Here is a 143,050-nt window from a genome sequence, read left to right on the forward strand (position 1 = left end):
CGAGCCACGGGAAGGAAGCCTGGATAGGGATAGGACTCAGACGTGTTCAGAATTGTTTGCTCGCGATTCCTGGGGGACTTAGGTTCTCCTAGTACTGCCATATTCTGAGGCTTTGTGGCTTGGGAGTATGGTTAGTATATCGACTTTGGATGACGATCCGGAGGGGCGCTGTAGGGTGGCAACCCGGGGGACGAGTATTGGATTTTTCCTTATATATTATGGCATGCGGGCTTAGGCCCGATGAGGAGCCAATATTATGGCATGCAGGCTTCGGCCTGATGAGGAGCCAAGAAAAACTCAAGGTTTAGGCCTGTGAGTAAAGAAAAGTCCAAAAGTCGAGAGCAAATAATGCCTGGAACGTGAGTCTATCGCCTAGAGGTGACCTTTCATAGATCGGTCGGAGGAGTGCGGGCCGTGGAGACGGTGGCACGGGAGTCCTTGACTGATGGTTGGTTGTGATTCGAGGACAAATCTACGTTGGTAGGGGAGAATTGTAACACCCGTGAACCAAAACTCTGTGTTTTGGGGCTGGGTGTCGATCGACACCACGAATGGTGTCGGTCGACACCAATGTTTTCTGGTTCGACCAGATTGAGTTATTGATCGATTTTGACCGGTTTGGTTTAAGGAAACCATTGAACCGAGGTTTAAAAGGGAGAAATCGACCTAGGGTCGTGTTATGTTTTTACCTCACGCCGCTTTGAGAGAAAACAATGAGAAAGTGTGTTCTTGAGCTTTTTGGTGATTTCTGGGTGATTGGTTGGCTTTTCTTGGGAGATTTGAAACTAGGAAGAAGCTAGAAGGTTGCTGGGAGTGTGGGATTCATCATTGTTTGTCAGAATCTCCCTGCAGAGAGGTGAGTGCATGACCATGGCTTATCTAAGCTAAGATCTCTAGCTTTTTGTGATTTTGTGCTTATGTGATTGTTTCTCTTGAGTTTCCTTTGGTTTTTCGTGACTGTTGTGGCTGGGTTTTACTTCTGGGAATGCTTCGAGCGGATTGGAGGAGCTTGGAGGCGAGATTGAGAGTTTCTGATCGAAGGGAATCGATGCTCGGCATCGGTGTCGATCGACACCAGTTGGGGTGTTGGTCGACACCAACGCGAGGACGGTTCGACAACTTTAGCGAGTGTCGATCGACACCATGTGGAGCACGTGTCAGTGTCGATCAACACCACTTGGTGTCGGTCGACACCCTTCCTCAGTTACGACGATGGTGTGATTGCTTTGCATATTACCTGGTTTGTTTGTATTGTTTGTTGTATGTGGCATGTAGAGATCTTATTGCTTGTGTGTATAGCGCAGTAGATGGGAGGTTTGCCTCACTGACGGTGAGGTTAAGAAAAGAAGACACAACTGTAGATTGCATTTATTCATTTTTTCAGAAATTAAAAAATATTTACGAAAAGTTACTACGAAAAGACACAAATAAAATGTTACATTGAAAAGATGCGAACGAAAAGTTACGAATAAAAGCGAACGAAATAACACGACTGTAATGTAATCATGGCAGTTAATCGTAAAAATTTGTTTAATTTGATGTGTGTACTATGTAGCATTGATAATTATTTATTTAATCATATGTGAAGGTAAGATTATTTTTTTAAAGTATATTTTTCAAATAAAATATAAAGAAATTTTCAAAAAATTGTATGTTTTTGCAATTTTTATTAAATAATTTAATAATCTCAATAGTTTAATAAATAAATTTAATTAAAGGATTTTTGTGATAAATATTTTAATAAAATGAGTTCCCCCGCGATATAGAAATTTAATTAAAGGATTTTTGTAATAAATATTTTACTAAAATGAGTTCCTACGCAATATCGTGGGGGCTCCATACCTTGTATAGGTTAATATTAAATATATCTTTAATAGGATTTCACCCGCGTTACACCGCGAGGTTAAATTATAAATTATTGTATTTTAAATAATAATTTTTAATTTATTTAGTTTTCAAATTTTCAATTAATTAACTTTTATCTAATTAATTTAGAATTTTGTTTAAATTTTTTTTTTCTTCTTACACTTTTATAAAGTTTATAACTTAATTACATTAAATTTGTTATTAGATAGAGTATGAAATTCTAGATTTGTTTTGTTCTCTAGAAATAAACAGAGGTATATGCCTATATGATATGTTCTTGTATAGTTTTATGTGTATTTAAATTTTTTTTTTGGAATATTAAGAATGTATTATAGTATGTGTAATATTTTGTAGTTCATATACTAAATAATTTATAAGTTAATTTTCCAAACTATGATTATAAATTTATAGTATATATGAAATAAACTAATAGTTTTAGTGTTGGTTCTATAGTCCAAACCCGCCATGCTAGGCGGGTCACACAACATGTTCAAAGATTTTTAATCCACAAAAACTCATCATACGAAACCCGTGAAAGTAAAATAGTATGTGAGGCTAAACTTCACTTTTTTCAAATCAATTTTTCAAATTTTTATCAAGTAAAAATATAACTTTTACAACTAAATGTTTTATTAAAATCTATATCTTATTTGATACATGAGAGATCAAATAAAATAACTAAAAGACTCATTACTATTTTCATGATTTTGGTATTTTATATATAATAATTATATCTATATAATCTGAGATTTTCGAATTTTCACCAATATATCACATTAATATATACATACATACTATAATAGTTGCTGGTCCGTTTTTCACCAATATATCACATTAATATATAAATACATACTACAATATACATACATAATTAAAGACAAAAAAAATATGAATTGAGTATTATAAGAAGATATGACATTAAAACAAAATTATAGGAAACAATATTTTTATAGAGTTTTCTTAAAATAATTATATTCATTAGCACATTATCATTTTGCTTAATTTCGGGATTTTAGCTATCACATTAACTATATTTTGTTATAAATCATCTAATTTGGAAACTAAGAAATTATAACCTTAAAAGATTTTAAGTGTAATTACCGATTTTTTTAGTTAGATATGTTTCTTATTATCAAAAAATTAAAATGTATTTTTAATATAGATGAAGAATTATAGTTATTATCAAAAAAATATAAAATAATTAAATATAATTTGCATGAATTAAGAAAAACAAAAAAAAAGTATAAAAACGAAAACTAAGACTTCTCCATTTTTGTTTTGATTCATCTTGTTCATGTTTATGAAGATATATTTTATACAAACCAAACTATTTGTGAAACTTAAAGCATTAAACATAAAATAAACAATAATTTTTTTTTGATAAAGTAAAATAAAAACTAATGACTTAACTGTATAAGAAAACATTATATGTGAGAACTGAAATGAAAACCATCACAAAAAAAAAGAATAACTATATTCTAAAATTCCAAATATATGATACAGTAAAACCTCTATAAATTAATACTCTATAAATTAATAAACACAATAAATTAATAAATTTTGCTAGTCCCAAGTCGGAACAGTGTAAAAATTAACAAAATTCGATAAGATAATACGATAATAATTATTTTGAAATCCCCATGTAAGATATGGATCCGATAATATCATAAATTAATAATCATGTAAATTTACATATATATATATAGATGCTGATATAGTAAAGTATGTTTCTCTTAAACCTCATATATATAAAACAATTGTTATGTTGTATCTTCAATCTATAATGATATAAAATATTCTATAACATTTCATAAAACAGCTAAAATTTTTTAAAATTTTCAATTTCTAAATATGCATCATTTACATTTTCATAGTTTGATAGACTATTAAAATACGAGAATTGATATTCTTATTCATAAATTTGAATATTTATGTCATATGTATAAGTGAATTTGTCTATAATATTTGTAATTCATTGTCAATAATATTTTTTAATTATTTCACATTCAATTCCAATACCATAAAATTTACAACATCCAAAATTCTAATCTTATTTTGCAAAAATTGTCTCAATTCATAATTTTTTTAAATTAAACAATTAAAAATATACCTATAAATTAATAATTTACACTATAAAATAATACTTATTAATTTATAGATAAATGAAGTATCACTATAAATTAATAAAATGTCTTGGTCCCAACATTATTAATTTATAGAGGTTTTACTGTATTACAAAATCTTGATGGTGTTCTTTAACCAAAAAAAAAAAGTATAATAACCACTCAATTGTTTCTCTATCATTATCTTTTTTTCTTAGAAAGATTTTCAATATTTGGAGACAGATCTAAAAATCAAGAATGAAAAAGTGTTTAAGGGTTTTTAAGGGTTATGTAATTATGATTGCTGATATATAATCGAGGTTTAGGTGTATAGTATTTATAGGGTGAACATTATGTTGAGGAAACAAACCTTTCCAAGCAAAAAATAATAATCTGATTTAATAACTAATTAGGGAGTAAATAATTGTAATCTGTTTTTAATGAATATGGTAGGGATATGATATATTTTTGTATTTAAATTTGTTTCTTAATTTTATTGTTAACATATATTATAGGGGGAAAATAATCTGAAATCAATGTTTTGAGGTCGAATATCTAGGCTGATTTTTTAGCAATTAATCGATTATTTATTAGGCAGATATTTTTGGAAATTTGGTTAAGGAGAATTTTTGTTTTTTAAAATCGAAATCTTGCTACTATAAAATTAATTACCAAATTAATATTTAATATTTAATACTAATGGCATGCTTGTAAATAGGTATGAACTTCGGGATTTATTTCATAAATGTCTCCAAAAATGTATATATAGATAAAATAAAAGGAAAAGAAAACTGAAAAGGGTTAATTAAACAAAGTGTTTTCATTTCACCAAGTGTAAAATTTATTAATGTTTTTAACCAACAAATAAAAACTAAGCATATGAAATCTATGAATTAATGTCCTCTAAATTTTTGGAGTACTTTTTCTTATTGGCATGAGATTTACTCTTCAAGGGATAGATCCATATTTTGCCCCCAAAAAAAAAAGAATGGTTGGATCCACATTTACAACAATATACATCTGTTCATATTTATAAAATTTAATTCTGCAAAAACATACAAAATCTTGGACATAAATATGAGGGGAGTTAATAGACTAAACCAATTAAAACTACTGCAAACACTAAGTAAGCGAATCTACTCAAAATTAAAACAAATTGTATTATAAATAGAGGTTGATTTCTTAAACATAATAGAAGAGTCATTAGATTTTATTTTATTTTTCAAAACAAATATACTTTTGCAGGATTCTAAGACGATCAAAGATGGCAAAATGGAGTGCAATAGTAGTTATCATGATGGTGGTGATTGTTGTGGTGGCAGTAGAAGCAAACGGGACTAAAAACGATTGGAAAAAAGATTGGATTAACTGTTATCGCAAGTGTTCAAAGCCTTGTAACGAACACGACGGTAATTGCTTCTTACGTTGCAAAATCAAATGCGGTGGCCCAAACCCTCCCCATAGTTCCTCACGGTATTATTTTCTCCACACATTTCTACGTATATAAGTTATATATAAGTTATACGTATTGTTCTAATTTTCATGATATATCCATGTATAGAGTTTCACATGGGACAACATCCGAAGAAGTTCGCACAGAAGGAGATACTGATAGAAATAATTTTTCGTAGAAAATTTGTGATTGTCTCTAACATTTATGAAGTTTTAACTTTTAAGTTTATTTTGAAAATCTAATAAAAAAATTATTAAAAACAAAAATTATCTATTTTAAAAATACATATATTATCACAATTATGTGTATTTATATATATATTTTTGTTTTTTCATTTTTGTATCATAATATTGATTCTTGTTATATTATATATAAAGTTTGTTTTCCTCACTCTTGGTGTTGCCACGTCAGCGATTCATTCTGTTTAATGAGACCAAATTTTTGAAATTTACCCACTAACCATTTCCTATTTTTTTGGGCCAAATATCTTTTAAAGTCCAAATTATTATTAACACATGTTTTATTTGCCCTCAAAGTCAATCCCCTTCCCACAAAACTCCACTCTGCCGTCCTCCAATTTGCGACCTCAGGCGTCTCTCTCCTTTTTCATTCTTTCTTCCGTTTCACCTAATGCATAGACTTGAAATTAATGTTCGCCACTCCTCCACACCTTTTCATTGCCTTCCCTATATTAGCTGCTAAAAACAAATAAGCACAGCTAAACTACAAAGCTTTAGCATACCTGCAAATTTTTCTTACTTGCCAATTTAAGAAAAGTTTAACAAGGACCAAAAATGAATGTTTAATTTGCCTCTTCTCTTTAAAATCAGATACACTATTTGCAACAAGAACCAATTATGAATGTTCTGTTCCAACATCCAATGAATTCAGATTATCGGCTATTAGAAACACATGATTTGATAATAATTTCAATATGAGATTGGAGATAGAGATATGAGATAGGAAACGAGAGACGTTGCCACATTGAATTCATTTAGACTTGCTGAAACCACGAAGAGAATGAATTTTCAATTCTAGTCTTAAATGCAAGAGAGGCATGTAGATTCGATAGAAGGTGATGTAGGTTTTGGGTGAGCTGGGTCGAATGAAAGAGAGACGAAGGAGAATGAGGGTGGGGGAGTAGATCAAACATCACGATAGAGAGGAGGAGAAGAGATCTGCAAAGTTTTTTTTTTTCGGATCTAAGCTTTTTTCTTTTATTGTCTGTCTCCAAACAATATGATAAGGGGAAATGTTACTTCTTTTCGTAAGTGTTGGTTTTAGTTTCCAAACAACTTTTTTTTTGTCAACAGTTTCCAAACAACTTTTTGCTACGAATTTGCTACAGTTAGCGTTGTGTATTACGGTGTTACAATATTTTGTGACACAAAATATGTAACATTTTTTCTACAAATTATGTATGTTACTATTTGTCATTATATAGCTACATTTAGTGACTAATTAGCTACAATATCTATTAATTTAAATTTTGTCACTAATTTGTAACAGTTTGTAGATATTATTTGTTAGTAGCAAAAAAACGTAACTATATGATACAAATTTCCTAATGCATTCCCAACTTAATTAAATTCCACTAATGATCCAATAGACCACCATAGTTTAAGGGTTTGGAAAATGGGCTCAATCGTTGTAACACAAAATTAACACAATAAAAACTCAAATCTAAGTAATTTAAATTTTTTAAAAAAATGTATGACACACTAACTATTTACTACAATCACAAAAGCATTCATGAAAAATCCTCACACAGTTTATTAGAGCATCTATAGTGGGAGATGCTTTCATGGTTACTCTTGGGTTTGGGCCCCAAAATAAAAATAAAAAAACTCATTTATAGATCCATAAAGTCGAGAATGGTTGCTGCAATTTGAGCAACCTTTAGGAACGCTACGTGGCGTTTGTTGATTAGTGGGTTCGTAAATATCAAAGATTTTTTTTTTATTTTTCGCGCATTTTCTTCTCCACTGTCTCTCTCTCTCTTCTCTGTGGAATGAAACGGAGATTGAAAATGAGATTCATCTGAAATCAGAAAAATCAATGGATTCACATCGAATCCTTTGAAACAATGGCTTAAACTGGAGGTTTGTTGGTCACCCGAAGGCGATGGCTTTCAGAAACCTTAGCAAAGAAGACAACGAACGACTTACCCTAAATTCCACAAACATCTACGAGACGACGAGGGTGATGATACGCACTTCTCCGATGCGTTTTGCAGCGGCTTTCTTCGTTGCTGTCTTCGTCGTCCTCTTCGGTGTCGTTTGCAGCGAGGTTCGATTCGGTTCCCTGTGTTTTCTCTGTGAATCTTAATTTCCATAATTAGATATAAAGGAATCACACTCTTGTAATTATTAGCTTATCACATTGACTTAATTTGAAACCCCTGCCAAAAAATCTGATTTTGACAATGATTTTGCTAATTTCACTTGCCTCTTCTGATTTCTGATTTCTGAGATAAAACTCAACACTTTAATGTTTTTTTGGTCTGTGTTTTATTGTTTCTTGTGATAATTTCAAATAATGATTTTTTTTTGTGACTCTACTGCTTTAGGGATCTTAACTTCTCATCTTTTGTTTGCCTTGTTGCATTGATAATAAGTGGTCATAGCTTTAAAGATTTGAAACATTACCATGTTTCATTCTTCTTAAGCTATATAAGTCTTGATGGAGTCAAATGCTAAATATTTGGTCTTGAATTGTCATACTTACGCTGAAACCTTTTCGTAATTGTTTCCCATTTCAGGTATGACTAACATAAGCTGCCATAAGAAGTTCCAGCGATGCGTAAGCAGGCTAAGCAAAGCGATAAAACAGTCCAAAAACAAAAATGTTGGGTTTTCCACACAATGCCCTTACTCAGTAGTAATACCTACATTGAATCAAGGAATGGATATTGGGATCTTATTCAGTCAGTTAGGTAATGATATGAAAGTAGAGCTCTGAGTTTTTCTGCTCATATACCCTGGTCTTGAGGCATCACATTGGTGTTGGAACTTGGAACTAAAGCTTACCACATAATTTTTGACGCTGATAGATTTAGCTTAAGTTAAACACCATTGAATAATTTAACATGTAACTATTGGACGCATGTATGAAGCAATGGTACTACATGAATCTATGCTATATACTATGCAAGTTTTGATCGAAAACTCTTCTTTACTCTTTTGTTAGAATTATGGCCATCAAGCTATCGCTGCAATCAACAAAATAAACTTTAGTTACAATTCAACTTCTCTATTATGAATGTTCTTGATTGTGTTCTGTTAATCCATCCATCATGCAATGCAATGTTTGTTTTAATTAACCATTCATCAAGAAACTTAAACGGCAAAAAGGAAAGACAAACACTCTTATAGATAGATACAGTATACACTTTGATTGATTATCTTAAAAATTTTAAACATAGATAAATGAATCAAAAAATAAAATTAATACATGTTATACAGTATTTCTAATCTTATATGAAACTTAATCCGAATTTTGTAAAATATGTTTAATATTCCGAATTTTGTCAAATATGTTTAATATTTTGAATTTTGTAAAATTTTATTTTTTTCTATTTTATGTAATAAAAATAATTGTTTTATCATTTTAGATTATTAAAATTTGATAATTAATAAACTAAAATTTAAAAATATTATATAAATGATTAAGTAACCTTCGTTGGGGTTCTCCAGTGGAGGGATGATTTTGTTTAAGTTCAAAGTGGGTTGTTTTAATTAGTTTTGTATTAATTATATGATTAATTAATATTTGAACAACTTAAGAGAGTTGCTGGAGAGATGGCCTTAGGGCATCATTAATGGGAGAACTTTTTTTTGTGTTCTTAGATTAAATATATAGTGAAAATAATGTTAGATCAGTTGTTAAGATCATAGGTAAAAAAAATGGGAGAACTAATTATGGTGTTCTCTTTACTACACGAACAAGTATGGAGTTTTTGAGACTAGTCGTTATCGAACACCAAAATCTGCTCTATAATGGTTATCAACAATCAAAGACAAGTTCTAGAGCCTACTCATAATAGACAAGTTGCTAATTCTAGGAGTAGGCAGATTAATGGAAAGCCAAGAAATTAAGAAGTAGTGTAGAAGAAGACATGCTAACCGTTCAAAAAGTCGCTCGATAGTTTGGAACTGCTTCTCGGAAGAGACAAGTGTTTCTCTGACGCTGATGAGACTTGTAACATAGGATTTAAGCGACTCAAAGTCTCTCCTGACTACTGGTCCCAAGAGCAAACTTTTCCATGTCCTCTAACTTGGTGGACATGTTGTCGATTTGGCCAACCTTTCTCTGAATTTCTTCTTGACTTGATACAAGCTTAGCTTTCTCGATTGCGGCTTGCGATTCGGCGATTATAGCACGCCTAGCCAGAGACTCCATGACGCCTGTAACGGTATCTACATGGTTGAGCATCTCAGTGACAAAAGTGCCATCGAGGGATAACTGGAGCTGGTCAGTTCCAAGAGGCAGATTGGCAAAATCAGCAGCAGCCACAGAAGTTGCTTTCGATTTAAGGTAGGACAATAACGCTGTCGATGGTGGAGGAGGGGCTCCTAGTATCCATAGCTCGGATCAACCATACTTCATAAAATCCCACAAAAAGATGAATGAAATCGTAAGAAACTGCCATATACACATACAAGATTCGGGCAAATTGACTTCCAAATAGTAAAAATCAACTTTTTACGAGAAACCCTTCAAAACGCAACAATTTTGTTTATGACTCTTAAATATTTCAACAATGATCAATAGAATCGAACCGGATCGCAACACACAACCCCAGAAATGAAAAAGAGAGGATCTTTTTATGAGATAACAGAATTGTAACTAGGAATATGAAATGACAAACCTAGATTGAACTTTGGCCGGAGATTTCGGGAGTCAAAACGCAATCAGGCACCGGCCGATCGATCAAACGAGAGGGAACGAAACAAAGTCTGGTCGGGTTGACTCGGTTCTGCAAAGCGGGTCGAAGCTTTCGTCGTTTTCTCTCTTTCTCGAAGAAAACCTAGTTGCATTTTGGAAGAGGAAGAGAAATGAAAATTATTTCGATTGTAAAAAATTCTCAACCATTCCCGTAAAGCCACGTAGACAAAGAACTGGGCTTAAATCTGTTCTAATTCAAGAACTAAAAATCCGTTCTAAGGCCACTGTTCAATTTATTAAATATTTTTTTGGGCTAAGAACACCTAATAAGTTGTGCCGATAAAGATGACCTTAGACCATCTTTACCCCTGAGCAACTCATTCAAATTGCTTAAAATTAAATAATTAATATTTTATTAATAAAAGATGAGTTAACTAATAAAAAAGAGAGAAAAGAAGAGCAACGTTGCTCAGTCAGTTCTTAAAGTACTTCAAAACAACAAAGGTTTCTTTAGTTTCTCTTTCCTCAGTTATGCATTTTTATTATATTTTAATTTTTTAACCAAGAGCAACCCTCTACAAAACACCACTGGAGATGCCCTTAAATACCTACCCAAACTAAACAAACGACAAACTACAAACACATATAGAATAATTGAAATAAGCACCACTTATGACTACAACCACACATCAACTTATACTATACAATCTTAAATTCTCAAATAAAAATAAAACAAAAACAAAACCAATTATGTAAACAAACACAACATGACATATATATATATATATATATAAATAAAAAATAAAAACAGTTCACTAAATTATACTTAATGCAAAAACCAAAAAATACACACGAAATTAAAAATAAATAACAACAAATGCAAACCAATGAACTACAAAACCATATTGTAGGGGAAAAAAAAAACTACAAAACCATACCCTAAGAGAAAATTACATAATCAAAAAATAATATACCAAAAATCCAAAATACACCCTAAGCGCGGGCCACATGCTAGTTCATTTAGAAAGTTATTTTCGCATTTGCTATGGAACATGCTAAGTAAACTCAAATTTTTTGAAAAATAGACCCAAAGAAGTAGAAATTATCTTCATAGATTAGATGCTAGATCCTTAATTATACTCAATATTATTATCTAGAAAGAATGTTCGTAATATTGCTATTTGACCAGAAACATCGTTGTTAAAATTTCATTGTGTTCAAATTAAAGCCTGCCAATGAGTGGAATATAATCCAAACAATCTAGATTCTAGAATAAAAAATAAAATAGAGTTACCAAGATTAAGCCTTGAAGATTTATCTGATGGTTTGGCTAGCTAGGAGCTCCGAAAATCTTGCACCTAAAGTTGGAACTTTAGTTACTTGGACACATCATAACATCAATTTGTTTTACATATTGGTACAGTCATGTATGAGTTCATGTTTAAAGTCCCAACTGGCTCTACTTGCCCAATTATCTCCGTACCGAACAGCGATCACATCACAAAGTTTATATCTCATTTTCTTCTATAATTTTATATCCTGTTCATTCATCTCATTGCATTATTATATACATCTTTTATACTTTTCAGTCTTGATAACATTTGATTCTTAAGCATAAAAGTTTTGTTGTGGTTAGTTTCTTGAGCATAATTTGAGAGAAAAATGAAAAAAAAAGTTAGAGAGGTGCAAGCTTTTTAGAAAGATAACGTCTTAGAATCAGAAGTGATGAGACAACAACATTTGGAGATATCTCGAAGGGAAGTGAGTGTTATACACTGATTCATAAGACATGAGAGAGAATTCTTCTCAAGGGGAGTGAAATGGTAATAAGAAATCATCTGAGAGAATCAACAATGCAAAGAGTTGAAAATTTTGATGGCTTATTTGGTGATATAAATTCATGTTGTGGAAGTTCAAAGAACTAAAAGTCTGCATCTACACTCCCCGACAGGGGATGAATTACATTGTGGGAAAGATAAAGAATTAGATTAGGTATCTGACAATGCTCTGTGGCGACAGTCTAATGGGACATACATGCCTCGGTTTTCAATTTCAGAGACATGGCTACAACTAAGGCGAGTGGTTTCAACAGTGGGTTGGTATCCATGTGTTTGGTTTGCTGACTCTGTTCCAAAGTATTCTTTTATGCTCTGGTTTGCTGCGCGGCACTGGCTTACTACCGGTGAACGCATGCTATCCTGGAACCGTGGTTTGAATCCCTCGTGTGTGTTCTGTCAGGCGCCAGTCGAGACCCTTGGTCATCTTTTCTTTGCTTGCCCTTATTCGGTTCGAGTATGGGAAAACCTCACCCGCCAACTCTTTCTCCACTGCTACTCAACCTGTTTCACTCAGATTTTGTCTCTCCTTTCGAGTGTCACGATCACAGGTACAACGTGTTTCCTTCTACGCCTTATCTTCCAAGCCGCTGTTCACTCGATTTGGTTGGAGCGTAACCAGCGACATCATGGGGATAAGTCTACCACCTCTGCGCAATTAACCAAGTTCTTGGATAGACTGGTCCGTAACAAGCTCCTTTCGTTGCAGCAACACACGACTAAGTATGTTGATAGCCTGCAACTATGGCTTGCAACTCGACATTGACTCATTCTCCTCTTTTACTTTATTCCAATTTTTTAAAAGCTCGTAGCAATTTGCATCATTCTTTTGATTCAAGGACACATTTATTATAAAAAGGAACTTTTTTTGTTTTGAATATATTTTCACATTCATTCAAAAAAAAAAAAAAATTAGATTAGGCTATTTAAGTTGGTTCTGGACATAAGTTCCTTATAAATAAATTTAATTTTTTGTTTAGTAGTACTGTGCTCTTTTTTTTTTTTTTGGCATATCCCTTAATTATTTTTTGGTTATTAAGACTAGAAGCGGGTTACGGGTAGACACTACCGTCAATGCTATGTTATAAAAGTCCCGACCTTTCTTCTTCCCCATGCCATTTGGAAAATCAACATTACAGTTTACTATTTAATTAATTTCTCGTAAACGAAAGAAACAAATAAAAAAAAATAATGATTTAAATATAATAATGACACTTCACTTCATCGGTTTATCTTCGGTTCATTGATCATTACATATTTCTCGGAAAATGTTGAAATTTCGAAAGTAGACCTTTCGCCTTCGTCTTCCTTTTTAAGTAGACCAAACTGATAGTATGAGTTCACTCCAGATTTATCTTCTTCGTCTCTGTTTATTTTTCTGCCAAGTTCTCTATCTACAAAAAAAAAAAAAAAAAATTACTCTCTATTTGTCATTCTATTCTTCTTGCCTCCTAAGACACGTTACGTGTTGCAACGTAACTCAGGTTAGTTATAGCTGTTGCTTTGATGGACAATCTTCTTGAAAGACGAAGGGTCATGGACGAGAACGAGAAAACAAGTCTGGCCAATAGAGTGTTCTCTTGGTCTATCAAAAATATTCTCAACAGAGATCTCCGCAAGAACAAGGTTTCGTTTTATCTCTTTTCACCCTTTCTTTTGTATATAGCTTTGAACTTTGGTATATTTCTATATGTTATATTACTCATTGCCGCTGGTATATTTTTTAACAGATGAAGGCAATACCAGACAAGTTTAGATCTGTTGATGAATACCCTCAGTGTTTTGTTCCTCATCTACTTGAGGAAACACGGAGCGAGTTGTTTTCGAGCTTCAAATCTTTATCCAAAGCTCCTGTCTTTGAAATAACTTCTCTGGAGAAAAATACTTCAAGTGGAAGCTCTTCAAACAATTTGTTCTATGATTTAAAAATAACTAATTCGTTGAGTATTGGTGCAAAGTATCAGCCTAAAGGTGGAGATATTCTTGCTCTGACAAAGGAAAGGCCAAGACGGATCGATGACTTGAATCCTTTTCTTCTCGCTTACGTATCCTCTGATGGTGATCTTCTTATCACTGTTCATTCATCTAGATCGATATCAGATTTTGAAATGAACCGCATGTTCAAGGAGACTTCACTTCATTTTGGAGTTTTCCTCATGAATTTAACAACAAACACTCGAATTTGGAACGCTTTGCACAACGAAGCCGCCAATTTAACTCTAGTCAAGAGTGTACTTCAGGAAAATACTCTGGTACGTGTTATATCATGATAAGCTTTCTCTTTGTAGCGTATATTTTATTCTTGCATTGAGTGATTAAGGTTTTGCTTGTGTTACAGGCAACTAAGCAGTGTGTTTGTGCGAATGGTTTTGATGATTCTGAGTATTCTGACCATGTTTTGGATATAATCCGTTCTGCGAAACTGAACTCGTCCCAAGAAGCTGCAATCTTGAGTTGCCTTGAGAAAAAGAACTGCTACCACGAGCACACTGTGAAGCTGATTTGGGGACCTCCTGGTACTGGCAAAACAAAGACGGTGGCAACTCTGCTCTTTTGCCTTCTCAAGCTAAAGTGCAAAACAGTTGTGTGTGCTCCTACAAACACAGCTATTGTAGAAGTAGTGTCGAGGCTCATGTCCTTATTTAAGGAAACTTGTTCATCAGAACACGCTACTTACGGGCTGGGGGACATTGTTCTATCTGGGAACCGCGACAGAATGTGGATTAAAGAAAAAGATGTTCTTCTTGATGTGTTTCTTGATGAGCGCGTTGGTAAACTTGGTAACCTTTTTCCCCCACATGCGGGATGGAAGCAGAGGTTAGATTCACTGATAAAATTTCTTGAGAACACAGAGGCCAAGTACGAGCATTATGTACTTTTACTGGTACAAGTTGAAAGAATAAAAGAAGAAGAAATAAAGAGAAAGAAGAAGGAAGAGGGAGCTACTGAACAGAAGCCAAAAGCCATAAAGAGTCTTACATTTGGGGAGTTTGTAAAGAAGACTTTTGATGGTCTCAGTGACGAATTGGAGAAAGATATGGTTGATTTGTACACGCATCTTCCCAAGTCTTTCATTTCATCTGTACAAGTGAATAATATGGTCGCAGCTCGTCAAGCTCTTAAGCGCGTCAGATATTTCTTGAAAGAGAACTCTACTAGAGATGATTTCAAGAAGGGAAGTTTCAGATTTGATTGCTTCAACAGACTCATCAGTGCTGATTGCCTCCAGGCTCTACGTTTACTTCCTGAACGTTTTGAGGTTACGGATATGCTGGAAAACAAAGATACAAAAAACTTTTGTCTACAGAATGCAAGCATAATTTTCTGCACAGCCTCAGGTGCTGCAGATATGAATCCGATAAGGACAGGACCGGTCGACCTTCTTGTGGTCGATGAGGCGGCTCAGCTTAAAGAATGTGAATCAGTTGCTGCTTTGCAACTTTCTGGACTTCGTCATGCTGTTCTAATCAGTGGCGGACGCAGAAACTTATTTAACATGCGGCACAAAATAATTAATAAAATAATTAATTAAAATATAATAATAATATTATTATTAAAAAATCCAAAACCAAAAAAATAAAATATTAAAAAATTGTCATAACAAAAACACATGAAGAAGTCCTACAAAACTATTCTACGATCTTCCATATCTTGAAATCTTTTTATTACTACCTCATTTGTCACTTTATCTAAGTGCTCTTTTTCAATAAAACAAACCATACAATCATTTAAAAACTGATCACCCATTCGGTTTCGCAAGGTAGTCTTCACAATTTTCATCGCAGAAAAGCATCTCTCGACTGTAGCAGTGGCAACAGGTAAAGTCAAAACCAACTTCAAAAGTCGATAAACAAGAGGATGCGAAAGATGTTTTTTTTGTGTCCATCATTACACGTGCAAGATCTCCAAGACTCTCCAAATTAGCAAACCTTTTATCTTCACGGATATTATCAATGTAAATACCAAGTTGATGCTCAAGAGATATCCGCTCCACAGAACTAAAAATCTTCTGGATAAAACTCAGATAACCTCACAAGTTTCGACTGGTCAAACTCGTGGAAGGAACCAAAAGGGCTCAAAGACGCAGTGCAACTAAGCAATTCAGTGTTTACCTCGTCAAAACGATCATTAAACTCTTGAATTTGCATATCCAATACAGTGTAAAGACATTCCACCTGATAATGATGCAAGTTTGTCATGTTGGTTCTCCTTCTTGGCTTCTTTGGATCAACAAATTCTTCTTCCATGATGATCAACTCAGTGTTATGACTCTCACAAAAAGAATTAACTTTTTCAACCAAAGAATCCCATCCATTATCCCTGAGATTGTACAATTGTTGCTTGGTAGATTTCACCAGAGACATAGCATTCAAAATGTCTTGATCTTTCCTTTGCAGAGCCACCGATAGAGTATTTGTGATCCCGAGAAGAAGTAACATCAACTGTAAGTAAAACACAAAATCAAAGGTGTGCAAATATTTGATGAGACCATTAGCTTGCCTTCTTTTGACACCATCACTCCCTTCGCTCTGGACATACTCCAATACTTTCACAATAGAAGGGAATAAATCAACTAATCGTACTAAGGTATTGTAGTGAGAACCCCATCGAGTATTACCAGGGCTTTGAAATGAAAGCTCCTGATTCAGTCCCTTTCCTGTCTTAATTTCACCTTGACTAATTCCTTCTTCGATGATCCTTCGTTGGTCTTCTCGAACCATATCTTTCCTCTTACAAGATGCTCCAACCACATTTAGCAAAACCGAAATCATATCAAAAAAATCACCAACTTCAAAATGTTTTTTAGCAACTGCCATGACGACCAATTGAAGCTGGTGAGCAAAACAGTGTACATAATATGCAGTACTATTTTCTCTTAAAATCAAAGATCTCAACCCATTAAACTCACCTTTCATGTTACTTGCTCCATCATAACCTTGTCCCCTTAATTTTTTCATACTCAACCCCCGCTTTGCAAACAATGAATCAACAGCACATTTCAGAGTTCCAGAAGATGTATCTTGAACATGAATAAGACCAATAAATCTTTCTTTTACTATCCCATCTTTATCAACGAAGCGAAAAACCACTGCCACTTGCTCTTTAGTAGAAACATCTGCAGACTCATCCACCAACAAGCAAAATACATCGTGATTAACTTCTTGAATAATAGATTCAATAACTTCCTCTGCAAAGCAATGCACTAGATCAGTCTGAATTTTGTGAGACACCATCTGATTATTTTTGGGAGCATTCTCCAACACAACCTTCCTTACAAGCTCATTTTGATCTGCAGTATATTCCACAAGCTCTATGAATTTTCTCCTATTAGCTGATTCTACTGACTCATCATGACCTCAAAAAGGTAATCCTTGCCGTAATAAATATCTACAAACATCAATTGAAGCATTCAATCTGATTCTGTATTCATTTTTTGCAGCATCATCATGCTTATAAAAAGCATGAACAATTGATTGACCTTGTCTCATCAAATTATCAGCCATTTTCAATGCATTATTGTGAAAACTATTCACTTCTCCCACATGAACACTCAATCTCTTTGGATTTTTCCATGTATCAAATCCCCTTGTTACAAATTCATCACTTCCACCTTTATTTTCTGTGTAATCTCTAAACAAGTAGCAAACCAAACAAAAAGCCTTGTCTGTCTTCACACTATATTCCAGCCAATCACCATAAAGATCAAACCAAATTGGATTGAATCGTCTCAATTTATCTCCGGTTAGTGTTCTAGGAAATTTGTGACCACGAGGTTGATAAGGACCCTTAACTAAATATTTGCGTCTTACCTCATCTCTTTGGTTAGGGTGATATTCTACAATTCGTTTCCTATCTGCAGGGTCCACGGGTAAATTCTCCAAATCATCATGAGAATGAGATGTACTTGTTGGTTTTTTTGGAAAATATTTTTCCATAGATCACCTAATAAAAAACATAGCATGAATTCATCAATATATATTTAAAGCAATTGAATGAGACTATCAATTTATCTAGAATAAGAAGAAAATCAATAGACAAGTTTATATGCTATAACACGTAAATAGAATTTTGTCCAACGACAAGTTTTGCATCAATTACTTACTGTTGTTTATATGCTGTTTGATAAAAAATAACCGAAGACAAAAATAATACTGGAACCAATCAAAAATAGAAGCAGAAGACTTTTCTCTCTCTATGGTGCAGTTGTATTGCTGTCGATGAACTCATAAAAACTAGGTATAAATCCCGATCAAAAAAAGTTTATAGACTTTAAGTTTTAGACTTTTAGTTAGTTGGGCTTGAATCATTAGCAGTTTTAAAATAGTTGGGCTTAACCTGTATTATAGAAAGGGCTTCCGTTAGACTTAGCATGTGGCACAATAATTAAGTGCTATTATTTTCTGAACTATGATAACTAAATCCCATGTAAATTTTTTTTGTGTTTTAGGATTTAGCATGTGGCACGTGCCACACATACTAAAGCGTACATCCGCCCCTGGTTCTAATAGGAGATGAGCTTCAGTTGCCTGCAATGGTTCACAATGAGGTACTCAATTATCTTATATAAACTGTGTTTCTATTTTCAAGCTATATATATAATATTTTATGGTTTTCTAATCATAAATTAATTAATGTTGGAAGGTATGTGAAAAAGCGAAATTTGGAAGAAGCTTGTTCGAGAGATTGGTTCTACTTGGTCACAGCAAACACTTGCTCAATGTCCAATACTGAATGCATCCTTCCATAAGTCGTTTTCCCAACAGAGAGATCTATGATGGAAGAATCAAAGGTGCTGCGAATGTTCAAGAAATCATTTATCAAAAGAGGTTTCTTCAAGGAAACATGTTTGGTTCTTTCTCTTTTATCAATGTTGGACGTGGAGAAGAAGAGTTTGGTGATGGGCATAGTCCTAAAAACATGGTTGAAGTTGCTGTGATTTCTGAAATCATATCTAACCTTTACAAAGGTATAATTTTGTTTTTACCGATATTAATGTTTTTCAGTATTCTTTTTTGTTATTATTAATGTGCTTAAGTTTTTAAATAGTATCAAGTGAAAGGAGAATGAATATGAGTGTTGGAGTGGTTTCACCTTACAAAGGACAAGTCCGAGCAATTCAAGACAGAACCAAAAAGAAGTACAGTTCCTTATCAGGTCAGCTTTTCAGTTTGAATGTTCGGTCCGTAGATGGGTTTCAAGGTGGTGAAGAAGATGTTATCATCATCTCAACCGTCCGAAGTAACGGTAACGGAAAAGTGGGATTTCTCAACAACCGTCAAAGAGCTAACGTGGCACTAACTCGTGCAAGGCACTGTTTGTGGGTGGTTGGTAACGAGACAACTTTGTCTCTAAGTGGTTCGATTTGGGCTAAACTAATAAGTGAGTCGAGAACACGTGGCTGCTTCTTCGATGCTGCTGATGAGAAGAGCCTAAGCGATGCCATGAATGATGCTTTGCTTGAGGATGTGTCTTCGAGTTTTGGATCTCTTTCCATCAGGAATGGTCTTGGGAGAAGAAATGCTTGGTAGATGTTTAATTGATTCCTCCGTCGTCTAAAATATACTCAGATCTGAACCCGGTATGGGGTAAGTATGGGAATATCATCATTCGACAAGTCTCAGATACATCGTGTCTCATTATGATTCCGTGTGTCAAAACTCGTGATTGGGTCTTGCATGTTGGGTATTGGCAGGCGGGAAATTGTGCGTTTAATGTTTATCCATGGTCAGTCGACGATTCTCTGCAAGTCCCGGAGCTCACCACAGTGCCAACTTGGGCAGTGCTGCATAATGTGCCTCCTCAAATGTACTCTTTCTCTGGTATCAGTGTGATTGCCAGCGCAATAGGGGAGCCCTTGCATACGGAAAAGTCGAGGTTGGATCCCTTTTGTATGGGCAACACTAAAGTTAAGGTAGAGATCTCTTTGGAGAACCCCCCCCCCCCCCAACTACTATAATTGTTAGGGATGAGCTTTTGAACTCGGTTATGGTTGAGGTATCATATCCGAGACTGCCCCCAAAGTGTTGCAATTGTGAGCGGTTTGGTCATTTACTCAACCGTTGTCCAAAGCCTCTGATGAAGAAAAGGGCTGGGGTGATTAAAATTGGTTTTGTAGCCGGGGGAACAGCTACTGCTGAAACCAATATCCCATTGGGTTCTGAGGAGTCTAATCCACAAGGTAAGAACTCAAGTGACTCTTGCTTGGGCATAAGGTTGTATTTATCGGGGAATAAGGTTGAGTGGTATGACTCGGTTTGGATCAAAGGAAGAATCCCGAAGCACTCATTTCTTGCCTGGATTATCTCGCGTCAAAGGCTTCATACCCGTGATTGGCTGGTACGATGGGGTTTTTCGGTTCCCTCGGCGTGTCTTCTGTGCAATACTCAAGACGAGTCTCGCCAACATCTCTTTTTTTATTGCTCTTATGCAGAAGAGATTTGGAGGCATTTCACTCTTAAAGCTCATGTATCTTCTCCTACAAACTTCGACATGAGAACTACATGGTTGAGAAATCCCTCTAGGGACAAAAATGTGGCTTTCATTATCCGATTGGCGTACCAAGCCTGCATGTATGCTATTTGGAGAGAACGCAACTCCAGGCTCCACTCCGATACCTCTAGACCAGCCTCAGTTGTGCTTCAGGAGATCAAGACAACTATAAGACTCCATTTGGGTCCTTTGACGTTAAAATAGAGGATTGTCCCACCGGCTCCAACACTTTTGATCACTTGGTTCAACGTGTTTCATTAAGTTTGATGATGTGTACCTCTTCATTTTTGTAGGTGTTACTCTTTATTGGAGGCATTGTATGTAACTGGCCATTTCGATGGATTTTAAATGAAAGGTATTTAAAAAAAAAAAAAAAAAAAAAAAAAAAAAAAAAAAAAAAAAACTAATGATGCTTAGAACTTAGTACAAAAATAAGTAATAATTTTTTTTATATGCACTAGGAAATTTCCCATAACAAATAGTGATCATGATAAAACATTGTGTTTATGAGATGTTTAGTTGGATTATATTTGGTATTAATGATTAATGGAAGATTGATTTGAGAATTTGTGCTTTTAAAGCTTTTTCAAATGTGACATAAAGACCCTGAATGTTTTGTAGTTTTTAAATGGTTTTTAGTTTTTAATTTTTAGTTTTTGGCTTTTAGCTTTTAGTTTAATTAAAGCAACAACTTGTATCCATGAATGATGTGCTCTTAAAATCCCCGACCTTTCTTCTTCCCCGTGCCATTTGGAAAATCAACATTACAATTGAACTAACCTCTCGACTCTCGTAAAAAAAAAAAAAAATAATAATTATAATGATTTAATAATGTCTATAACAGTATAACTCTATAAGTATAAGAACTTTGTATGTGGACTTACGCGTGGAGCGGTGGAAAGTATCATCTTCAGTTCCATTGATCACTACATGTTTAAATTTCAATAAATTAAATTATAGTAATAGAAACTACTAGTATAATTCAATCATTTAAAAAAAAAAAAATCAACCATTTAAAAGAGATTCTTGGAAAATGTTAAAATTTAAGATAGTTTCGGAAGTATGTAGAGAACCCTTTCGCCTTCGCCTTCCCTTTAAAGTAGACCAAACTGATAGTGAGTGTATACTCTAGATCTGTCTTCTTCGTTTTTGTTGATTCTTTTGCCTAAAAAGAGTTGCATTCTAATTGTCCTTTTATTTTCTTGCCTTGTAATCCAAGTTACGTATTTAGGTTTTCCAACGAATCTCAAGTTTAGTTCTCGCTGTTGCTATGAACAATCTTTCAGAAAGACGAAGAGTCATGGCAAAGAATGAGAAAACAACTCTGTTTAATAGTGTATTTTCTTGGTCTATCAAAGATATTCTCAACAGAGATCTCTACAAGCAAAAGGTTTTCATATCTTATAACCCTTTCTTCAATATCTTTAGTATTAATTTATACATCATATTCCTCACCAGTGTCGTGTGCTATTTTTGTAACAGATAAAGACAATACCAGAAAAGTTTAGATCTGTTGATGAATATGTTCAGTGTTTTGTTCCTCATCTACTCGAGGAAACGCGAACCGAGTTGTTCTCTAGCTTCAAGTCTTTGTCTAGATCTTCAGTTTTTAAAATACGTTCGATAGAGAAAAGAGCAAAGGAATCAAGTGGAAGCTCATCAGCTAGTTTGCTCCACGATATAACCCTAATGGCTGTCGACAATACTGCCAAGTACCAGCCAAAGTGTGGAGATCTTATTGCTCTCACAAAGGTAAGGCCAAGTCGAATCGACGACTTAAATCCTTTACTTCTCGCCTCCGTATTCAAGGTAGACGGTGAGCTTAAGATCTCTGTTCATTCGTCTAGACCGATACCTTATCTTTCGGAGTATCCATTAAGTTTTGGTGTTTTCCTCATGACTTTAACCACAAACACCCGAATTTGGAACGCTTTGCACAACGAAGATGCTAAGTCGACTCTAATCCAGAGTGTGCTTCAGGGAAATACTCATGTAAGTGTTAAGAAATCATCTTCCTAGCTTTTAACTTTACTGCGTTGTTTTTGAGTTCACCTTGTTGTACTCGTTTAGCACTTATTTTTTATTTTTTCGAACAAATCTCTCAGTTTAGCATAAGAATGAAAAAGTAGATGTCTATTTCATACATCAACGGAGTGATTATTGTTTTTGCTTATGTTGCAGGCAACAGAACAATGTTTTTGTTTTGTAAATGATTTTGAGGGTTCTGACCGTGTATTGGATATAATCCGTTCCAACAAATTGAATTCTTCCCAAGAAGCTGCAATTTTGGGTTGCTTGGAGACGAAGAATTGTAGTCACAAGAACAGTGTGAAACTAATATGGGGACCTCCTGGAACTGGTAAAACAAAGACGGTCGCCACTCTTTTTGCCCTTCTCAATCTAAAGTGCAAAACTGTTGTGTGCGCTCCTACAAACACTGCTGTTGTGGAAGTAGCATCGAGGCTATTGGCCTTATTTAAGGAAACTTCCTCATCAGAACACGCTACTTACGGGCTGGGGAATATTATATTATCTGGAAACCGAGACAGAATGGGGATAGACAAGAATGATGTTCTTCTTGATGTGTTTCTTGATGAGCGCATTGACAAACTTGGTAACCTGTTTTTGCCATCTTCTGGATGGAAACAGAAGTTGGAGTTACTGACACGTTTTCTCGAGGACACAGAGTCTGCTTACAATGACTATGTAGACAAATGTGAGGAGGAGGAGCAGGAGGACATTGTTTCATTTGGAGAGTTTGTTAGGCAGGTTTTTAATGGCTTCAGTGAAGAGCTGGAGATATATATGGTTGATTTGTACACACATCTCCCTAACTGTTTCATTTCATATGAAGACGTGAAGAAAATGATGGCTGTTCGTAAATCTTTCCAACGCGTTAGATATTTCTTGGAGGAGAATGCTTATAGAGTAGAGTTCAAGACCGGGAGTTTCAAATTTGATTGTTTTGAAAGAATGATCCGCGACGATTGCCTTCAGGCTCTAAGTGTGCTTCCTAAATTTTTGGAGATTCCAGAGTTGGTTGAAAGGGAAGATATTAGGAAATTTTGTATCCAAAACGCGCATATAATCTTCTGCACGGCATCAGCTGCTGCAGAAATGAAAGCAACTGGAACTATAGAACTTCTCGTGGTAGATGAGGCAGCTCAGCTTAAAGAATGCAAATCAGTTGCAGCATTGCAACTTCCTGGACTTCGTCATGCTGTTCTAATAGGAGATGAGCTTCAATTGCCTGCAATGGTTCAGAACGAGGTATACTCTTTTCTTTCATAAACTGTCTTTTCTTTTTTCAACTTATAGTATTGTGATATCAACATAATATGGCAGATATGTGAAAACGCTAAATTCGGAAGAAGCTTGTTTGAGAGGTTGGTTCTGCTTGGTCATAACAAGCATTTGCTCAATGTTCAGTACCGGATGCATCCCTCGATTAGTCGTTTCCCCAATAAGGAGTTTCTATGGTGGGAGAATCAAAGATGCTGCGAATGTTCAAGAAAGTATTTATCAAAAGAGGTTCCTTGGAGGAAACATGTTTGGTTCATTCTCTTTTATTAATGTTGGACGTGGAAAAGAAGAGTTTGGTGATGGGCATAGTCCTAAAAACATGGTTGAAGTTGCTGTGATTTCTGAAATCATATCTAACCTTTACAAAGGTATAACTTTTTTTTTATCGACTATTATTATGTTTTTCATTATTTTTCTACTGAATTTTACTAATGTGCTTAATTTTCGAAACATAGTTTCAAGTGAAAGGAGAATGAAGATGAGTGTTGGAGTGGTTTCACCTTACAAAGGACAAGTCAGAGCAATCCAAGACAGAACCAATAATAAATACACTTCCTTCTCAGGTCAGCTTTTCAGTTTGAATGTTTGGTCCGTCGATGGGTTTCAAGGTGGTGAAGAAGATGTTATCATCATCTCTACCGTCCGAAGTAACGGTAACGGAAAAGTGGGATTTCTCAACAACCGTCAAAGAGCTAACGTGGCACTAACTCGTGCAAGGCACTGTCTGTGGGTGGTTGGTAACGAGACAACTTTGTCTCTAAGTGGTTCTATTTGGGCTAAACTGATAAGTGAGTCGAGAACACGTGGCTGCTTGTTCGATGCTGCTGATGAGAAGAGCCTAAGCGATGCCATGAATGATGCTTTGCTTGAGGATGTGTCTTCGAGTTTTGGATCTCTTTCCATCAGGAATGGTCTTGGGAGAAGAAATGCTTGGTAGATGTTTTTCTATGTTTTGTTTTTTCCTATTAAGACTTTGCATCGGATTTATGTTCTTTGGTGTTTATGGTTTTCAATTCACCACATATTAAACTCGACTTGTTCTTCTTTTATTGTTTAAAAATGAGGCGTTTTAAATCATTTGGACTTGTTATTCTTCCCTCATCAAAGGTCATTTAAACAGAAAATATCAGATTCCAGATACAAACTAGTATACACATGATTTGTGGCCATCCCAAATTTTTTAAGCTGTTAGCAAATGGAAATAATACTGATGAATTAACTCGATTTTATCAGCTCTATCTTCTTAAAATATAGATTGTGTTAACTCATTTTAATGTCACAAACTGTGACTTGCATATCTATTATAAGTTCATAACTAATTTGCAACAACATAGTGGTCACAATGTAGTCATAAAAGTGACGATTAATATTATCATATTATATTCGTCACTAATTGTGATAGACTTTTGTTATGATTTTTTTTGTCATAATATAGTGACAAAAATACTATGAATTTGTGACATATAAATTTAGTCATAATATCGTATTTAAAATGTCTCAATAAAATTATTTTCTTTTAGTGTATAGGAAATAGAAACATCTGGTTAATAAAAGATTAGCTTGATCTACAAAAGACAACCTAGCTTTTTTCTGATAAGCTTTTATCAAGCCACATTATAACACTCTCTTAGTTGAACCCTACCAATCCTGGCATTTTAACATTGATAAAAACAGGTCGATTGAGGACTGTTTCTATCTCAGACTTTCTCGAGTTAGGTCTTTTCTACAACTCTTCTGACGATATATCAAGTTTCCTTAAGTATAACCATGAAAGTTAATTATGTTCTTAAAATCTCGACCATTCTTCTTCTCCATGCGATTTGGAAAATCAACATCACAATTGAACTAATCTCTCTCGAAAAGGAAAAAGAAGTAAAGTTTAATAAATGAACTGTTTTACACTCTACGAATGCGAAGTGTCATATGCATCATTAAAAAGAAAATCGAACTGTGCATGCATTAGTAAATAATTTCTTGGAAACATGTTTACATCTGAGTTCATTTCCAAAGTCTGTTTGGACTTTCCGCCTTCTTCTTCCTTATGAGTAGACAAAACTGATAGTCTTCTTCACGAATTTGAGATCTGTCTTCGTCTGCTCAAATCCTCTAAAAAAATTTGCTTGTCTTCCCTTTTGGTAATTTCTAAACCTATCTCAGGTTGGTTATCGCTGTTGATTTGATGGATAATAAAGAAATAAGAAGGATCTTGGGAAAAGAAGTGCAAACAAGTCTGTTCGCTAGAGTATGTTCTTGGTCTATCAAAGATATACTCAACGAAGATCTCTACAAGGAAAAGGTCTTTTTATATCTTTTTGTTTAACCTTTTCTTCATAAGCTTTTATGTTTTGTACTTATTGTTACTTGATGATGTCTTTTTTTTGTAACAGATAAAGACAATACCAGACAGATTTAGTTCCGTTGATGAATACTTTCAGTGTTTTGTTCCTCACTTACGAGGAAACACGAACCGAGTTGTTCTCTAGCTTCAAATCTCTATCGAAATCTCCTGTCTTTCAAATACTTTCTTTGGAGACAAGGACGAACGAATTTAGTGGAAGGTCATCATTCAAGTTGTTTCATGACATAACATTGACGGATTATAATGCAGTCGACAAAAGTGAAAAGTATGAGCCAAAGTGTGGAGATATTATTGCTCTGAGTCTGACAGAAGAAAGGCCAAGAATTGATGACTTGAACCCTTTACTTCTAGGCTACGTATTCTCTGTGTATGGTGATTTTAAATTCTCTGTTCACTTCTCTAGATCTATATCTAAGAATGAGAAACATTTGTTTCCCTTCTCAATGTGTTTTTTAAAGATCGCGTCAGTAAACTTGGTAAATTGTTTTCATCATCTTGTGGATGGAAGAAGAGGTTGGAGTATATCATTGATTTTCTTGAGAACACAGAGGCTAAGTACGAGCAACATGTGCATGAATTAGTAGAACTTGCAAAGATGATAGAAGAGGAAAAGAAGAAGAAGAAGAAAGAAGCTGATGAAAGGAAGAAAGAAAGATCTGAAAAGAAGAAGGAAGATGATGAGAGTGTGACGGAAGAAGTTGAAGAGATGAGGATGCAAGAAGTTGTAAACATTCCTACATTTGGAGAGTTTGTGAAGAACTTTAATGGCTTAAGAGAGGAATTAGAGTTTGATATGGTTAACTTGTGCACTCATCTGCCTAAGTCTTTCATTTCATCTAGAGATGTGAAGAACATGATAGCAGCCCGCCAAGCTCTTCACCGTGTTAGATATTTCTTGCAAGAGAATTCTTCTAGAGATGATTTCAAGAAAGGTGGTTTCAGATACAATTGCTTCAACAGACTCATCAGTGTTGATGCTCTTGGGTTTCTATGTCTACTTCCAAATTGTTTTGGGATTCCTAGCCTAGAAAATTTTGACGATATTAGAAGATTTTGTCTACAAACTGCAGACATAATCTTCTGTACAGCCTCAGGTGCTGCCAATATGAATCCGGCGAGGATAGGCCCTGTCGACCTTCTTGTAATCGATGAGGCATCTCAGCTTAAAGAATGTGAATCAGTTGCTGCATTGCAGCTTCCTGGTCTTCGACATGCGCTCCTAATAGGAGATGAGTATCAGTTACCTGCAATGGTTCATAACGATGAATGCGAGAAGGCGAAATTTGGAAGAAGCTTGTTTGAGAGACTGGTTCTGATTGGTCATAACAAACATTTGCTTAACGTTCAATATCTAATGCATCCTTCGATTAGTCGTTTCCCTAATAAGGAGTTTTACGATGGGAGAATCACAGATGCAGCGAGTGTTCAAGAAAGAATTTACGAAGAGCGGTTTCTTCAAGGAAACATGTTTGGTTCTTTCTCTTTTATAAATGTTGGACGTGGAAAAGAAGAGTTTGGTGATGGACATAGTCCCAAGAACATGGTTGAAGTTGCTGTCATTTCCGAAATCATATCAAATCTTTTCAAAGGTATATAGACGTACACCATCTTTTGTTGATTCTGTAATTTGTTTTTCATTATTCTTTTTTGGTTAATTTGCTTAAATCTTGAAACAGTTTCAAGTCAAAGAAGGCAGAAGATGAGTGTTGGTGTTATTTCACCTTACAAGGGACAAGTGACAGCAATCCAAGATAGAATTGGTGATAAGTATGGTTCCTTAACAGATCAGCTTTTCACTTTGAATGTTCAGTCGGTAGATGGGTTTCAAGAAGAAGAAGATGTCATCATCATCTCTACTGTTAGAAGTAACGTTAAAGGGAACGTGGGATTTCTCAATAATCGTCAAAGAGCCAATGTGGCACTTACTCGAGCGAGACATTGTTTATGGGTGATTGGTAACGAGATGACTTTGGCTCTGAGTGGTTCGATTTGGACAAAACTGATAAGTGAGTCGAGAACACGTGGATGCTTCTTCAATGCTGCTGATGATAAGAATCTAAGTGATGCCATGAGTGATGCTTTGCTTGATGACGTGTCTTCGAGTTTTCGATCTTTTTCTATTAGGAATGGCTATGGGAGAAGAGATGGTTGGTAGATTTTTATTTGTCTTTTTTATGTTTTTGTTTTTCCTATGAAAACTTCGCATGGGATATATATATGATCTTTTATGGTATTTATTTATGGTTTTCCTTTCTATATGAAAACAAATAAAAGTAATTATTTCATCAGCAATTCTTTTTTTTTTTTTTTTTTTTTTTTTTCTGATCATATAGGCTTATGAATACAAAGTATACGTTTTTACTTTGTACAGTCTACCCAAGCAAAGGCTCTTGTATGGTTCACCGATCAGTACATTGTCAAATTAAATTAATTTAAAAGAACTAGGTTGGTATCCGCGCTACGCTGCAGAATAGGTTTTTTTGTTTTATTTTGTTATATATATATATATATATTGATTTCATAATTTAATATGTTATTTGGAATCAATTCATAAGTTTTTGATAATTTCAATAGTATTTTTTTTGTTATTCTTATTTACATCATTAAATGATACTTGAGATTTTTATTTTATAAATTTAGTTTTTGAATATATTTTAAATTCATTACCAAATAAGTTTAGGGATTACAACCTTTGTCTCCTAAATCTCACATAATTTATCTCTTACAAGATTACAACATATTTATATTTGTTCTTATCTTAACCTAACACCTAAACTAAACAAACCCATTTAATCACTTGAAAAGCTTAGGATCAAGTTGGAAGCTTATCAGTCACTTGACAAGCTTATGATTAAGTTCTTCAAGCTATATATGTTAATCTAGCAACATCTTAAAGAAAAAATAAAAAAATAAATCAAATTTACACATTGTTACGTGTAACATATGACTAACAACAGGATATTATTTTGAATAGTTTTTAGTATAAATATCATTTGTAAAACATATATATATTTTTTTTAGAATTTGATGAGTTACATTTACTTATAATTTTTACTTCTTGAATTATTATTGTTTTATTTATTTATCTAGTAAAATTTAGTATAATTATTTTATTTGTTGCTAACTAAATTGTCATTATCTCGTTCTAAAGTTGAGTGTAATGCAATATCGAGATCATAATATGCTTCTAACTCAAATCGAAGGTGGTGAATGATGTACCGTTGGGAATTTTGATGACGTTTGTAATGGTTGTTTCAACTACAAGTTTTTTTTTTCATTTCATAGAATATATGCTTTTAGACACACATTATGTAGATACAAAACATTTATATTTTCAACTTTTATTTGAGTTGCAATCATCTGAGAAGATATGGTTTTGATAAAAATTCTTGGATAAAGTTAATTGAACACAAGAAACTTAAATGGAAGTATAGAAATCGAAATAGATGGACTTTTTACATTCGTCCATACAATGAGCTTTTTAAAAAAAAAAAAAATTATTTATTCAATTAAATATGCTGAAAAGCCTGAAATAGTTCATAGATATTGGTTAAAATATAACTTGTTTTGTGACTTTTGCTGCGAAAGTTTTATATCGTCATCTACAATTATTCCAATGAACATTAATAGTTTTGCCTAAAACAATAGCCGGAGTCAAAAGTTCAATTCAAAAATCTATTAAAATTTTTTCCAGTAAAGTCAAATATTCCTACTCCATGATACTCTTACATCCTATTATAAAAATTATAACAATAAAAAGTCGAAAACAATAACCATCTACCACATTCTTAATAGTGATTCACTTACCCCCATATACTAACTGAGACTGCTAATGCAGTTTATTTGCCTACAACGAATTTCAAAAGTAGCATAGAGTTAGCTTCAATACATACGTTAAAAAAAACAAGACACAAACAAAGTAATCAGGAAAAAAATACATACTTGGAAAAATCCTTTAGATGAAGATCTCTTTTTACTCTTCCATTCTGTCCACCATCACAATAAGTGAATCATTACTCGAGGTATGGCATCGGATCCTTCTGTGCCTTTCCACCTCCAGGGACTCATGGGAAGCAACCAATCATCAGAACCATATGAGTCAGAAGGGTAAACTCAGACTCTGGCCTATAATCGGATTTGTTTCTCCGATTCTTCTGCCTTCCATGGCTATCTCTCTTACTCATACCATAAGAACCCATATTTCTGTCAAACAATATTTATCAGTCGCCCACCCTTAAAAAATCTAAGAATATACCAAAACTAATGCATATAGACTTAGCAGAAATCTATGAAAGAAAAAACACTCATATGACATTCATAGCATAGTACTTGGTTGAATCTGCTGCAAGTTCTCGTCTAACTAAGATAAAATAAATATAGAGACGACGACATACCAACCGATCCAAACATTTTGATCTCATAAGCATAACACATCAGCTATTTCAATCAGGTGAATATATTTCCTGCATCACAATAAAGCATCTCAGCCACATATCAGTAACATGATGTTCCTTAAGCTTTGTGACTCAACCAGTCGACCGTATGCACAAAGCTATTAGCACAGGAGAGAAAAAAAGCTGAAAGAGGTAAGTTTTAAAAGTGTACCATGTGTATCTAACAAGAAAATGTTCTGGCCAGTAACCAAATCTATCTCTTAAACCCACACAATGATGACGTGTTCGTTCAAATCAACGGAAAATTTAGTAACAAAGCCAGCGCATATATTCTCCATACATCAACCGATCTAAAACAGCACAAATAAAGAGATGATTATTCAAAAATTAATTTAGAAATGCCTCCAGACATATAGACTTAATTAGTCTGTGTAATAGACATAAACATATGAGCAGAAAAAGTGGACAATAAAGCAAACTGCGTGTTTCTTAACACCTAATGTATCCAAGAAGGTGAATATGTTTATTTTCACCATATAATGTACGAATCTGGAAATGAAAAGCATCGTAAAACTAAATCCAAGTTATCTACGACCTAGACAAAGGCTACAAGCTACCGAGCATCACAATCTTGAGAAAGTAGAACCTACTATGGCACAGATTCTTGAGAGGTTTCAGATATGAACGTTATACCTAGCCCCCTACATTCTTGATCTAAAGAACATAGAAAAAAATACTAACATTTACTTGACAGCTGCAATGCAACAAGCTATAATTTTCCTAATGTTCATCATTTTATCCACTTGTCGATTTCTTTCGTAGTGGATTTCACAAGCTTCTTGGTACTAACAACAAGTTCATCAATAAGAGAATCAACTTCATTCCTGTCAACAAGAGAATGTTCCAAAATCATAATCTGAAGTCTTAAATCACTAAAACTCAAACCAAAAAGAATAGAAAAGATATAATTTGTTTTAACTCACAAAGATGGCTTCCCAACGTTATAATAAGAACGAGACTAATCATAAGCAGCTCCTCTTCCAACACCATAGTCAAAACCTACACCAATTCAACAACCAGCTCAAAATTCTAAACCAAATTGTAACCTAGGAACCCCTGGTCCGAATTCGTAGCTATATGCGATCAAAATTCAAAATTTTACCTTCGATAAGACCAGCACCGAAACCGAGTCCTTCAACCAAATCGAGTCCAAAGGCTGGACCAGCTTTCCCGACCTTTTTGAGCCTAACCTGAGGAAGTTTCTAGAGCGCAATCCTTTGTCATTGTCTCTGATTCTTCTTCTGCTGCTCAAAGTCAGATGATTCAGATGATAATGCATTGAAAAAGTAGCCATTGCAATTAGGGTCACTAGAAGGAGGTCCTGTAGAGACATTTAAAAGAACAGGTCCACCACTTACCAGAGTTCCCTACGGTGTAGTACCCTAAATCTACACCATTCTCTGTTTCCGTTTCTTCATATTCTGGGCGATAAAGGCTCCAGAATGGTGGCGGGTTCTTAAGACACGGTGAAGCGAGAATTGAGAAATTAGATTCCGGTTTGTTGACATTTTGGGGACCTTTTCCATAAATTTCAAATTATTAGAATGCTATTTGACAAGTAAGTAAAATTATAGATGATCTGTATTAATCATTATAATTTGATTGGTTAGCTATTTTCACTGATGTGTCAGCTTCTACTTCAATACAAAAGCTGAGCTTCTACTTCAATACAAAAGCTGAGGTGTCAGCAGCTGGTGAAAAATAAAGAAGTTTTATTGTATTGATATGCATTAACTTTGAAACCTGAGATAGTGATTTATGTCGTCGATGAGATTACTATACAAGACCCGCGTCAGGAAGTCCAAAGCCCATGCCGCCAAAATCAATAATAATCCTTCAGAGTAGTAGATTTTGTTTTGCATAAATGATGGTATGATACTGTTAATTTTAGTAAGAGCATCTTTAAAAATGTTCCACTGTTTTTGTAGACTTGAATTTTTCCATATATTATTTAATTTCTTATAACTCTTTCATAAATCATGTTAAAAGAAATTATATTAAATATTATATGTTTATATCATATATAAAAATATCATAATGGGTATAACAATTTTGATTTTTTTTTGAATTTTTTTGAAAAATACCACTTTATAATCTGTATTTTAGAACCTTATAAATCTTATATACAGTATACTTTATCACATGCGTTATATAGTACGTTACACAACTTTATAAATGTTAGTTAATGACAGGATTTCATAAAAAGAATTATCCTTTTTTAGTATTTTTGAAATGGACAAAAGATAATGATGATTTTGAAAGTGGTATCATACAAGTTGTATTTTTTAAATTCTTAATATTTTTTCAAGATTACAATTCACTTAAAAATGTATTTTCAGCTTTTGAGAAGAAAAATGAAACCTTTAGGTCCTACTAAATGGAACTTTTGTATCCATTAAATCATATTAAAATGAAACCTTACGTCTTTATAAATCACAACAGTAGCTAGTTACCAGCATGAATATATACCTAATTACTTGGTCACAACTCACAAGATTCAACTGCACTAAACAGCAAACTGATGAAGCAAAACATCTTTACATGTTCAAGATGCTGCGCTTGAATCCATTTTTATATGTAACAACTCAGGTTAGTAATCTACAACGGATAAGAGAAAAGATGTAAAAACTCATTAACGCACAAAACACACATGAGGAATGGACATATTGCATTTCATATATATACTACAGCAAAAAGGGAATAAAACGCATAACAAGCTAAGCACAAAACCAAACAAATAGTGGGGTAGCTACGCAGATTACGTGATGCCTTAACACCTCACAACAACAAGCTGTATGCTTAATTCCACGGAGAATCCAATTAAACATATCTAATTTTAAGGTTACGTTCAGAGGTCTACAAATATCTTAAACAGAAAGGTGAGATAAGAGATTATATATTCTGATCTCCAAAACATAAAGCTCAAAGCTGGTTTTTCTAGAAGACAGGGCGTTCAGAATTTAACCTTGCACTTACAAACATGGCACACCGACATGCCACTGTCTTCAGTTCTTATCTTGGCTCGATACGAACTGAGAGACAAATTCCACAAGTCATTTGATTCCTCAGATTGTGTTGCTACCAAACTCGCGTTGCCAGCAACATTTCTGCGTTTAACATTATTGCCTCGTTTCCTTCTGGTCTTGGTCGAAGTTTGAGAACCGCATGCCTCATGAACTCCAGAAGAGTCGCATAACCTTTGACTGACGGAAGCCTTTCTCTTCGGCTGAGGATTTCCAACTTTCATTCCCTCGGTAGACCAATCTGTCGGCTTGAAGCGGTCGCCAAGACTCAGAACAGTTTTAATCATGCAATGAACCGAAGGATCATGAGCTTCGTTTCCCCATTTAGGAATAATCAAATCTCCACGTTGATAATGCATGTGCGTTACGCGAACCTAACAAATAAATAGATATGATGTAAGCATTGGACTCTCTAAACATAACATAAACATAATAACAAATTTAATACCTTCCCATATTCTCTCATATCTTCCAATAGTAACTGGTCCAAGTCAAATGTCTTCTTACTATCAGGCCTTCCACCTTTCCATCTTGTTAGTTCCACGCCCTCGCACTCTCTTTTATTTCCAAATGTCTCTTCTAAACGGTGGAACGCCCAGTATCCCCACACTTGCAAAACCTGGACGAATCCATCCATAACAAGGCTGTATTTGTCTAAATCCGCTGATTTGATAGCGCGAATCAGATGCAAAAACGCCAGTCTCCCCCAAGGATACATGTCAAATGTATCTCTGCTTAGCACCTTCTTAGCAATTGAAACTGGAATCCGACCTCCCCGGTCCTTTGCAAAAACACACGTAGACAAAAACACAACAATCCAAGCTTAGTCCTGTCCTCAACAGACCAAACACTGCACTCATCCAACGACCTAGCCAAGTTTTCCCAACTTGGACCTTTGTTAGGCGGTAACTTGAGCATCGTCCAGAACTCAGTTTGGTGGTTTATTACGCCATCATCGTCATCATCATCATCATCCAGTGGGAGTTCCTCGCAGTTTAGTCCAGTGAGATGTCTGAATTCATTGAGCGAAAACCTAACTGGATGGTCTCCCAACAAACACCATATTTCGTACGGTTCCTGGACGACAAGTTGACGGATAAGCAAGTGCTGCACAATCCTCCCAGCAAAGACAAAGTCAGCTTCGTAAAACTCCACAAATACTCCTAGACACGAATTCCTCAAGTTGACCAACGCATCAGCTCCTAGTTTTGTGGAAACCTTAGGCATCTTTTCTTTCTGAGATTGGCAATTCAAAATCTTCCTAGGCATCGGCTCTGTCCCTTGAGTAAATAACCTAATTGGTAACTGTCTATTATTATTGTTCTCTGTCACCGCCATAAACTCTCGATCTGAGAAAGACCACCACAAGAACATGAAACGACACATAATAATAATTAAAAAAGCTCTATAATTTTTCTTCAACTATGAAATTATTCAAAACCAAAACCTGGAAAACGGTATGGTAAAAGCAGCCAGCAGGTGGAAAAAACGACCCCCAATTATTGTAACTCCTCACCTTGTGAAGCAACCATTACCTAAAAGCAGAGAGAAAAATATATAAATTAAAAAGACCGAAATGAGATATGCTCCACACAAGTGAGAGACGATAAGGGTTATAGATAATACCGAGGGAAAAAAAAAGTTACTGTAGCCAAGTCGTAACCTGTAAGTCACTCTCGTCTTCTTCATTAAGAGCAAATAGAGAAGAAAACAAACACACATGAAACCAGAGGGCTGGTCTTCAGTTGAATTTTTAAGAAGGAACGCTGACTCCACAAAACGTCGCCGTTTCATACAGTTCTTTCGCCTTCTCCACTCGAAAAAAGTGATATTTTATTTTATTTGTCGTGATTTCTCAAACACGTCGTCGTTTCAAACTATTAAGACTGGTGCTTTCGTCTTCCTTTCCAGTCGAGGTCGTCGTTTTAGATACTTTTAAACGAGATCTCTCAGTTTCTTCATAAGAAAGCAAAGTCGCATCAATGGCGATCACAGATTTTTTGTCTAAAGAGTATGGATACGTCGTCATCGTCGTCGTTTTGTATTGCTTCCTCAATTTCTGGATGAGTTTCCAAGTCGGCGGAGCTCGCAAGAGGTTTTTTTTTTGCTTTTTTCTTTCATAACCTTCCTGAGATCTAGATCGAACTCTGTTTCTGAAAATTTGAGTTTGTTTCTTCTGTGAAAATTGATTCGATTTTTGTTGAATCATCATAAGAGATTTTTGAAATCCGCAGGTACAAAGTGTTTTATCCATCACTATATGCAATAGAATCAGAGAACAAAGATGCTAAGCTCTTCAATTGTGTTCAGGTTTGTGAGTTTTTTTTGTTTACAGTACTTTTGATTTTTTTTTTAGATGTGAGGAGTTCTTTAATTGGAAACCAAATTTGGGGGTTGTTTTGTTTGGTTGCAGAGAGGTCATCAGAACTCATTGGAGATGATGCCAATGTACTTCTTACTTATGATAATTGGTGGGATGAAGCATCCTTGTATCTGTGCATGTCTTGGCTTGCTTTACAACGTTAGCCGATTCTTTTACTTCAAAGGCTATTCTACTGGTGATCCTAAGAATCGTCTCACTATCGGGTTTGTTCTTAATCTTTCTTTCTTTTATGTTTTTTAACAAGTCATTCGAGTTCTAAATCATCTCAATAGATTGGTTCCCACATAAGCTAGTAGAGTAGAGTAGAAACAGTACTGAAGGAAACAAAACTGCAAAAGCTAGTATGTGTAGATGTGAGATTCTTTGGTTTATGTTATCTTTGTGTGTTACAAACGACTTGGTTGCAGTTATGATCTCTCCCTGATGTAGCATGATCACTGACTTGGTTGCTCTTGGTGTTTTACTGGAATTTTCGTTACTGTTGAAGAAGGTGTTTTTCACTGTGATGGATCACTTCTTTTATGTCTTTATACATCAACATCATGCAAACATTGAATCTGAAACACTTCCAAGTTCTCAAAGGTTACTTAAATAAAGTTTTTGGAATAACTTAAAAACTTCTATTTAGCCGACAAGAGAATCTCTACTTTTCAATTGTTACAGATAGAATTTTAAACAGGGGAATGTTTTGATACGATTCGCATTTGATTCTCCAATAAACCTAAGTGTAGTAGTTAGGCATGTTGATAAACTCTCTCTTCCTCTGCTCTGCAGGAAATATGGCTTCTTAGCTATGCTAGGACTGGCCGTTTGCACAATCTCGTTTGCTATCACCTTGCTTCGCGGCCAAGCCTAGCCTGTCTTTGTAAGTTTAATGCTTGTTTGTGGCTGGACACTTTTGATTTTATGATTTTTGTAACATACCTTGCAATGGTTTTACAATGTCACCTAACCTTGGAATTTGTCGATATACAATAACGTTTAAGTTGTGTTAAATTTGCTTTATGTCATGGAGCAATAAGCTTTATGGAGAGTATATTCCTTATAACATTGTATCTAATTAATCTTAATCATACAAGCTCAGGATTTTCTATAAATATCACAAGAACATAATGTATGCGAATTATACAATCTTAATTTTTCTTGAAATTTTTAAAGTTCTTAAATTGGGTAGTTGGTATAAATATTTAAAAATAGGCTATGGGCAGCCATAGATCAAAAGGCTAACATTGAGGTCAACTCATTCAACTTTAAAAAATCTCCAAAAACAATAATAATATTTTCAAGAAAAAAAAAAAAAGGAGATGGATCAGAAAAAAAGGCTTGGATATTCTCTAAAAAGAGAAATCAATCGCTCAGTTTGTTCAGTTTTGATCATCTGGGGAAATAATCCTCACTTCCATCTAAACATGTGAAAAAAATAACTATGAAATCGATTTGATTTTGATTTTTTTTTTTTTAAAGCGAGTGAAAGGGATCAGAAAATAGGCTTGGAATCTCTCTGAAAGAGAGAAACATAATTCGCTCAGTATAATCAACTTCGATCATCTGGGGAAATTATCATCACCTCCCAAAACTTCTTCATATAAAAAGAAAAATAATCCGAACTAAAACCAAAAGATAGACACACGGGAAAATGGTCAAAATCAATCTCAACTATTTGACAAACGCTTTTTTATACCTAAACTTCAACACTCTGCAAATAACAATCTGAACTGTATTAAAATTTAAATTTTCTACCTAAACTATAGAAAATGTTGTCAATTTCAACCTCTGTTCGAACAGTGTTAAATTAGAGTTTAACAATGTTGAGTCAGACGATCTTTGACATCCACATGACAGTGGGAATGACCAAAACTAAGTTGTTTTGGTCATTTTTAAGTGTGTTGTAGCAAGAAATAAAGCGTTTGAAAAAAAATAGAGTATTTTTCGGGTGTGTTGTGAAACTTTATTTTTGATCATTTCTTGCTATAAAATACCCAAAAATGACCAAAACGATATAGGTTTGGTAAGTCCCAATGCTAAGTTGATGTTACGGACCGTTTGACTCAACATCATTAAACTCTGATTTAACACTGTTCGAACAGAGGTTGAAATTGACCACATTTTATATAGTTTAGGTAGCAAATTTGAATTTTAATACAGTTTAGGTTGTTATTTGCAGGTTGTTGAAGTTTAGGTATAAAAAAGCGTTTGGCAAATAGTTGGGGTTGATTTTAGCTGTTTTCCCGATAGAACCACTATCGGATTGTACTCTATCCATTGTATTTGTAACCCAGAAACCAAAACTAAAAGCTCTACACTCTTCAAAGATAAAACTAGGGTTTCCTTTGGCCCAATAAGAACAGAATTAAGTATGGGCCTGTACCAACCACGTATTTTTCCTTCGTCAACGTGACAAATATGAGAAAGTAGAAATGGAATAGATCTAAAGGAAAACATAAATTTTGTTTTGTATCATCATTTTTTTTTGTGTCTTATGTCGAAGTGAAGAATACAAACAAACGATTTATCGTTTATATGGTAGAAAGATCAAATTTATCGTAAGTGACAGTAGGGCTCTTCCTAGTTCCTATCTTCAAATCATACACGTTAAGTTTTCAATGTAGGTGTTAACTACAATGTGTATTTTAATGACTTTTCTAACGTTCGTTCTTGGAGATCAATGTCTGTAAGTTTTGATCCAAAAGATGAAGTCATGCTCTCATGCATGCTCTAGTTGTAAAACTTTATTGAGTTCTATAAAGCTTTATTATAACCTACTTAAATGTTAACAATCAGATTGAATCATTCAAAAGCCCATTGATTCTCTCTGCGAACCTCCTCTTCTTCCTCTGGTGTGAAGTCATTCTTGATGTTGAACGTTGTGCGGATCTCTTCTGGAGTCTTTCCCTTGATCATATCAGCCACAGTTTGACATGTTAGGTCAAGCAAGGTCTTGATGTTCAGGTAATTCGCAGCCAGGATGAGTTCAAAGAGGGTAGCATGTATTAGTGTAGCTAGAGTTTATCTCTATTCTTGTTGATATAGTTTATCACTGATAGAGTTTATCTTCTAGAGTTCTTATCTTGTATAGAATGATCTTAACAAACTCTTGTATAAATATGTGCTCTCTGTTTTCAATGAGAATCAATTGATTATCATATTCTTCATGGTATCAGAGCCTCTGATCCAAACCTAAAAATTTATTTTCTTCTGCGCCTCTTTCCTTCTTCTTATACGTCTTTGTTTTTCCTCTTCTTCCCTCATATCTTCTTCTTCTTCAGTCATGGCTTCCGATGCCTCCTCTACCTCGTCTGACTCAACCCCTGTGTTTAACATCGATGAACCTCACAAAACGCTCATCTCTCTCAACATGAGTAACATCACCAAACTTAGGCCCAACAACTTCATCACTTGCCGTCTGTAGATACGATCTCTTCTTGAGGCCCACGAACTTCACTACTTCGTTGCTGATGATGACAATACCCCGCCTGAATTAATCACCGCTGCTACTGGTGTCAACCAACCAAACCCGAACTTTGCCGCCTGGAAACGTCAAGAGAAACTTCTTTTCAGTGCCTTGCTTGGATCGCTCTCTCATCCAGTTCAGGCCATCGTTGTTTGTGCCTCTACAACCCGTAACATCTGGGAAATCCTTACCAACACTTACGGGAAGTCCTCTCGTGGTTGCATTCGTCAGATCCGAGATCAACTCAAGACCAGCACCAAAGGCACCAAGTCTGTCAATGAGTTCATGTGCGGCATTCTGGAGAAATCAGATCAACTTGCCCTTCTTGATGATCCTCTGCCACACGAAGATCTCCTTGATCACATCACTAGTGGTCTCAATGACGACTACAAAACGATTGTGGAGATGGTCCAAGGACGTGACACACCGATTTCGATTGATGAGCTTCATGAAAAACTAATTAACCGTGAAAATGCTCTGAAAGCTGTCAGTGAAAACACTTTCTCTGTTCCTGCATCTGCCAATGCGACACATCTCTCTCGTCCTGCACATCGTGGTGGCGTTGGATCCTCTCGTGGTGGATTTCGTCCATCACGACCGTACCTCGGTCACTGTCAAATTTGCAGAGTTCAAGGTCATGGTGCTAAACGTTGTCCTCAATATCTTCAGCAGCCCTCACATCGCAATTCCCTTACTCTGCTCCATCGTTTCCTCAGTTTCGTGGGTCTACTCCGTCTCTGGCTCCTCATCTACCACTACCGCCTCCACAATGGCGTCCTCAGGCTCATCACACCACCATTGGTCCCCAACCTGATCTCACTCCCTGGCTGCTCGACAGTGCTGCCTCCCATCACATTGCCAGTGATCTTAGCAATTTTTCTGTGCAAACTCCTTATCACGGCAATGACAATGTGATGATTGGTAATGGTGCAAGCTTGCCCATTACTCACACTGGTTCAGTTTCTTTTCCCTCTAACTTGAAACCAATTCAACTTCAGCATGTTTATGTGTTCCTGAAATGCGCAAGAATCTCATTTCGGTTAACAAGTTATGCAAAACAAATAACGTTATGGTCCAACTCTGTCCATATGATTTTCAGGTGAAGGATCTTCACACGGGGACAACACTTCTCAAAGGCAAGGCCAATGAAGGAGTGTATGAGTGGCCACTTTCCTCTTCCAAGCCTTTTATTTCAGCATTTTCAGCAATAAAGTCATCCCCTTCGGAATGGCATTCTCGTTTAGGACACCCAAACACTCAAACGCTTCGTACCATGATCACCAAGTTTTCTTTAGCAAGTTCCTCCTCTGTATCCTCTACTTTATTTTGCAACTCATGTGCTATTAATAAGAATCATAAACTTCCATTCTCCACCTCCACTCTCACTTTTACTCATCCATTAGAACTACTTTTCTCTGATGTCTGGACATCTCCAGTCATGTCGATCGATGGTTACAAGTATTATGTGATCTTTGTTGATCACTATACTCGTTATACCTGGCTTTAGCCTCTCAAAACAAAGTCTCAAGTTGCTCAAATCTTCCCAATATTCAAATCTCTTGTTGAAAACCGATTCAACAACAAAATAATCTCTTTATTCTCTGACAATGGTGGTGAGTATCTCGCCTTAAGACAGTTTCTTGGCACTCACGTCATCTCTCATCTTACAAGTCCTCCCCACACACCCGAACACAATGGTATGGCCAAACGGAAACACCGCCACATCGTCGAGACAGGTCTATCCCTCCTTACTCATGCTCAGATTCCACACTCCTACTGGACTTATTCATTTGCTGCGGCGGTTTACTTAATCAATTGCTTGACGACTCCTAACTTGGCGGATCACACCCCTTATCAGCTCCTGTTTCATGACACACCCAATTACTCCAAGCTGCGAACGTTCAGTTGTCTTTGCTATCCTTGGATTCGACCATATGGCCAACACAAGTTCACACCAAAGTCTAAGCCGTGTGTCTTCATGGGGTACTCTCTTACTCAAAGCGCCTACATTTGTCTTGATGTTGAGACTTCTCGTGTCTACATATCCAGACATGTTAATTTTGTTGAATCGGTCTTCCCTTTTTCTCGTCTCTCAGCTCAAACATAATCCCCTTCCCATGAAACTACTTCCTCATACTTTTTCACTGCTTCTCTTGTTCCCATATTTCCTCAAACACCAGTCTTGGCCACTCTCCCGTGTTCTTCTCCTTCACCTGCACTCGGTGCGTCCTCTGTGGCATAGGAGTCCGACCATAACGTTCCTGCTGTTGTTGTTTAATCGACTTCAGCGGACTCTGTTTCTCCCGCGACTTCAATGATTAATGACCATCCTATGGTGACGAGAGGCAAGAATACCATCAAGAAGCCAAACACAAAGTATGGTCTTCATACCGTCCTGCAAGAGGTGGAGCCTAAAACTTTAACGCAAGCGTTGAAAGATGAAAAATGGAGGAGATCCATGAGCACTGAATATGATGCGTTTGGTCACAACCACACGTTTGATCCTCTTGATCGCTCTCTTGCTACTAACATTGTTGGTTCCAAATGGGTTTACAGGATTAAACGGAAGCCTAATGGCTCGGTGGACAACTACTAATCTCAGCTTGTTGCGAAAGGCTTTCATCAACGACCGGGTGTTGATTTCCATGACACCTTCAGCCCAGTCATCAAACATGCTACTATCCGACTTGTTCTGGGTACTGCTATTGCTTCTGACTGGCCACTGCAGCAATTGGATGTGAAAATGCCTTTCTTCAAGGACCGCTTGAGGAGGAGGTTTACATGCTTCAGCCTCCGGGTTTCATTGACAAAGAACGGCCTAATCATGTGTGTCGCCTTAATAAAGCAGTGTATGGCCTTAAACAGGGACCACGCATATGGTACACTGCTCTTGTAAGCATTGGCTTCAAGAAGTCTCTTGCGGATGAGTCGCTCTTTGTCCTGCGTTCTGGTACCTCCTTTGTCTACATGTTAATTTATGTTGATGATATCATCATCACCGGTACTTCCATTCAAGCCATGAAGCGTGTTACTGATCTTCTTGTGGCGAAATTCTCTCTTAAAGACTTAGGAGAGCTTTCGTACTTTCTTGGTATGGAAGCCTATCAGACTCGTGATGGTTTGCATCTCACACAGACCAAATACATCACTGACCTTCTTCGCAAAACAAAAATGGCGGATGCTAAGCCAGTTGCCACTCCGATGTCCTCCGGTCAGGTTCTCACTCTCTCATCCGGCGAGCTTCTTTCTAACCCCTCTACTTATCGTGCCACGGTGGGCAGTCTCCAGTATCTTGGACTCACGAGGCCTGACATTGCTTTCGCTGTTAATCGCTTATCTCAGTATATGCATCAACCTAGAACACTTCATTGGGACGCTGTGAAACATGTTCTACGCTATCTTGCGGGCACTGCAAATGTTGGCTTGTTCTTCTCTGCTAAGTCACCATCTAACTTACATGCTTATTCTGACGCGGATTGGGCTGGAAATCGGGATGACTACACCTCCACTGGAGCTTACATTACGTACTTGGGTCACCAGCCTATCTCATGGTCTCCTAAAAAGCAAACCGGTATTGCAAGGTCTTCCACGGAAACAGAGTATCTTGCCCTCGCTGCTGCTGCTTCTGAGGTCAAGTGGCTTACTTTTCTCATGACGGAGCTTGGAATGAAATCTACTGATGTTCCAATTCTGTACTGTGACAACATAGGGGCCACCTACCTCTCCGCAAATCCGGTATTTCACTCTCGTATGAAGCATCTTGCCTTGGATTATCACTTTGTTCGCGAAAAGGTTCAAGACAAGCACCTCCGCGTTGCTCATGTTTGCTCTGCTGATCAGCTGGCGGATACGCTGACCAAGCAACTACCTCGTGCTCGGTTTCTTGAACTTTCAGACAAAATTGGTCTCTGTTGCCGCCGTCCATCTTGAGGGGGCGTATTAGTGTAGCTAGAGTTTATCTCTATTCTTGTTGATATAGTTTATCACTGATAGAGTTTATCTTCTAGAGTTCTTATCTTGTATAGGTATCGTTATCTTGTATAGAACGATCCTAACAAACTCTTGTATAAATATGTGCTCTCTGTTTTCAATGAGAATCAATCGATTATCATATTCTTCAGCCTGATTGATCTTCATAAACTCAGCATCCCAGGTCTTGAGTTCTTCGTCGGCAGAAGAAGCAACAGCATCAGCGGCATCGGTCTTGGAAGCAGTAACCTCGACGTGTTTCTTGCAATACTCGATCACTTTAGCGAGGATCTTGCTCGTAACGTTAGGGAGAGGGACACCGTTGTCGACGCAGTCGTCTTCAACCATATGAGCGATGGTCTGCGACTCTCTAGCAACCAATTCATCAGCCTCGAAAGATTCACCATCGGAACTCTTCAAAACGATCTTCTTCGTTGTCGACATCTTTGATTCGATTTTGAGAGAGAAGAGATGAGTTTTTTTTTTTTTTTTGTAGATTTGGGAGAGCGTTTGTGAAATTTTTCTCAGAGGAGACGAAAGCAATGAAAAGAAAATATAATAAAAAAAGAGTTTGGGGGTCTCTCTATTTATATACATAAGAAAATCCCTAATTTTTGTTAAGTCGGTCTATTGTTTAGGAAATAAAGGAAATATGTTTTTTATCTTTTTTTTGTTGTTAATTTACTTTTATGAAATTAGGATTTTTTTTCTATTTCTTTCTTTTTCTTTTGGAAAATTAACTTTGATCCGTCGAATTCGTTGTATTTATCTCATTAATTAATATATGACTGATTTTATCTTTTTCCTTTTTTTGTTTGGATACAATTTCATTATTGTTAGAAAAAAAAGTAAAAAGATTTATTGAAATCACTGTATGATAAGAATAAATCAATCAAAATCAGCTTTGTTTAGCTTTTAATAAAACCATGTATTTCCGAAGCAAATATATATATATATATATATATATATATATATATATTTGCTTATTTATATATATATATATAATTATTTAAGTTGACAACGTGTCATACAATAATAATAATACATCTAACTTATTTTTGGTCAAGAATCATACAATATTATTATGTGTTAGGTATTTTCCACAATTTTTTTTTTCAACCTAACATTAATTAAAAGAAAACTCCTAGATTGGTTGCCCAAACTAGAGAAAAGTTGTTTACATAAATCGTTTCGACAATAGCAATCTAGAAGAACGAGCTAAACAATTAGCCTTCACATTGGACATCTTTGGGATTTTGGAAAGGGTGAAAGGAGGCAAGGAGGCACTAAGCACATGGAACTCATCAAGAAGCGTAGAGAAAGCCGGCCACTCCTCCGGAGCTTGCACCATCGATATTAACTTTGCAGAATCCGTCTCGAACCTCTGACAATCAATGCCTCTGGAAAGGATATACTCCATCGCCCATAATAATGCTTCCAGCTCCGAATGAAGTGGGGACGCACTGCGACGTTGACATCTGGCACCCAAAACTAAAGTCTGATTCTCACCACCACCACACAACCATCCTAAACCTGATGGGGTTAGTTACAATCTTTTGTGGAAAAAAAAATGTTAACAATCAGTTGGAAATCAATAAAACGTTCGATGGGGTTAGTTAGTTATACTGATTTTAGAATTGGTATAAAAAAATCCCCTTTATAGTAAAACGGAAGTACACAACATTGTTTTGTAGACTATATAATTTTAATAAGTTGGTTACAAATATGTTATACATTAATGATAGATTAATTGGTTACAAATAGGTTATACCGAAAATTTTAAAGAGAATATTCTAAAGAATCATATCATCTAACTTACCATATTAATTTTCTTTATTAAATTATTCATCAAATAAAATCTTTTGATATCTAACTTAACATATTAATTTATTAATTATCATTATACTTTACCTCTCATTTTTATATATGAGTCTATTTTGTGAAACAAATAAATTATCATATTATTAATTATAATTAAAAAATAGTTTTATTTCTAGATATACCATAAGTTGAATTTTTATAAACAAACATAAATTATTCAATCTATAAAATATTCAAGCTTTAGTAATATTATTCTTTAGAAATAATATCTATTGAATTAAAAATTTTGCTGAGTAATAAGTCAAAATTGGAATATTTAAATTCAAATTTACAAAATTATGTCTTATAATGACATTCAAATCATGATGTAGAATATACATTGTTGAAATAACTTCACATATATAATCTAATACAACATATTAACATTTTATATTAAAATATAAAATATACAAAATCTTATTATATAAAGTTTGGTTCTCAAAGTTAGTAACTCACCAGATCTTGATACGTGTTAGTTTTAACGATCAGAGATCAAAGTTAAAAACTCACCAGATCGTGACATGTGTCAGTTTTAACGATTAAATATCCAAGTTAGTAATTCATCATGTCGTGACACATGTCAATTTTAACGATCAGAAATCACATATCAAAGTTAGTAACACATCACATCGTGACACATGTCAATTTTAATGATTAGAAATCACAGTTTTCAAGCTTGATAAAACGATGCATAAGATAATTGTAATCTTATTATATTAAAAAAAAAACTTTGTTAATCCTAAAAGGAAAAGGATTGTAATACACCCCTCTATATAAGCCAAGAAATGATGACATATTTTTCATCAAACAAAATAATTTCGACTAGCTTTGTTTTTCTTGGTACAAATTTCTTCTTTGTTTTTTTTAACCTTTTGTTTGACACATCATTGTTCTTGAAAAAGTCTCGAAGGCAATTTGTTTGTTGTCAAATCGAAGAAACTATATAAAAAGATTCCTAGATATTACCATGTGTTTTCGTCGTCGTCGTTTCTTTGAATTTTGTTTCGTTTCTCAATTCCATAATGCATACTATGCAATTTTTGACTTTGAAGTGTTAACAAAGGTTCTTATGCATAATAACTAAGGTTTTTGAGATTAACAAATTTCTCATGGTATTATTATTTCTATTAATTTGCTGGACAGGTAGCATAAAAAAAAAAGATGAATACACAAATGCAAGATAACAACAGAAATTATATAACACTAGATCAACTAAACAGAAAGCGTTCTTATCGTCGAACGATAGTATGTCTTACAAGAAAGTGAGAAGCAATAAATTTTTTAAAAAATAAGGAGCTCATTGGAAGAAATTTTCTCATAAAATAGAAAAGGGATTAAGGAAAATATACAGAAAATTATTAATTTTAAAAAATGTAAATACTCACTTCTATATAAACATAGATCATCTCATATTACTCATCTAACAAAATAATTTATTCAAAAATATTCCTTTCAACTTTGTCCTATTGGTCAAACTTTTTTTAATGAGAAGACAAATTTTCCTTATTTTTTTAAACCAAAACATATTTTCTACTTTTTCAGTTTGGAATAGGTAAGATTAATATGTTGACCCGAAAAAAATGGAAGATTAATATATGCATCTTCTTTTTCTAATACTGTCTTTTAAAATTTAGTGTAATAGTTTTAGATTGTTTTATTTAATTTATATTTTCATCTTTGAATTATTTGAGATTTATATATTAGCGTGCTTATAATTTTCTATTATTTCATTAATTATGTCAAATTAATTTTTTTCTAATTTTTCAACCTTGATTGGTTGGTCATAGACCTTTTTGTTTTTGCAAACATAATTGTTACCATTCGTTCAATCTCAAAAGAAGATAAAGAGGAGAAGGTCATCAACCTAATGGTTGAATAAAATAGGCTAATCAAACACAAGCCTACAACAAACATAGATAGATTGGAAAACATAAATCGTTGGTTATAGATCCATAGGAACTTGAAGACAGAGGGTACATCATGGTGTGTCAAAGAAACTTCCATGAATACATTGGGAAATTTAACATTAGTTACTATCAAAAGATTTTGTGACGTTGGAAAAGGGTTTTTAGTTTCATTGGTTGTTGGAGCAAGCCACTTTGAGATAACTAAAAGACGTGAACATGTTCTCTCCACACAGGAGGAGGGCAGAGCCGAGATTCTCTCTATGGTGGAGGAGGTTGGACGCAAGGTTATCTCTCCAAGAGAGGAAGGTGGGAGAGGTTGGACGGAAGGTTATCTCTCCAAGGGAGGAAGGCAGAACGAAGGTTCTCTCCATGGTGGAGGAGGTTGGACGCAAAGTTCTCTCCATAAGGGAGGAGGGCAGAATCGAGGTTCTCTCTATTGTTAGTCATACACTATTGTGATGTAATTTATTTTTTCTTCAAAATATTTTTTGAGCCAACAATTTTAGTGATTAAAGAATCTATGCAAAAGTGAAAGTGAAGAGACATATAATAGTTGGCTTAATTTGTTCATATAGACATTTTTTAGGTGATGGTAAATAATAAATTTGTAACATACAATATACCTAGGTATAAAAAATACTCTTTTGAAGATAACATATATAAATTATTTGTATATTGATATAAATCAGTATATTATAGCAAAAACAAATTTTATAAATAATGTATAATAAATTTTAATATATTTTTATTAAATTTTATTTTAGTTACAAAACTTTAAACCCGCACATCAAACGGGTCTTTATCTAGTGGTTGTATTAAAAATATATTGAGAGTTAGAGTTTCAGAAAGAAACAAAATAACCAGTTCTCATAGAAGGATCCTTCAATTCTGTTAAAGATCTTACATACGACGACAAGATAGCTTCAAATACTAAAGATCATTATTCTCTTGGCCGCTGCATAAATAACTGAAAATAATAAACAAAATATATAGTGGCTTGTCTTAACCAAAGGAAACGAATTTGTATGGGCCAGTTTTAGATCCCTTACTTCATCTTAATCTCTGCTTTTGGAACTTCCTTTGCTCTTCCTCGGCCTCTACTAAATATAGAATAAAACTTTTTGTTTTGTTTAAAGACCTCTTGTATGTTATAATACATGTATTATTATTTTGAATTTCTTTGTATTACTAAGGCTTGACTTCCCTGTGACAAAGAAAAACAAAAAACAAAAAATAGACATAGTTCGACTTATCGCACAGCTATACACACTTGACTCATTTGGTTGAGGAATCGTTTCGTTAACGAGTGATTTTTGCTTTGGTATCAAAGACTTCCACATGGATGAGACCGCTTCTCCAAAAGTGATTTCGTGCCCGTTAACTATGTGTATCACATTCGCTCGATTAACTATCTGACCACCTTACTCTATACATTAACTATTAGTTTTTGGATTAATAAATTTAACATTTTATCCAAAACACAAAAAGGAGAGATAATAGACTACCTAATTACGTATACTTTCAGGTGATCATTAATGTTAATGTTATTGTAAATCTTTGGCAACATATATTCTTACTTCTTATAGTATTTTGATAAATGAATTCTTACTTCTTACACTACTATATTAATTGGGAATTACAAATATAAAACTAACCTTATTGAGAAACTTCAGACACCATTGATTGTAGAAATAAGTTGAATCATGTTTTAAAACATAAAATTGATTATGCAGTTATGTTAGTTTATTAATCCCATTGATTAACATGTGTCAATAAACCATGACTTTTAAACATCCCATCCAATACAAATAAGATAGGATGGGATGTTTTAGTTTCTTTACCCTTACTAAATTACGATTATATTATAGAAGAAATTAATTCTAAATTGCCCCATGTGGCAAATAATGTATTTGTAACATTGCCTTTGATTTGAATCGTTCCCTTCTAAAGACACAAACAAAGAAGCTAAAGCCAAATTAATTAGATGGAGGACAAAACATGACCTTACTAAAACGAAAGGTATATGACCCACACACAATAACATATCCACAAAGATATGTCGTATCTTCATACCTTCGTTCTCTTATAAAAGTAGACAAAGCTGCTAATACGAAACCAATCAAAACCAACGCGAAAACCCGTGTTTAATTTATTCTTCTTGTATTTTGTTTCAATACGTAACGGTAACACAATGGAAATTACATCTGGATCGTTAGGCAATGGGATACCAGAAACGATGGGACAAAACCGCGGGAACATAAAACGTTGCCTCGAGAAGTACATTGAAAAAGGTAGAAGGGTGATGAAATTGAACCAGTTGATGGATGAGATGGAGATTGTTATCAATGATGTAACGCAACGAAGGCGAGTCATGGAAGGTGATCTTGGCAAGATCTTGTGCTTCACTCAGGTCTTACCATTTGTTTCATATCAATATCAATATCAATATCTTATGATGGATGATAAATATACTGCAAGATACAAGATTAAAAATGATTAAAACGACAAATCTATCTAATTAATTAAAAACCATAAAAACACTTTGTACAGTAGACTATTGTAAACCAGAATTCAAACCCTTTTTTATTCTTCATTAAGGAAAACTATGTTATATTTTGTTATCAATTCACTTTTGTATTCCTCATATAGAGATGAGATATCTATATGTTCACTTGGTTTGGAAAAAAAATCTGGTGAGCTAAATTAATTAGGCTTATAAATGTGAATGAAACTGCAGGAGGCAGTGGTAATTCCTCCAAATGTGGCATTTGCGGTAAGAGGAAACCCGGGAAATTGGCAATACGTGAAGGTTAACTCTTCCAATCTCTCGGTGGAAGCTTTATCGAGCACGCAATATCTCAAACTCAAAGAGCTTCTCTTTGACGAGAACTGGTCTCTCTTCTTTTTTCTTTACCAAAATATATATACTTTCGCTTTCTTGATCTCATTATATATGATCTAATTAGAAAAGTTTGTAAACAGGGCAAACGATGAAAACGCATTGGAGGTTGATTTTGGTGCGTTGAATTTCACTCTGCCTCAGCTTTCATTGTCGTCTTCAATAGGAAACGGGTTGAGTTTTGTGTCCTCGAAGCTTGGAGGCCGTTTAAACGATAACCTGCATTCTCTTGTGGACTACTTATTGTCACTTGAGCATCAAGGAGAGGTTCATTTTAACCACATCAAATCCACTATTCTATAATTTCTTTTACCTTGTGTACATGTCGTTTTTACGTTTGCTTTTTTGCACATGAAAAAAATATATAGACAGAAACCACATATATTTCTTAGAAAATAAGGATAAATACTTAAAACTAGGTACTATCCCGCGGAAAACCGCAACTGAACTTTTTTTTAATGAAAATTTGTAATAATTTATGTTGTTATTATGTTATTTATAATAGTTTGTGATTAAAAATTTGTTGCTTATATGATAATTTTTGTATTTTGAAATGTTTATTGAAAACCTGTCAATAAAACATTTGCATGTAATGAATAAAATTATTTAAACCTTTGTGAAATATTTGCTATAGTTGTGAAGTAAGTAAAAAAATATAACTAACATGTAAAAAAAAAATTTATCTGTTAGTTTTTTTTAAGTATAAATTAGTTTTGATTCTAACAGATTTTTTTTACTTTTCTACAATTTATTTTATTTGATGTTTCCCCTATTTTCGTTTTTTTAATTAAAAATATTCATTTAATTAATTATTTAATCTAATGACAATTAAATGTAATTTTTTACACATTTTAAGATTAGTTTTATATTTGTACTTCCCAATTAATATAGTAGGATACTACCCAAACAAGTGGTTCAAAAACACTAAATTTGTTTTTAAAAAAATATAGTACCTACACGGCCCCTTTTAAATTAGGAAAATTCGTAAATCTAACGTGTGTTTTTGGAATTTTAGGATTGAGTGGTAATTTGAAAAAGAGAAAACATAGATTTTAAAAAATTCCTGACATATCGTCTTTAAATAATATTATTTTCTTAAAAAATATTTTTTTATGTGTTTGCATATTAGAAGAAACTTTATTCATTTGGAAAAAGGTAAATGCAATGCAAACGTAAATACAAATAAATAATTGAAGCCTTATCCTAAGCTTATGTCAATGTTGTTTTATAATTTTCAGAAGCTTATGATGAATGAGACTCTAAACACAGCTAGAAAGCTTGAGATGAGTTTGATATTGGCAGATGTTTTCCTATCGGAACTGCCTAAGGACACACCTTTTCAAGCCTTTGAACTCAGGTTAACCTTTAACACCTCTTCTCATAACTTTGAACATTGCTAACCGATAGGTTGGTTAACGTATCGGTTTAAGACTTAAATCGAAAACAGGTTTAAGGAATGGGGTTTTGAGAAAGGATGGGGAGATAGCGCAGGGAGAGTAAAGGAGACAATGAGAATCTTGTCGGAGATTCTTCAAGCCCCTGATCCTCGCAACATTGATCGATTCTTGGCTAGGATTCCTAGAATCTTGAACGTTGTCATCTTCTCGGTTCACGGCTACTTTGGTCAAACCGATGTTCTTGGTTTGCCTGATACTGGTGGTCAGGTTGTTTACATTCTTGACCAAGTGAAGGCCCTTGAAGATGAATTGCTTCACAGAATCAACTCTCAAGGCCTTAATTTCAAACCTCAGATTCTCGTTGTAAGTTCTCTTTGATTTACTCTTTCTAATGAACTTGAGTCTTGATCATGAAACCCAAGTATTCACATTAGTTTTGGTATATACAATAAAGAGTTGAACGGTGTCCTATATGTTGCAAACTTGTCTCTCAAGTACCACACACAACCTTTAGAGGTTAAGAAAAGTTTAGGAATGTACCGGTGTTAAATGACTTAGGAACTCTCACTAAATTCTTACGAATCTTTCATAACCAAAGCTTTTTGAGCTCAAACGATCAAGCTTTTATTACATATCTTATTCAAATTTGTAGTTTTTGTGATCTTTCCAACTAGAACTTATTTTGTTGTATTTCTCAATATTATATACTGATATATATATATATATATATACAGTTGTTTCCTTGGTTAATGCAATATTGATGTCAAGAATTTGATTTTAGGTGACAAGATTAATCCCAGACTCAAAGAACACTAAATGCAACCAAGAATTGGAGCCCATTTTTGGTACCAAACATTCGAATATTCTTCGAATTCCATTCGTAACAGAGAATGGGATTTTGCGTCGTTGGGTTTCCCGCTTTGATATCTACCCTTACCTAGAAAGATTCACTAAGGTAAAAATCATACATAAGAATATATTTTTTCACCAAATTTCATTTTTGTAACTGCAAATAATATGAGTATAGGATGCAACAACAAAAATATTGGATATTTTGGAGGGAAAACCTGACCTAATTATCGGAAATTATACGGATGGAAACTTGGTGGCCTCACTCATGGCCAATAAACTTGGAATTACTCAGGTTACTTACCATTTAATTTGGTAAATTTAGGCCAATAATCTCATTTCTTTGTCAAAAAAAAAATTAACTGAAAGTGGAAATAAAAAATCTAGGCAACTATTGCACATGCCTTGGAGAAGACTAAATATGAAGACTCGGACCTCAAATGGAAAGAGTTTGATCCTAAATATCATTTCTCATCTCAATTTACGGCAGACTTAATTTCTATGAACTCTGCTGATTTCATCATAGCAAGCACTTATCAAGAGATTGCTGGAAGGTAAATAATACTTTTCATTAAGACAATATTTTAATGACAGTCGAGATAGTTTCACATTATCTGGTTTTGGTTCAATTTTGTTAGCAAAGAGAGGGCGGGACAATACGAGAGCCACATGAGCTTCACACTCCCAGGGCTATACAGAGTTGTCTCCGGCATCAATGTCTTTGATCCGAGGTTTAACATCGCAGCTCCTGGCGCGGATGACTCTATTTACTTCCCTTTTACCGCACAAGACCGGAGATTCACCAAGTTTTATCCTTCCATTGAAGAACTCTTGTTTAGCCAAAATGAGAGTGATGAACACATGTACGTCTAACGTCTCTATTCCCTTTTTTTACTTTTCATAGTTATTACATATCCATAATACTACTATACGGTTTCAAGTAGCGGTTAACTGTTTATTTATGCCTTTGCGTTTACATATAATATTTAAAATAATTATGCCATATAGTGGTAGTGGTACCTATGTTTATTTCAAAATATACTAACCGATATTTTGGTTACGAACAAAAGTGGTTATTTGATGGACAAGAAGAAACCGATCATCTTCTCAATGGCAAGGCTTGACGTTGTAAAAAACTTAACCGGATTAACTGAGTGGTATGCCAAGAACAAGAGGCTGCGAGGCTTGGTCAACCTTGTGATTGTTGGAGGATTCTTTGACCCTACCAAGTCTAAAGACAGGGAAGAGATCTCAGAGATCACAAAGATGCATTTTCTGATCGAGAAATACCAACTCAAGGGTCAGTTTAGATGGATCGCAGCTCAAACAGATAGAACAAGAAACGGTGAACTTTACCGATGTATCGCAGATACAAGAGGTGCTTTTGTGCAGCCTGCGCATTATGAAGCCTTTGGTCTTACTGTCATTGAAGCCATGAGCTGTGGCTTGGTCACATTTGCAACAAACCAAGGTGGTCCTGCTGAGATTATTGTGGATGGTGTCTCTGGATTCCACATTGACCCGAGCAATGGTGAAGAATCAAGCGATAAGATTGTGGATTTCTTTGAGAAATGCAATATCGATCCTAACTACTGGAACATAGTTTCGACTGAAGGGCTTCAGCGCATAAACGAATGGTATATATAAATAGAACTGTCTATATTGGGTTACGCTTTAAGCCTCTAAGCATCACAAGATAGTTATAATTATAATTCTATGATTATATATGTGCAGCTACACATGGAAAATATATGCAAACAGAGTGATAAACATGGGGAGTACATATAGCTACTGGAGACATTTGAACAAAGATCAGAAACTAGCAAAGCAAAGATATATCCATTCTTTGTACAATCTTCAATATCGGAATTTGGTAAAATAATTTAGTCATTTTTTTGTTTCATATGTGTGATTTGAAACATAAATGTTTTCTTTTACCATATTTTTGCTTGGAACAGGTGAAAACTATACCCATATTGAGTGATATTCCTCAGCCACCACCTCCTCCTCCAAAGCCTTTGGTGAAACCATCATCAGCTAAAGGGTAAGTTACAACAATTATATTTAGAAACACCACAGATTACATATATTAATGTTATAACTGTTTGTTTATTTTTTTTATTTTTGACAGCAGGAGAACACAGTCACGACTAAGTTTCAGGTTGTTTGGTGCTTAAGCTATCTTCCAAAAGTGCATCTAAAATCAGAACTAATGAAGTGTCCAAACCCCGTTGATGTTTCAGTTCTTATATTTATCTATTTGTATCGTACATTAGTTTCATTATATATGTAACCGCTCAAGTTGTGATTGCACATTCAAATAAAAGGAAACAAAACAAAACACAAAATATATTTGATTTTTACCATTGATTCTTCGGAAGATTATAGGTGATTACTGATTTAACATGTTGAAGCACTCCTGATTGACATAAAATGTCAGAGAAGCAGCGTACCAATATTACTTAGAAAAAGCAAAACCGTGATTGGAAGATTTAAGCATCTTTTCCAGGTTTTGGTCAAAATTGGATCCAAAAGGATATTAGATAAAACTTAGTTGAATTGGCTATCCGGGACAAAATCCACGAATTCTTCGGGTTGTGATTGAGAAGCTGTAAGTTTCGCCACCTTGTAACTTTTTGAGCTTCTTAGGATATCTTGCAGGCTCCCTGAAAACCTATTTCACAAGACAGGCAAAGAGGTTTATGACCATAGTATGTGTATCTACATTTGATAATAATGTCGTTAATTGGTCACTTACATATTTGTTCCTCCAACCAGATTGTTTCCTGTTGAAATCAAGAATCAAAATTAGCATATTTGGTAGAGAGAAGGGTGTGTTCAAAGTTATATTCGGACTGATCAAATACCTTGCTTCCTAAACATAGACGAAGTTACATCACTATCATTGTCTGATGAATTATTTGATGGAGTTTTAGTGGAGTCATGCGAAGTTGTCTTAGATTCATCCTCTGACGTCTCGGCATCCTTGAAGAAATTCGTCGTACTCTTGTTCGCTGTGACTGAGTTAGAGCATTTCTTCACTACTTGTTTCTTGTTTTTGACATTCATCTTACTCTTGTTCACTGTGGCCGGGGTAGAGCATTTCTTCACAACTTCCTTCTTTTTGTTGACTGCGCCTTTCTGTTTAATTGCACCATCAATGTAACCATAAAGGCTTTTCTTCTCTTTTTTAGATTTAGTTCTACCAGCCACTTGATCTTTCTTGTTACCATCACCAACAATATTATCCTTTTGGCTAGAACCAAAATTGTCTCCCATATCAACGTTCTCTTTTAGAGTTTGCATGGAACGGTTGATATCCTCATTAGTATCGTCGACCTCAACAATCTTATTCAACTGTGAAGCATTGCTCTCAGTATTCTTCTTAGCTGGCGTGAATGATGCATCAGTGTCTTTTGGGCTGTCGACGGAAGAAGCCTCAACCTGAGCAGCATTGTTTACCTCAACTGACAATACTTGGGCCTCAACCTCCACAGTGTTCAATGAGTCTTTCTTTTTTGATCTCTTGCTTGATTTCTTCCCACTTTTTTCAAGATTTACTGCAGCTTCGTTCTTTTGCTGCAAAGACTCTACTACTTCGACCTCCTCCACAAAGTTCCAAGAGTCTTTCTTCTTCGATCTCTTGCTTGATTTCTTCTCACTTTTGGTTAGATTTTCCTCCACTTCGTTCCTTTGATGCAAAGAATCTAAAACATTTCTGATAACATTCTCAGCCCCCTCTCCATCTACAACATTCTGTGCACCAGAATCTACTAGAGTGTCTTCTTTAGCTGGGGTCTTCACTTTTTTTGAACTTTTCTTCTTAGTAGACTTCACGGATTTAGCCTTATCAGCATCTATTTCACCTTTTTCCATAGAAACTTCATGTTCACGAGATGTGTTTTCATCCGTAAATTTCGGAATGTGGTCCAGCGTTTTGGATTCATGGACCAAGGCAGTCGGGGTGCTCGTCAAACTAGCAACTTCTAGATTATTTGCATCTTGTATTTTATCAGCATCGATAAGTGTGGCTTCGCTACTTCCCACCTTGTTGACAAATTTGTCACCCATCTCAGTTTCTACAAATATTCACCAATTATGAGATAATTAATAGATACTCCCCGTGACAAATAATTATAAAGAACTATACTCGACCAAGAAACCAAATTACCATTTTGTATTGCGTCTACAAGAGTATCGGCAGGCTTTTCTCCTCTCGAGATTGAAATAGATTCAGAAGTAGCAGTAGATTTATTGATGCGATCCTTTGAGGACTTCTTTTGCTTTTTCTTCTTCTTTGTAGCTGGACCGGTTGTCAAACCACTGCTAACCTCCAACTCACTTTCTGGGTAGCTCACCAAATTATCGGTCTGGATATTATCTACAGAACTTGGTTTAGCTTTTGCGCTTCCCACATCTTCATTAATCTTCTCACCCATCTCATTTTCTACACAAACAATAATATCATATGAGTTGATAGAAACTTCCTAGAGGATAGCAAAAATCAATAAAAAATCAGTAATAACATCATGAATTTATGAGTTAATACTAAAAACTCCCTGAGATCTGATTGCAGAGAATGACTAAATCCAGTGAAGAACTGAAATTACCTTTGCCAAGATTTCCTCTTCTCGGGATTGGATAAGATTCAGAAGTAGCATCAACACGTACTACATTTCCAGGTAGTCCATTTCTCTCGTTCACAATTTCTCTTGAAGCTGTAGTATTATCAGTAGCAGTATCGGTAGCAGCAGTAACAGGAGGCTGACTGATGTGATCTTTTGAGCTCTTCGTTCGCTTTCTCTTCTTCTCTGTAGCTAGACCAGTTGTCAAACTACTGCTAGCTTCCAACTGGTTTTCAGCGTAAGTCACCATTTCAGCAGTTTGAACATTATCGACAGCACTTGGAGTCAATCTGCTTCCCTCACCTCTTTCATCATCTTGTGATGTAATCTGTCCATCTACAAGTTCTGAAGGAGGTGGAAGATCCTTCTCTTGGTCAATCATGACTATATCGGCAATCTCTCCTCTCTTTTCAGTATCTATTGAAATACAGAAATTTCATCAAAAGAGTAAGCCTACCATAACTCTCCATACAACTAATAAAAAAAGATCCCAAACTTGAACCTTAGTTCAAAAAAAATAAAGAAATTTACCTTGTTCTATTGCTCCCGTAAGATCATCTAGCTTTTCTAGAGCTTCTTTAACAGTTTGATTGTCTGGCACATCCTCCATCTCACCCCTGGTATGCCCATCTACAAGCTCTGAGTTGACAGTGGGAATTTTCTCTTCCAATAGCCTGTCCGCATCAGAAGTTTGCTGATTCTCTCCCATACTAACGCCATTTCTCTCGCCGCTTTCAATGTCTACAGAACATTAGAGATATTACAACCAAAGGTAAATGAACCAACACTCTGAAGAACTAGTACATTCCATAACAATCAAAACAGAGGTTACCTGTTCCCATAAGAATACCATCTAGCTTTTCTCTTGGTGAAACAACACAAGATTGAGAGGCAACCTTCGATAACTCGGTTGCACTAACATTAGATTGATGAAGATCAACCTTGGATTTCTTTCGACTAGTTTTCTCATCCGAACTTGTAATCTTCCTCTTCCTCGTCTTCCTCTCAACTACTTGGGTTTCTAAACCTTGGTAAAGAACCAAGGCCTTAGAATGCATACCATCAACAAGTAGTGAACCATTAGCAATCTCCTTCTCCTTCTCAACCAATGAACGATTATCATCAGCAGCCATTATAGTCAGGACCTCACCCTTCTCAACTCTTACAGCATCAACATACATAAACCAGTTTTTACTAATCCCATAAAATGCCTTATACACATTCATAGATTCTGAGAAATGATAAAACTTTCTTCGTCGTTTAATCTGAGAATTAAAAAAACCACTCAATCAATCACTTGTTTGCTTACATCAACAACAACAACAAACGGATATGAACAAAAAAAATACCTTCAAGGCAGAAACATTAATTTCTCCAATTTCAGGGAAAGCTTGTTTATGCTCCTTGCGCAATTTGTCTATTAAAACCAAGAACCACAACAAATCAGAGAAACGCAGTAACAACGTAATTCGAAAATTAACATCACCAGGGACTGATTGATTGAGTAAGACGATTCAGTGATGAATTTGTTTTGTTTTGTTGGGTTCTTCACCTTTGAAATCGGAGATGATTTCATCTTTATGTATGGGTAACGCGAGACGAGTGTCGAGGTTGGTTTCTACAAAGACGCAGCGAATCTCCGGTGAGGAAGAATCTTCGCGATTAGCCATTGTTATACGAAAACGAGACTTGAAATTGGAAGCAGACGAGCGCGAAGAAGACGATGGAGAGAAATTACTTGGAATCGAAAAGGTTTAGGGTTTTATCATTTAAAGAGGTCATTTAATTAAATAAATCATGGAAAAAAAAACAATTATTACAAATTTTGGGAAACTGATTTTTTTTTAAAATTAAAAAAATATTAGGACATGATTGTGTTATACATGTGTGGATGATTTTTCCTTTTAAGTGGAAAATTCGATCGAGATAGAAAAAACCGAAAACTCTCCCAGGCACCGAGTCCCAGTGTTTCCACCGAAGTACTATGAAGCAAGTTTTTACTCGGATCTCATCTACTTCTTTTTAGCAAAAAAAGGTAATTCTTGCTGGTCTTACCCAACCGTTGGAACTTTACATACGGGATATGATGCATCTCCCCACTTTCAAATTCCCAAACACCAATCCCTTCACTGGACGCAAGTAAGCTTCTGTCGGCCTCCTCCTCCGCATAATCTTGCGCCTTACCAGATTACTAGTCCCCTCCTCATATTTTTGACGCTAGAATAATCATCTCAAACCATCTCTATACCAATCTGCCCTTACTCCGGTTGAGTTCCTCCAAACAAAAGCTTGGTACCATGAATAACAGAATCCCTGCTTATCAAAAAGGTAAGGGAGTAGTATGAGGTTACTCTCCGCTCCCAAAGAAGCGAATCCGAGCACCGGAACTAGACTGCACTGTCCTAATTGAAGAGAATTCCCTTACCCTCATTGGACGCCTCACAAACCCATCGGATCAGCTTATGTGGGCTCTTCTACCCTTCATGGAGAAACGCTGGAACCTAAAAGGAAAAACAAAAAGATCAGATCTAGGACGGGGTATCTTTCAACTTTGTTTCGACTTTGAGGAAGATCTCCAAAGAGTCCTAGAAGAAAGACCTTTGCATTTTGACCAGTGGATGGTCATTCTCCAACGATGGGAATCAACAATCTCTGACTCTTTCCCCTCGCAAATCCCTTTTTGGGTAGAAGTCCAAAGTCTCCCAAAGCACTTTTGGCAACCGACTATGCTCCAAACGATAGGTGAAGAGATTGGAGAAGTCTTGGAATTAGATATTTCCTCAGACTTTGCGAAGGTGCGTGTTCTTATCGAGGGACTCCAACCTATCACCAAAGAGACGATTGTAGAGTTCTCCACAGGATCTGAAACCCTTGTCTTTCTGGATTATAAAAATCTGAAGAACCACTGCCAACACTGCCTCAGACTCACCCATGAGAAGAAAAACTGCCCAGGTTTACAGAAACCAGAAGAACAAACCCGAAGTGCACACACTACCAAACCTAACTCAAACTTTAACTCCCAAGGTACTGTGAGGAACTACTATACCCCAGAAAATAATTTCTTACCACCTCAAGAACATCCCCACAGCCCTATAAGAAGCGTCAACTCACAGAGAAGCTCAATCCCACAAAAGAGACCTTATGAGCGTTTGGACTTTGACTCCTACCGTAGAGCTGAAGATTTAAGTCGCAGTCACCACCGACCTACCAGAGCAACATCCTCTCAGATACGGGAACCATTGCGTTACCACCCCAATAAGGGTCGAGTCTCTGTACACCGCCACAGAGAAAAATCCCTTTCAAAGTCTCTCACAAGAAACATGCAGTGGAGAGAAAGATCCCACTCCTCGCCTCAACCCCGGGATGATTCATCGACCTATTCTAGAGCCCACAGGCCACCTCTAGAACGTGATCAAAGAGACTTTAACCCCCCACCCCCACCCCCGCGTCCCCCAACCCATGAGACTAGAAGAACCCTAATCACCACAGGGGAAAAGTCCCCACCAATGAGAGTGCCCTCCCAAGAGCCTCCACCTATACTAGTACCCTCCAAAGAACAAGTTATGGAATATTTGATGGAAGTAACAGTCCAATACACTTCATCTACGGATCCAACTGAAAGTGCAGCTCGCAAACTAAGAGTAATCCAAGGAGAATCAAGAAACTTAATGGAAGAAACAGCTTCCAGAATCCTTGCCTCTGCCTCTAGAGAACCACCGGCCCTTGTTGGTAAAGAACCACAGACGATGGACACGACACAGAATATAAACCGCCCCTCCCCTGAGATTCTCCCCAGACTGAAGCAGACGTCAGGTCAAAGTAGTAAAAAAGCCAGAGGGCGCCCCCACTTCACAAAACAGGAACCAAGGTTAATGTATTACTTCCAGGAGCTAAAACCCAAAAACGAAACCTCACTAAAGGGTCCCCAAGAAAAGCTAGTTCAGGAAAAGGTACCTATGTTACAGAGAAGGGTAACTCCAGTAGAGCTAGATCCTCAAAGCCAAACCGCTCACCCGCTCAAGTATGTGAACCCCCTTCACCTGCTAGTAAGTCAGCGTCATCAACTGCACCCCCACCTATCATTTTAATTCCGGCAAGAAAGAAAGGAGTGGATTTTCAGAATCCACCAGCTCCTCTTCCTTAAAGATTGTGAGTTGGAACTGTTGTGGGTTGGAGAATCCTATAACAGTTCGTCGACTCAAGGATATTCACTGGAAAATATCTCCTGACTTCTTATTCCTCATGGAGACAAAGAATAGTTCAGAACAAGTGCTCCAAAAACTAGATTGGTTAGATTATCCTTCAAATATGCTTATCCCACCGCTTTCTCCGGGAGCTGGGGGACTTGCACTTTTCTAGAAACAAGGAGCAGAGGTAGAAATCATCAGTTCTAGCCAGAATTTCATTAACGCCAAGATTAGTGCCAGAGGAAGGATTTTCTTTGCTACCTTTCTCTATGGCGAGCCGGACAGAGCAAAACGAATCCAAACTTGGGAAGAACTCCGTGCTTTTGCAGAAACAAGAGAGGGTCCATGGATCCTAACAGGAGATTTCAATGATACCATTAATAACTCTGAAAAAAGAGGAGGACCGGTAATATCAGAAGGATCATTTGTTGACCTTAGAACCTTTATGTCAGAATGTGATCTATATGATCTTAACTACTCTGGGAATTTTCTCTCTTGGCGGGGACAGAGGCACTCACATTTGGTTCGTTGTCATCTTGATAGAGCCATGGCAAATAGTGCCTGGGCGGAGGCCTATCCCTCTGGTCGTAGTGAATACCTACGTTTTGAAGGCTCTGACCACAAACCAATCGTTGTCTCCTTTAACTCTGAAAAAAAAAGAAACAAGCTGGTCTGTTTCGCTATGACCGCAGATTAAGAGACAATGCAGAAGTTAAAAAGCTAATCCAGACAGCCTGGAAGCACTCAACCGCCACAACCACAGATGAGAGAATCAAACTCTGTCGTCGGGTAATTATAAAATAGAATAAAGAGAAACACTCTAATAGCCAACAGAAAATCGAAGAGCTCAGACAATGACTGGAGGACAGCATGGCCAGTGATGCAATAGACAATGATCAAATCTACCTAATCAATAAAGAACTTTTGGCGGCTTACCAAGCTAAGGAGGAGTTTTGGAAGCAAAGAAGCCGTCAACTTTGGCTTGCCTTGGGGGATAGGAATACAGGGTTTTTCCATGCTTCTACCAGAGGAAGGAAAGCAATCAATAATATTTTTGTCATTGAAGAAGAGGAAGGTCACCCAGTATTTGAAGATGCGGAAATTGAAAGAGAAATATCTAAATATTACCAGACCCTCTTCACCTCCCAGGGGAGCCATAGTACAGAGATTGTCGAGAAGTTATCTCCCCATGTATATCCTCTGAAGTCAATGAATCCCTCATTAAGCTTCCAACTCCTCTGGAAATTAAAAAAGCCTGCTTCTCGATCCATGCTGATAAGGCCCCTGGACCAGATGGCTTTTCTGCAAGCTTCTTCCAGTCAAATTGGAACTCCATTGGAGAGGAGATCACTACAGAGATCCAGAACTTCTTCACCTCCGGGATCCTACCACCAAAGATCAACCATACTCATGTGAGACTGATCCCAAAGATTACAAGTCCAAAGAAGGTTTCAGAGTACAGACACATTGCCTTATGTTCTGTGTACTATAAAATCATCGCCAAGATCCTGTCCAAGCGACTTCAACCTGTTCTGCAGAATATTATCTCGAAAAACCAATCTGCTTGTCCCCAAAAGAGCTATAAGTGACAATGTTTTGATCACACACGAAACTCTACACTACCTAAAGACCTCGGGAGCAAAAAAGAAAGTCTATATGGCAGTGAAAACAGACATGAGCAAGGCTTATGATCGCTTGGAATCGGACTTTATGGAAGCAGTGTTGAAGAAAATGGGATTCCACACCTGATGGATACAATGGATGATGCAGTGTATCGTTACTGTCTCTTATTCTTACTTTCTCAATGGAACTGCTAAGGGCTTAGTAACACCGGAAAGAGGGATCCGCCAAGGGGACCCGCTATCCCCCTATATCTTCATTCTTTGCAGCGAGGTACTCTCAGGCCTCTACAATAAAGCCCAAGATTCAGGAAAACTTGAAGGAATCAGAGTCTCTTTGAACAACCCTAGAGTGAACCACTTACTGTTTGCTGATGACATGATGTTCTTCTGCAAGTCTGACCCATCATGTTACCAAGAGCTGATGAAGATTCTCCAGAAATACGAGATCTCATGCGGGCAAAAGATTAACCTGCAAAAGTCGGCAATAACCTTCTCATCAAAAACTCCACAGGCGATAAAGGACAGAGTCGAACAAGAACTGAAAATATTTAGCGAGGGAAGAAAAGGAAAATACTTGGGATTACCGGAGTTATTTGGTCGCAAAAAGAAGGACTTCTTTACCAGTATTATTGATAAAATCAATCAACGAGCCCGCAACTGGTCATCCAGATTCCTCTCCTCAATAGGGAAGCTAACCCTTCTTAAAGCGGTACTTTCAGCAATGCCAACGTACACAATGACATGTTTCAAAATCCCAATGTCTCTTTGCAAACGCATCCAATCTGCATTCACAAGATTCTGGTGGGATGCCAACACAGAGAAAAAAAGATGTGTTGGGTATCATGGAAGAAAATGACACGAGCTATAAGCAAAGGGGACCTAGGATTTAGGGATATTCAGAAGTTTAATGATGCCCTATTAGCAAAAGCCAGTTGGAGAATCCTTACCAAACCAAACTGCCTGTTAGGAAGAGTACTCTTGGGGAAATACTGTCCAAGCTCACACTTCCTACACTGCAAGGTTCCAAACTCGGCATCGCATGGATGGAGAAACATCTGCATAGGCAGAGACCTTCTCAAGCCTCATCTTAGTAAGTTGATCGGTAATGGAGAAACCACCCCAATCTGGGGAGAACCATGTCTCTTGATTGAGAAACCTCTCATGCCCACCGGTCCAGCTACAGAATTTGCCCATCTGGATAAAGTGGCACACCTAATGCAAACGGGTCAGAATGTGTGGGACAAAGAAAAGATAAGAGATATCTTACCAAGTTATGAGAAGGAGATCCTAACCTTACATCCTAGCAAGAAGGGAGGACCGGATTCTTGGGCATGGCTACCCACAACTTCGGGGGTTTACTCTACGAGATTTGGGTACTATGAAGCTCTAAACGATGAAGAAGATACTCTTACGGGAGACCAACCCGTTGATGAGTTTAACTGGAAGACAAAACTCTAGAACCTGAAGTGCCCCCCCCCCCCCCCAAAACTAAACTCCTCATTTGGAAGGCACTCCAAAACGCCTTACCAGTGGGAGAGAATCTTCGACGTCGAAACATCATCAGTAACGCTGTATGCAGCTCGTGTGGAACGGAGGAAACCATCTTGCATCTATTCTTTACTTGCCCATTTGCGACCTAGATCTGGCAAAGCATACCGATCCAAATCCCCGGTCTCCCTCCCCAAATCCAAGACTTTAGAACTGGATTTGAAGCCACCAAAAATCTACTCTGCCTCCCACCAGTAGGTTTGGCTGATATCCCACTAGCCCCATGGATCTTCTGGTCCTTATGGTCAGCGAGAAACCAAAGGGTTTTCCAACACCGCCATATACAACCACATGAGGCTGTTACTCAAGCAATAACAAAAGCAAAAGAATGGAGCATGGCTCAATTCCTCACTTTACTGACCCACGCCCCACCCCCTGCAGCATCGACCCTGATACAGACGGATATGTCTACCTTCAGATGTAACACAGATGCAGCTTGGAGACCGGACAAACAAGCGGGTCATGGCTGGGTGTTTTCTGACCATTCAGGTTCGGAGATCTTCCAAGACTCGGGCTCTGCGGAGAATGTCTCATATCCACTGTTGGCCGAAGCACTGGCGCTGTTACAAGCTATCTCCCATGCTCGAACTCTTGGATTCACTAAAGTCACATTTGCTACTGATTCAGCTCAGCTGGTCACAACACTCAATTCGGATCTTCATCCAAAGGAGATTCACGAGATTCATTACGATATCCTTAAGCTATCAAAAACTTTTACCAACTGTTTGTTTTCCTTTGTTCCTCGTGCCCTTAACCTCTCAGCCGATTCACTGGCAAAAGAGGCCTTGGCACATGTTACAATGGGTCTGACCCAAACTTAAGTTTCCTAATGAAACCAATCGTTGCACAAAAAAAAGTGGAAAATTCTAATAGTATCTCCAACAATAGCCTTCATTTTAAGGAAACATCCGAACATACATACCTTCAAAATAAGCATTTGAGGGTTATTGATTTCAATGATGTAACCTCAAATTTATTTCTAATTTTTGTATATTTATATTATAGTCCACAATATTACCAATAATTAGTTATAATGATTAAAACTTTCATAGATAAATATAAAACACACAATTTAAAATTAGATCAAACAATATTAAAAGTACAAGATCTTATATGATTAAACAAAATAATATGTAATTTTCAAAAAACATAAAAAAAAAAATACATGTAAAAGTATAAAAGACTGTTGAAAAAAAAAAGTATAAAAGACTTAATATAACTATTTTCATAGTGCTCCCATATGTGATCAATTATTGCAATATTGTTGTAAAAAAATATCTTTTGTAAATTGTATATCTTTTATATATCAATATAATTTAGTGTGTTTGAATTTATATAGATATATTTCTAACAATTGAATTTAATAGAATTATTTGTAAAATATATATATATTACAAGGACTAAAATGAAATTTGTAAAACAATTTGAAAATATCAATAGTGCACAATGCATGTTATATAATTGTCGGCCAAACTAAATTTTTAAAAGAAATAACTAATTTTTTCGTCTACATTTTTTCTTGTCCTGTTTTCATTATTGGAAAAGGGAGAGAACACAGAGCAAGATATGTGGCTTAAAAAGAGGGTTTTGTTGGTTTGGTCATTTGCAAAATAAGTTTAATCAAATTAGCTTTAGATTATCGTATTGCATTTTGTTTGGTTATATAAAAAACTGTTACATATTTTGTTGGGTTTGGTTTTGGAAATAAAACAGCGTTTCTTCAATAAACGACCTCTCTAAGTCGTAACTACATACAAGTGATATTGACGCTTTGCGACCACAAGGCACTGAAGTTGACATAGAAAGAGTCAACAACGTCAGAGAGGCAAAATATTCGTGCCATATTTTGACGATCAGATATTTGATGTGAAGTTGTTTGATAGTATAGAAATAGACTTGTAGAGTTGATATCAAAAAGTTAGTACATTTGTAGAGTTGAATTTCGAAAACATTTACGGATTGATTATCCAGTCCAACATAAAAATATAGATCCGTTTAGAAGATTTCTAACAAGTTCACCATAGAGATAAAGTTTACATTGATGAGTGGACATTATATAGTCCATTGATGATTGTTGTGTCAAACCAAACCACACACAAACGGGCGTGACGTCAGAATTGGTTTTAAAAATTGCTCCTATAATGTCCTCATCAATGTTTACAGACCAGGTGGCTTGAAGAAAGGGACCAAACCAAAGGCGGTTTCAAGATCCAATGGGACCTGCAGAGTCCGTTTGAGTAGCTCGGGGGTGTTACTCGTATCTCCTTTCCATGTCCCGAACCACGGTCCTCCTCCTATCTCCACCGCTGCCATTGTGCTCTTTGTCTCTAGTATCACCTGCATCATTTATTAACCATAACCAACAACGTTTATAATCTTGTTTTAACTGCCTTGGGACTAGCTTAACATTTGCATGCATATATACCTTGCCTTTACTTCCATCATGTAGCCGTTCCCATATCTGCAACTTCAATTCACCGTGACATCTCTGCAAACAGTAGCTAGTCCAACTTCTGCGGTAGGAGCACGCAGAGGTGTACCCGGTTCATTTGTTCTTGTCTCTAGTTCCACCTGCCACGAGACATTCATCGAGTCTCAGGAATCTAGCCAGAAGGCATTGTATATGATGATGTCAAAACTGAAGCAGAATGAATCTGAGGAAGAAAAACAAATTTTACCATATGGGTTTCGTTCTCTGCAATTACATACCAATAACCCAGGGAGACATTTCCCATCTAACAACACCATTCCACGGTACAAACTCGTAAAATTCCCCATCATAGTGTACACAAACCTGCACAGAGATTTTGTAAGCTATTTGCCTTCTAAACATTGTAGATTCATTCACTTTCTCATGGCATACCAGTGCAGCATTTTCATATGTGTTCAATCCAGGCAACTGCCTCAAACCACCACCAGCTGTCAAAGCTGCTTCTCCACTTGCTCCTTCAAAGACATTACATTGGACCTGTAAAGAGACATTGACAAATAAAGCTATCGAACAGGGTTCAAGTGTAGTAGTACATGTGGGTGGTATATACACATGCCCAACTAGATGCCTAAAGTCTGCAACAAGACAATGTAACAGAAGGTATAAGATCTGTTTACCCAAAACCATTTTCTTGGGAAGCCTATACCCCAATTCTTCTCTGAATAAGAAGGTGCATCACGGAACTCAAACCTTTCACCACCCCATTCTATCCACCCTGCAAAATCAAGAGAAAAAACATAAGAACTAAAGTAACAGTTTAATTTCTGCTGATTAAAAGAGGATAATAAAGCAAGTAAATGATTTCTTTCTTAATTTTCTACTAACTTAAGAAAATAAAGAGAGCAAAGGTCAAACCTGTGGAAAGGCCTTTTGCCATGCATATCTGCCAATGAGGCTCAAATACAGGAAAAGCTGCAGGCCAGCCTGCAGTAGACTTCTGTTTGGCTCCAACATCACCCCAACCGTAAATAGGACGAGTACTATACTCCCAACGAGCAGATTTCACAGTTTTCGCATAGTCAGTCCTACCAAAACAAGTAAATTGAATCCAAAAACTTTTCATTAAAAATATCAGTATCCAATATTTTTATAATATAGTGATATCTTGTTGGCTTGTTGCAGTGCAACGAATCAGATAATTACCGGCCATCATCGCAAATGTGACCTTGATGCCAAAATGGGGTAGCTTGGAATCCTTCTAACACTCTTGTGTTAAATTCCTACAATCAAACACTATGCTTTACATATCAACCTTTCAAAACAGTATTTTGATGCGATTCTTTTTCTCTAACCTCTGGAGGAACCTCCCTGTTTGGAGAAGTTGTGCCTGGCACTGCATGAAAAGTATTCCCCAAAACTAGCTCATGTCGATCTATACATGAGTAAAATGATTAGGTGAACCTTTAAAGTCATGTGAACTAATATATGTACGTTAAAGAAAACAACACCAGCACCAAAGAATATAACAAAAGACTTATTAGATCAATAACGACCTCATATTTTAACTTCTTATTGTCATGAAACAGACAGCAATCTTAAGGAGCAAGAAGTATACCTCCCCAGAAGTTGTGAGAGTCTTGTGTGTATTGACAAAGATACTTATCATTAGCGCCAAGAATCTGGGCTCCGACACCAGTGAATGTTATGAGCCGCAGCCTTTGCCTTCTTTCTAGTAATAGGTGCCGTTTTGAAGCTAAGAGAATGAAAACGATTTCGCTAAAACCCCCTTTAACCCAACTCTCTCTTTGAGAATTAGGTTAATTGTTGGAGCTTCTCCTTCTCATTAGCATAAGAGGGTTCTTATGTAGAACCTTACAAACCGACCTATCTCTCCTATTAAAAGTAAACTAGGTAGAGGATCCCTGCCTCACGCGGGAATATGCTACTGAAAATTATTTATATTTTTTTGTATTTTTTTGTCAAAAAAAATACAAAAAACAAATTATATAACAAATTTTTTTGTATTTGCTATATAATTTATTTGAATTATCTGTTTTGCCAATTTTTTGACGGTAGCTTGAATTTTGTCCCCCTTTAAAGATTTGGTATAATAAAAATATAATTATTATAAAAAATAGAAATTATATAATGTAAACAGTAAACATATACTCCCTCCGTTTCAAAATATAAGATGTTTTAGAGAAGTTTTTTGTTTCATAATATAGGATGTTTTCAAGTTTCTATGCAACTTTTAGATTAGTTTAGTATTTTATATTATGCAGTATTGTTTCTGATTGGTTGAACTTGTTAAAAGTAAAAAAAATTTAATCTGCGTGCTTTAGTTAAAACATCATTGCAATAAAATAGATGACAAATACAAAAGTTTTATGCTATATATAAACAATGGAAATAATATTAGTTAATCTCTAATTTCAAAACGCTATAAAAAGTTGAGTATATATAAGTGGGGAATTTTAAAACAATCTCATTATCAATAATAGCATATATCAAGATCATTTCAATTGTTTTACTCGTAGTAGCTGAGTATTGTTTCCACGGTCGTATGATCTTCACCTTACTCTTTCACATATTTGTAAAAGGTTTCAAGTCACAAACATTGTTGAAAGAAGCCATGAGAGATTAAAAGATAGAGTACTTGTAAACTGTGATTTTGTTTGCGTGGTGAAATGGTGGTTTAGATGGTGATTGGAAGAACGAATATATAAGGGTAATAATTTCTATTAGGATTTTATTTTCTATTTTTTCAAAACCCCTCCAATTAAGCAAATTAGAAAAATATGATTAGGTATTTGATTTTGGATTTATTTGGGAGATATGATTACGCAAATCAAGTTGAATGGTTTCTGTAAATATATTAAGACCTTTAAGTGTAGTGTATATGATTCTTTTTCGGGTTAGAGTATCTCTGTTTTATATTTATCAATGTGGTAAATTTATTTTGAAACTGAAATCACTTTTGTATGAGCTAATTATAGTAACACGTCATATCTTGTAAACAACTATAATTATTGATAATCTTGTAAACAACTATAATCAAGGATATTCGTTTGATTCGCCAACTATAATTGCAGTGATCCAGCCATATGTTTTGGAAATATTAAATTTATTTCACTGGTAAGATTTATTTGTTCCTAAAATATAGGGCATTAAACAGATTAGTGAGGTGATGAATATTCGTTTGAGGCTTTCCTTATACCCTTTTTTATTTTGTTATCCAAAACTAAAAAAAAAAATAATTGTTATATTTTTGTTTAAATATTAAATTTTTAATATTAATAGAGATCTAAATTCTGATAAATTCTAGTAAATCCTGAACTATAAATCCTAGTAATTTTAAATAACAGTTTTCTATTTACCATCAGTTGATTAAAATAGGCAAATAATCTGTTATGTAATGTGTTGTGACCTTGTTTGTTTTTTTTACAAAATCATTATGCTGAAATTTTAATATTTCGTAATATATAAATCATTAGACCCAAAAAAATATATTATTAAAAAAATTTACATCATTTTATATATGGATTTTATGTTAACAAACCACTATATATGCGGTATAAAATATATGATTAATTTGACCCTAATAATTTTATTATTAAATCCAATCAGGTATTAAATTTATGATTTATTATATCCCTAAAAGTGATATTATTAAACTCGATCAGGTATTTTTAGGGATTTAAATTATAAAAATTAATATAAAATAGAATGGCAGAAAGCTGTAATTAAGTTGATATTTTGAGGGTTGTTTGATAAAAAGTGTCCAGAGCTCTGTAACGCTGACACATCAGCTTTTTTTTGCAAATATGCTTCTCTATTAATATATAGGGGATTATATAAAACCTTAAATCTAATTAAAAAGGAATAATACCATAATTCTAATAACATATCAAAACCTAATAATCATATCATTACTCCCCTCTTCCACTTGAAGCTTGTCCTCAAGCGTCAGCTCATGGCATGTCCTCCTCTTCAATTGGTTTGTCGTCTTGATTAGCCCCATCATTGACTACCGTGATTTGAAAAAGAACTGGTTTGCAAACATGCCCTCGGGTGAAGAATTCATCACAGTTGAAGCAGAGACCTTTTGCTCGTCGCTCTGCCATTTTTGTGGTGGTCAATTTCTTCAAAAATTGTTGTTGAGGAGCTGGTTTCTCTTCTGTTTGTTGGGGAAACTGAGCTTCCTTGTCTTTTCCGCTTTGGTTCCCACCATTTGCTGCCAATGCTGACCTAGTTAGCGGAATTGAATATCTAGCTGTTGGAGCAAAGTGACCTCCAAATGTCCGAGTACGTTTATCACCTTCAATCTTGTATTCATTATCCCGTGCATACTCCATAGCTTCAAAGATCGTTTCAAGTCGGAGATACTCGACTTCTTTTCGCAAGCTATCGGTTAGCCCCGCACAAAACTGCCAAAGCTGTTGTTCTCCTGTTAAGCGAGTTTGTCGTCCCAAACATTCCTCAAAGTGATCACAATATTCATCCATTGTTCCCGTGTGTCTTAAGTTACATAATTCCCCTATTGGATTCACACCATCTGCTCTTCCGAATCTGCTCTTGCAAATTTTTTAAAACTCAGCCCAACTGAGCCGATTTGTTATTAAACGGCGCAAATTGTGATGCCAATGGTATGCATGGCCTGTGAGAACAAAAGTGGCTTGTCGGACCTTAGCATCGTCATTAAAAATTCGTTGGTCATCAAAGTAATCTTCACACCTTTGTAGCCACTACATGGCGTTAGTGGTGCCATCATAAGGAGGAAATTCCATCCTAGATGGGGCAACAGTATATCTTGACGACCCAGATTTATCCCCCAAGACCTTATATTTCTCTTCCTCTCCTCTAGTCTCCCTTTTTCCTGTCACAAGATCATCTTCTGGATAAAAATCATCAACCTCCACTCCGATGGAGCGAACAGGCCAATCTCCTCCTCCATCTGCTCGCCGATGTCCTTGTTCCCTTCCCATGGTTCGTACAGCCCATGGTCCTCTTGATTTTGTGTTTCCCTGCCCAATGTTAAGGTCTTGAGTCCCCACTCTTTTTGAAGCAGATCCAAATCCCTCCAACCAGTTCTTATTGGATTCCGCATCAAATCTTTCTCCAGATGAAGCCCTCTGCAGTTGTTCTTTTCCCTCCTCGTCGGCCAAGTTAGCTTGTTTTTTTTGAAGTGCTTCCATTGAGGAGAGAGTTTGCTCACGGAAATCCTCCTGGGTTGCCACAGTTTGAGCAATTGCTGCTTGCTGAACCGTAACAGTCTGTTGAAGAGATCCCAACGCAGCTCCCATGGGTTCTAGTCGCTCATCCATACTGCTCACCTTTGTTGTCAAGTCACTGATTGCCTTCACGAGTTGCGAGAGTTTGCTGTTATTGACTCCATCTCTCCCATGGTTTCGGTTGGCTCTGATACCAAGTTGTTATGAGCCGCAGCCTTTGCCTTGTTTCTAGTAATAGGTGCCGTTTTGAAGCTAAGAGAATGAAAACGATTTAGCTAAAACCCCCTTTAACCCAACTCTCTCTTTGAGAATTAGGTTAATTGTTGGAGCTTCTCCTTCTCATTAGCATAAGAGGGTTCTTATATAGAACCTTACAAACCGACCTATCTCTCCTATTAAAAGTAAATTATATAAAACCTTAAATCTAATTAAAAATGAATAATACCATAATTCTAATAACATATCAAAACCTAATAATCATATTAGTGAACCTAGGTCCATATAGAGCAACTTCTACTGGTGACAAACTCTGCCGGAATGCAGGATTCTCCACAGTATACATAAAGCAAAAACTTTTCTTCTTCTCTGGGATTGAAACCCTGAAATACCACCCCTCGAAGAACTTGGTTGCTGATCCATCGAAATGGTATCTGTAAATTGTTTTTTTACGAAAGTTAAAAACAACATTGTTTGATTAACAAGCAAAGTAGGAAAAGAACATTTATTAAGTTCATATTTTCAATTTACCCACTGTGAGGAGTCTGGAGCTCGCGATTGGGAGACGTCGGGACGTAAATAGGTCTCACATCAGTTGAAGAAGTTTGATCACTATTCGACGCCGAAACCCTATGAATGGTGCGGGGGCTTGTTTAGCTGATTTGAACCTAACGAGTGAGCGAGTGATGGGAGGTACAGGACGAGAAAGAAGCTCAAAGGAAGATAAATTAGGGTTCACCGAAACAACCAAGCTTCATATCTCCATTAATCCAACACTTGATTGAGAAGAAATCTGCAAAAGAATGTGAAATTGTGTGCCGGTAAATACTTAAGTGGCCAATCGTAATGTTATTTATAACAAGACTTAATTGGTAAAGTAGACACTTTTTCAACAAATAATTTGAAAAGTAAGACACTTTTGAAAACAAATTTAAGAAATAGACACTTTTCTCTTTCTTCTCTAATGGAAAGTTCTATTAGAGCAAATCCATCTATCATCTAGAGAAGAGTGTCTTTAATTAAAAAAAAAAAAAAAAGCTGAGGAAAGAGAGAGACACAAGGTCTCGTAGCAGATACAGAGAGACACTCTTTTGACCCTCTCTCGCTTATGTGTCACGATCTGATTGGTTTATTTTTTAAAAAAAATAACTAATTAAATTAGATAATATTATTGTATTAAAATATTAATAAAATAAATCTGAGATCCCAAAAAGGATCACCATGGTGATGCCCTTAGAGAAACATTTAGAAAATGACATTTTTAACCTTGTTTGTTTTTTTTATTTATCCACTTAAAGACAAATTTGTTGTTAAATAGCCTAATAAAAATCAGTCTAATAACAAAGGTATATTTTAATAAATGATGAACTTTATACAGTTTATTTTTTTTTACACATGACCAAAATAATAACCTAAATAAAAAACAATTATTTTTACAAATGAATAAATCATTTTCTTAATTGATTTATGTGTTTTGATTTTAGATGTGTGCTTGATTTTTGAGAAATATGCTAAAACAACACTAAAACAAGTTTTATAGACAATAATATCACACATTTCATAAACTTCCCAACATATCATTATTAGACTCATTAAAATATTTTAAATTAATTTTTAGAAATTTCATAAACTGTCCAAATTTCTAGAATTAGTTTTTTAGGTTTGGGTTCTCTATTTTACGTTTAGGGTATAGTTTTGAAGGGATATTGTTTAGTATTTAGAGTGTAGGATTTAGTTTTAAAAAATTATTTAGATGGTAAACCAAACCCAATTAGTACAATAAACTCAAATGGTCCATCCAACCTAGATGATATACCAAACCCAGATTGTACACTAGAAAACAATATATCACACATTACAATATCTTAAGTTAGATTTTAGTTTTTTTTTAGGTTTGTGTTCTCTATTTTACATTTAGGGTATAGTTTTGAAGAGATAAGGTTTAGTATTTAGAGTGTAGAGTTTAGTTTTAAAAATTTATTTAGATGGTCCACGTATACCAAACCCAGATAGTACACTAAACCCAGATAGTACACCCAACCCAGATGGTACACCAATCCCAGATTGTACACCAGAATAACAGTATTTCACACATTACAATATTTTAAGTTGGTTTTTAGATTTTTTTTTAGGTTTGGGTTCTCTATTTTACGTTTAGGGTATAATTTTGAAGGGATAGACTTTAGTATTTAGAGTATAGGGTTTAGTTTTGAAAATTTATCTAGATGGTACATCAAACCCAGAGAGTATACTAAACTCAAATGGTACACCCAACCCAGATGGTACGCAAAACTCAGATTATACACTAGAATTATATTATTTCACACATTATACAATATTTTTTGTTAGTTTTAGATTTTGTTTAGGCAGGGATTCTCTATTTTATATTTAGGGTATAATATTGAAGGGATAGGATTTAGTATTTAGATTGTAGGGTTTTCATTTTGAAAATTTAATTAGATAATACACTAAACCAAAATGATACACCAAACTTAGAGGATAAACCAATCCAAATGGTACACCACACCACACCCAGATGATACACCAAATCCATATAGTACACAAGATCTAGATGATACACCAGATTCAGATGGTACACCATACTCAAATGGTACACTAGATTCAGATGGTACACTAGAGCTAGATGGTAGATCATATTCAGATGGTACACTAGACCCAGATGGTACACCAGATGTAGATGATATGCTAAACCTAGATTGTATACCAGATTCAGATGATACACCAGATTCAGATGATACACCAGAGCTAGATGGTACACCATATTCAGATGGTATATTAGACACAGATGGTACACCAGATGTAGATGTTATGCGAGACTCAGATGATACTCCAAATCCAGATGCATATTGTACACCAAACCTAGATGGTATGCTAGACTCAGATGATACACCAGATCCAAATACATATTGTACACCAAACCTAGATTGGACATTGAACCTAGATTGTACACCAAAACCAGATGGTACACTAAATCCATATGGTACACCAAACCAGATGATACACCAAAACCCTGATTGTACACTTAAACCAGATGGTACACTAAAATAACATTATTTGACATTATTACAATATTTTAAAATATTTTTTTGAAATATTTTTTTACATTTGAGTTTTTTATTTTACACCTAATATATAATTTTGTGGGGTAGAGTTTTAGTATCTAGAGTTTAGTGTTTAATTTTAAAAATTTTATAGTGCTAAATTTAAAAATAAAAGTTATTTGATGTTAGTTGAGAGAATATTTTTAATTTAAATGGGTCATGAAACATTAAATTTTTAGATCAAATACCTCAAAATTGGATCCCACATTTTTTTTTTGTCATATTTCATTTCTCATTTCCTCTAAAATTGGAACCACAAATAAAACTCTCTATTTATGACACATGGTTATGGATATATTGGTCTTTATATTTGTTTTTGTCTTATTCTCTCTCATAAATTCTCTATCTCACAACAGCTAAAAATTGTCTATTTTTCAAAATTTTAAGAAAAACTGCCTATTTCTTCAATTAATTTTAAAAAAGTGACTAATATACTAAACGGACTAATACACTAAAGTGACTAACAAACTTGTTTGTTACTAATGGAGTATCTCGATATATATTTCCTTTTTTAAAAAACGCGTTCTCGACAAAAGTGGATGTATATACATAAATCTTTAATACTGACAAAGAAAAAACCATTGAAATAATTGTAAATAGAAGTCAGTAAATCTTTCTTATGATTGTCAACTATTTTTGTTTGTGTTTAAAATCCCAGATTCTTTTCCCTTGTAATAGAACAAAGCTTGAGATAGTCCACTATTTTTGTTTATATATTTTTTGATTTGCTTAGATAGTCCACTATTTTTGTTTACATCTTTTGGCGAGATCTATGAATGGTAAAATTCAGTGGTGAGGAAAGGTAATATCAATTGATGAAATAGTGCAGGTGTTTCTTACAATTATAATAATGAAAAAAAAGGAGTGGAGGATTAAGAACAATCAATGTCTTAGATATCTTTAATGATTTGATTTCATTTGATTATATAGTTTATTATAGCACTTGATTGTAGTTAACTATCCATAGTAATGTTATCTTTGTACTTCCGAATTAATAATAGGGGATTCTAGATTATTTCAAAGATAAGGTGAGCAGAACAGACATCAAATACTCTCCAAAAGCGTATGACATCGTTTAGACACAGACACAATTAGCGGAAGAGGCAAAACAGGGAAACCAGATTTAGACTCTCCAGATATTCGTATGTCATACTCATACCATAGAACGTTAATTTTGGTTTAACTTCAATCCACAAAAACCGGAACTAACTGAACCAGTACCAGCCATAAACTCCGGTACAATAACCGATTTGAATTCGGGTAGATTTAATCACCAAAAATGAAAGGAAAAAAAATTGACGGTGGAGACTAAAACATGGTTTTGTAGTTAGATTAACAAGAAAAAAGAAAGTGACAGACCAGTATGCCGGCAGAGGATGGTATTGCACTTCCTCTGAGGGGGAATCTCCTACTATGGGTGCATCTAATCTTCGCTGTAATCTGTCACCTCTCCATACAAAAGTGGAAGCTCTAATTTGGGCAATGAGGTGCATGATTGGAGCGGATAACGAGAGTGTCGTCTTCCTTACTGACTGTTCTGATTTGGTGAAGATGGTATCTTCGCCCTCCGTGTGGCCCGCTTTCAAGACATATCTGGATGAGATTGAAGTAGATAAGGAGGAGTTCCTGTCTTTTTCCCTAATCTTAATTTTCCGTTCACAGAATGGTATTGCAGACAAACTGGCGCGTCGCGCTAGAGTAGAGTCGCATCACATTACCTATGTAAATGCTTTTTCTTCCAATTGGCTGTGAGCATGTAAACTGTAGTAAAAAAAAAATATATAATAACAAGAAAAAAGGAAAATATGAATTAGTAACTTAAATAAAAAGGGGGAATAATTAATCAACGGTCAAGTTACATCAGACCGTTCCATATTATGTTACATCAGACCGTTCCATATTATATTACATCAGCCGGTTCCATAGAGTGGTGTGCTTCGGTTGATGTGTTTCAAAGGTTGCTTGAGGAGCAAACTGTGGAACCCGTGGATTTGGAGAAGTGTTCAATATGTCTAGAGCAGTTGTCGGACTCGTCACCAGAGATTCATTAGAACAGCATCAGAATGATGCCTAAGTGTTTACATTCGTTTCATCAAAACTGTATTTGTGAGTGGCTTGCTCGGCGAAATTCGTGTCCCTTGAGTCGTAGAGTTCCGTACGAGGAGGATGATCAAAATTAGGGTGAATTATGGTTTAGAGGTTTTTTTTCCTACTGAAATTGGTTCATGTATTGATGTTTTATAGGCAAGTTGTATCAACTGAGCATCTAATATTAGCCTAAATATGGTTAGGTTTATTATAATATTTAGGTAACGATTATGAAAGTAATCTTGTTTTCGTATTGTATCAACTTTGATATCTGTATGCATTTTTATTTATTAAACTCATCGAATTGCTTCAGTCTTGTAACAGAGTAAAGCCGTGGCAGAGACTTGAAGATTGTTAAAGACTTATCAGGAAGATTTGATTTAACTAATAAAATTGTAACACTATCCTCTATGATGAAGTGCTTTGATAGGCACTACTAATGCATTGAAAGAGAGACCATTGCACAACAATTTAGAGTATCAAGAAGATTTGATTGATCAAATAAAAATGTAAGTACAAGGATCTCAATTTCTGACTGGTTAATTACATGGGAAGGCATGGAACTTTGGAGTGATCTTACGAATCTAAACCCAAGAAAAAAATAACTTTCCCTAATTCTCTGACATTTATACACAGAAACTGAAATTGAGATCAAAAGAGTTACACAACTAACTTTGAGTAAGGATTTACATTTTTCACCACAGAGGATATGACATTTTCCCATTGTCAATGTTTTCTTCCACCTTTACTCTCTTTTTGTAAGGCATGAACCCTCTCATCTCGGTAACCGACGATTTCAACTGAGAGAAAGCCGATCTCTCGCTTCTTTTAAACTCCGGTGATACCCGAAGTGTCATTTCTGTTTCCATGTTTTCCGAAGAAGAAGTGGAAGAAGAACATAGAACAGACTCATGTGTCTCTGAGTCTAGCTTCTTCTTGACATCTTCAGAATCATCAGAGCTAGTTGAAGAGTTGTAATCACCAACTACAAAAGTTTTTCCAAAGAGCTTAAGGCTTTGTTTGGTCTCTGATTCTGGAGACAGTGATTCCTCTGTGTGAGACGATAACTCATGCCCCTGTCAAAGTTTAGTAATGTCAGACTCAAGACTAAACAAGAATACTGGTTATCAAACTATATCACAACTTGTGTCGTGTAACAACATACCGGTGAGTGTTGGTAATCAGCTGAAGACGAGTTAGGAGAGTTTGAACCGATGGAACCTAAGCCATCTGAGCCATGAGCTGATAAAACCGATGTTGGAGATCGGTCATCTTCATCCTGAACCAGCTTGTTGGCTCCGGTTAGCTCACCATAAGCCATCTCTTTAGCATCTGGAATCACCAGCTTTCTAGGGTAAGGATGCATCGGCTTTCTCTTCGGCCTTGGAGGTGGGATCTCAATGGTCTCAGAGCTAACACCAAAATCACGAGCAACCTTAGAGAAAAACTTCTGAGCATGGCTTCGAATCTGAACAGCAGTCTTTGTACCAACATGTTCTGTTTTCAAAGGAAGAATCAACTAAAGTCAGATCTCTACTCTACCCAATAAGTAGAAATGTGCATTTTAGACTCTCTCTCTAAAGTCAGATAAGCACACACACCTTCGATTCGTCTCCAAGCTCTGCCATAGAGTTTCAAAGATTCAACAAACTTCTGATGCTCTGATTCAGTCCATTTCTCTCTTTGTTTAGTGATGGTATAAGGCTTCCTTGTCTAATAAAAATAAACAAAACTCCCAATTAATCTCAAAGTTCTAAATCTGAAACAAAATCAAGCGCAAAGAAAGAGATTAAAGAAAAACAATAAGTACCTTGAGGTAAAAGGCATCTGTGGAAGATATAAGCTCATCGGAACCTCCGTCACATAGACTCTCACAACGTTCCTATACTCACAAATCCAAAAGTTACAATTAGTCTCTTAATACAAATGTTTTGTAAGTAAAATTTGCAAAGAATCGTAACACTAGTACGCATCGAGAAGAGTCAAGACCACCAGTAGTATAATTAGGGAATTAAAAAACTTGCTCTTACCTAATAAAAGCATCAATACATTAAGAGTAGTAAACAACCGGACATAATATCCCACAAATCGCCTGGTCTATTAACACAATTTTTAACCTGCCACAATCGAATAATCTTCAGTTCCAAGTTCTCTCATACATAGAGCTTTAATCTTGAAATAAGAACAACAACAAAAAAACCTAGTTCTCTCTCGGATATAATAAACCTAATATTAGGTTAAAACCTGTCTGGATTCCATAACCTCTGTCCAATAAACAAGACTTAAACATAACAATCGTGACAAAAACCAAAATCAAGATTGCATAAGATAAGAATAAGAACTTATAAGAAGCAGAAAGATCTCACACACCTGCATAGCCATGGTTGTAGGAGAAGAAGACTGGAAAGTTTTAGATTCGATCTGAAGATGTTTTCTCGCCGGAAAACTTAATCTGAAACTGAAAGAGGGAGGGAGGGAGAGAGAGAGAGAGAGAGTTGCTTGGTGAGGGATAGAAAGAAGATAGTAATTTAGGGAAAGGAGCAGAGTCAAGGGGTTACTTTAAAAGAGCAAGGGGAAGATAAGCCACGTAAGCATTTATGTTTTATTTTGGGTTGAAAAAGCGTAAATAATAATAAAGAGGGGTTTCGAGAAACTAGTATCATGTGGCTCAGGTTAAAAGATGCTAATGACACGTGGAGGATTGTCTTCTCATCTTTTCGCTTTTTTGTCTTTGCGGAGAAGATATTATTAACTGTTCTTTGTTAAATCTTGTCGGAGATTTTTTTGATCTATTTAATTTATCCACTTGGAGGAAAAGCTTAGCTCATTCAATTATCATTTTGCCAAACTCGCGAGTGGCCAACGCGTGCTTGTTTAACAACGTTGTTTACGCTAACTTCTTACCCAATTTTTGTTTCTTTTTATTTATTAGTCAAGTGGATTGCATATTTAAAGTTTGGATTCAAATATAATATTCTATATTTTCATAATATTTATTTATTTTGATAAATTTTTTAGTAAATAAATAGATTTAAATTTCAACTAAAATTACAATTTAAGAATAAAAAAAAGTTTAGAGTTTGGATAAAAAATATATATTTGTGGCTACTTTTTTATGTCTTTGTTTGGTCTTGCTTTTTTGTCTGTCTTCTTCGTTAACATTGATGGCTCCTCAAGAATGCTGATCTTTAGATTTGTTTATGGTGACTAAAAGTAAGTTTCACATTTTCTTTCTTCTTGCAAAAGTTTGAAGGAACTCTTCTTTATAATATTTGAATTAATTAAGGTTAATTTTGCCATCTTTACTTATGTAATTAAGGTATATAAGCCGGTAAATAACTAAAATTCTTATTTAAAATTTTTAAGGGTAATGTGATGATTGTGGAGATTCACATAACTTAAGTGTTTATTCTCTTTTGTGAACAAATAATATGAAAAGTTGAATTATGTTAAAAAAACAAAAAATATATTTATTGAAGAAATTGTCAAAAGCTATTCTTCATGGAATGCTATTAAACAATAATACTAATATATAATAAATCGGTCAATGTTTTCGGTTTCCAAACTTCAGTTTCATCATTGGTGGCATTTAATATTGTTGTTAGCCCAAATTTAGTAATATCAAGATTTTCAATTATAAATGTGTAAGGTAAACACATGTTAAAAATCTAAGGGGGTGTATTGAACTGAGTATTTTAGGAGATTTGCTGAGATTTTAATATTTCAGAATTTTGGGATATTTGAGTGTAATTTTAGGAGATTTGATTAGAATTTATAATTTTTGAGATTTGGGTTTTGGGATTTGGTGAAATTTGATTATAGAATTTTAGGTGATTTGGGTTTTGAGAGGAACTTGATTCAACGTCATGTGAAGAAGCTTGATCTCTTGGTTCAGTTGTGGGCACTTTCTACAAGCTCCTCCAACTGATTCTTCCACTAGATGTGTAATTGTAACAACATGGATAATCCAAGAAAAACGACAAGACTCACCTTAGCGCATCATCATGGATAATCCAAGAAAAAGTTGTCTTCTCCAGCGATCAGTAACTAATAATGGGATTTATTACACATCAACAAATGTTTTTAGGTTTTTCCAGAGTAAAGAGAGAAAGAGAGAACCAGAGAAAGAGAGAACCAGAAAAAGAGAGAGAGAGAGTTCGCAAAAAAAATTATTACTAATGTCGAAGAAGTTTTTTGTAATCTTGGTCATTGGAAAGTTAATAGCTAGTGATCTCCGTGGTTTAGCCAAATATTGATTTGAACTTGCAACCTGAGTTTTACACGATCGAGTAACAATACCAAAGGAATGGGTTGAAATGTGATTCCAATATGGCAAAGAACAGAGCAAGTTGAATCAGAGAGAGAGAGTAAAGAACTTGCAATCCAGAAGTAATGGCTGGAGAATCTCCTCCAGAACTTATTACAGGCTGACCCAGAGAAATATCATCTCCGAGAGACGGAGACTCAGTGACTAAACCCAGTGACAAACCCAATGAAAGATCCAAGCCATCGGTTAGGCAAGTGCATGTGTTTTAAGCAACTTCTGGTCATCTCCAACAAGGTCCTATTGTGCCTCTCAACTACTCCATTTTGCTGTGGAGTATATGGAGCAGTGAGATGTCTCTTAATACCTGAGTCCTTACAGAATATGTTGAACTCATGAGAAACAAAATTCTCCCCCTCTGTCAGTCCGAAAAGTCTGTATACGCTCTCCTGATTCTTGTTCTACTAACCGTTTCAAGTTCTTGAATTTTCCAAAAGCTTCTCCCTTTTCCTTTAGCAACGCTGTCCACATATAACGTGTATGATCATCAATAAGCACAAAAACATACTTGTTTCCTGCAACTGTGCTTGGAGATATAGGTCTACAAATATCCCCATGAACCATTTCCAGTATCTTATTTGTCCTATATGAAGATGCTTGAGGAAACGCTTGTCTTGCTTGTTTACCAAGTAAACATGAGCTTCAGATTTCTTTTTCGAACTTGACATCCGGAATCCCTTGAATAAGCTTCTTATCAAACATGGACTTCAACGTTGATGAGTTTATATGTCCAATTCTTGTGTGCCATCTTCTTGCTTCGCTTGTTGCAGAAAAATGAAGCCTTGAAGTCTCTCTGATCCCCATTCAAACTTTGTAGAGATGATTTAAAGATCTTTCGGCTTTTGCAAGTAATTTCCCGTGTTGATCGTGCATAGTTAGAGTTCCTCCTCTAATCCTTATTTCGCATCCTGATTCAGTTGCTTGCCCAAGACTTATAATATTGCTCTTCAAGTTCAGTATGTAATACACATATGTCATAACTCGTGGCTCGCCATACATATCAGTAAAAGCAATGGATCCTTTTCCTTTGATATCTATTCGAGAATCATCACCAAAGCGTACCTTCCCAGCAATAAAGCTATCAATGTGATCAAAGTAGCACCGGTCTCCAGTCATGTGATTACTGGCACCGTTATCAAGGTACCAGATATTCTCTTCCCCTGCATTTGTTTCATACTTACTTGGTATGCATCGCTCTTCGTTCAAGTAGACGACTTCATGCATCATGAGTTCTTCGGCGTCTTGTGTCTCACTCTTCTCATCTTTTTGTGTTTCTTGCAATTTAAGCAATCGATCTGGGCAATTGAAAGCGAAGAGTCCAGTCTTGTTGCATCGAAAGCATGTGATTTTGGACAAATATCGTCCTCCGTTGTAGCCTCGTCCTCCACCAAAACGCCCACAGCCTTTGCCTCTATTAAAAGGTCTTCCACTGCGGCCCCTCTTTCGATAATCTCCGTTGTATTCACGGTTTGTATAATTCGTTTGTCCCTCCATGTTTGCATACAACAGCTTGGTTTCGTCTTTGAGTGTATTTTATTCTTCTGAGATACGTTCCTCATATGCCTTTAGGCGTCCAACAATGTCTGTGAAACTTGTGGTATTAAGATCCAATACTTGTTCCAATGATGCAACCATATGTATGAATTTTGCTCTTGGGAGACACTTCAAAAATTTCTTCACCATATTTGATTCTTCAAGGTTTTCTCCAAGAGCAGCTGTCTTAGCTGAGATTTCAGACAATCTTCCCACAAAATCATCAATCCTCTATGAATCCTTCGTACACAAGCGATCAAATTCAGCCATAAGAGTCTGCAGACGAGCCTCTTTCACCCTCTCTGCTCCTACATGTCTTGCCTTGATTGCCTCCCACATCTTTTTATCCGAGTCAAGTCCGCCGACTTGCAAGGTAAGTGATTCGGGTATGGATTGAACAAGTAAGGCAATCGCCATGTTGTTTTTATCGGTATTGATGGTGTCTGTTGCAGATTCTGGTTCTATGACCTCCCACACTTTATGAACTCTAAGCGCAATCTTCAACTTCATGGCCCATACGGTGTAGTTTGCTGCGTTTAGCATCAGACATGAGATAGAAGGAGTTCCTCCTCCTTCCTTTGGTGTGATGGTTGAGACGGTAAGATCTCCCATCTTTTATAATCTTCTGAAGCTCTGATACCAATTCTTGTTTTCAAGTTTAAGATCAAATTAAAAGAACAATTCTTCTTTTATTAGCTTCAGGAAAAATCTCTCAAAAACCTATAGCTCTCAATCTCTTAAATCTCTTAAGGTTTTGTCATAGTTCGACAACCTTATTTATATGAACACCAATCATATTCCTAATTGTAAAACCCCTATTTAGATAACTCCTAAACCAAACTCATCTTTATCTCTTTAATAAAACACAACTTGATTAGGAATATGATGACTTCTAACTTAGTTTATCCAACAAAAAATTAATTTTCAACCATTTTTAATTAATTAATATTAAATTGGAAACTTCAAGAAATAATCATTAAAAAATTTAAAAATCTGAATAATCATTAGCTATGATTATATAATATTTTTTTAGTAAAAATAATAATGTATTTAAAGTTAATAATCATTGTTTTTTAATTTGTGTAAAAACTTTCAAACATCAATCTTTTAAAAACAGATGAAGTATATCTATGTCATTTTTATTGTTCATTTATTTCAGCAGGGCAATAAATAATTAGAGCCAAGAACTTAAAGACTAGGAACCTAAAATTTATCAGGAATGAGATTAGGGTAGTGAATGGAGACATATAAAAAGCGTTTTTCAGTTTTGATTTGTCAAAACCGTACCACATTCACCACTCACAACAAAAAGTGAAATTTGCGTTTTTGAAAAAAAAAAAAAAAAATCTATGTGCGGATTTGTCCGCTTTCAAAAATCATAAAGGTCACAAACCATGCGTTATTTTAAAAACCGCACCAATCAAAGTATTTGTTTATATAAAAAATATTTATATATGTCCTACGTTACTTTGTCAAACACATGCAAATACTGTGATTACTTGTACTGTTTACTTGATGTAAATAATTATAAATTCAGTTTATGTGTTAACAAATAAATTTGTAACATGTGGTTGCAAATACAGAAAATAAAAATCTTATTAATAATAAAGTAGATAGTATTATTGTAAATAGTAAGATAAACAAACAAGGATTGTTTGCTCCTTATAAATCATCACGAAATCGAGTTGTGAGATATCATATGTCCCAATTTTATTCTGGTCTTCCTCCAAAGAATAAACATGAATTGTTTAACCAATGTCATGCATCTTTACAGTCTATTATAACATACAATAATATCAAACATACTAATTATTAACAAATTTATTTATAATATGTCATCCACACCTTTTTTTTTTACCATTCATACAATTAATACTGAACCGCAAATAGTTTTTTCACCAATCAAATATCATTCTATACCGCTTATTTTGTATAAACCGCACTTAATCTGCAAATCGCATGTACCGCAGTTAATCTGTACCGTAGTCTAAAACTGCTTTCCTCGCACAACTAAATACGTGGTCACCATTCAGACTCTAGGTTTAATGACGGATCATAATTATATATTGTTAGAGTGCTCTCTTTTTTGACCAAAAGTATGTGGCAAAGAAAGCGAGTAGCGAAATTAAAACATACACGAGCGTTGTTCTGAAAGAAGAAAGAGATATTTAAAATTCAGTACCGTCAGCTTCAATCCAAAAATTAAATAGGTATTTTATGTGAAGGACAAAAATTGTAAAATATAAATATCTTGCAAGTCATACAAAAAAAAACCAATTATCCAAATTAGAAAATTTGTCCCAAAATGAAAGAGAGAAAAAAAAACATAGCTTTTGGTTTGCACTTTTTGGGTCTAGTCAGAACAAAAAGCGTTGTCCTCTGGGATGTTCCAAAAGTCAGACACGTGGCGTTGAGTTACGGTAAGAGAGAGAGAAGAAGAAGAAGGATAGGGATCATGCTTTGTAATTGTACGCCACTCGATTATTAATTACCAAATAATTCTTGCCCACTCGTTTCTCGTTCGGTGGTGTTTTAAGCTATCGGGTTTATGTTTTTTTTTTCATCAATAGTCATTAAAAAAAAGTTTTACATTATTATTTCAGATCTTACGAATCTAAAATATTCTTATAAAAAAAATTCTACCAGTAAAATACTGTAGTAGTGGCCACTAAGAAGTTCTTGGTTCATGTATTTTTGTTGCTTTTTTTTTTCCTTGATAAAAATAATTTGTTGAAAACACATACGTGATATTATTACTTAATCGAGTTATTGCATGTGATGAGAGGGTTTTTATCAATCGAGATATTTCTCAATAGTCTAAACTTAGGGAAGAAAAATAAATATCTGGTATATGGTATGTGTAAATTGAACCTAAAGTCGTTGAGAAAGGGGTTTAATACCTTTTACTTTGTTTTATATACAAAAAGTCAAACTCAAAAATTGAAGCCGATCGAACGATTCATGACAAAATATGCTAATTGAGCTACTAGCTAGATAACATAATTTGTGACGAAAATATCTTTACCATATGATATTACTTTAAAACTTTCAAAATTATATATATTAATTAATGATGAACCATGTAAACACGATGATGACAAGTTGACAACTGTATACATAAACATATGTGTGATAAGTGTTTTTCAATCACGGGTTTATTATCTCAGGTTCAGAATTGGGCCAGATTAAGAAGGCCCAATCTTGTAAGCGTTATGGGTCCAACAAAGTTTTGCTCATAATTCTCGGCCGCTCGCATCTCTGGAGCCTTTGCCGGTTGCTTCACCGTGTCTCGAGACGACGTGGTGGTGGTGCCATAACGGACGGTGTTTCTCTCGAAATTAGAATCGGTTCTGATTTTATTTATTTTGTTAGATTCTCATAGTATTAGATGGTTCTGTTTCTCTTTGCGATTCTCATATTTTGTGATTTTCTGTAGGCTTTGATTTTGTAATTGCAGAAGATAAAAGGAGTGAGAAGGAATGTTTACAAATAAGGAAAGACAAGAAGAACGTATTGGAAAAAATGGAACACCAAGGCTCCAATATCTACAGGTTTGGTTTAATGTTTCTGAGATAGTAATCTCTGTGCCAATGAATCTAAAGTAGCAATTTTGTTGGAGCTGAGTTTTTGTCTGCTTCATTTTAATTGCACAGGAGCTTGTAAGTCAGTTTCAGAACGCAAATGATCAAGGTAGCTATGATTTACTAGTTTGGTTTTAGTAGTAGACCATAATAAGTAATTGATTCATGCTTCTGTTTGAACCTTTATAAATTATTGTTGCATAAGATAAGACTGGCTTTGGTGCTTTCTTGTGATTTTTGAGGACTCTGTGCGGCTTCATATGGATTGTTAGGGTACCTAGGTATGAAAATATGATAGTAGGCTAGCAATAGGATTTAGCAATTTAACTCTTATTTTGAAAATTTTGGAGTTGTGTAGTTTGTCCAACATTATCAATACTTCCTGCCTTAATGGCAAGTTTTTGTACTCACTCTTCCTTAATGGCAAACTGCTCACTTCCAAATGCTTATATTGGATTATAGATTTAGTATATGACCCTAATCTAGTATATCTCTGGCTTTGTCACTTATTAGTTTTGTCAAGTTATATTAACACGATTACTGTTTTGCAATTGCAGAAACAAAGGAGAAAATTGTAGCAAACTTGGGGAATTTCGCATATGACCCTTACAACTACACTATTTTACGTCAGGTAAGTTCAAGTACACTTTCAACATATGCCATGGAACCCAAATAAATATCCAACACTTTCTTCTCTTCATGATGAAAATGTTAGTGGTGTACTCGCGCAGCTAAATGTCTTGGAACTATTCATAGACTGTCTAACAGAGCCAAATGAAAAGCTTGTGGAATTTGGAATAGGAGGATTATGCAACGCTTGTGCCGGTAAAATGCCTGCAATATACAATTTTACTCTCTGACTCTGATACTGAACTGTGTTTTTGTTGTTGTTGCCATAACTGCTATTTACTGATCATCGAACCAAATGCTCTTTTTTCTTCTTGTACAGACCCAAAAAATGTTGCTACCATCGTCGAGGCTGATGGAATTCCTCTTATAATCAAATGTTTATCAAGTCCTGTACGGAACACTGTGAGTCCAGACGAGTTTCTCGCCTCTTTAATGTGTTTTCTGGTGTTTAAAATGGAAACTCAAAATTGTTTGTTTTCTAATAGGTGAATTACGCACTTGGGGCTTTGTATTACATGTGTGACTATAACAGAGCAACAAGAGACGAAATTTTGAGAGCCGAAGTGGTGAATCTCATTGAGAGCTACGCAGCGGCTGATTCAGTCAGTGTAAGCTTTAGTAACTTGGCTAAGGCGTTTCTTGACAAGCATGTTCAGGCATACACATGAGATTCTTGGAAATTATCTTGTCTAATTTTTGTTCTATTGAGTAGTTGGATTCCTCTTGAAAAATACCAAAGAGGTTTTGTATAGCAATGGGCCAAAAAAACGCAAACGCTACAATGAATATTTTGAGGATTGGGAAACCGTTTTAGTTGCGTCTAGTGAGAATCTAGAGATGAGTAATGAAAATGTTAAATTAATGAATTGGAGAGACATGGTTATACACAAATGAAAATGGTTGCTCGATTGTTAAAAACCTAAAAAAAATATTTGTCGTCGTAATTTCAGGAAACTTAATCTGTGATTCAAATGCAATATAATACGATTTTGTTGCATATTCAATATGTCAACATTTATCACTTTATGGCTGTGTACTTGGTCTCATATGCCTCAATATTTTTTGTTGATAACATCATATCTTTTTCAGAATCTCATCATGAGGAAGAGTCAAAGAAAGAAGAGAGAAACTAAACTAGGTAAACGGTTTAGCCGGTTAAGCTTATATACTTCTGTGGTTTCTAATAAACCAGTCGGTCCGAATCGAACCGAAATCCGATTATCCAAATCAATTGTTCTGAACGGTTAGGCTTTCTCTTTTTGGTTTTCTTCGATAACCAAAACTTTTAGGTTGTTTAGTTTTCACCGAACGCCCATGGCAAGTTCATGGTTTATATGACAAAAATTTGAAAGTTCATGGTTTAAATTATATATATTTACAAGTTCATGGTTTAAATGACCTATATTTAAAAGTTCATGGTTTAAATGTCGAATTAAAACTTCCATTAAAACGACGCCGTTTTGTCAGTAACAGAGTGATTAACGACATAGTGACGTCTGTTAGTAGGTCAATTATCGGATTTAACGTCATGTCTTTTTTGGCTTGGTCAACGAAACTTCATGTTTAAAAAAGCTAATCAACAAAAGTTGATGTTTTAAATGGCGTACAACAAAGTTCATGGTTTAAATGACCAAAATTTGAAAGTTCATGGTTTAAATGATAATTTTCCCGAATATAAATATATTCATTTGAAGTTTTTTTTGTTAACTAGGAGGAGTTCGGGCCTGGGCCTTAATCTCCTCATGGCCCGGGACCAGCCTTTGCTAATACCTTATGACATGACATAAAGCATCTTTCCCACTAGAAATCGAACTAGGGAGCATATGGATCCAACTCCTGCACTTAAACCACTAGCCTACTGCACCGGTGGTAGATTTTAGTTTTTCAATAGAAATCATTGAATATAAATATATTCATTTGAAGTTTTTCAATAGAAATCATTTGAAGTTTTAAATATAAAGCTATATAAACGTCATGCTTATTTTACAAATTTATACATAACATATATTTCCTAGTGTCGTAATAATGTTTTCTTGGCAAATTAAACAATATATTAAATGGTAACAAAAAATGACTTAAAAACTTCATTGGAATAGTTGACAATATTCTAAACTTTTAACCCTAGAAGAGTTCACTCCATATTCATATCCCATGAAAACATCTTTTTAAAAGTATTAACGTCGAATGTCGATCTGGCCTAATTATAAATATCATTCAAATATATCGATATCCCACATTAAATGCAAATATACAAAGTTTCATAAACATTTTTACTGCTATGTCGCTACTACGGGTTATCCAAGTGCATCACCTGCCATAATAGAATTTCTGACCAAGTCAAAAATGCTTAGATGGTGAAAAGGTTAATCCCGGCAGTGAATATCCGTTCATTAATCTAAGTTACATATTTTTCTAAAATATCATATGTTATTTTCAGATGTTAATTTTGTGATGCAACCTCAGTTTCGTATTTTAAAAAATACATAGTGTACTTTAGATATGCTGTTTCTGTCTATGTTTTGAGTTAAAAGCATTTGATAAAATTGATGAAATCTCAAACTTATTTTATATTTTACTTTTTTTTTTATCATGTTATAGAATTGTAGCTCTAGTCGATAAATATGCCTTCTGAGATATACAACACAAATCACATGTCATTTTTTATAACGGCTTACATATCATTTTTTCTATATTTTGTGACCATTGATTTTGTTTTTTTAGATGGATTATTTGTTCAAGAGTCTTTTTCATAGTTTTCCCAAAAAAAAGTGTGATCCTTACTATATCTTCATTTTAGATAAAAACTTTTAAGTTGAGTTAAGTAATAAATCTTTTATTTTTTTTAAGTGAAAATTTTATAAGATATATTTGTACTATATGTTTCTTAGAAACTAATGTTTCACTTCACTTCAATTTTATTTTTATGTTTAGAATTTTATGAATACAAATTTTTTTGTCAACACAATTACATAAATTGTCTTTTTTACTCCACCATGCATTAAATTTTTACTTCCATTTTAAAAATCATTAACCCATTCTAAATTTTGGAATATGATCATTTTTGGGTTAAAATTTGAATAATAACTTTATTACTAAAACAATTTCATAGTATTATTTTCACTATTTATTTTTCATTTATATTACTTAATTCATTTTTATATAGTTATTATTTTTATTATTTATAAAAAATATATTAATATTAAAAAATATTTTGGTAGAAATTAAAAAATAATATATTTAATTTTCTGCATTGATAAAATAAGTATTTTTCACTGTCTTCTTCAAAATAACAGTGGTAATACCACAAAGCCAAACTTGCTACTTCCAATGGTGTAGACAGTATAGAACCTATCTAATAACTAGAGGACTTACTCTCTAGCTTTTTGACATTTATCACTTCTAATATTTTCCATGTACCATCTTATTTTTTAGTTATTACCAATATTTTTGATTATTCACATTATTTTTTTCACTTCATTGCAAAAAATAAAAAATAATTAAATTTACTACTTTTCCATTTTTCTTTTTCTGAACAAACATGTTATAATTTCAATAGAGAAAGAGTAAAATACAAGACAAGTAGGATAGTTTAAGAACAAAATAAGAGGGCATTCCCCAAAGTTTAAAGCAACAAGACAACAAAGATAGATAAGGACAAACAATAGTAGGAGCTTGAGAGCTATGGACCAAATGCTAGCTAGCATTATGGAACCTGTGAGATCAAGGCATATCGATGCTACTTTCATAAGCAAGTCAATGGAGGATAAAATGGTCACTGTCTTGATTCGAAGACTGGGTGGCGATGAAACGACCAAAGCTGAAGGTTTCACCGAAATGAGAAGGACTACTCGAGGTAGAGCTTTGCCAAAGGTTCAAGCAAGGTTGAGAGTGCTATGGAAACCGGTCACTACAATGGTGGTTGCGGTTTTGTGGTTGGGTGAGGGTTGCTTGAAAAGGTTGCGATAATCACTACTTCTTGGAGCAGAGGTCATAATGCCACTATTCTTCAAGCTTAAGTGAGGGAACTTCAAAAAGTTGATGAATTGCAGTTTGGAAAACATATTAAGTGGGCGAGATAAAGAGAGGAGGCTGATGAAACATAGGTAACCCCCAAGATCATAATGCCAAGTTTCAACAAGCTTTCCCCTTCAAGAAGGTCATCCCTAGGTGATTCTAGTAACATGGTTCTCAAAGGACTCTAAGAATAGACTAGCAACAGAGTTGGCTTAAGATTCAATAGCAGTCTCGTACTAATGAAATCCTTAAGCTAAGCAACTGTTGACTACGATGGGATAGAGTGGAGTTCAGACCAAACCTAGTTACATGCTGACGCTGAAACAGTCAAAATTTTGGTGATAGGTAGGATAATGAAGCTAGCAAGGGATGCAAACATCAAAGATAGTCCAACTAGCGGGTCAGATTCACTAGTAACAATCAACATTGCAGTCCTCCAGACCAAACTATTCAACTGGCCTCGACAAAAGTAATTTTCAAGCAAATCAGAAGCATCCAGTGTTCTGCTACCAAGGAAACCTCGACTAGACCAAGCAGGGTAACCTGGTACTAACAATTTTGAACTTGATATGAAGCTATAATCATCGAGTCTAAGGATCTTCCAGATCGGGGAATGAATCATAGTTTAACAAAAGTAAACTAACATCCAGGGTTATGAGATAAGAGTGAAGAGTAAACCTGGACCAAAAGGGTAACAAAGGAGAAACAGAGGATGCCGAGGATGTAGATTTCTTTGTCAAGATCTTTCTCGGCTCCAGCGTCAAAACAGATCCCCGTCCAGCTGTAGCGAAGTAAAACACTTGGTGAGAGCATTTTGATCCAAGGAACGGAGAGATGTTGTAGTTGACAGCGAGAGGAGACGGTAAGATAGATGAAATCTGAGTTTAGTGGGGCTTTCATGGATCTTAGAAATAGTAACATGTGGCTGGGAACTCGATGGAGCAAGCTCACCGAGGAGAGTCACCGGGTGCGGAGGAAAGGAGGGAGAATGAAGTTGAGGCATGCTCGTAGGTGAGATTTGAAACCTTAAAAGGCCTCCGATGAAGCTGAAAAAAGATCCGAACAGACTGTAGGGACAGAGGAGGCAGCAGAGATGTAGAGACAATGGCCCAGCGACACCGATCGGACTCGGCGCCGCTGGGGAAGCATGCCTCCGTGGTTGTTCTAGAGAGAGACTAGGGCAAAAGAGAGTTTCTAATTAAAAAATTATATCCATTTCCTTTTAATGTTTCCCTATTTTTTCCATACTTTTCAAACCAATTTGATGTGGAGCACAAAAAATTATATATGAAACCTATAGTTTTGTATTTTTTGACATCAATTATATTGCAAACAAATTTAAGCAATCATATCTATATTAACATTTTTTGAAATATATTTTGTGTTCTACCCTTTAAGTTATACTTATTCATAACATTAATCCCTACAAAATTGCACAAAAAACAATAAGTAAAATATGGAAAATCAAAATCAATTATACTAATAATATGTCTAGAAGTCAAAAATATCAATTAGATTCTTAATTATCTCTACAGTCAATTTTTTTTTTAAATTAAAAGATTTGAATATTTTAGATTTCAAAAATCTAAATAATAATATTTTACACAGTCATTGTCGATTGTTAATATTATATCTATTTACTAACTGATTTTATCTTTTACATAAACCATATCATTCTCTCACGATTTTGATTTTTTAATATGGAAAAACTTTTAATCTAAAACTTAGATTTGGTATATAATAAATGTTGAACAAAATCCTAAAATATAGCAAATAGAAACTAACTAAAACAAACACAACTATTTTATTTGATATTCCTTATGTAAATAGTAGGTCTGGGCAAAATACCCGGATCTGAAAATCCGATCCAAACCCGATCTGAACCCGTAACCGAAAATTTAAAATACTCAAACGCATTCTAAATCTTTAATTCAAAAATCCAAACCCGAACCCGATCCATACCAGAATCCAAACGGATATCCGAATATATATAGTAGTCATGATCTATGTGAATACCATATGTTATAAAAGATTTATTTATGTTACGACACTAGGATCTACCCCGTGGTACACCACGGTAGCCCTGAGACGGATCCAGATATCTAACCATTTTTAGTGTATCCAAATCCGGATCTGTATCCGGCGGATACTTCTAATAAATATCCGAATCCAGATCCGTGGATACCAGATATCCTACTTCCGAATATCCGTCCAAAAATTTAATACTTGCCGGATATCCGGATTCGTAATTGTAACAAGCCTAGTGTAGCCCATTACCCGATGATTTAATTGTACTGCAGATGGTAGATATTTATAAGGGAGTAATATAACAAATATATTTGTCAAGAGCCGATGTGGGAAGAGAGAATTGCAATATCCCACATCGGCCACTTGAGAAAAAGCAACCTCTCATCTACTTCTACTCCTTTCTCTCTCACTCCTCATTTATAATTTAATACCAATTATTCACAATGTATAATTAGTAAAAAATTAATAAACATGAGTTGGAACTGGATACGGATATCCGGGTCTTAAATTATCTGATATTTAGATCCGAATCCGTTTTTCGCGGATAACACATTTTGTTATCCGGATCCGTATCCGGTTTTCCGGATATCCGATTTTTTGAAGCGGATATGAATGGATACCAGATCAGATAGCGGATACCGGATAATAAGTCCCAAAGCTAAACCACGGGACAATTGTTTTTTTTTTTCTGTTTCTAAATTATTCTTCCACTTTTAGTTTATTTAAATTGGCATATGCTTTAGTGTAGCATGAATATTAACACCCTGTAAATATTAGAATAAATATTTCATATGCTGAACTATTAAAATAATGTTATGAACTAACGAAATTGTAGAAAATACATTCAAGATTCTCGCCAGTCATGGTAGTATATTGGCGTCATGAATGGAGTACTTTCACCTGAATTATCCAAGATGTTTTGTAAAGACGTACGTTTCTCAAGTAAGCAAATGAAGTAGCTATCTCAGATTTATAGTAGCTGTGGGATTTTAACAAGGTAATTAAGTTTTCTTTTGGATGTGGTGGTGTATGTATTGTCTGGTGAATGACACACACACATATATATATATATATATATATATATATATATATATATATACTTTTCAGGGTTGTAGGTAGGGTTTTCACATCTATATTAACATTTTTGAAGTATATTTTGTGTTATGCCCTTTAAGTTTTGCTTATTTTTTTTTTACAACATTAACCTCTAAAAAAATTCCAAAAATAACAATAACCCCTAAACTCAATTACTAAAATTTCTTAAATCGACCAAAATTTGTTATGTTTATTGCCATAAAATTTTGACAACATCTATACATTTCGATTTTTCCAAAAACTACTATACCCATTAAAGTTTTATTCCCATAAAATATCCAAAACTATCTTTAGAGATGGTATAATCTCTCAAATTTAAATGATACAACCGATTTTCTATAACAAAAATTTATAATCCCCATAATTATTTTAATATTAATAAAGTTTCTAAAAACGAGAACCCAAATTTTGAATGATTAGAAAACCAATATTTCCAAATATTTAACTTTAGCAAGAAGAAATACATTTAATTCAGTATATATCTTCTTGAGATGCTGAATATTGTTCCGCAATAATATAAACAACTAAAATAGAAAAACACTTAAATTTCTTTTTTATTGCTCTAGATCTTAAGCTTGCTCACCAATTTTTACAAGATTTGCTATCAAACCTAATTCTAGCCTTAATATGTTACTCTATAAATAACCTTAAGACCAAAAATGCACCAACTCATAAGAAACTTTACCTTTCAAACAAATCTTATATACACCTTCAATGGACAAATCTTTTTACTCTATATTATTTTGTTTCTGCAATTTAGATCATTGCTGGTTTTTAGACTCAACTCAATGTTAACACTTTTTTTTCCTATTCCAATAGCTGAAGAAAGGTATGTGAGACGAAGGTTAATATCAAACAAACAATTTTTTTAAGGTACGTTGACTTTTGATTTTGGGGAACTAAATTATTTGAACACATGTTTTTTTTTATGGTATGATCACTTTTTATTTTTTACCAACACAAGTCCCTTGCATGATTGTACTCTAAATTGGTTTCCTGTTTTCTTTGTAGGTAAGTGAAGAAAACGGAAAAGAGACGAAGGAATAGATAAAATTAAATATTGTATCGCTTTTTTCTTTTTCAATAATCTTATATTCTGTACTTTTGTCTAATTAACTAAGAATTTGGTTTCTTTATTATAATTTTTAAGTTAATTTATAATTTAGCAATTTAATAAATTGTGTGATTTTAATAATTGAAAAATTCAAACATTTTTGAATTACATTTTATGTTTAACCTTTTTAGTTTTGCTTATGTAAATTTTAATTTACAATCTTAATCCTACAAAATTACACAAAAATAAATAAGTGACATATGGTAAATCGACCAAAATCAAAAAAGTTTTGTTCCCATAAATTATTTTGAATTAAATGCTCTTTTACTTTTAAAAATTAAGAAAGATTTATTGTATCTATATTAAAAAAATTGAAATACATTTGGTGTTTTACCCCTTAAGTTATATTTATTTAAAACCTAATTTCTAAAACAATTGCACAAAAAAACAAAATCAATTAGATTACTAAAATGTCTCTACCGATTTGGTCTATAATTTCCTAAAACAATTTATATATTTAGAAATTTATTACACTTAATAACATATACCAAAAATATATATACAATATTTTTTTACCTTTAAAAACTCTAATATTCAACAATAACTATACTGTTTGATTTGAACAATTAAAATCTTTAATGGTTATTAATATGCTGATAAAAAATAGAAACATAATTATTTCACGGGTTAAATCTAATAAATTGGAGTATTTATAATATAATTTAACCCACACTTTTAAAGAAATAATTCTTTCACGGGTTAAATTTAAAAAACATTAAACTTACAGGTTAAATTTAAAAATACTAAAAAATATAAGAATGTAAGAATAGTTTTTTCACGGGTTAAATCTAAAAAGCACTAAAATTTTCAATTTTGATAACCATAAGAAAAAATTCGATAATGTAAAAATGTAACATTATTATAAATAAAACTAAATAATTGTCCTGTCATGTCTACGGTATACAGCTGGTCAAATTTTAGAATTAACAATCAAAATACAATTATACAATCTTAAACACTAAACAAAAAAAAATTAACAAACAAATACAACTTTTTTAAGAATTAATTTTTTTTTGTTATATAAATATTATCCTGCAGTTTACCGGGGGTTAAAATCTAGTTTTGAGTGGTATATAAACTTGATTCGCAAGTTTAGAGTATATCTTTTATGATTTTGTTTGTTTTGATTATTGAATATTGTTAATGCATATCCTTATCTTGATTTTAGTTAGGATTTGATTTATGTAATTCCATCATCAACAATATATGTATCCATCGTGATTGATTAATTGATTAATATTGATACTGAAGTTAATATTGCATATATTTCAGGAATAAGAATTTACCAAAATTTGTATGTCAAAATGGTTAACCCAACCCAACTCAACTCATTATCCAATGAGTTTAAAGTTAAATGAGTTTATGAGTTGACTCGACTCATTTAATAATTGAGTTGGATCAACGCATGAATCCATATAGTTAAATGAGTTAGATGATTAATTGGGTTAATCCACTACAATATAAATTATAATTAATTTATATCATTGTTTTCACCATCATCATTATTATCACCATCAACATCACATAACTTTAAGTGGAAATCACGGATTTGCATTTTTAGCGGGGAAATTACGAGTTTACATTTTGGCGGAAAAATTGTGTTTTTGAGATTTTGGCTAGAAAATTACGGGTTTTCGTTTTGGTGGGAAAATTACGGATTTGGGATTTTGGCAGGAAATTACAAGTTTGTTTTTTTTGGTGGGAAAATTGTAGGTTTGGGATTTTGGCGGGAAATTTACGGATTTGCTTTTTTGGCAGAAAATTGTGGATTTTTCATTTTGGCGGGAAATTTACGGGTTTGCGTTTTGGCGGAAAAATTGTGGATTTACATGTTTGGCGGGAAATTTACGGTTTTTTAGCGGAAAAACCGTAATGATGATAATGATGGTAGTATGATGATGATAGTATGATAGTAGTATGATGATACTATGATAGTAGTATGATGATAATGATGGTAGTATGATGATGATGATAGTATGATGATGGTGGTAGTATGATGATGATGATAGTATGATGATGTTGATGATATTAGGTTGATCATGTATGATGATATTAGGTTGATCATGTAGCAATTGATGGGTTAGTGGGTTAACTCATAAACTCATTATAACCAAACTCATTTGATTCATTAACTCATTTAATCATCAACTTATTTAACCCATCAACTCATTAGGGTCAAAATTTTTAACTTATTAGGGTTCATGATTTGAGTTGAATTAAGTTGAATCATTAGTCTTGACCCATTTTGACACCCTTACATGTAACTGTTTTTAATTAGTTGCTATATTATAGGGATGTTGCAAGTGTAATACGTGTAAGATAGATATGTACGTGCAAATCTAATTAGTTGCTATATATTTGGAAATCTATAATTAATGTTTCTAAGAAATCAAAGCTCATATATTTGGAAGGATCCAATTTTTGTAATCGGTTTAGAATTAACAAAAAACCCTGACCCGATGAAATGATAAATTATCCGTGTAACACCAAAGTAATGATAATTAAATTTATCTTTATATTGGTTATCAAAGGTGATCGATTTTAAAACATATATCCGTTTATAAAATTTCAAATCACATCATATGTTGAAAAAAAGTCTAAAATTTTATTAATTTTATGTATTAAATAGTAATTCAAATAATTAAATATAAGATTAAACAAAAGTGAAAGGAGAGTTATATTTTAATCTAACATATTGCAAGTGAATTAGGTAGATAGATTTTAGGAAATTTGAAATTAATGTTAAGGAATTAATTTAGTTGTAAGGATCGTAGATAATTTAGTTGGGACTTGTTTGGATACAAAGACAAAAAAAGACGGCACAAAAATGTACATCAGAAATGTTAAGATTGATATTTTATTTTTTTTTTGCTTCTAAAAATCTGGTTTTTGATAACAGATTTATTAGATGTACTATATAAATATAGTGACAACAAATTTGTTTTAAGTTATATTTTTCAAATATTATTTTATGCATTATATTTTTTTATAAAACATATTTTGAAATGTCTTTAAATATCATATATCTAAAGCATATTATTATACATTTAAATTTTTTTAAATTATATATATTTTTAAAATTTTAGAAATCATATTTTTATACATAATTTTATTTTTTCATAATTCATATTTTAATATTATTTTAGTTATATTTTCATACATTATATTTTTTATAAAACTTATTTAAAATATATTTTTTTAAACACCATATTTGTAATTCATATTTTTATACATAATATGTTTTTAAACATTTTTTTTGTATATTGTATTTTTAAATCATATTTTTATACTTTATATTTTCTTTAATTAAATTTTAAAAAATTAAAATTAAAATTTTGTGGATGTATTGTCTTCCTACATAGAAATTGTGTTATTCTAATAATTGGACAGAATATAATGTTAATTAAGTAATTAATTACCAAATTTGTGTCGAACTAATATATTTTTACTTTGTTTTTTTTGTTGTCAACCATTTGGATATAATATGCCGGTCTGTTAGATAAATCCGTACGTTTGTAGGAAGTAGGGCTTTCTGGTATAATGGTGCTTATACATAAAAAAAACTTACATTTGGCCGCTTTACTAATTGCACTACCCTATATTTTCACTTTTACTATTCATATTTTTAAATTGTTAAATTTATTGAATAAAAAAAAGTTTATCAATAACAGAGAGAAAAACAATTTATCTACGAAACTGACACAGTGACACCACAACGCGTCAACACCCTAGCCCATTCCCATTCATTATTCATTATTGCATTTAATGATAATAAGTAATAAGAAAAATGATAATCATAACATGTAAAAGACGGGTACAAAAGCTATACTTATCGCTGCTAAAAGCAAGTGTAGAATAAAGCAACAGTTAAAAAATCTTCGAAACAAGGTTTAGAAAAGGGAAAAGACATGGCGAAAGAGGAGCTCGAGACCGTACCGATGGAGCCACTTAGTCCGATGACGCAGTTGCTCAATGCACCAAGTTTGTTCATTCTGATAACATTTGGGTCTAAAACTAAATTGAACCCATTTGCCATTGTTGAAGGCATCAAGAACACATTGATCAAGGCTCCCCGATTCTCTAGCAAGCAGGTAAATAAACTGTCAATAAAAAACCAACAATTATTATGTGAGTTTGAAGTTGAATAGAAGTAGCTAAACATATATACTCTATACACACATACATAGTGTTTAATGTAAACTCTGTTTAACTATGATAGCAAAAAAGCTTGAATACCTAATCATATAATTAGTTTTTAATAATCTTCTTAATTTTGGTTTATAGAAATTGAATATCTTTTTAGTTACCTTAGATTAGATTGTGTTGTTCTAAAATAATCTTTCTTTGCCTCTTTCTCTTTACATAATATATTTGTAACATGTAAACATAGGTTAACTTTGAAATATATGTGTGTAATCAAAAATATAAAATATTCAGGTGATTGACTATAAGAAAACGGAAGAACAGGTCTGGATTCCTGTTAATGTTCGAGTAGAAGATCATGTTATTGTTCCAAATCTTGACCATTACAACATAGAAAATCCTGATCAGTTCATAGAAGACTACACTTCCAGCATTGCTAATACTGCAATGGACATGTCAAAACCACTTTGGGAATTTCATTTACTCAGCATAAAGACATCAAAGGCAGAATCTGTGGTTGTAGCAAAAATACATCATTCGATAGGTGATGGAATGTCACTTGTATCCCTTTTACTTGCTTGCGCACGGAAAACATCAGACCCCTACGCACTAATTTGTACTGCCGCGACAACAGCAAAACCCATAGGTTCCTTTGTCTCGGCTTGGTGGTTGGTTGCTGGGTTTTGGTTTATGATAAGAGTTACCTTCACAACTATTGTTGAAGTTTTTAAGTCTCTTCTTACAATGTGTTTTCTGGGGGATACCAAAAACTCTCTTAGTGTTAATCCCAACGGAGTTCGATCTTGGAAAGTTATCCATCGGACAATAAGTTTTGATGATATCAAGTTTGTGAAGAACGCAATGAACATGGTATACATTAATTATCATTTTGTCTTATATTGATCATTCATTTCGTTTTCTTATACTAACTAGTAACTACTCCATGATATTTATTTCTTTTTCGCAGAAGGTTAATGATGTTCTTCTTGGATTGACACAAGCAGCTCTTTCAAATTATTTGCGTACACAATATGGTAAATCTAAAATTCCTTCTCTTTCCGAGTAGTATTATCCTTAAATGATAGTTTATATAAGCATAGTCTCAAAGCTTAATAATATGGTAAAAAACTCTTAATTATATTTTTAAAAAACTTTTAAAGTATAAAAGAAAACTTTCTTATTTAAGTATGAATAAAACATGGGTGTGTTCCTTATTCACATCTCTCAATATAATAAAACTGAAGTACACGATATTTTTTTTGTAGACTATATAATATATATATTTATGATTTTTTGGTTATAAACTTGTAACATAGATGTATCATGATATACGGATTAGTCTGATTTTTGGTAAGTAAGGATAGTATGGATTTAGTTAATTATAGTAACATATAAATCAATTATAGGTAACATTTAAAAGATAAGGAAATCTCTCAACCTAATTAAAACAAAAATATGTGATTCTTCTTTCACATTTATTTTATTTTATATTTAAATTATTTTAATTTTTTATCTAATATATTTAGTTAATAAAATTTATAATTTTTTCTGCATATGATAAAATTAATTTTTTTTTAAACAGACATATATTGCTCAACTGATGAATAAAAAAATATACAAAATGCCCTACATCACCTAAGAAAACTAGGCAAAGATTCAAAGTCATATTAATAAAAAAGAGACCAAAATGATTCTGAATACGAATGAGCAGAAACCTTGATTTATCAGGCATTGAAATTAAAAAATTTATGCATTTTATTTTGGTTCTTTATTTTAAAGAATTTTAACTTTTAATAACTTTAAAATTCAAATGTATAACTTTTTAAAAATTTTAAAGATTATTAATATTTCAATTATTAAAACATTTATCTTTTTATAAAATGTTTAAGATATGAATAATATTTAAACTTTATAAGAAGTTCAAAGATTATAAGTATTTCAATTTCTAAAATAATAAAATTTATTCAAACATTTTAAATTTTAGTAATATATAAGAATTAAAATATCACATGACAGGTTATATGGCAGGACATGTTTGAGTTGATATTAATAGAAAATTAAAATGTCATTAATTCGGTGCTACAGGGATAAAATATCATCTCATTATTTTGTGAACTTTTTAAAAACTTTAAAGATAATTAATATTTCAATTATTAAAACATTTAATTTTTATAACTGTTTAAGATATTAATAATATTTAAACTTTATAAGAAGTTCAAATATTATAAGTAGTTCAATTTCTAAAATAAAAACTTTATTAAAACATTTTAAATTTTAAAAATATATTTAGATTTTTATGAAGTTTTTTCTGCGGTGTACAACGAATTAAAATATCACACGACGAGTTATATGGCTAGATATGTTTGATTAGATATTAATAGAAACTTAAAATGTCATTAATTCGGTGCTACATGGATAAAATATCATCTCATTATTTTGTTAACAATATGAATATTAGATTAATAGGCGTATCCAATTAAATCGATTAATTAATACTGTAACAAAATAATTAATATACGGTATAGTGTAGGTTAAGTCATATAATTAACAATCAAAATACAATATATAATTTTAAAAATTAAACAAATCAAATAAAATTAACAAACAGAAATTAATATTTTATCAAATAACTTAAACTGTAGTGTACCGAGGGTCAAAATCTAAATCTACTAGATAGATCTTACAAAATATATGTTATTTTCATAAGTTATATTCAATATATGATTTTATGGCATAGTATTTAAACAAAAGAAATAAAATTTAAAATAAATAAAAAAATTAAATATATAACACTTTAAATAAAAATTATAAAATAAATAAAATAATGTTAATCCGTGCTCGAGCACGGTCATAGTGGTTTGAAGATTGCGCTAACCGACTTATTTACACATGTTATCCAGTAATAAAATCTAGACAATAAATACTAGTCAGCTACTAAAACACTATATGTTTGATATTTCTTTACTAATATATATAATCTCCGTAGTGATTAGGTTTCAAATCCCACGAGAAACTAAATTAGTTTTGTTTGATATACATCATTAAAAATAGTTATAATATATATATTTTTAATTTTAGATGGATATACAATGGCCCAGAAGAAACAAGTCTTAGAAAAAATCCGTGTGCGTGGTGCTGTAGCTGTAAACTTAAGACCAGCGAAGATAGAGGTTATAAATAACACAACTACAATTGATACATAACAATATTGTTATAAATAAAAATGTAAGAGTTTAATAAAATATGGAAATGTAGGATCTCGCTGATATGATGGCGAAGGGTTCAAAGTGTAGATGGGGAAACTTCATAGGTGCTGTTATATTTCCATAATGGATTCGATTAGAGAATGATCCCTTGGAGTACCTCCGATGTGCCAAAGCTACTATGGATATGAAAAAAGTCTCTCTTGAAGCTTTTATTTTCTATGGAATCATGAAATTTATCATGAAATGTTTTGGTGGAAAGGTAAAATACGAAACCGGTAATTAAGATCCACATCCAGTTTAATTAGAAGCAAATTGCTAACTTTTCAAGTGGTAGAGACCAACAGGGAGTACAAGCTATTGGAAACAGGATGTTTGGTCACACAACAACGACAATTTCCAATGTGAAAGGTCCCGATGAAGAAATAAGTGTATTTGGCCATCCAGTTTCATATCTCGCAGGAAGTGCAATCATTGGATCACAAGTAAGTACCTATGTAATCTTTTTTTCCTTAAGTATATACATATATAGTAAGTCAAATAATATACCCCTCTCAAGGAGTGTTATTATTTTTCTTTTTAAGAAAAATCGATGATATTGATTAATTATTGCTTATATTTGATTATTGTTTTGAAAAGGCTCTCATCATCCATTACATAAGCTACATAAACAAGATTGCCATCAATCTAGCCGTTGACACAACAACGATTCCAGATCCACATAGTCTATGTGACGATTTCGAAGAATCGCTCAAGGAAATGATATCTGCCATACAGGAGAAAGGATTTCATAAAACGGAGGTTTGAAAGGTATGCATCAGCAGATCGATGTTTGATCCCAAGTTCCCAATATTATGCAATATATATGAAGTTTTCTACAAAATGTAATAGAAAAAATTATGGTGACGTCTAAGTTGGCTTGTTTCGTGTAATGTAATATATACTATGTCTTATATGAGTTATGAACAATTGGCACTAGAAAAATCAAAAACAAACTATCTACCTTAACGTTTTTAAAGTATGTTTTTGTATACTAATGAATCGGGTCAAAATCAGAATATAACCCGAAATTATTTTTCCGGATTTTCTTTAATCTTCTCTTTCATTTTTTTTTATTTTTTGGTAGTGGACAGGGGGATTAATCCCCCGTAATTTATTAAAACAAAAAACGAAGTTAAACACGTAGGAGCTTTGGACTCACAGTTCCCCGACTATCCTCAATTACAATGGACTCCATATTTGGCGGACAAGACTCTATAAATTGAAAACCTATAGGTAATGTAAGAGCATACCGAGCTAAACCATCTGCAAGACAGTTTATCTCGCAATACACATGCGAGATACAGACTATCCAATCTCTAGATAAAAGATCGAGTCCCTAGATAAAAAGTCATGGCACAAGCGTACCAGGAAAGACAAAGGATGAGCGTCATCAATCCCTGTCTTCAAGAAACCCACAACCAACTCCGAGTCCACCTCCAATTCCAACCGAGTGATGTTCTTCCCCCGCACTGTAAAAACCGTAATAAACATCCATAAATCCGCCAAAGTTGCCGAATAGAACCCAATATCCAACACAAAACCCCCACGCCAGCAACCCTGTTCGTCCTGTAGCACACCACCAGCCATGGCCAACCCCCGGTTCCTGTGAGATGCTCCATCTGTGTTCAGCCGCATCCATCTCTCCCACGGTGGTTTCCAGCCAATCATTCTTTGGACTTTGCTACGTCCTACTATCCCTCCCTGCAACAACGAAGTCGCTTTCCAAACTTCCGCAGCAGAGTCTTTCACAAACTTTACCCGATCTCTGTATTTCCCAACCACTCCAAAAACGTACCCACACCTCCATTTCCATGCCCAAAAAACCTCCATAGCAAACATAGTCGGCCATGGACATTCTGACCCCGCATTGTTCCCACCCAGGTTACCATATAACCATTCAAGCACCAAACTGTTAATAAAGAATTGTCTCTGCCGTGTTGGCACAATACAGTTCCAAATGCCTACAATAGATGGACAATCCCATAGCGCATGGAGAATAGTCTCATCCCCACCTTTTCATAATTGACACACACTCAGATCTCCAAGATGGCGCCACCGTTGTTCCTCATTTGTCATGATAACTTGATGTGTCACAATCCAAAAGAATACACGACCTTGTTCCGGAACAACCACACTCCACACATGATAAAAAAGCCTGCCATATTCGGTTAGAGACACCTTTATCCACTAACACAGAGTATGTTGACTTCACCGTAAAGCAACCATCCTTTGAACCACCCTAAAAGAGCCTATCTGATGCCCCCTTGACATTGTCCACCACTACAGCTTCCAACTTCAGACGTAGAGACTGAGGCACATAAGACATTATTCTGTCCAGTTTCCAACCAACTCCCTCACGCCAAAGGTCCTTAACCTGTAAGTCTTCATACCCATATGAAAGATACATTATAACCCTGTTCATTAACAGATCTTTAGTTAGCCATTTATCCTTCCAAAAACTTATCTCACGACCATTCCCAAGACTCTAGCGTTTCCCTGTCATAACTACTTCTTGTAAACCAATCTTGACACTACGCCAAGTCGATGATCCCGGTCTTTTAGCAACTAACCACCTATGATCTCTGATATCCCCCACTTTATACTTACTGAGAATACCTGCCCTCAAACTCATACGATCATGTAGCAACCTCGAACCCAATTTTCCAACCAGAGCCTTGTTTATATCCTGTGATACCCTGATTCCAAGCCCACCCTCTTGTATTGGCATGCAAACTCTGTCCCAGGAGATTAAGTGAAGCTTCCTTTTCTCAAGTGTAGTCCCCCATAGGAAGGTTCTCGACACCTTATCCAACCCCTCCAGAACAGATTTAGGCAAAACTATTGTACTCATCGTATGCACATGAATAGAAGCTAATACTGATTTCGTCAATGTGATCCTTCCTGCAAAACTCAGGAACCGGCCTCTCCATCCTGCTAACCGAAATGACACCTTCTCTAGCACATCACCAAACATATCCTTATTGATTCGTTCCCGTAGGACAAACATCCCTAGATATTTTCCTAAGTCCACTGTTTCCTTATTTCCACTCTCTTCACTGATCAACTTCCCCAGATTCCTTGCAACATTCTTTGAGAAGAAAATTTTAGACTTCTCTTAATTAACTTTCTGACCAGACGCGAGACAAAACTTCTCCAACACACATCTAATAACTCGGATTTGGGCAACCGAGGCTTCAGCAAAAAATATTAAATCATTTGCAAAAAACACATGTGAAAGTTGAGGCCCTCCTCGAGACAAACAGATGGGTTTCCATATAGAGAACAAAGAGATACGGTGCCAATAGATCCCTTTGTCTTATTCTCCTCGCTGGCTTGAAAGATGTTGTTTTCTCCCCATTCCAAAGAATTACCATTGAAGGACCCTTAACACACTGTAAAATCAACTGAACCCATCGATCCTCCAATCCTGTTGCTCTTAAAGTATCTTCCAAAAAATCCCATCGGATACGATCATAAGCTTTCTCCAAGTATAACTTCAAGAGCATACATCCTTTCTTCCCCTTCTTCCTATGCATATAATGAACTGCCTCCTGAACTACAACAATATTATCTATACTCAACCGCCCTAGGATGAAGCTAGATTGTGCTAGTCCAATAAGCTTCCCAATAACACGCTTTAGTCGAAGAACCATAGTTTTTGTGATTATCTTAAATAAGACATTGCACAAGCTGATAGGACAAAATGGGTTATCCTCTCCGATTTGTCACCTTTGCAATAAGCACAACAAGTGCATCATTTGTATTGGGAGGTAACATTCCTGATTCAAAGAACTCAATGGCAAAACATATCACCGACTCCCCAACCACTTCCCTACATTCTTCATAGAACACTGGCTGATATCCATCTGGCCCTGGAGCTCTGAATTTCCCCATACTCCATATTACCTCCACCACCTCATTAGCTTGAAAAGGTTTATTTTGCTCCAACTGCTCATCCCGTGTCAAAAGAACAAACCCTTATGTTGGTAAGTTTTCAACTACCCTTGGGACATCTTTCATGGAATATAATCACTTGTAATACTCTACAGCAAGCAGCTTCAACTCCTCTATATTAGAGATCCATAGTTCATTCTCATTCCGCAACATATCAATCCGATTATGCCTTCTCCTTATAACCATTGATGTATGAAAGTACTGTGTATTCTGATCCCCAAGAGTTATCCATTTCTCTCTTGATTTTTGGAACCATAAGACCTCTTCTTGTTCCAGCACTACATCAAAGGCTTGTAACAATTCTTCTTCTTTCTGTAACAACACATGCGTCTGTTGGATCTCCAAGGCATCTTGGAGTTCTTTTATTTCACTTATTAAATCTTCTTTCTTCTTATGGATATCCCTGAACACTTCTTTATTCCATTTGTTAACTATAGACTGCAAAGCAACCAATACCTCTGGCATCCTGATTTTACAATCCCATGATGCTACTAACAGCTCTTTAAAGCTATGGTGTTTCAACTAGGCTGCTTCAAATCTGACAAGCGTCCTGCCATTTCAGTCTCATCTGGAGATAGCACAAATCTGTCGAGTTTCTTTGCAATAAAATTCCCTTCGGTCTTTCCTCTCTTCCATGTGAACTTATTCCCACAAAATCTCAAATCAATTAAAGAGAGACTATTTATCCACTCCCCAAACAACAATGAGTCTACTGAAAGTCGTCCATTACCACTTGATCTTTCATCAACCCGAACTATTATATTATAGTCCCCACCAATAAGTAGTGGCTACTCCAAAGCCTGGATAATTCCACTCAGCTTCTCCCATAGACCACTCCTTCTACTCGCAAACCTCTGATGAATGAACTGATCAGTCGAATCCACTATAACCAGCTCACCAATACTCGTTCGTCACAATAACCATAGGCCACCGCTTTGACCCTCAGCAAACTCTCGAAAAGAGTTCTCAAAACCTAGACCTTGACACTCTATGACCAACAGCATGAGTTTCAAATAGTGCTAGCATATTCGTCTTAGTTTTCTTCAGCATGTGTGGATTGCTCTTCTGAAGGTGGGTTTATTCGCCACCCGGCTGTTACACCATATACAATTCATCAGAATTTGTATAAAAAAGCTCAAAACTACCAAGGATAAGCGTCATGCTCCTCCCACAACAGACCCTCTAACATCACTCTTCTGCGGTAGAGAAAACAAACTATCAATTTGTATATTCTCTTGTCTATTAGCTGGATGAACTAGAAGCTCCACATTTGTTCCAAGGCTCACTACCAGCAAATGTGTTTCTTGGTTACTCACAAAAGCGCCTCCCGGTCTCCCCATCTCTTTTGACTCCACCTTGAGTCGTTTTTCATTCATAGATCCTCCTTTTTCCCCCTTAGTGGGTCCAAAGACCAACTCCCGACTGGGCCTAAAGAAATTTTTTTGTTTCTGTTTCGACACAGTGGACTCAATTGTTTTACCCATATCTTGCCTTCCGGGTTTCAGTCCATTATGGTTTACTCCTTTGCCCCTCTCCAAATTCAAATTAAACGAAAATGCCTTTATGTCTCCCTTCAGTCCCTATCATAGGAATATATTCATTTTCCTTATTTGGACCACTCGATTCTAAACTTCCAAATCTGGATTTTTCGTGATATCCCAAAGCTTTCCCCTCGATTCACCGATCGGAGATTTTGCCGCAAATAGCATCTTTGGCCCCGAATTTTCAAGACGGTGTCCCTTCCTCCCAACCACCGTAAACCCTTCGTCCTTATTCCGCACTGACCCTGGATCACACAAATCTGTCTGTTAAAATCGTACAATCAAGAACAAAACTACCATGATCAGTAAGCTTCTCTGGAATCTTGTTCAGAATAATAGCTCTGAGTTGAGCTGAAATTATCATCACTCCCTGCTCAGTATTCAAATCCTTGGTCACCATCCTCTTCACATATCTCCTAATAATCAGAGAAGTTCGCAGTGGATCAATCAAAGGCATCTCAACAATAAGTCTATCCATCATAGCTTTCCACCTAGCAACATCTAGCTCTTGCTTAGACTTTCTTGGATTCTTGGGGAATGGAACCTTGAGTTTGTACATCCTCTTAGCAGCTGGAATCGGAGACTTAGCAATATCGGGTTCTGTCCGAGAAGAGTGTCGACCGCCACCCAGGTGGTGTCGATCGACACCATCATCTGGTGTCGACTTCTTTGTGTCGTAAATCTTTCTCGATGTTTGGCTGCGGTGTCGATCCACACATATCAGTGGTGTCGGTGGCTCCACATAAGCAAACTCATCATCATCCTCATAGGTCAATTTCTGCAGCTGATCAGATTGAAGCTTCTTCTTAGGCACTGGCTGTAGCTGCTTTCCACTCCTCAATGTCACTGCATTGCAAGAATGCTTAGGATTCGATTCAGTTCTTCCCAGAAAAAATCTCTCTTGCCGTTTCACAGACCCAACAGTCTGCACAACCTAATTCTCCAGCTTCTTGATATGAATGTTCAATGCATCGAATTTCCCAGTCAACTCAGTGTAGACATTGTCTATCTTCCCATTGAAGTCTGATGCCAAATTTTCCTGTCCTTGACGAATCTGCTCAAGCATTGCTTCAATCTTACTCTCAGTTGTCTTTGGAGGAGGAGACAAATACGAAGAATTACCGCATTTCCTTGTGAAACTGCTTCCTTGTTGTTGTTTCTGGTAGTTGTGCTTAGGAGTGTAGCATGTAGGATTCCCTTGGTAGTTGTTGTGCTGGCTGTTCTCACTGTAAGTCCTGTTGCCTTGCTGATTTCCTAGGCCTGAGCCAGAGAAGGAAGAAGAAGATGTAACCTCAACAGCAAAATGGACAGACTTCTTACCCATAAGAAGATGATAACAAGATTTTCACCCAGGGTATCAATTCCCTATGCAGTTGTAGTACAAAGGGTTATCAATCCAAATGGTTGTTATGCTAGCAGATGAGATATGATCAGAACTATGCAAGTCAAGCCAAGCAATCAATGGTTTGATCTAACAATCTGAAAATAAACAAAACAAAGCAAATAAACAAGAACCACACGACCTAAGCACTAGATGCAAGCATTCGAGTAAAGGATCGGGTGGGGTGATCGAATAAAAAAGATGAGTATGAACAGCTCGAAGGTGTACTCGAAGCAGGTGATCGTGTACCTGTTCGGGTAAGTGATCGTGTTATGAATGAAAATGTATAAAATCAAAATGCGAAAGCTCCTAAGGATGGGGTAATCGACTCCTAAGCATTCCTGACCAGTATGAATGTCCTACATGCCTCAAGCAAATATTCCCTAGACAATGAATCTTTAAAATCTTGTTAAGACACTCTCGTGATAGAAACAATAACCCTTGATCACTCCCCTACCCAACTCTCGTTGGAGAAACATGACCAAGCAGACAATACAAACCGATTCATTATTGTCAATAAACTCTTTACACATCTAATCTCTTAGGCTAAGTGAGTAAATCTCTAACATTGATTGATTCAAGCATTTCATCTACACCTCTTGATGGTAAAACACCCTAGATCTAATCTCAGCCTCTCGGTCTGTTGATAGCATTAAGAACACCAATCTAGAAGGGAATTTATAAAACATAAACAACCAAGCTAAGACATCCTAACTGTTGAAGAACACAAAATTGTCTATCCCATCCCTAGAAACTTTGTTTCACTACTCAGATCTCATTGCAGAAAACACAAAAGCATAGATAAACGAAAATTGCATTGTATTGAAAATAGAGTAAAGAGGAAGAGTATAGAATCGAAAATGCAAAAGAAAATAACAAAATGAATCCTAATAAAGTGGAAAAAGTGTTTTAGTCGCTCAAGATCTCTCTCAGAAGCTCTCGCTCTCTGGTTTGAGTGTCTGCGACGTGCTAGGGCGAGAGAAAGAAGAAGGGGGGGGTTTATATATGGAAACCCTTTAAACCTAGCAGCCCAGTCCTGCCCGAGGTTCTGCTCCTCGGATAGGTCCTTGGGTAACTCCTCGGATAGGTCCGCGGGTTGTTCTTCTTGCCCTTGGATCCTCTTCGATCGGGTTAAGGTTCAGACTGTTCTTCCTGTTCCATAGCTCCTTGGGGTACATGCTCAGATTTGACCTTGTTTCTTCCAATTTTAGGCTCTAAAGCACTTGTTTTCATCCAAATAGTGCAAATGCAAGAATGCAACACCCTAATTGGATTCCTACAGTAAATGACCTAAAAATGCTAAGGTTAGGGTAAATATTATTGATAATATGGACAAAAAAGGATGCTTAAAACATGTAAATTAGAGAGTTATTAGACTCCCAAACTTAAATCTTGCTAGTCCACTAGCAAAATGGGACTCATAACCTTTTGAGCCAGGCGAAAGATTCAAGCTATAATCCTTAAAGATAGTTTAATGGTGCTAAGATCAATCAACATACTTACAAATATTTTTCTATGCTTATTACCATGCATCGATCTAGTTCAACCTCCTACTATTAGTAAAGACTTGCAATTTCAAAGAACATCTCTTTTACATTCATTAAAGTGTTTGGCGAATTCTCGCAAATGGAAAATGAATCAAGCTCAATCGGTTTCAAGGGTAAGGCTTTTTGGTAGGGTAGTTTCAAACAATATATTTGGGTGGTTTCCTCTCAAAAGAAGGAATGCTAGACAGTTGTGAAAACTATCTAAGATTGAGAACAATTAGGGCATACAAAGCTTAACTCTTGGTAATCTACCATTTTTTCACTCACTCTTTTTTTTTATCAAACCCCCTAGAATAAAATTACTCACATCCTTGATTTTAACTCCCCCTTTTTTTATAATCCCTAAGGTCTAAATTTTAAACATCTAGCTCTTTTTTTTTTTTTCTTTTTCTTTCTTTGCTAAACTCCTAATAATATTCCTATATATATATATATATTTTTCTTTTTCTTTTCTAGGAGACTATAGCAAGATCTTTTTCTCTTCTCTTTTTTTTTTACTTAGAGACTTAGAGCTAATTGAATCGAACCTTAGGGACTTTCTTCTTTAATTTCTCTTTCATTCCTCAGCCCAACCCCAAATGATCATGCTAACCACCTATCTTTCAAAACCGATCCTAATAGCTAGTTCAAATGATTCTAACTTAGCTAAACCAAGAGCCAGTTCTTTGTCGTTCTCAATATTCTCAAGGTTTCATAACCTATAGCACAATGAAAAGGCCTCACTCAACAATTCAATACAAGGTCTGAAAGGAAGGTTTGGGTTCAAGGGTAGGGAAAAACGAATCGGATTAAATGAAAAGATTGGTAAAAATAGAGTGTTAACCCAAGATTAGAGTTATCATGAGCAAGTATTCAAATTCCATAAGCAAGACAATTTAAGTTCAGGTTAAGTCCAATAATATAGAGATGATTCAATGTTCAAGCAAGTGGAGGAAGCTTTCAAAAGACACAAGGTTTTAAACAAAGATTTTTCATTTTTTTCCAAAGATTGATCTAGCAACAATGAACTGTGATTAAGGGCTATAGCTTCAATCCTAAGGTTTGGCTTTAAACAAGTTAGTTTTTAATCATTGTCCCCTAAAATGCATATGCAACAATCCTATATGAAGCAATCTAGACTCAATCCTAATATGGAAATGCAACTACATGAACACTCTTGTTTTTTTTAGTTTAAAGTTTTCAAATTTTTTTGGGTTTTTTATGCAAATAGATGTACACTCAAATGAACAAAACTATTATGCAAAAATTTGAAATAAGAAAATAAAACATAATGTTATATACATTCTCAGACCCTTCCCCAAACTTAAATTACACAGTCCCTTGTGTAAATAAAAGTCTGAAAAAGAAATATGAGAATCACACAAAATGAAACAAAATAAAATGCAATGGTATAAAAAATGGTTTGGATGAAAGTGGTACCTCATGGGTTGGTGAAGAAGGAGGTTGTGGCAGCCTCCATGCTCGCCAAGGTATACCCAGGATCGTCACCGGCTTCAGCAGGTGCCGGGGTTTGCTCATCAGAGAGCTCGGTTATGCGCACGGAGAAAGTGATGAACCCGATCCCCTTATCGGGTAGTAGGGTCGGGTGGTCTTCAAAGTAGTGTAACCGCAGCGTGGAGAGAAGTGAACTGTCTCCTCCTCATAAGATTCGAGGTTGGTTAGCATCATCTAGCCCAGGTGGCACATGTCGAAGAGAAACTCGACATCTCTTGCGATTCCCAACTGTTTCATTGTTTCGCGGTGGGGGTAGCGGGTTCCTACAAAACTCATCTTACGGAGGACCTTGAAGAGCTTAGCCAGAGTCTCCACCTCTTTCTGCTTCAGCCTCCGCGAAGCAAGGCGTGTGCGTTCTCTCTGCTCCTCCTCTCGGTCATGGCTCTCCTCCTCCGTGTCTCGATCTTCTTCTTCTGCTGCCCTCTCAGCTACCTTCTCAGCCCTTTCAGAGGCTGGTCTCTTTCCCCTCGCCACTGCAGATCTGCCTCTCAACCTAGAGGATTGGATCTCCTCCGGTTCTCCTCCTTCTGCATCTGAATCGACCTCCATTGGGTCAGTAACGGTTCGCTCGGACGTAGACAGGTCCCTACGTTGAGGAGATCGGCGGATTGCAACTGCTACTGGGTCGGGAGAGACAACACGGGTATCTACCCGATCAGGTGCTCGAGTGCTAGCACAGGTGGATGGTCGGGTTGAGCATCGGGTTGGGGATGCGAAATGTCCAGCCAACGGTTGGGAATGTGGAACGTCTCGTCTTCCTTGGGAATCGCGAGGTTCGAAGGGATCACCTCCGGTTCTAGCAGCGGCGGAGGTTGATCTGCTCCCCTTCTTTTGGTAGTCTTTATCTTTGGAGCCATTGTTGAATCCTTGCAAAGAGAAGAAGCTAAACTTCGAAATTAATAGGGTTAGTTTCCAAGAGATTAAAGGCTCTCGATTTCCTTGAGAGAAGAATAGAAAGTAGGAAGGCAAAAAACTTTTAGGGTTGAGAGACTTATCGATTTGTGCTGCTGAGGGAGAAGGGTCCTAGTCCCTTTAAATAGAAGAGGGTTAGCTACTTGGGCTTCGCCAAGAGTGGGTTTGGGGTTGTGGAATTCGGACTCCACTCGCCACCCGAGTAAGAACACGATCAGGCGCGTCGGGTACGGATTCGGGTAGAGCCTCGGGTTCCCCAAAATTTCCTTTTTCTTTTTCTCTCTCTCTTTTTTTTTTGTTTTTTTTTATAAATAAATATAAATATGTAAAAATCTAAAATAAGACAAAATAAATAAAATTAAAATAAAACAAAATAAAATGATACTTTTGGGATTTCCTCCCAAGTGAGCTTGTTTTAAGTCACTAAGCTTGACTCTTCATGCTCTTTAAGCACGGGTTTTAGGAGGGAGAGGTTCTGGAATCCTCTCCACTGTAGCTGGCTGATTTAATGGATTTTCCAGGTCTTGTCCAGGTTCCACAGCAAATGTAGTATTGACTTCTTTGTGGTGCTTGAATCTTCTTTGCTTTGTCTTGGTGGAAAAGACTTGACCATCAATGGTTGGCCTTTTAATTCCTTTCTTGATGCCAAATTCCATTTTGAAGTGCTCTCCATGCTCAATTCTGATCTTCCCTTGCTTCACATCAATCACTGCTCCTACAGTTGCCAAGAATGGTCTTCCTAGGATCAGCGGATCGTCTGGTTCCTTATCCATATCTAGGATCATGAAATCAGTAGGAACTTCCATTCTTCCAATCCTGAGGGGCAATTTTTCCAGAATACCAATGGGGTGTCTAATTGTTCTATCAGCTAGAACCAAATACAGACTACTCGGTTTAAAACTGCTAAAACCCATCTTGTTGGCAACTGATACTGGCATGATGCTGACTGAAGCTGATCCTAGGATTTTCCACACTGTAGCTGGCTGATTTAACACACTGTAACTGGCTGATTTAATGGATTTTCCAGGTCTTCGCCAGGTTCCACAACAAATGTAGTATTGACTTCTTTGTGGTGCTTGAATCTTCTTTGCTTTGTCTTGGTGGAAAAGACTTGACCATCAATGGTTAGCCTTTTAATTCCTTTCTTGATGCCAAATTCCATTTTGAAGTGCTCTCCATGCTCAATTATGATCTTCCCTTGCTTCACATCAAGCATTGCTCCTACAGTTGCCAAGAATGGTCTTCCTAGGATCAGCGGATCGTCTGGTTCCTTATCCATATATAGGATCATGAAATCAGTAGGAACTTCCATTCTTCCAATCCTGAGGGGCAAGTTTTCCAGAATACCAATGGGGTGTCTGATTGTTCTATCAGCTAGAACCAAATACAGACTACTCGGTTTAAAACTGCTAAAACCCATCTTGTTGGCAACTGATAGTGGCATGATGCTGATTGAAGCTCCCAAATCGCACAAACAGTTGTTGAAAATCCGAAGTCCTATTGAACATGGCAATGTAAAAGAGCCGGGATCCTCCAATTTTTCCTCAATTCGCATTTCAGGATCTAAACACACTCCACTCCTCAGAATTGCATTACCAATCTCTGTGACAGCTTCCTTAACCTCAATCTCCAGCTGAGCTGTCTCCTTGATGATTTCCTCTCAAAGTTCGTGTGGTGGCAAAAGCTTAGGAGGTGGGGTTTTTTGCTTGGACATACGCTCTACAAGCGCCTCTAACTGGATGTCAAGAGCAGCTCTGAACCTTTCCTCTAATTCCCCTTCCTCAGCCGTAGGTAGTTGTGGTTGATCTATCATCTGAACATCTACCCGATGGATCATCCGATCACCATCATCGGGTATGTTATCGGGTTCAGCCTCGGGTGGTTCATCGGTTTGTGATACTCGAACAAGTGCTCAATCATGAACTCGATTAGTCTCCTCGGGTGAAGGCTCGAGTTCATACTCGGATATGTAGTAATGATATTCATTCATCCCATAGTGATCCATATCCTCCCCATCTTGAACATCGCTGTCCTCAGTGAGGTTGTCCTCAAAATCATCATCAAGAAAGATGGCTTGGGCAGTGGCAGAATATTTTGGGTTCTGAACAGCTTTTCCTAGAAGCTGGTTTATTTTCAGAAGTGGTTGGGTGTTGTGGTGGCCTTCTAGGTATCTCAACTTAGTGTCGAGAGAGTCATACTTGGCAGTTAGGTCATTATATCCAGAATCGATATTGTTGCTCATCTCCGCGAATCGTTTGGCATTGTCCATTGCAGCTGAGGCTTGACTCTGTATCATCTGCTGAATCAGTCCGCGTAAATCAGCTTCTAGAGATAGGTTTTGCGGACCTTGCTGTTGTTGGAAACTAAGTGGTGCAATTTGATAGTAAGATTTTACTACTCTACTGAATTTCAATTCCCTAAGCAATTAAATTGTCATTGTAGTACAAAGGGTGTCAAACCAAATGGGTGAGCTATTAACCACAAAAGATGCAATCAAATCTAGCTAAGTCAAGCGAACCTTAGTTTTGATTTTCTAACAACCTAAGTGAGCAAGCAACAAAAGAAAAGGAGAACTAATAGCAAAACTAAGCAGTGTCTAACAAAACTAAGCAGTGACTAAACAAAAGTAAGCAAAGCTAAGCGAAACAAGCAAAACGTAAACTGATGCAAACAGATGATAAAAGAGAGCTCGTGAGGCTGGGTATCAATGATCCATGAAGTAACTTAGTCTTAATACAAAGATTCGATAAAACTTTAAACAAAGCTATCCCTAGACGAAAGACTCAACAACAGGTCAATCCACTCTCGTGACAGAGACCCTCAAGCCAAGTTACCTCCAGACCTAAATCTCTTTAGCGAAGCATAACAAGGCAGGCATTAACAACCAAACAATCAATGTCAATAAACACCCTAGACAACTAATCTCTTAGGCTAGGCACGTAAATCTCCGGTATTAGCTAGATCAGACATTTCACCAAGCCTTCTCGGGTGGAAATGTCTCGGGTGAAGCTTCAGATGATCAGAAAGAAGCTAGCATGAAGAACACTAATCCAGAAGGGATCTAAAAGATTTAAACATCAAAACCCTAGAAAAGACTAAGAAAACCTCATGGATCTCACCCAACCTCAAGAACTCTAAGAACACTACTCAGAAATCAAGAAGCTCAAGAACCCAAACCCAGAAAATTCAATAAGCAACATTATGAAAAGAGATTAACAAGATTATATAAACTAAAGCATAAAAGAGAGATGTAAAACTATAAAAACTTGAAAGATTAAAAGAGAATTCGAATTACAAAGCCTTAAACACGTTTTGTTTCTTGAGAGAAGTTCTAGAAATAGCTAAAAATGAGCTTTTTTTTAAGTCTAAACAAATGAGATATTTATACTAAACTTGTGAAAACCCTAGTCAAAGTCAACGATTTTTAAGTCGGTTGATGCTTAGCACGATCTCGCTCTCCTCTGCTTCCAACAGCTCGATCGAGCTATGCTTTCTCCTCTTGTCCAGCTTTGGTTTCGCGTTCCTCTTCAGCTCGATCGAGCTCTTCTTTGTCTCAGACAGCTCGACCGTCTTTTCTTTCAATCAGCTCGATCGAGCTCTGCCTCTTGTGTCAGTCGCTCCGCCTTGTCTTCTGCTCTGCATGCGTTAGGCTAGATTCCGCTTCAGTTGGTCATTCTACCTTGGTTCGACTTCCTCTGCTTCACTTCGTCTTCCCAGCTCGATCGAGCTCTCTTTCGCCTTGCACTCTGCTCAGCTTCGTGTTCCCAAAAGCTCTCCAAAACCTGATAACAACTCCATATGCAACAATGTATGCAATGCTAATGGAAAACTACTAAGTGAGTGAATTTATGCAAGAATGAGACGCAAATGCTACAAACACAGGATGAAATGATGCTAAAGTGAATGCAAATGAGGATCTAAAACAAGTAAAATGCAGATACATCACAATTGGGTGATTGTAGTTACCAAAATACTACTGCTTAGGAGCATAGCCTTGATTGTATTGAACAAAAGGCTTTTGTTGGCCTTAGTTCCCTTGGACTGCGGATGGGTAGACTTGGTCTTGAGGATTAGCAACATTGGGGTTACGGTATGACAGGTTCTGGTTTGGTTTGTAGTTGTTGTACCCTTTGTTGTAACCTCCTTGGTTGTTGATGTAGTTCACATCCTCTAGCTGAGCATTTTCCCCATCTTGTTGCAGAGACTGCTCTTCCTCTAAGATGGCATGTACATGCTGCTGCTGGCTGAGGAGCTTATCCAATTTGCCATTGAGGCCTTTCATGTCTCTCTTGTACTTTGAATCATCCTCTCCAGTAGATCGCACAGTGCGATCATACTCCTCATTATAATGGCCATCAGATTGAGCCAAGTTCTCCACTAGATCCCAACCTTCTTCGACATCCTTGTTGAGGAAGTTACCATTGCTTGCGGTGTCCAGTAAAATCCGTATCTTAGGGACCACACCTCGGTATAGTGTACTTAGCAATGAAGCATTGCTGAATCCATGATGAGGGCATTTGGTAGTGTATCCCTTGAAACATTCCTAAGCTTCACTGAACGTCTCATTGCTCTTCTGAACAAAGCTGGAGATATCATTTCGCAGCCTTGCAGTTCTGAGTTAGAGAAGAATTTGGCTAGAAACGCCTTCTTGCATGCTTCCCAGGTGGTGATGGACTCCTTGGGGAGTGATTTCTCCCAGATGTGGGCTTTGTTTCCCAAAGAAAATGGGAAAAACCGGAGTTTGAATCAATCTTCACTAACTCCATTTATCTTCGTTAGGCTACAAAGCCTATCAAACTCATCGAAATAGTCCAATGGGTCCTCCATTGGCAATCGATGAAACTTATTGCTTTGTATAATCTGGATGAGACTACTCTTGATCTCAAAGTTGTTGTTTTGGACAGCAGGTGGCACAATGCCATTTCTTTGAGTGTGAGTAGATGGAGCATCTCCTGCTCCGATGTTGGTCCTTGCTTGAGGAGCTGGTGGACCATTCTGGTTATTCATTATCTCCTCAATTGTGTTTGGTTGCGGTTGTTGAACTTGTTGTGGACAGAGTAACCTTGGTCTGTCGATGTTGTCGATGAAAGGACTCAAGTTTTGGCTACCCTTGGATCGTGTTTGCGTGCACAATCAGTTGATCGAGTGAGTACACGAAGGTCAACTCGATCCAGATGATCGAGTGACGGGTCGGGTGGGTACTTGGGTTATACCTGAAATGCAAACCAAACAAATACGAAAGTAAACAAGTCAGTAACTAACCAAAGTATATAATAGAACATGATCTAGCAAGTGCTGAAATCTTAAACGTAGCAAATCAAATTCAACCAAATGGCAACAACGCCAAATTGATAACAGGATTCCAGGGTATCAATTCCCTATTCAGTTGTAGTACAAAGAGTTATCAATCCAAATGGTTGTTATGCTAGCAGATGAGATATGATCAGAACTATGCAAGTCAAGCCAAGCAATCAATGGTTTGATCTAACAATCCTAAAATAAACAAAAGAAAGCAAATAAACAAGAACCACATGACCTAAGCACTCGATGCAAGCATTCGAGTACAGGATCGGGTGGGGTGATCGAGTAAACAAGATGAGTATGAAAAGCTCGAAGATGTACTCGAAGCAGGTGATCGTGTACCTGTTGGGGTAAGTGATCGTGTTATGAATGAAAATGTAAACAATCAAAATGCGAAAGCTCCTAAGGATGGGGCAATCAACTCCTAAGCATTCCTGACCAGTATGAATGTCCTACATGCCTCAAACAAATATTCCCTAGACAATGAATCTCTAAAATCTTGTTAAAACACTCTCGTGATAGAAACAATCAACCTTGATCACTCCTCTACCCAACTCTCGTTGGAGAAACATGACCAAGCAGGCAATACAAACCTATTCATTATTGTCAATAAACTCTTTACACATCTAATCTCGTAAGCTAAGTGAGTAAATATCTAGCATTGATTGATTCAAGCATTTCATCTACACCTCTTGATGGTAAAACACCCTCGATCTAATCTCAATCGTTCGGTCTGTTGCTAACATTAAGAACACCAATCTAGAAGAGAATTTATAAAACATAAACAACCAAGCTAAGACATCATAACCGATCAAGAACACAAAATTGTCTATCCCATTCCTAGAAAATTTGTTTCACTACTCAGATCTCATTGCAGAAAACACAAAAGCATAGATAAACGAAAATTGCATTGTATTGAAAATAGAGTAAAGAGGAAGAGCATAGAATCGAAAATGCAAAAGAAAATAACAAAATGAATCCTAACAAAGTGAAAAAGTGTTTGAGTCGCTCAAGATCTCTCTTAGAAGCTCTCACTCTCTGGTTTGAGTGTCTGCGACGTGCTAGGGCGAGAGAAAGAAGAGGGGGGGCGTTTATATATGGAAACCCTTTAAACCTAGCAGCCCAGTCCTGCCCGAGGTTCTGCTCGAGGTGGTGCTCGAGGATGTGGTCGGGTAACTCCTCGGATAGGTCTTCGGGTTGTTCTTCCTGCCCTTGGATCCTCTTCGATCGGGTTGAGGTTCAGACTGTTCTTCCTGCTCCATAGCTCCTTCGGGTACATGCTCGGATTTGACCTTGTTTCTTCCCATCTTAGGCTCTAAAGCACCTGTTTTCATCCAAAAAGTGAAAAGGCAAGAATGCAACACCCTAAATGGCCGAAAAGTGGATTCCTACAGTGAATGACCTAAAAATCCTAAGGTTAGGGTAAATATTATGCAGAATATGAACAAAAAAGGATGCTTAAAACATGTAAATTAGAGAGTTATCAGAAGACTGTGAACTATATCTAGCTTAGCATTTGCCTTAGCTAGTTGATTTGAATCATAGCTTCCATGTAACCTCTTCCTCTCAGAAATCCCCATTTTAGTGCTATTGATGGAAGCTAGATTTTCAATTAAATTCGCAGCCTCATCTAGAAACTTTGTCTTGAAATTTCCATGGCTAGCAGCATCCAAAGCTAGTTGATACTCCCAATCTAGTCCTTTGAAAAAGTTACTCAACAACTGCACCCTTAAGAAGCCATGATGGAGACAGACTCTCTGATAAGCCTTGAATCTAACCTAAGCTGACTTGAAAGCTTCATCTGGTCTTTGCTTAAACGGGGAGAGCTTAATTCTCAGCTCATCACACATTGCATCATCATAAAAAGCCACCTTGATTTCTTGCCAAGTTGTCAAAGATCCGGGCTTCAACTACTTTAACCATTGAGATGCTTCTCCTGCAAGTGAGTATGGGAATAGCTTGTAGTAGATGTAGTTTTCATTATCCCCATTAGCCTTGATACTAGTGAAAAGATTCTCAAAGTGCTCAATGAGGTCCAGAGGCTTCACATGTGCCAGGTTTGAGAAAGGTCGCTGCCCAACTAATGTGAAGTACGCAGGCTTAAGCTCATAGTCATTCCTTTGGAATGGAGGAGGAACAATGGCAGAGCGGTTCTCATAAACCAAATCAGCTATGTTGTAGTCTACAATAGTCCTGATCAACTCCCGGTTGTGGTCCTGTCGTCGAACCTGTTGCGCGTTGTTAACGTGGTTCACATCTTTACGTTCATCCACTGGAAGTGGGTGTCGAGCGACACCTTGGTTGTGTTGGTCGACACCATCGACGTTTTCATCAAAAACCACGATTTCAGCGATCACATTGCCTTCTGCATCAATCTTTTGGCCCTGCTCATTGCGCAAGTGACCTTGTTGATCCTTCAAAACACCAGCCTCATCCACTCTCAGAATGATTGGATTGAACATCTTCGAGGATTTAGCTGTTTTCGGTTATCACTGTTAGGCTTACGAAGCATACACCTTGAAACACACAAGAGAAGAGAAACAAAAAGAGTGTAAGTAAAAAAAAAAGAAAAGCCTTGAATCTAACCTAAGCTGACTTGAAAGCTTCATCTGGTCTTTGCTTAAACGGGGAGAGCTTAATTCTCAGCTCATCACACATTGCATCATCATAAAAAGCCACCTTGATTTCTTGCCAAGTTGTCAAAGATCCGGGCTTCAACTACTTTAACCATTGAGATGCTTCTCCTGCAAGTGAGTATGGGAATAGCTTGTAGTAGATGTAGTTTTCATTATCCCCATTAGCCTTGATACTAGTGAAAAGATTCTCAAAGTGCTCAATGAGGTCCAGAGGCTTCACATGTGCCAGGTTTGAGAAAGGTCGCTGCCCAACTAATGTGAAGTACGCAGGCTTAAGCTCATAGTCATTCCTTTGGAATGGAGGAGGAACAATGGCAGAGCGGTTCTCATAAACCAAATCAGCTATGTTGTAGTCTACAATAGTCCTGATCAACTCCCGGTTGTGGTCCTGTCGTCGAACCTGTTGCGCGTTGTTAACGTGGTTCACATCTTTACGTTCATCCACTGGAAGTGGGTGTCGAGCGACACCTTGGTTGTGTTGGTCGACACCATCGACGTTTTCATCAAAAACCACGATTTCAGCGATCACATTGCCTTCTGCATCAATCTTTTGGCCCTGCTCATTGCGCAAGTGACCTTGTTGATCCTTCAAAACACCAGCCTCATCCACTCTCAGAATGATTGGATTGACCATCTTCGAGGATTTAGCTGTTTTCGGTTATCACTGTTAGGCTTACGAAGCATACACCTTGAAACACACAAGAGAAGAGAAACAAAAAGAGTGTAAGTAAAAAAAAAAGAAAAAGAAAAATTTAGATGAAATTAAAGAGTCCTCGGAAACGGCGCCAAATTTTGATAAGCTCAAATTGTAATACCCTAGATGTACTAACAGCTTTGCAGTTGTAGTACTTGGGGGTCAAATCTACAGAGACTCAAAATCACAAAATAAATTGTAGAGTTTTATGATTACGATAAACAGAATGATTTAAATTGAAAATAACAATGCTAAATATTAAATTAAAGTTGTGTAAATTCAAGGGATTAAAAACGTTAGACTTAGGGAAATTCTCAGGAAATTATGAGATATTAAATTAATCAATTAAATAGGATTCAATCAATTAAAAACTGTTTTCGAACTCTAAACTCAATTGTAAAATAAATCAGTTCTCACTGCAAATATTATCTAAGTTTAAAACCCAAAAAATCCAAATTTCTTTGCAAAATCCAAGTTAAAAACCAGCTTTAGAAACAAGTTTTGTTTGTTCACAAAATTACTAAATCAAATCTATTTGTAAAAAGTAATTTTGCTAATCAAAGGTTTTATCAGGAAAATCAATTATATTTTTATGTTAATTTATTTTCCTAGGTTATTAATTCTAGGTGATCAATCAAGAATTAATTTGAAAGAATTAATTTGAAGAACAACCAAAGATGAAGAACACAAAAGAATATGAATCCTAAGAAATCAAGAGATCTAATAAACCATAAAAACCCTATGAAAACCTTAAACCTAACAAGAGGTCTACTCAGATATGGTGAAAGAAACAATCATCATGAATATAATAGATATCATAAAAGAATCAAAAGAGATAACAAAGGAGTTTAGAATCTTCTATCAACAGAGCTGAGTTTGTACTTGTCTCTCCAAAAGCTCTCTAGGTCTCTCTCTCTAAAGTTTGCAGAACCTAATATATATATATCCTAAAACACGTCAGGGACTAATGTTGCAATTAGGGAAGTCTTTGGGGCAACTTTGTAAATCTTCAAAACTTGAATGTCAAGCGACACCAATAGTGGTGTTGATCGACACCAATAGTGGTGTTTATCGACACCATCATCCTAGATCGTCTCCAAGTTGATTTTCTTCAGCCTCAATGCTCCAAAACGTTCCAAATTGTTCTATTTTGGAACGTAAGGGTGTCAAGCAACACCAATAGTGGTGTTGATCGACACCATCATCCTAGATCATCTCTAGGTTGATTTCCTTCAACCTCAATGCTCCAAGATTTCTAAAAAATATTATTATCTTATTAATTTATAGAATTGTGTCATTTTTTACACCGACCCAACTCAGAACCGGAAAAATTTATTAATTTATATCGAGTATTAATTTGTAGATGTTTTACTGTAACAATTATGTCGTTTCCAAGCTATAAATCCCGTTTTGGTAGGAATTTTCTAATATACAAGCTATAATATATGATCAAACATTCTAAGTTTTCTAAATTTTCCGGTTCAACAAGATAAAAAACTTTGTCTTACTTAATTTTACCAAAACATTATCTTATTTCTATATGAGGTTTAATTTTGAACGGAAATTTTGTATCAATTATGTATCTTCGATTTCTTTTAACTGTTACAAAGTATTGTTTTTTGCTTTTTTTTTTTGTTTTTTTTAAAGTCTGTTTTCTCATTAACAAAATTAATATATGGTATATACATATAAAAATTTAAAACTATCATAAAACGGGGTTATATGATATGAAGATTATTAGAATAAATATAAAATATCATAGAGCATTGGTTAAACCGTCATTATTTATTTTGTTAACACCATCAATATTTTCCATAATTTTAACTCACATAAGTTGGGTAATGATTTATACTAAGTCTTACAAATATAAATATATTTACAGTTATAAATGTCTTTTACTCATACATTATTTTAGTAAATCTGAGTTTTATTATATTAAAAATACACATATAGTACTTATAGTTTTAATTTCAAATTGACACATATAAATTTAATAACAGTTATAACTTTTAATTGTAAATACATCAAAATATATAACACTGTAACATCTATATTAAAAATCAGAAAATCATTCATTTTATAACAAAACCATAAAATTTATATATAAAAGAATAAAAAGTAGTCTCGTGGTGTATCACGGGGTAAATCCTAGTATATATATATATATATATATATAATTAGAGAATTCTTTCTCCATAAAGGCTAAGCATTCATTAAGTAACACTAGTATTTCTACATTAAAGTATATTTAAATGTTGATTTAGTACATACTTATGTTTTATAATTGATTAAAAATTTATTTAAAAAAACATATGAAATAAAATAAATGAAATTTTATGGAATATAAAAATTACTATGAAAATTTTATTAGTAATTCAATTTTTGTTTTTAAAAAATTGAAAACGTCATACAATCATACTTCAAAATTTTAACCGTGTTAATAAGTTTTTGAACGGAAGTAAAATTTAAATGAATGATAGAGTTAAAAGAGATTTCTTTAACAGTATTTATAAAAATATAAACAGAAATATAAAATGTGAAATAAAAAAATATTTTATAAGAACAATATATTAGGATTGCACTTAAACAAAAATAAAAGATTACTAAATCCAACTTAAAAATTTAATATAACACAAAGATATTGTAAGGTCCCACTTTATCTGGTGAAATTATATTAATAAAATTTTATAATTTTAAATTAAAATACATCTAAAAAGTAAACAGTCAATCATCATATTATTCAAGACTTGTACAAGAAAATGTACCAAAGTGATATGCAAACCGGTAAAAAAGTGATATTGAGAGGTTGATTGGCTACTACTTTTATGATTGTTACTTTTAAATGGCAGTAACTTCAAAATTTTAAATGGTTGTCACTTAAAGAAAAGAAAGTCACGAATAATATGGTTTAAAATAGAAGAGCATAGTAAAAATAAATAAGAGGAAGTTGGCTTCTGAGAAAATTAATAAATGTTTTTTAAGGCTGTTACAATGAAATTAAAAAAAAAAAATTAAAGTTTCTACAGTCAATCTCCAGTTGCCTTCGTAATTTGTGTAGCATATCTAAAAAAAAATGTTTATTCTCGAATAGAAGTGCAACTCTATAATATGATAAAATAAAAAAAGACAAGTTTTAGATTTCATCAATTGAATCAAATACTTTGATCCAAAAAATTGAAAAAAATAATATATTTAAAGTACACTAATTGTTGTTTAGGTTGCTTCAAAAATTAGTCAAATCTTTAACTTTAGATCTATCTTCAACTGTTGTGATTATATAAGCTTGCCATTATAATTTTTATAGGATGCGTTTTCATATAATTATTACCACTACGGTAAAATAATTACATCTATATACCACTTATGTAAAATGAATCAAAAGTCAGTTAGACAAAGCGGTAAACAAATACTACACTTTTTTTTTTTCGTCTTAATAATACCTTCATTAAAACCAAGTTAAGTACATCAAATAATCGAGAGCCATACAGCCTATGGTTATTGCCAAAAAATTACAAGGATCCAAGAAAATCATCTGCAAAAAAAAAGTTTATCTTACTCTGACTATAAAAACCTTTCCTGAGTGAAGACAACATGCAGTCACTCAGGATACCCCGCTGCAATATATGATTGTATTTGATCCTCTCTTATCACACTTTGAGCAATTAGAAATGCACCCTTGTTTGCACTTGTTTCCTCCTTATGTAATTTCCAAAAGGGAATATGAGCTAAACTCGATAGTATTACCTCCAAATGGAATTTGAAAAATGGCCATGCATTCGGTCTTATAGTTGCTTCTAGCAAATCCTTTCCTTCTACTGCCACGATAACTCTTCTGATTTTGAGACACCTCAAACTCTCAATAGCCCACAACCAGCATTGCAATTCCATGTCGCCCTTTGAATCCATATCAATAAAGGATCTATGACTATGAAGTAACATCGTACCTTCATGATTCCTAAGAACCAAGGCCGCACCTCTGACTCTCTTCTCCCGATCCCATGCTGAAGCAATATTACACTTTAACCCTTCTGTTCTTCCTGTTCCACTTGCTGAGCTACATACCATTGAGAGGAATTCTCTCCTGATACATTCTTTGCCAACCCGAGGATATATGCACATCAACTCCCCCAAACTTTGTCTTTGCTTGCCCTCAAGCAAATAAACAAGACATAAGTAGGTAGAGAGGTTTGAAAGTGGGATCTCAGAACCTAAAACCTGTTAATAGACTAGCTAGAGTCAATGTCCAAGTTACTAATACTATGATGCAAGGTGAATGAGCTATACTTAAAGATTTTAGACAAGCTTTTCTGAACCTTAACTGATTCAAGCCTTAGAATTCCACATGCATTCAAATCAATTATTTCCTTTAACATTCATTAAACAAGAACATGAATCAGATTATACAATGTTTAAACTCATTTGACTTGGTAATAAGGGTTTAGAAACAAAGATGGTCTCTCTTTAGAGTGGGGCTTATCAATAACAAGGTTTCTCTCACAAAAAGTGGATTGAGCTTTAGAAGAAGACTAAAGGTAAAAACATTTAGACAAATACAAGAACAAAACCTTACCTATCCAAAGGTACCCAAAGTGTTTGATCCTAACATTCTAATCCCAAATGGTCCTAGTTCTACCCTTTAACTTCATCTCTTCTCTTTTACCCTTTTTCTCTTTTGTTTTTAAGTCTAGGAAAGGTTTATTACTAGATTTCTCTAGTGGAATGGAGGTTTCTTTTCTTAAAAACTAAGGTTCTCTTTCTTACTTGATTCCCAAGTCATAAAGCTTTTTACTAGACCCTTTTTTTCTTTATTTCTTTTCTTTGACCAGAACCTTATTTATAACTTTTATACCACCCCATTCTTTCACTTAGAGCTTAAATTTACTTAAACACACTTCTCTCCTAAACACTTCACCCTTTTCTTTCTCTTTTCCCTCTTTTCTTGTCTTTTTCAAACAAACCAAGTCCCAAACCCAGAAATTAAACCACCTAGTCCTATCTAGTTTGAAAAATGCAAACTAGAACTACACAAGGCTTTATTCCAGTCAGCTCAAGCCTAACAATTTCTACCAAGATCAATCCCAAAATAGGCCTCACACACAAGAATAAACATAGCTTGAAAGAAAAGTTGGTTATAGGTTGGGAAAACTGATTTTATGATGAAACCAGCTACTTGGATCAACAAGAGTGGTAAACAAGGGGAAAGATGATCCAAATATGTAAAAAATATCCATGAGTTTGAAGCAATGCACAAACTGACAATTAAAAGTCAATATTAGGTTCTTATAAGTAGGAAATGATATCAAATCACAACATGCTTCAATTTAAACCAGAATGCAATTAAGGAATTCTAAACTTGGTTCAAACTTACGTTTCTAACCACTCAACTAGCATCAAAGTACTACATGAACACTCTGTTTTTTTTTAAAGATTTTTGTGGAATTTTTTTTAAAATTTTTTAGGGTTTTTCTATGCCTTAGATGAAATGCAAGTACTAACATGTTTATGCTAAAAATTTTAAATAAGAAAAAAAAAATGTCAAATGCTGTCTTAAACCGTCCCCCAAACTTAAATTACACAGTCCCTTGTGTAATAAAAATTTAAAAGATAATTTAAGAACTAAAACAAACATTATATGAAATGAAATGGTATAAACAATGAGATAGGTGTTGTTGGTACCTCATGGGTTGTGGAAGAAGTCATCTACAGCATCATTCATGCCCATTTGAACTTCTAGTGGAGAGGGGGGAGGTACTCGACTATGACTCCGGATTGGTGCCCAGTCGAGTGCCTGCTCGAGCGGCCTAGTCGAGTGGGTGGTGGTGGGTATAATGCTTGTCCTGGCTGACCATAGTAGGTTTGTTGCATGAAAGCAGGGTTCACATAGTATTGAGGCTGGTAAAGAGGGTAAACTTGGCCATAGGGGTAGCTTGGATAACCTGGTTGAGCTGGGAAGCCATATGGAGGTCTAGGCAAGTGCTCGGCAGAATGCATTGAGGGTGCTCGGTCGAGTGCTAGTTCGAGTGCACTGGTCGAGTGCCTCGGAAACTGCTGTTATGTGTGAATTGGACCTCTTCTCCTCTGTAATGGCTCAAATGATGAAGCTCTTGAAGGTTCCATTGGATTTTCAGCCCTAGGCATGGCTCTAGTGGAGCTACTCTTCCTCAAATGCTCAGAATGCGCTGGGGATGAGTTTCCACTCTTCAACTCAGCAATCTCTTTCTTCATGCCCCTTATTGACTTAGACATCTTTTTCACCTTACTCTTCAAAGTATTGATGGTCTTACCATGCCACTTATTACACTTTTGAAGGAGTGTGACCCTCTTGGCTGTCTCTCTCACTCCTCTATTATCTCTTGGCTAGGGCTCATATTCTTCAAAGTAGAACTGCTCCTCTCCTTCAGCCATATTAACATCTTCAGCTTAGTCTTCTGCAAATGGGGTTTTTCTATCAAACAGTAGCTCAACTGCTGGCCAGAAATCAATGTTAAGCCCTTCACTTATTGTTGTTGCTTCTTGGTTAGGCAGGAAAAACTGAGCTTTTCCTACTGTTGGGTGATCAAAGTTGAACAAGTGTCTCCCTTGATGCTTCTCTTTGGCTAGGATCAGGGCAGTGGTGAGATATGGCACATCAATCAACCTTGGTTTGGTCTTCTCAGATTGAAGTGGTACATTAGCAGCCACAAGGATTGGAGTGATGATACCTCCAATGCATAGAACTACAGTTAAGCTCTTCTTGTATAACTTGCTGACCCAACTTCTGTAGTATATCATTTGGTCAATGAGGACCATGGAAAAGTCAGTTGGCACTCTACTCCCACAAATGGTGACCCCATCTCTTGCTTTGTCCATAACACCATAGAGTGTCATATCTATCATCTTGAGCTCTCCCTCATTCAAATTCCCAGTCTCCTTTTTAGCAAAAATAGTGTTAGCTAGAGCCTTGTGGAAGTACCTTAGGACCGGAATTCTAATCTTGGAACTCTTAGTTTTGGAGGAGTAGTATGGCCTATCATCACCAATGGTTTGCCATAGAGAGTACAACTGCTCCTTGGTCACAACTGCCTTAACACTTGAACCTTGTTTATTCTTGACCTTAAACCTTGACCTTGCTTTCCTTAGAGACTTCTTGTTGAGTTGCACTTGGAGATCCTTCACTAGATCAGTCAACTCTTGAACTGAAACCTTGAGGTCTTGAACAGATCCCTTATTAGCTGAAACCTTGGCCTTGCATCTTGCTAAGTCAGCAGAAAAGCGCCCACTTCGTATCTGAGGATGACCCTTTCCAAGTTCAAGATGGGGAGGGTGAACAGTCTGAAGAGATCAGCTACGTCCAAAATCAAGGTGGATACAACAAGGGTTACAACCCCTATAAGACGAACCCCAATTTGTCTTATAGGAGTAACAACGTTGCAAATCCACATGATCAAGTGTACCCTCCTCAGCAGCAACAATAAGGACAGCAAAAACCTTTTGTGCCTTACCATCAAGGATTCGTGCCTAAACAACAGTTCCAGCAAGGTTACCAAGCTTCTTCAGGACCACCGCCAAGATTTGCACCTCAACAAGTTCAGCCTACTCACGCTCCTGATCAAGAAATGAAGCACATGATGCAACTAATTCTTCAAGGTCAAGCTAGTGGTTCTCTGGAAGCTGCCAAGAAGCTTGCTGAACTCAGTCAGTGAATGTAGTGTTCATACAATGATCTGAATGTCAAGTTTGAAGCTCTTAACTTAAAGATGAAGTATATGGACGGCAAGACTGCTTCTACTTCTACCCCAACACCTGGCCAACTACCTGGAAAAGCAGTTCAAAACCCTAAGGACTATGCTACTATCCATGCCATCACCATCCAAGCTGTAGAAGTACGGCTCACTAAGGACAATGAGAGTTTAGATGGGGAGGATTTTCTTCAAGATGAAGTTCAGATAAAGGATCCCGTCGAGGTGCTCAAGGATCCAATTGAGTCAGTCAAGCAATTTGATCCTCAAGCTACTAAAGAACCCGCTGCTCCCAAGGATAAACCTGTGAGATTCATTCCTCAACCATACAAGCCACCTCTACCATTTCCAGTGAGATCCAAAAAGGAGCTTACTGAGAAGTATAGAGCTCTGTTTGCAAAACAAGTCAAGGAGATTGAACTTAGGATGCCTTTGCTTGATGCATTTGCACTTGTGCCTCAATATCAAAAGTTTTTAACTGATTTGGTAACAGAAAGGACCAAAGAGAAGGAAGAGATAGGTAAAGGAGCTCAAGCTAAGGCTGTGGAAGATGAGAGAGTAGTACATGTCATAGGTGGAGTTATTCATGAATGCAAGGCTGTTATTCTGAAGATGATTATCCCAAAGAAGCTAAAGGACCCTGGTTCTTTCACCTTGCCTTGTTCTCTAGGTCCATTGGCCTTCAAAAAGTGCCTATGTGACCTTGGTGCTTCAGTCAACCTCATGCCACTCTCTGTAGCTCAGAGGCTAGGATTCAACAAAAATAGAAGTCATGCAACCTCTGCTTAATATTGGCTAATAGGACTACTAGACTGCCTCATGGTCTACTAGAGAACCTGCCCATCAAAATTGGACAAGATGAGATTCCTACTGACTTTGTGGTGCTGGAAATGGATGAAGAGCCTAAAGATCCACTAATCCTGGGAAGACCTTTCTTAGCTACAGTTGGAGCAGTCATTGATGTAAAGAAGGGGATGATTGATCTCAATCTGGGTAAAAACTTCAAGATGAAGTTTGATATCAAGGATTCTAAGAAGAAACCAACTATTGATGGGCAGACCTTCGTGATTGAAGAGAAAGATCAGAAAGCTGGGTTTGACATCTTTGAGAGTGTGAATGAGGCAGAAACTGAGGTTTTGGTAACCAAAGAGAAAACTGAAAGTGTCACTCGACCATTCTCCAACTCGAGTGCAGTCGTTACCCTCCCTAACCATCAAGTCCTGCTTCCTAAACCTCACCAACCGCAAGAGTCAAGTCCTCCTGCGCTTGACAGTTTGTATGAACTCCAAAAGACTAAGATTCTAAGGGATTTAGTGAAAGAGTTAACAGCTATGGTGAAGGAGACGAGTAGAGAAATTGATATGCTCAAATTGTAATACCCTAATGGTACCAACAGCCTTGCAGTTGTAATACTCTAGGGGTCGAATCCACAGAGACTCTAGATCACACAATAGACTTATAAATCTTTTAATTATGCTAAATCAAAATATTAAATTAAAAACAAGGGAGAAACATAATTAAAAAGTGGTGTAAATTTAGGGAATTAAAAAGCTAGGCCTAGGGAATTTCTCAGGAAATTACAGAATATTAAATTAATAATTTAATAGGGTTCAAGCAATTTAAATCAGATCTAAATTTAAAACTAGAAAATCCAAATCTCTTTGTAAAGTTCAAGGTTAAAAATCAGCTTTAAAAACAAGTTTAGATTGTTCACAAAATTATTAAATCAAATCTTTTTGCAGGAAATAATTTTGCTCATCAAAAGGTTTTATCAGGAAAATCAATTATACTCTCATATCAATTTATTTTCCTAAAGTATTAATTCTAGGTGATCAATCAAGAATTAATATGAAGAACAACCTAAGATGAAGATCACAGAAGATAATGAACCCTAAAAATAACAGATCTAATAAATCATAAAATCCCTGTGAAAAACCCTGAACCTAACAAACAAACTACTCAGGCATATTCAATAAAGAACAAAACATCTTTTTTGAATAATAAGCAATATATATCAAAAGTAAAAGAAGGAGTTCAGGAATTCTTCTCTCGAAGGAGTTCAGATCTCTCTCCGAAAAGCTCTCAATACTTCTTCTTTCCGAAAAGGTTGCAAAAAAAATAACTTAGGTCTAAACAATGACCATAAAAATCCTATATATACTAATTTACACGAATGGGGCCTTAATTGCAAATAAGGAAAGCTTGGGCAATTTTTGTAAATCTTCTAGAACTTGTGAGAAAACTTCTAAATCGGCTTGTGGCTCTGTGTCGATCGATGCCATCAGTTGCATTGATCGATGCATACTTCTGAATTCGCCTCTCAACTTCATAGCTCAGCCTCAATGTTTGGTTAAGCTCCAAATCTTCTTATTTAGCTCCATTATGCTCTCATCCATGTTAAATCCTATAAAGACTCAAAAGACTCTAAAAATACCAAAAACTCTATAAATAAGACATATATCATGGCTAAAAACACCTAAAAACCATGATATATCAACTCCCCCAGACTTAGCCTTTGCTTGCCCTCAAGCAAAACATAAACGTAGACCTGTGAAAGAGGTTTGAAAACGGAGGAACTCATTTTCTTTTTAAAGTAATGCCATGATCATCCAAACCATAATCCATATGCTTAGCAGATAAATCCAAATCGAACCACAATGTACTTCTCCGTTGACATTCGTAGCATCCCAAATTCAAACCAAATTCTACTACTTCCTCCATTAAGCCTTCATCGGTGGGTCTCATCAATTTGATCAATGTCAAGAACCTTCTAGACTCATTCCCGTACTATACCATAACAAGCAAGATATCTTTTACCACATGTGGTACTCTTTCTCTCCCCCAGACTTATTCTATTTAATCTTCCTTTGAGCTTTGCCTTGTTTTTTTTTTTTAGTATCCTTTTTTTTTTCTCAAAGTTGTAGGTGAATAATGGGGTCATCGGTAATTTACTTACCCCTCGCTTCCAAGCTTTGTGTGATCATTTGACTCAAGAGTAGAATAATGAGGTCATAGGTAATTTACCTACCCCTCTAAACTGATCAAAATCATTTCATCTTTTATTCATTCTTTTTTTAAAAAAACAAAGCTCTCAGGAAAAATATTTCAACTTTAAATAAGGGAGAGGAGTACCATTTTTTTCTTTTCTGAAATCTTACTTGTCAAGTATGAACAAGGAGTCAAGCTCTATGAACATCAATATCCTTGATGAGATAAAAAGAAAAGTACAGAAATTACCTCAGGCATTTGTGGATTCTATTGGAAATTTGGATGTCTCGGGTTTACTGGTCAGCCTTTGGATTTTTCATTAGTCGGATTCTGGATTCAATCTGCAGCATTAATCAACCAAGGCAGTACACTAAAAAGAAAAATCATAGTTCCCAACAAAAATTTTGACTCAACAAAACAACTTTTTTTTTTTTGGAATGACGCTCAAAAACAAAAACGTAGTTAGTAACTACCTCCCCCAGACTTCAACAACACTGTCCCCAGTGTTATCAAGTAAGAGATTGGCGAAGAAATATAAACAAAAACGAATAAGTATTGAAATTGTGAACAAAATCGGTTTACCAATCTGGATGTTCTGTGTCGACCGATGCTGATGGTGTGTCGGTCGATGCACTCTGCAGATGCAGAGAGTTCGAACATTACTCCTGAGTTAGCTGCGATTAATTTGTGTTTTTCTCTTTCCTTGGATGTTAGCAATGCTAAGAATCACTCAAACACAAGATAAAACGCAACATGATAGATATAAGTTCATAATTCAATACAAATTCAAACTGACTCAAAGCAAAAATAAAAATGACTCAATTTAAGTGGAAAAGAAAAACCTATGAGTGCGTTGCCTCCCACTAAGAGCTTGTTTTCAGTCATTAGCTTGACTGTGTCGGATCTCAGGCATCCGGTGGATCGGAACATGGCAATGAATGCTTCCGAGAGAATGTCCTCTTCATCCAAGGGGGTGTGTAGGCAGTAGGTACATGAGATCTGCCAAGGATATGAGGAACAAGACCAGGGAGGGACTTAGGAATGGGTGGCTTTCTTTTAAGTCCTGCAAAATCATCAACAGAAGAAACAAGCACTCTACGTTAATCTCGTGGCTCGGTTAACTGCAAAACAGTTTTTGTACCTTTGAAATTCTTATTGATGATATGAGAAGGTTTGGGAGAAGGAGATGCATACCCTGGCCTTACCTGTGGGTTCTAGAATGTGGAATGGTGACATTTCAGCTTTACAACTGGTCTAGGACTTGTAGCTAAGGAATCAACTCGAGAATCTTTGGTTTTGGACAAGTCCAGGTCGACCCGTGGAGGTGTGTTGATCGATGCTACAGCTGCATCGATCGATGCTAAGCCTGCAACTCATGTCTCTTCAACGATTCTGCAACTTTCCTCAGCAATCCGTGTTTCCATTACAAAAACATCATCTACCAGCGACTTGTCATGGATCAGAACCTCATCATGGTCTCTAGTACTGATTAGATGATCTCCACTCCAATCCTCAAGCTTAACAGCTTGCTTACTTCCTTCCTCAACAGTCTCCATCTCTTTGACATTCCCAGCAGTAATGTCTCCAAGAAGCTTTATGATCGGATTGTCATCAGAAACAACCTCCATAGAAAATGTCTGACCATCAATAGTGGAAATCCTTCTCAGCTTGTCCATCTCAAAGTTCATAACCAAATCTTCTACATTCAGAGCTATGTGTCCCTTCTTCACATCTATGATGGCACAAGTTGTAGCTAAGAATGATCGTCCTAAGATGAGTGGATCACTAGGCTCTTTGTCATATTCCAGCACCACAAAGTCAGTGGGAATCATGCAATCTCCAATCTGAACCGGAATATCTTCCAAGACACCTTCAGAAATCCTTCTGGATCGATCAGCTAAGATAAGAAAGATCTTAGTTGGCTTGAAATCTGTCATCCCAAGTCTCATAGAAACAGAATGGGGCATCAAGTTAATACTAGAACCAAGATCGCAAAGAGAGCAAACCGTTCTGCAGAGATAGAACAATCAAGTACAAAACTTCCAGGATCTGGTAACTTCTCTGCAATCCTACTCTGAATCACTGCACTTACTTCCTTAGAGACAACCACCTCGTGCTTCTTATCATTCTTCCTCTGTGGAGTCTGCTTCAACAAAATTGAGCTAACATCCTTTGTAAGCAGTTCTCCTTCCATAGGACTCAAACCACTGGTGACCATCCGCTTCACATACCAGTTAATCCCAGGAGAAAACTTCACTGCATCAATCAAAGGCATCTCTATCATCACCTTGTCCATCATAGCCTTGCATCTAGATTCTTCAATCTCCTGTTTGGATCTCCTAGGCTTAGGAAAAGGAACCTTCGGTTTATAAACTTGCTCTGAATCGATTGGTGGAGTTTGAACTGAAACCGGATGATCGACAATTTTGTTGAGTGCTTCTTAAGGCCTGGTCGAGTGGCCTTTAAACACCTTCTCCACAAGGGGTCTGACTTTTTAAACCCACTTATGATCCTATATAAAAGCCTGCCCAACACAAACATAAAAGAAAAATATAAAAAACACAAAGAAATTAAACCTATTTAGACCATCTCCAATGGTTTTCCCTATTTTTTCCTCTATAATAGAGGAGAGATTTGCTCCAATGGTTTTCTCTATTTTTTCCTCTAAAAAAGAATATTCCAAATAGATTCTTTTTTATTTTTCAATTAACACCTTTTATTTATAAAAATTGCAAACTAACCCATTTTACTTTATATTTGTAACACTTTCATAAAATTATTATTTTTATTTAAATTAAATATTTTAGCGATATTGGTGGATCCCAAAGTAATTTACCGGATTATTAAGTTATTAGTTTTTGTTGTATTAAAATAATTATTATGGATTGAATGAAAAATAAATTTTATAATTTATATAAATTATCTTTTCCAAATGGTAGTCTCAATATTTTAGAATAAATATTTATACTTAAATTTATATTATTAGTTTTTAAAAATACTTATTTTATTAAATTTGTATTATTAGTTCTTAAAAATATTTATTTTATTTATTTTGGTCGTAAATAAAAGAAGTTAAAGATTATTAGCTTCTACAGTGCTCGATCAAGTGCTTCTTAAGGCCTGGTCGAGTGGCCTTTAAACACCTTCTCCACAAGTCCAAAACTTTTTAAAACACTTATGATCCTATATAAAAGCCTGCCCAACACAAATATAAAAGAAAAACATAAAAAACACAAAGAAATTAAACTTATTTACAAAGATACCTTAGGGACTTCCTCCCTAGTGAGCTTGTTTAAAGTCACTAAGCTTGACTTTTGGTGCCTTTTCAGGCTTGGTTTTGAGTCCAGAGAGGTGATGAGGTCCCCCTGGTTCAATTTGATCACCATGAACCTTGTTCTTGGTCACAACTTCCTTAACACTTGAACCTTGTTTATTCTTGAACTTAAACCTTGACCTTGCTTTCCTTAGAGACTTCTTGTTGAGTTGCACTTGGAGATCCTTCACTAGATCAGTCAACTCTTGAACTGAAACCTTGAGGTCTTGAACAGATCCCTCATTTGCTGAAACCTTGGCCTTGGAGTCCATTTCTTCTTTAAAAGACTCAACATCAGCTTTCTCTTCTATAATAAAGGGTTGACCTCCAATGGTGGGTTGACTTGATGGATTCTTGATATCAAACTTCATAGTCAACCCTTCAGCAATGTCCAGGATGATCATACTCTTTTTAACATCAATAACAACTCCAGCTGTAGCCAAAAATGGTCTCCCAAGGATGATAGGATCATCAAGCTCCTTTTCCATCTCTATGATGATGAAATCAGTTGGTATTATGGCCTTGCCTATCTTCACTGGAAATTTCTCCAGTTTACCAACCACATCCTTCTTAGAACCATCAGCTAGACTTATATAGAGGTTACTTGGCCTGAATTCTTCATATACTAGCTTTTCTGCTATTGAGAAGAGCATAACACTTACAGAGGCTCCAAGGTCACATAAGCACTTCTTGAAGTGCATATAGTTCAGTGAGCATGGTAGATTGAATGAGCATGGGTCTTCAAGTTTGGTTGGAATCACAGCTGTTACTATATCTTTTAGATCCCTCTTGGCTTGATTCTTAGCCTTCTGTTTTGATATATCAAGTAACATGCCTTTATAGAGAGGATAATGGTCATACTGTTCCAAAGCAGGTCCTCTCTCCTCTTCTTTCTTCTCAACAATCACTTCATGTTGAATAGCCATCAAATCCTTCTGCTCAAGATTTTCTTTGAGTTTCCTAAGCATTTGTTCTTTGAAACGCCCTGGGAATGGCAGAGGTGATTTATATGCTGGAGGAATGTATCTGGTAGGCTTACCAGGAATATCCTCACCATCTTGAACTTCACTGTCCCCAGTGATATTGTCCTCAGGAACAAAGATAGCCTTGGTTGTGTATTCTCTTTGGTTTTGAATAGCTTTTCCAGGCAGTTGATTAGGCTTAAGAGCTGAAGTTGAGGCCAGAATGCTCTCCATGAACTTTACTTTTGAATTCAAGCTCTCAAACTTGATGTTCAAGTCATTATAGTTAGAATCTATCCTCTGGTTGATCTCAACAAACTTCTTTGTTGTTTCCATCTGACCACTTGCTTGGTTAAGCAACAACTCCTGCATTAGAGTTCTTAAGATTGGTTCCTCGGCTTGGTTGGGCTGAAACCCTGGTGGGGGACACATTGGAGCCTAGTAACCTTGTTGTTGCTGCTTTGGGATATAAGTGTTGTGCTGTTGTGGCGGTGGAGGTGGACAAACCTGATCTTGAGGGTTGGCCACATTTGTGCTTCTATAAGACAGGTTGTTGGGCTTAAACTGATTATATTTTACCATGTTTTACCATAGTTTATCTACATCTTTTACATGGTTTACTAGCTAGTTTTATCACTTTTATGTAGTTAAGGCTCAGTTTATGCATTAGAATAGGATTTGCATTGTATTTGCATTGTTTCATGTATACACAGGTGATTTGGACCCTAAGGAGCATGGAAAAGAGCTGAACAGGAGTAAAGTGCAACCAGTGAAGCAGATAGAGGCTGAAGCAAGAAGAAAACCAAGGTTTAAAGGCCACTCGACCACCACACCTGAAGACACTCGACCGTGTGATGCTGAGGGACTCAACCAATGAAGAAACAGAGGAATGAAGCACCCGACCATAGGCACTCGACCGTGCATGGTCGAGCACATCAAGCCGCCTCTCTATTTTGTCTGCTAGCTAATTTAAGGCTTCTCTCTTATCCTATAAATATCTCTTGTACCCTCCCACAAGTCAGATTAGGTCTGAAATATATCGGTAGCCACCAAAAAACCTAGTTTTTACCCTTTTTGGGTTTTTAGCATCTTTCATCATCATTTGGCACTTTTGTTCTTACTTTTTTCCAGATTTTCATACTTTGTAAGCTTCATAACTTTCTGGGTATTGGGAATCTGAGTTTGCTAATTTGTATTAAGTTAAAGATATTTCTTTTATCTACCTTATCATGTTAGTTTCATTAATTTCTGGGTTTGAGTTTATTATTGTAATGTCTTGTTGATCTGAGTAGTGAGTTAGGATTCTAGGGATGGATTAGGCTGGTTTAGGGTTGTGGATGTTTGGATTGGTAAAGCTTGTTTGATAATATACCTCTTCTAGATTAGATGTGCTCTAAGAAGATTTTTGACAAATAATGGTCTGATTCTTAAAGCCTGTTTAGTATGGTTTCACCAACGAGAGTTGGGTTAGGATGTTACTAAACTTGATTACTTCTGTCATGAGAGTGGATTAGTAAGCCTTTAAGATCATTGTATAGAGATAGCACATGTTTGATTGAGGTTTGTTGACCAGTTTAGATAGCCACAGTTTGAACACCAACCCATGAATCCATCCCTAGGAGCCTACTTTCTTATTTGATTGTCTGTTATTGCATCTAGTCTTGTTTCATTGCTTTCTGCTTCTATTTAAGTTGTTAAAATAGCATATGTTATTCGTATTACTCCACTCGACCTAGTCACTCGACCACACACACGGTCGCGTGCTTGATCGAGCACCATCTGGGTTGCTTAGTTTACTTTCTGTTTCATTCCTGTTTCATTTAGTTTACATTCTGCATCTTTATAGTTTTGTTTATGATACTAGATTTTTGTGTCTATCCTAGCAGGTTCAATTAACCTTATGCAGTTGTAATACTTAAGGTGTCAATCCAGTTGGGAACATTTACTAACAATTGAGATGCAATCAAGAAATCGCAAGTCAAGCCAATTCAAGAGTGGTTTTATGTCTAACAATACTAGAGTGATCAGAATGCAAAACGAAAATAAACTACAGAACTAGAAACGAAAATGTATGACAAGAAGTAAACAAGAGTAAAAACGAAAAACGAGTCTAAGCATGAACTAAACAACAAGAACCGAAACAGTCTCAGGAATGCAATATCAATCAGGAAGATAGAGATCCTAAGGATGGGAGTAATTGATGTCGGTGGAGTATCCTAGTCTACAGAGTGTTTAACATGTCAGAAGCAAACTATCCCTAAATAATGAATATCACGACTTAGCTAATCCAATCTCTTGACTGAAGCTAATTAGAGTCAACCACTTCCAAACCTAGCTCTCGCTAGAGAAACATGATCAAGCAGGCATGACAAACAAGGTCATTCACGTCAACAAACATCCTAGCCAACTAATCTCTTAGGCTATGATCGTAAGTCTCTAGCACTAGTTGGTCAGACATTTCATCAAACACCTTTTGGGTGTGGAAATGTCTAAGACCTAGTTCCAATTGATCAGAGAGAAACTAGTATTTCTAACTCTAGTCGAGAAGGGAATCATACTAATCAAAGCTTAAACACCCTACATACTAAGATCCTCCACCTAATCTATCTCATCCTCAAGAACTCTAACACTACTCGGATTTAGAAATCATCATCAACAATACAAACTCAGAAAACATTGAATCAAGCATCATTAGATAGATAAGAATGGGATTAACAACTTTGTAGAAGAAATCAAATGCAAAAACTGAATAAACTCCAAGATGTCGGATTACAAAGTCTCAAAACGTTTAAGGTGCTAGGTAAACCTTAACGAAAAGAAACAAAAACAAGGTAAAAAAAGATTTCTTGGGCAAAGACTTAACAAAATGCATATATAGTCAAACATGGAAAGCCCTAAAACATAAAGCAACAAGGTAAAGAGTCGGTTTGGGAATCTCCTGAAGCGTGTGAGACGGAGCGTCTTTCTTCCTAACATGTGCGATCGAGTCGGTGCACATCGAGTGGTTTGGCAAGGCGACTCAAGCTAGATCGAGTGAGATGTCTTCTTCTCCAGGTGAGGACTCGACGGCGGTCGAGTGGAATGCAATCTCATCGTGGACGTCAGTCGAGCGAGTGGACTGGGTCGAGTAGAAGCGAGGGGAGGTTGGCTCGAACGAGGTGACTCGAGTGATGCACGGGGAGGTTGGCTCGAACGAGGTCGAGTGGGGTGATGTCGGCTCGAGCTGGGTCGTGTGGAGGGTGGTCGGCTCGATCTGGGTCGAGTGGAGGGTGGTCGGCTCGATCTGGGTCGAGTGGAGTGATGTCGGCTCGGGCTGGGTGTATATGCATCCACTAAAATAATGATAACTCTTGAACCACGCCTCTGATTGGCTTGAAATAATTGGCATTAGAAAGATGACTCAATGCCCTACAATTTTGATGAAGACGCCGAAAGCTGGATCCCAAAGTAAAATTTTTACTCGGCTCAACCAAAGATGTGGAAGGTTGGGTCGCTGGGTAGTGTAGGTCGAGTCGCATGACGTCCATTCCGAGCATGCTTGGTCGAGTCACATGTCTTAGCCTCTATTTGGTTCCAACAGTCAGGACATCTCCTAAACACCTGAAATACTCCAAAATGCACAATGTATGCAAAGATGATGCAAGAACTACCTAAACATGCAAAGTGTATAAAAGAGACTAGAAAATGATGCACAACAATGAGTTATCCTAGTTAAATGCATGATACATATATGCTAAGGAGAGACAAAGTATAGACATACCAACTCTCCCAAACTTATTCTTTACTTGCCCTCAAGCAAACGATCAAGAACAAAGTATGGAAAAAAGTTGTGAAGATGGGGTCTCAGAACCTAAAACATGCTGAATTGAGTAGTTAGAATCAAGGTTCTTGTTTTTAATTCTATGATGCATGGTGAGGGAACTTTATTTAGAAACTTTAGACAAGTTCGTCACAACCTGAAACGATTCGAATCTTTAATCTACACATGGAATCCTATCCATTGTTCCCTTTAACATTCATTAACAGAGAACCATGAATCAAGTTAAGCAATGTCATTGAACTCATTTGGCCAAGATAAAAGGTCAGAGACAAAGACGGTCTCCTTCTCAAGTGGTTTTATCAATACAGAACAAGGTTCTCTCATAAAAAGGAGTTGAGCTTAAGAGAAGGCTAAAAGTTGAAACCAACTAATACATACAAGAGTAGCGCCTTGTCTACCCAAATGTACCCAAGGAAATTCAGCCCTAACATTCTAATCCAGAAGTTGGTCCTATCTACCCTTCATCAGAAACATCATCTCAAACCCATTCTCTTACTCTTCGCACTTAGTCTTAGGAGGAGATAACTTCTTATCATTCTAGCAGATTGGGAAATCTTCATTATCATTATGGTTCTCTTTCTTTTCTTCTAAGGACTTTAGACATCTTAAGCATTTGAATTTCTCTTCTTTGTCTAATCTTTTTATTTCACGCCCAGAACCAATACTCTTTTACTTTGTTCAACCCAAATTCTTCACTAGACTTGTAAACCTTGAAAACACATCCCCCTCCTAAATACTTTCTCTTTTACTCTTTACTTTTCTGCACAAATCCATACCCAATACCCAAAATCGAGTTCTCACCTAGTCCTACTAGTCCGGATAACACGAAGTAGAACTACACAGGATCCTACTCTTGTCGGTTAGAACCTAACACTTTCTAACAAGCTCGACTTGGAAAAGGCCTGACACTCAAGAATACAATTGGCTTGAAAGAACGGTTGGTTAAGGGTGCGGGGAACTGTTCCAAAGATGGGAATCAGCTACTTGGATTGACAAGGGTGGTAAAAATGTGAAAGACAATCCAATTATGTATATGGTATCCATGAGTTCGACTTCAATGCATAACAAGATAATTACAAGTCAGGATTAGGTTCAGATAGATAGGGAATCACGTCAATTCAAAACATGCTTCAATCAAGACAGAATGTAATTTCAAGAATTCAAAACCTAGTTCAGTCATACATTTCAAGTTCAATCAACAAGCATCAAAGAACTAATAACGAGGGCCTTGACCCTATCCTATTGAATCCAACATGCTAACAAGATTACAATCATCATCAACCCCTATGTTAAATGCAATAACCCTATATGAATAACACTAGATTCAATCCTAATATGCAAATACAAACTACATGAACACTCTGTATTTGTGGATATTTTCGAATTTTTTTCAAATTTTTTTGGTTTTTCTATGCAAATAAATGAATACAGGCTCAAACATGATATGATACAAAAATATGAAATAAGAATCACAAAAAAACAATATCAGATACATCATCTCAAACTCTCCACCAAACTTTAATTA

At 35.6% G+C, this 143,050-nt stretch overlaps 11 protein-coding genes, 1 long non-coding RNA gene, 4 other non-coding genes and 7 pseudogenes across 26 annotated transcripts; 12 read left to right on the forward strand and 11 right to left on the reverse strand.

Moving 5' to 3' along the window:
* The first annotated feature begins 4,988 nt into the window (after window positions 1-4,988).
* LOC109127553 (uncharacterized) lies at window positions 4,989-5,687 on the forward strand. 2 transcript variants are annotated; one of them, XM_087476075.1, is made up of 3 exons: window positions 4,989-5,094; window positions 5,214-5,441; window positions 5,530-5,687. In XM_087476075.1, exons 2-3 carry the CDS (start codon window positions 5,233-5,235, stop codon window positions 5,597-5,599), a joined length of 279 nt encoding a protein of 92 aa, XP_087332201.1. In that variant the 5' UTR covers window positions 4,989-5,094; window positions 5,214-5,232; the 3' UTR covers window positions 5,600-5,687. The 2 variants fall into 2 exon arrangements, with proteins under 2 accessions (XP_087332201.1, XP_019088046.1); XM_019232501.2 differs by lacking the exon at window positions 4,989-5,094 and having other exon boundaries at window positions 5,161-5,441.
* A 3,811-nt stretch (window positions 5,688-9,498) lies between these two features.
* LOC104724076 (putative helicase MAGATAMA 3) lies at window positions 9,499-19,672 on the forward strand (annotated as a pseudogene).
* LOC104724075 (uncharacterized) lies at window positions 15,765-18,100 on the reverse strand (annotated as a pseudogene).
* Window positions 19,673-21,930: 2,258 nt separating the features above from the next.
* Window positions 21,931-24,873, forward strand: LOC104728232 (putative helicase MAGATAMA 3). Its single transcript, XM_019232558.2, is given in 6 exon segments — window positions 21,931-22,023; window positions 22,116-22,625; window positions 22,815-23,903; window positions 23,979-24,104; window positions 24,106-24,304; window positions 24,392-24,873. Coding segments are annotated over 6 exon segments (2,496 nt in total). The 5' UTR covers window positions 21,931-21,933.
* A 1,242-nt stretch (window positions 24,874-26,115) lies between these two features.
* LOC104728233 (uncharacterized) lies at window positions 26,116-26,876 on the forward strand (annotated as a pseudogene).
* Window positions 26,877-27,073: 197 nt separating this feature from the next.
* Window positions 27,074-28,450, forward strand: LOC147934377 (putative helicase MAGATAMA 3). Its single transcript, XM_087476076.1, has 2 exons — window positions 27,074-27,884; window positions 27,972-28,450. The coding sequence occupies exons 1-2, from the start codon at window positions 27,089-27,091 to the stop codon at window positions 28,448-28,450; spliced, it is 1,275 nt and encodes a 424-aa protein (XP_087332202.1). The 5' UTR covers window positions 27,074-27,088.
* A 1,502-nt stretch (window positions 28,451-29,952) lies between these two features.
* LOC104724077 (uncharacterized) lies at window positions 29,953-32,287 on the reverse strand. 3 transcript variants are annotated; one of them, XR_757512.3, is made up of 8 exons: window positions 32,108-32,287; window positions 31,852-31,993; window positions 31,673-31,748; window positions 31,431-31,573; window positions 30,901-31,039; window positions 30,690-30,758; window positions 30,238-30,498; window positions 29,953-30,142 (listed from the first exon to the last, which is right to left on the reverse strand). It is a non-coding gene; the product is annotated as an uncharacterized LOC104724077 (long non-coding RNA). The 3 variants fall into 3 exon arrangements; XR_015571123.1 differs by having other exon boundaries at window positions 31,852-31,990; window positions 32,108-32,246; XR_015571122.1 differs by lacking the exon at window positions 30,901-31,039.
* A 1,256-nt stretch (window positions 32,288-33,543) lies between these two features.
* On the reverse strand, window positions 33,544-35,502 carry LOC104724078 (uncharacterized). Its single transcript, XR_015572934.1, has 4 exons — window positions 35,399-35,502; window positions 35,220-35,307; window positions 34,221-35,121; window positions 33,544-34,146 (listed from the first exon to the last, which is right to left on the reverse strand). It is a non-coding gene; the product is annotated as an uncharacterized LOC104724078 (transcript).
* LOC104724079 (uncharacterized) lies at window positions 35,417-37,151 on the forward strand. Of its 2 annotated transcripts, none has more exons than XM_010442525.3 (4): window positions 35,417-35,867; window positions 36,007-36,082; window positions 36,186-36,358; window positions 36,930-37,151. In XM_010442525.3, the coding sequence occupies exons 1-4, from the start codon at window positions 35,755-35,757 to the stop codon at window positions 37,009-37,011; spliced, it is 444 nt and encodes a 147-aa protein (XP_010440827.1). In that variant the 5' UTR covers window positions 35,417-35,754; the 3' UTR covers window positions 37,012-37,151. The 2 variants fall into 2 exon arrangements, with proteins under 2 accessions (XP_010440827.1, XP_087332204.1); XM_087476078.1 differs by lacking the exon at window positions 36,930-37,151 and adding an exon at window positions 36,563-36,772 and having other exon boundaries at window positions 35,484-35,867.
* Window positions 37,152-37,459: 308 nt separating this feature from the next.
* On the reverse strand, window positions 37,460-37,558 carry LOC147934378 (small nucleolar RNA Z103). The gene has a single exon (XR_015573259.1). It is a non-coding gene; the product is annotated as a small nucleolar RNA Z103 (small nucleolar RNA).
* A 69-nt stretch (window positions 37,559-37,627) lies between these two features.
* Window positions 37,628-37,728, reverse strand: LOC147934379 (small nucleolar RNA Z103). The gene has a single exon (XR_015573258.1). It is a non-coding gene; the product is annotated as a small nucleolar RNA Z103 (small nucleolar RNA).
* Window positions 37,729-43,602: 5,874 nt separating this feature from the next.
* LOC104724080 (SKP1-like protein 1A pseudogene) lies at window positions 43,603-44,019 on the reverse strand (annotated as a pseudogene).
* Window positions 44,020-49,374: 5,355 nt separating this feature from the next.
* On the forward strand, window positions 49,375-54,853 carry LOC104724082 (sucrose synthase 5). 2 transcript variants are annotated; one of them, XM_010442528.2, is made up of 13 exons: window positions 49,375-49,752; window positions 50,080-50,234; window positions 50,325-50,508; window positions 51,480-51,598; window positions 51,689-52,001; window positions 52,420-52,593; window positions 52,666-52,782; window positions 52,875-53,041; window positions 53,126-53,350; window positions 53,558-54,124; window positions 54,222-54,360; window positions 54,446-54,531; window positions 54,619-54,853. In XM_010442528.2, the coding sequence occupies exons 1-13, from the start codon at window positions 49,534-49,536 to the stop codon at window positions 54,662-54,664; spliced, it is 2,511 nt and encodes an 836-aa protein (XP_010440830.1). In that variant the 5' UTR covers window positions 49,375-49,533; the 3' UTR covers window positions 54,665-54,853. The 2 variants fall into 2 exon arrangements, with proteins under 2 accessions (XP_010440830.1, XP_010440831.1); XM_010442529.2 differs by having other exon boundaries at window positions 49,412-49,752; window positions 54,622-54,853.
* On the reverse strand, window positions 54,826-59,030 carry LOC104724081 (uncharacterized). Its single transcript, XM_010442527.3, has 9 exons — window positions 58,665-59,030; window positions 58,462-58,529; window positions 57,945-58,377; window positions 57,644-57,853; window positions 57,098-57,529; window positions 56,659-56,934; window positions 55,355-56,566; window positions 55,246-55,273; window positions 54,826-55,161 (listed from the first exon to the last, which is right to left on the reverse strand). The coding sequence occupies exons 1-9, from the start codon at window positions 58,780-58,782 to the stop codon at window positions 55,038-55,040; spliced, it is 2,901 nt and encodes a 966-aa protein (XP_010440829.2). The 5' UTR covers window positions 58,783-59,030; the 3' UTR covers window positions 54,826-55,037.
* A 5,774-nt stretch (window positions 59,031-64,804) lies between these two features.
* Window positions 64,805-65,290, forward strand: LOC147934380 (uncharacterized). The gene has a single exon (XM_087472611.1). It carries the CDS (start codon window positions 64,805-64,807, stop codon window positions 65,288-65,290), a length of 486 nt encoding a protein of 161 aa, XP_087328737.1.
* A 1,331-nt stretch (window positions 65,291-66,621) lies between these two features.
* Window positions 66,622-73,113, reverse strand: LOC104724084 (tocopherol cyclase, chloroplastic-like; annotated as a pseudogene). The gene is made up of 11 exons (XR_015572983.1): window positions 72,879-73,113; window positions 72,623-72,781; window positions 68,516-68,616; window positions 68,253-68,332; window positions 68,104-68,180; window positions 67,816-67,985; window positions 67,578-67,675; window positions 67,333-67,437; window positions 67,148-67,263; window positions 66,895-67,040; window positions 66,622-66,806 (listed from the first exon to the last, which is right to left on the reverse strand). The product of XR_015572983.1 is annotated as a tocopherol cyclase, chloroplastic-like (transcript).
* Window positions 70,872-72,224, reverse strand: LOC147934381 (uncharacterized; annotated as a pseudogene).
* A 3,769-nt stretch (window positions 73,114-76,882) lies between the features above and the next one.
* On the forward strand, window positions 76,883-77,221 carry LOC147934382 (uncharacterized). The gene has a single exon (XM_087472612.1). It carries the CDS (start codon window positions 76,883-76,885, stop codon window positions 77,219-77,221), a length of 339 nt encoding a protein of 112 aa, XP_087328738.1.
* An 806-nt stretch (window positions 77,222-78,027) lies between these two features.
* LOC104724085 (protein REVEILLE 2) lies at window positions 78,028-80,126 on the reverse strand. Of its 3 annotated transcripts, none has more exons than XM_087476067.1 (6): window positions 79,928-80,126; window positions 79,588-79,674; window positions 79,368-79,439; window positions 79,159-79,270; window positions 78,723-79,054; window positions 78,028-78,633 (listed from the first exon to the last, which is right to left on the reverse strand). In XM_087476067.1, the coding sequence occupies exons 5-6, from the start codon at window positions 78,921-78,923 to the stop codon at window positions 78,253-78,255; spliced, it is 582 nt and encodes a 193-aa protein (XP_087332193.1). In that variant the 5' UTR covers window positions 78,924-79,054; window positions 79,159-79,270; window positions 79,368-79,439; window positions 79,588-79,674; window positions 79,928-80,126; the 3' UTR covers window positions 78,028-78,252. The 3 variants fall into 3 exon arrangements, with proteins under 3 accessions (XP_087332193.1, XP_087332194.1, XP_087332195.1); XM_087476068.1 differs by having other exon boundaries at window positions 79,588-79,821; window positions 79,928-80,092; XM_087476069.1 differs by lacking the exon at window positions 79,588-79,674 and having other exon boundaries at window positions 79,928-80,100.
* Window positions 80,127-86,561: 6,435 nt separating this feature from the next.
* LOC104724086 (uncharacterized) lies at window positions 86,562-88,491 on the forward strand. Of its 3 annotated transcripts, none has more exons than XM_010442532.3 (7): window positions 86,562-86,761; window positions 86,851-86,965; window positions 87,068-87,104; window positions 87,553-87,626; window positions 87,727-87,820; window positions 87,945-88,027; window positions 88,111-88,491. In XM_010442532.3, exons 2-7 carry the CDS (start codon window positions 86,894-86,896, stop codon window positions 88,291-88,293), a joined length of 543 nt encoding a protein of 180 aa, XP_010440834.1. In that variant the 5' UTR covers window positions 86,562-86,761; window positions 86,851-86,893; the 3' UTR covers window positions 88,294-88,491. The 3 variants fall into 3 exon arrangements, with proteins under 3 accessions (XP_010440834.1, XP_087327763.1, XP_087327764.1); XM_087471637.1 differs by having other exon boundaries at window positions 86,640-86,761; window positions 87,711-87,820; XM_087471638.1 differs by lacking the exon at window positions 87,068-87,104 and having other exon boundaries at window positions 86,659-86,761; window positions 87,711-87,820.
* An 11,281-nt stretch (window positions 88,492-99,772) lies between these two features.
* Window positions 99,773-104,130, forward strand: LOC104728234 (wax ester synthase/diacylglycerol acyltransferase 1-like; annotated as a pseudogene).
* A 14,462-nt stretch (window positions 104,131-118,592) lies between these two features.
* On the forward strand, window positions 118,593-118,699 carry LOC147934383 (small nucleolar RNA R71). The gene has a single exon (XR_015573357.1). It is a non-coding gene; the product is annotated as a small nucleolar RNA R71 (small nucleolar RNA).
* A 7,622-nt stretch (window positions 118,700-126,321) lies between these two features.
* LOC147934384 (uncharacterized) lies at window positions 126,322-126,789 on the reverse strand. The gene has a single exon (XM_087472613.1). It carries the CDS (start codon window positions 126,787-126,789, stop codon window positions 126,322-126,324), a length of 468 nt encoding a protein of 155 aa, XP_087328739.1.
* Window positions 126,790-143,050: the final 16,261 nt, after the last annotated feature.

Source organism: Camelina sativa, chromosome 11, assembly GCF_030686135.1.
Source record: "Camelina sativa cultivar CO46 ecotype springtype chromosome 11, ASM3068613v1".
NCBI lineage: Eukaryota > Viridiplantae > Streptophyta > Magnoliopsida > Brassicales > Brassicaceae > Camelina > Camelina sativa.

Bases quoted from the DNA above. Each gene is read 5' to 3' on its own strand.
- LOC104724086 (XM_010442532.3), top strand. From the start codon at position 86,894: ATGTTTACAAATAAGGAAAGACAAGAAGAACGTATTGGAAAAAATGGA. The intron at 87,105-87,552 runs GTAGCTATGATT...TTGCAATTGCAG, and splicing joins TCAGAACGCAAATGATCAAG to AAACAAAGGAGAAAATTGTA. The intron at 88,028-88,110 runs GTGAGTCCAGAC...GTTTTCTAATAG, and splicing joins CAAGTCCTGTACGGAACACT to GTGAATTACGCACTTGGGGC.
- LOC104724082 (XM_010442528.2), top strand. From the start codon at position 49,534: ATGGAAATTACATCTGGATCGTTAGGCAATGGGATACCAGAAACGATG. The intron at 51,599-51,688 runs GTTAACCTTTAA...AATCGAAAACAG, and splicing joins TTTCAAGCCTTTGAACTCAG to GTTTAAGGAATGGGGTTTTG. The intron at 53,351-53,557 runs GTACGTCTAACG...TACGAACAAAAG, and splicing joins AATGAGAGTGATGAACACAT to TGGTTATTTGATGGACAAGA.
- LOC147934382 (XM_087472612.1), top strand. From the start codon at position 76,883: ATGGGTGCATCTAATCTTCGCTGTAATCTGTCACCTCTCCATACAAAA.
- LOC104724081 (XM_010442527.3), bottom strand. From the start codon at position 58,782: ATGGCTAATCGCGAAGATTCTTCCTCACCGGAGATTCGCTGCGTCTTT. The intron at 57,530-57,643 runs GTAAATTTCTTT...GTATTTCAATAG, and splicing joins TACGGGAGCAATAGAACAAG to ATACTGAAAAGAGAGGAGAG. The intron at 55,274-55,354 runs GTATTTGATCAG...TGATTTCAACAG, and splicing joins GTCTATGTTTAGGAAGCAAG to GAAACAATCTGGTTGGAGGA.
- LOC147934377 (XM_087476076.1), top strand. From the start codon at position 27,089: ATGGTTAACTTGTGCACTCATCTGCCTAAGTCTTTCATTTCATCTAGA. The intron at 27,885-27,971 runs GTATATAGACGT...ATCTTGAAACAG, and splicing joins CATATCAAATCTTTTCAAAG to TTTCAAGTCAAAGAAGGCAG.
- LOC147934380 (XM_087472611.1), top strand. From the start codon at position 64,805: ATGGCTCAATTCCTCACTTTACTGACCCACGCCCCACCCCCTGCAGCA.
- LOC109127553 (XM_087476075.1), top strand. From the start codon at position 5,233: ATGGCAAAATGGAGTGCAATAGTAGTTATCATGATGGTGGTGATTGTT. The intron at 5,442-5,529 runs GTATTATTTTCT...ATCCATGTATAG, and splicing joins CCTCCCCATAGTTCCTCACG to AGTTTCACATGGGACAACAT.
- LOC147934384 (XM_087472613.1), bottom strand. From the start codon at position 126,789: ATGGTATGTAGCTCAGCAAGTGGAACAGGAAGAACAGAAGGGTTAAAG.
- LOC104724085 (XM_087476069.1), bottom strand. The intron at 79,271-79,367 runs GTACTTATTGTT...TATTTTTATTAG, and splicing joins CAGATGCCTTTTACCTCAAG to ACAAGGAAGCCTTATACCAT. The intron at 78,634-78,722 runs GTATGTTGTTAC...AAACTTTGACAG, and splicing joins CTGATTACCAACACTCACCG to GGGCATGAGTTATCGTCTCA.
- LOC104724079 (XM_010442525.3), top strand. From the start codon at position 35,755: ATGGCGATCACAGATTTTTTGTCTAAAGAGTATGGATACGTCGTCATC. The intron at 36,083-36,185 runs GTTTGTGAGTTT...GTTTGGTTGCAG, and splicing joins AGCTCTTCAATTGTGTTCAG to AGAGGTCATCAGAACTCATT. The intron at 36,359-36,929 runs GTTTGTTCTTAA...TCTGCTCTGCAG, and splicing joins AAGAATCGTCTCACTATCGG to GAAATATGGCTTCTTAGCTA.